Source organism: Botryllus schlosseri, chromosome 10 (genome assembly GCF_051294905.1).
Source record: "Botryllus schlosseri isolate E-star chromosome 10, Bs_hap1, whole genome shotgun sequence".
Lineage (NCBI taxonomy): Eukaryota > Metazoa > Chordata > Ascidiacea > Stolidobranchia > Styelidae > Botryllus > Botryllus schlosseri.
Window position 1 is genome coordinate 13,780,500 of NC_137245.1, and position 131,442 is coordinate 13,911,941.

Below are 131,442 nucleotides of genomic sequence, written 5' to 3' on the forward strand. Positions count from 1 at the left end.
TGCTTGTGGAACGTAGACTGTACCTGGTGACTGAAAGTATAGTCACCTACGGAGTGTAATTGCCACTACCGAGTGGCTGTACAAAGGAATCCTTCATAATTTTTCATCTCCCTGATGCTAGAAGTCATATCGCTTGACATTACATTATTTAATTGGTTTATCAATAGCAATTTTTCGCGGCGTGGCATTCTTTTGTGTAGCGATATTTAAACGATACCCGACAAAAGAGCGTCAGAGTTTAAGTTACCAGTACATAACAGACAACACAATACATTTAGGGTGCAGTACCAAATCATATACGGTTTACCAACAATAAGTTATGACACTCACCAGCTAAAAAGCGTCCCCAAAACAGATCCGTATATTGAGGTGATGACGGCCCAGTTATGAATATGATTCGAGGACAGATGTAGATGAATTGTCGTTTGTCGAAGAACATATCCCACTACTTTCAATAGGCGTTGCTATGGTAATTCATGTTCTCGAAATCACGTGACTATACGTACGTACGTCGTACGCACCCTCATCTTTCCGCATAAACATTATTAGGAGTGATATAACGTGGAAATATCACTGGCCGCATACGTATCTATAGATTTAGGTTTCCCCTGGATTTGAGATGTCAATCGGATGTTTTCAAGGTTCACGAAATATTCATCACTAATATAATCCGATATAGAGCAAACATTGTTCAGTTATTTTACAATACATTCGACGACAGCAGTGAACCTGTACCTACCACCAATAGTCTCAAATCCAATCATATTTCTAGCCGGTGCCTACTTTGCGAAGCATAGGTCGTGAAAGAATGACATAGTGGTTGAGTGATTCTGCTGTTGAAGTCAAAGTACTTAAGTTTCATGCCTTAAAGTAGGGCTATACCAGACGTCCTCATTTGGGAGGATTTGTCCTCCTTGTTCAAGTTTTTGAAAATGTCTTCCGAGGACGCCTAAATGTCCTTATTTTTGGCAATTCGTCCTCCTTTACAACTTTTACAGCTAGGATAATGGACAGATTCGTGTGAAAATGAGCATAAATGACGCTAAATAGCAAAGACGGACGTTCGAGCGGGAAATTCAGGGTTCGATCGGAAGTGACGACCATTTTTTAAGTCAACATCACTAATGTAAGTGAAAAGTGTGTGGATCGGGAGTCGAACGAAAGTGATGACCCTTTTTTAGTAAACTCACCAAATTTTACAGCAAAAAATATCGAAATCGGCAGATTTCAGTCTTGATCAACAAACTTTTCTGATTTGGTAAAAGTGTCCTCCTTTCCCTATTCCAAAATATGGTAACCATACTTTAACGTAATATTGGTAGCAGGTTCTTTAGAATTGTTTCGCATTTTGTCGAATAAATCGTCACAACCTTCCGGTAGTTGCAGAACTGGATGAACTATTGGGAACTTGAGGCACAGGTCTTAGGGCGAGTCAAAACGGGCCATAAGCATTAATCCGTGTCGTAAAACAATGAAGCTATCATTTTTCATATGGTCAATAAGCAACGTTATCATTGGTATGAAATTTTATTGGTCTGTGTTAAAATTCCATTAATTTCATATATCCACGATTGCGGCGCCCTAGGGAGTTGTACATTTGTACAATACACAATCTGAAGTATGCATCGGATTACTGATTACTGCTTACTGCATCAATGTAATTTATTGCGATTACAATTACTTCGGAAACGCTACTGCGACTGCGAGCAGATTCTGGTAGTTATCGATTACGATTACATGGGGAAGTAATCAGGATCATTCATGATAACATGGACATTGATTCCTTCAACTTGAACCTTGACCTACCGAATGTGACTATCGGTCACATTCAATACTTGAAATCGCTTTGGAGAACAGTATAACAATTGCGATGAGATTGCATCATAAGCGACTGCCATTTGCCCCATTACGCCACAATAATTTTATCCATTGCGCAACTTTAACCAAATGTATCAACTGCGGCAATCAAATGATATAATAATCCCACAAAATCAATATCTTTCGTCGCTTTGCCAACAATTTCGACGAGGACTTGTAAGGCAATATATGCTCATACCTTAACGGTCTAAGCCAGACCGGACAATGTATTCGGCGTCTGAGTTGCGACGTTGATATTGAGCAGAGTGTAAAACGGGTTTCTATACTTGCCACCGACATTACCCCATTAACAAGTTATACAGCAGTAGCCAACACCCCAATCGTAGGTATTTTTTATGATACAATAAACCAATGTTCCCTCTGAGCTCGCACGTGCGCAATTGCGCAGTGCTGACACGGTCTCTGCGCACGGAAAATGTAAGCTGCGCACGAAAAATCCGAAGGGGTGACCTTTATTTAGTCGTTACGCAATGTTGTCCAAGGGAACCCGGACGGAGTTGGTGTCTGCGCGCAGACTCATCGAAAATTAGAGGGAACATTGCAATAAACATAAAGTTAAAATTGACCCCGTACACCTGCTAGATTTTTCACATTAGACAACGATATTAATTCCATTGATTGATTGTTTTTTTTTGTGTGGTATTTATGGTGTTTGTCGCCTACTATATGGTCATTTACATCAGACTGATATTCTTCATTTTTTCCATAACTGCCTACTTATAGCACGGCCCACTTCTAGGATTTTTGTAAGACACCGCTTACGCGGATGAGGTGGCGAGGAGAAGCCTAGATAAACCACCAACACTTGGGTATAAGAATTCTGAAGTTGACGTCGGTTGGACTCCAACCCGCACCTATTGGCGTTGGAGCCGCGGATTATATCCAGGGATATCCCTTAATAAACCACTGCGCTATCTCGCGACCCTGATTGATTGGTTTGATTATTCGCTGACTACATGTAGTGTATTTCGCTCTTGATGTTGTATCATTGCCGGTCAAGCTCACAGCACAGAGGCTCTAAATCAGTGGTTCTCAACCTTTTTTAGACACTCCCCTTCGCCCCTTTTATGATAGTGAGAAATTTCACGCCCCCCCCCTTATCGTCATATCACAAAATTCAACCGGGATGCTAGCAACCACAACAGATTGTTTGATGGCATGGAAGGTTATGACTGATGACTGTTGATGAGAGAATTCAAAAATATGAAAGTCGGTTTATATTTAGAGAAACACGCGTGAATTGGATATAAATCGCGCAGAGCGAAAATAACTTCAGTTGACCGCTTCTTCGCGCCCCCCTTCAGTTGCTTTCACGCACCCCCCCCCCCCCGCAGGTTGAGAACCACTGCTCTAAATATTCACTAACGGAAAGCTGGATATTTAGAGCAAACTTTTGTAACAACGAAGCATGTAAAACTTTTGAGATTGTCAAGGTGCATGCTGTTTGAGAGTTGATTTTTTATGCTGCCAGCGCCATGCTTAGAGTGGCCCGCAGTTGAAATGCAATAAATTTCAACCAAAGATGATCTAGTGAAGTGAAAATTGTAATATATGAAAAAGGTTCACAGTACAGAACCTACTAAGGTTCGTTTGTGCACGTGAACCTCTAAATCACTGACGTTCACGCACAGAACTCGAATGTGAACCTCACGTTCACACCATCCCTACATAATAACTAACTTACGCAGGTTAGTTGTTTGGGATTGCGCATGTTATTTGTTATCATTTAGTTCAGTGGTTCTTAACCTTGCCTCCAGCGCCCCCCAAGGGGCGCTGACGATTTTGAAGGGGGCGGAAACGCTCCGGGGGCGATATGGGGGGCGCTGGGCTCAGGGGGCGATATGGGGGCACTGAAGAAAAATGGCTCCACAGTAGATGATGTGGTAGTGTGACATATCCTTAAAGAGTATTCAGAGCAAATTACCATTCCACAAAACATGTCAAATCCCGCAATTTTTTGTCGCGCTACGCGACGATGTTTGCTATGTTTTCATAAATGTAGTGGGTTATTATAATTCCTGTAAAACGAATTGCCCGTACTTTTAGATCGCCAATTTCCCGTTTAAACACTGCCGTCACGCTTGCTAGGGTTATTTTCAACAACATGCATCTAATTAGGTATTATATCTCGCAGCGCACAGAGTGTGAAAATCGAAGAAGGAGGCACTGTATATAACTTTTGAGAGTGAATAAGTTTTGAAGCTTTTTGTACGGAATGAATAACTAAATATACTTGTATTTGAGATCTACAAAATGAAATCGTCAGGACGATGCTATCTAGTGTTGTGGTTCACAACCTCACATGAACGTTATATAATATGAGTTGCTTTGTTTGGAATAAATTCATGGTAAAATTATTAACTGGGTACAGTACTAAATTCAATGTGAGCAGATATATGCATCCCATTCTCAGTCGACCTATACTTATAGTTACGCAAAGCATTAAGACAAAATCCAACACCATTAATTTCCCCGTATATTGCCAACCCCACAGGACAAATAGCATCCATTAGAGAAAATGATTTGCCAGTGAACAAATACCAATTTTGAATAGTGTGTTTACTTTATTTTAATACGTTTATGCGTTTCATTATCTTTTGACCATATAGCGGACAAGAGGTAACAAAATAACAACATGTAACGAATTAATTTTATCAACGGGCACCCCCGAATATGTTCAACTATTAATTACGTGGCCAATACAACAGCGCTACTGATAAATCTGATTACGTGGGATGAGAGAGAGAGAGAGAGAGAGAGAGAGATATGCGATACGGCCGTGAGGTCATCTAGTCCGCGCCCCCGTTTTTTTTCTCCTCCATACTATCCGTGAATGCTGAGCGCCTAGCAGGATAGCTGCGGATACCAATTTTCGAGTCTTTCGTATGATCCGGCCGGGGATCGATCCCGCGACCTACCGAACGAGAAGCCGGACGCATAACCATTACACTATATCTCGCTCGGAGGATAAAAAGTTTATAGTGACACATATATGCAATTACCACCTATTCATCCATGCATTAAAGAACATTTTGGCACCTAGGGCGACCAGGCCACACAAACTTTACTGACCATCGAAATCACGCGACGGGGTTATTGGGGGCGAAGCCCTCAAAAGTTTGATTTATCACGCTATTGGTGCGCAAGACAATCATTTTTAGGGGGGCTGACGAAGTGCTGTTACGGCCCTCCGTCTTACTCATTGTCTTTATAACAGTCCTTACAATATGAGGTGGGGGGGGGGGGGGGCGCTGGAGCACGATAATTTTTGAAAGGGGGTGCTGGAGGAAAAAAAGGTTAAGAACCACTGATTTAGTTGAAATTGTGACGACTTTTGTTTTTAAGGAATCAGTTCGCAATTCCACTGTCATTTATTTGTATTTCGTTTTTCTGATCATTCAAATTGTCCGCTTTTAGTCGATTTGATTGCTTGATTACTGCTTGTCCCTACGCTTGCCTATGTATTTCCTCGTTGCTGTTGTTTCATTCTCCATTCCATCGAGCATCGGACGGGCAAGCACTATTGCGAATTGTTTCGACGCGGCACTTCAGTCCCGATAGGGTTCTGGTTTAAATCAGGTTTTTCGTTGATATTTTTACTTTAATCTTACCATTTTGATTTTATTGATTATTTTGGTTTTTTCAAATTTACGGACGAGATGCGCAAATGTGGTTTATTATCGGACAATCATGTGCATTTCATATAAACCGGAGATAGCATCTCGTCACCGTCACCGGTATAGTTCAGCTATTTGACAGACAGACGGGAAAAGAGCGAAGAGCTATAGTCAATCAATATGTTAGCGTTTCGCTGTGGATACTTATTAGTTGTCTGTGATATGCTGCTGCTATTTCCGAGGCACTGGTGGGATACCGCAAACGAAGCGCAATCCGGAGTCTCTATCGAATTTGAAAGATTCCCTCGTCTCTGATCCAGTTTGCTGGCAGAAACCACTCCATCGATCAAGATGAAGATGCAACTATTATGGATGGTCCCGATTTGACTCATCATGTTTCCTCGCTACTAGAACAGATAAGTAATGATTCTGGCGACCCATCATTATCACATAGGAACGTGTTCACTGTTCAGCTATCATTACCAGCACATATAGGTTGAGCGTTTTCAGCTATCTGGATGATGATTCACATCCCCACATTATTAAAGCTTTGTAGTATCCCAAACGCATTTCAATGTCTTGATAGAAAAACGCGGATAGGAGTTTACAGAGAGTTCAAAATGTATCACATTCAACAATGTTTCGCAATATGACGGCTAATAATTTTTTTTTGGTAATTAGGCTAACAGTTACTTTCTCATTTCCTATTATCAACACATCCCCTTATCAGTATTTATTAACAGCGTAATTCACTGCTTTCAATTTAGAAATAAAATTGATACGCTCGAGAATACAGCTAAATGTTTTTTACTCTGCCCGATAACGCATTTTCTGGTTCTCATTTGGCACGCGGAGAATTTTATTGCCCAAGCCAATTTCGAAAAGGACTTGCAAGGGAATATAAACTTACGGCTTAACGGCCCAGGCCATACCGGACAATATATTCGGCGCCTGAGTATTGCTACGTTTGATTTGTAGAGTGTAAAACGGGTTTCTCTACTTGCTACCTATATTACCCCATTAACAAGATATACAGCAGTAGCCAACACCCCGCAATCGCACGGATTTGGTTTTTATGATACGATGAACATATGAAATCAAGATTTACCCCGTCCGCCTGCTAGATTTTTTGCATCAGACAACGATATCAACTTCATCGAATGGTTTAATAAGCATAATTCGCTGACTACAACATGTAGTGTATTTCGCTCTTGATATTGTGTGATTGCGGGTCAAGCTCACAGCAGAGAGTCACTAAACATTCGATGAAACTTTTGTAGCTAAGCAAGAAAAAAATTGGAATTGTCAAGGTGCATGCTCGATTGCTCGTTTAGTGCTGATTTTTTTTATGCTGCCAGCGCCATACATATCGTGGCCCGCAGTTGAAATGTAATAAATTTCAATCAAAGATGTTATAATGAAGTGAAAATTGTAAAATATAAAAAAGGTTCACAGCGCAGAACCTACCAAGGTTCGTTTGTGAACATGAACCTCTATAAATTCTAGAGGTTCACACACAGAACGCGAACGTGAACCTCACGTTCACACCATCCCTATTCGTTATTGGTCCGCGACAAATTAGTATACTTTGGGATAGTCATGATAACTGGTAAGAAATGAAAGACAATCACGTTAATCTCATATATAAACTTATATGTGTGATTGCCTTACCGGGCACCCTTTACCGATCTTATAGTATATGGCAGTGGTCGGGAACCTTTTTCGTCAAAAGAGCCATATTGACCTTTTATTTTTAATTGTAATTCTGAAAGAGCCGTACAATGATCACGATTGAGTGTTCATCACAATTAAAGAGTCGTGACGTCCTTGTTTCGTTCGCGAAATAGTAGTTTATTAAATGGGATTCGTGGTGTGCACCATATTTCCGGTGTACGCATTGGTGTAATGTTATAAACCCCGCACTGATCAAGCCAGTTGCCTTACGTTTGAGCATTCGACGCCATGAAAAACGACATTTCAGCATGCGACACTTAAGCTTATAGCTACATGGGACGGTAACCTTTTGCCTTTTGCTCGCGAGGCATAGGTTCCAAGCCCTGGTATATGGAGTGCAATCAATTTTTTAACGTTAAACATTTGTGTTTTTGAAGACCTATCCGCAGAGTAAAAAAGGCTGCCGATCCCTGCTGTAGCATAGCGGATAGCCCATGCAACACGATCTCGGAGCAAAGTTTCGAAATTACTTTTCTTTTAGCACGGCATCTATATAGGCAGGGCCGTAACAGCACTTCGTCAGGCCCCCCCCCAAAACTTTGGTCTTGGGCCCCCCATAGGGTTATAGACCGAACTTCTGGGGGGCTTCGCCCCCCAGACCCCCCTCCGTCGATACACTGTTTACCGCTATTTATCATATTCATTGGGAGTTAGTTTAGTGTATCAGCTTTTGTCGGCTAAGCGCGCGAAGCGCGGAAAATTTTTAGAATTCATGATTGAATCGGTCAGTATGATCGGGAATTGCATATATTGTTATCAGTTTTTATCTTCTTTCTGCTCACGTAATCTGATTTGCCGGTAGAGCTGAGTGAGGTGTGTTTGAAAAGGTAGGACCACTCAATAATATTTAAACATCTTCAGGCGTATACCCGTTGGTAGGAACGAAACAACACCTCGTCAGGCCCCCACAAACGTGGGTCTTGGGCTCCCATAGGGTGAATAAACGCCCCCCCCCCCATCACGTTGTTCGCGTTTGTCACGAAATCATCCGTACTGTATTGTGAGCCAGCGCGAAGCGATAATTTATGATAAAATCGGTCAATCAGATCGGCGATTGCATATATCAATTTATTGTCCTCTCTACTCACGTAATTAGATTTACCGGTAGAGCTGAGTGAAGTGTACTGAAAACGGGAGGGCCTGTAAATAATAATTAAACATCTTCGGGCGGGCGGACCCGTTGATATGACTTCGTTACATGATGTTATTTCGTGACTTCCAGTCTGCTATATCAACAAATGTAGAATCGCCCAAACGTGGTACGCTTCTAAACTAAGAGACGCACACGATTTCAAATTGGTATTTCTTCACTGACATAAATTTTTTCCCAGCTGGATGGTATTTGTCTTGTGAGGTTCAGATTGCAAAGACAGGAACATTCGGCGCCAGTCATTTAGGCGCCTATGGACAATTAAACCTATGTGTATTTTGTATATATAACGAATTCTTCGGTCAGCATAGACCTAGGGCATAGACCTTTTCGGCCAAGGTTTTCTCGCTGTCGATCGTTCTGGCACACTTCTTGGAGTCGCATGTTATATGGCCTAAAACTTGATTGTATGTCTTGGTGGGTCGTGGCGCGGTAATGGCCCAATACCCAATAATAAAGATAAATGGCTACTTGAATTCGCGCGCAGCGCGAGAAAAAATTGCATAAATTTTCAAAAAATACTCTATGATTTATGCTAATTCACGAAATAATTTTGGGCCCCCTTCGAGCTCGGGCCCCCCCCCAATTGGGGGGTTTGGGGTGCGGCAGTTACGGTGCTGTATATAGGTATACTTTGCGTCAGTCAAGGCGATCTCATACTGCATTTCTGAATGTTTGTCGGAGCGTCGGAGACTGTCAACAATTCCATGTATTATTATTATTATTATTATTATTATTATATTCTTTATTCACAGTAAGAAACTGGTCAATTACACACATAATCCGGGGAGCAACCTGCACCCAAAGGAAAATGGCGAGATTGGAGTAAATTTTTTAAAATTTCAGTAATGCAGTCTGTAGCGTCCCTGATACGGCATGCAAAACCTAACAGGGACTTCGTCGTATTCGTGGGCTCGGGACCTCGCCTTTCCGCGATCGCACGCATCGGTAACACAAATCCACATTGCTTTATACGCATATATTCACATACAACGACATAACACCGCAAACATACACATTGGCATAATACTCAACCAAACACGTTACACTCATAATTCACTACACAAACCCCAGTAGCCTTGTCAACCCTAGACACTTCCTACTGTACTACCCCACTTGAGCTACTACTTCAACTTCAAACCCAACATACTCGCTCACAACCAGCACCTCCAGCCACACTCCCAGCCAGACCAAGCCTCTTCCACTTCTCCCAGACTCCCACGTGCAACTCTCCTACCGAACATTCTAGAAACAGCTCAATGACAACACAATGTGATCACCAGGGCGTTACATTACCCTCCCCTTTCTTGATTAGATTTTCTACCAAGAATAATCTTAATCACATAATCAAAATGCATCAATCATCACGACTGCATAAAATATCACATTGAAGCCAATAAACGACCCGCGATTCCGTGAGTACACTTCTCGGACTGTTCCCCCACATCACAGCATGTCGCACCAGTTCACAGCAGCCTCTGCCGTCGGCTCCCATTCCACAGCTGTTCGCATCAAAGCAGCTCTCAACGAGACGCACCTTCACTGTCACCAATGACCTTTCCCGGAAGGCAACACCCGATTGCATGCCGCAGCAGACACCGACACACTAGCCAATGCTGTCTTCATCCCGAGACCCGCACTGACATTTCCCGGTCCCGGCAACCTCTGCGCAGCAACGCAGCGCTTTTCCAGCTCCACAGCCGCGACCCGACGAGTCACTGCATTCGACAGATACGCCCATAACGTGAGTGACACTGACAACCGCCACGTTGTCTTCCAGCCAAGACCAGCATACTCAAGCTCCGGCAATCAATGTTCAATTCATAAACACAGCCTTCCGCAGGCTCCGACAAACAATGTCCTGTTCATAAACACAGCCTTTCGCAGGCTCCGCGACAGCACGATATCACCAGTCTCTTGTCGTAATTCCCATGCATACGAAACAAATCTTCCGATTATCACCATGTACCGGTACGGCAACCACGAAAATGAACAAGGTCCTGGCGTGCTCGCCAATTGTAGCGTCCCTGATACGGCATGCAAAACCTAACAGGGACTTCGTCGTATTCGTGGGCTCGGGACCTCGCCTTTCCGCGATCGCACGCATCGGTAACACAAATCCACATTGCTTTATACGCATATATTCACATACAACGACATAACACCGCAAACATACACATTGGCATAATACTCAACCAAACACGTTACACTCATAATTCACTACACAAACCCCAGTAGCCTTGTCAACCCTAGACACTTCCTACTGTACTACCCCACTTGAGCTACTACTTCAACTTCAAACCCAACATACTCGCTCACAACCAGCACCTCCAGCCACACTCCCAGCCAGACCAAGCCTCTTCCACTTCTCCCAGACTCCCACGTGCAACTCTCCTACCGAACATTCTAGAAACAGCTCAATGACAACACAATGTGATCACCAGGGCGTTACACAGTCAAATTGTTATTCCTATGCAATACATGGAGTCTAAGTCAGATTACAGAATTGCAGTAGATGAAGAATTGGCAAGGGTTACAGAGCAGAGGGAGAGATGATTGAAAATGAAGAATCGAAATTACAGAAATGATGCTGTGATTCACTATAGTATAATTTTAGTCCAGTGGTGCATTCAACGCCTTCCGAAGAATATGCACAGTGCCCAATAACGTGATCTTTTGGATCATGTCGAATCGAACGTTACCCGGAATCTGTCGGATATGTCTCATGAGTTTTTTGCTTACGACCCCTGTAGCGCCAATGACTATCGGTATGCCTACAATGTTTATTTTGCATCGCAACATTTTCTCACATTCCATTTTGAGGTCTGCGTATTTGGACTGCTTTTCTGATTCTTTTTGTTGTATATTGTAATCAGCTGGGATAGCCAGTTCAATGAACAAGCATTCTCTTTTCTTTTTTAGTTTGATGATCATATCCGGGCGGTTGCTTCTGATTTCGCGGTCAGTTATAACTGGTACATCCCACAGAATTTTTACCTGGTCGTTTTCTGTTACTGGTGCTGGGCTGTAATTGTACCAATTATTATATTCTTTATTCACAGTAAAACTGGTAGATACACACATAATCCGGGGAGCAACCTGCCCCCAAAGGAAAATGGCGAGATTGGAGTAAATTTTTAAAATTTCAGTAATACATTCAAATTGTTATTCCTATGCAATACACGGAGAAGTCAGATTACAGAATTGCAGCAGATGAAGAATTGGCAAGGGTTACAGAGCAGAGGTAGAGATGATTGAAGATGAAGAATCGAAATTACAGAAATTATGCTGTGATTCACAAGTGTAATTTTAGTCCAGTGGTGCATTCAAGGCCTTCCGAAGAATGTGCACAGTGCCCAATAATGTGATTTTCTGGATCATGTCGAATCGAACGTTACCCGGAATTTGTTGGATATGCCTCATGAGTTTTTTGCTCACGACCCCTGTAGCACCAATGACTATCGGTACAATGTTTATTTTGCATCGCCACATTTTCTCACATTCCATTTTGAGGTCTGCGTATTTGGAGTATTTTTCTGATTCTTTTTGCAGTAGGTTGTGATCAGCTGGGACAGCCAGTTCAATGAATAAGCATTCTCTTTTCTTTTTTAGTTTGACGATTATATCCGGGCGGTTGCTCCTGATTTCGCGGTCAGTTATAACTGGTACATCCCACAGAATTTTTACTTGTTCGTTTTCTGTCACTGGTGCTGGGCTGTAATCATACCAATTTTTTGTCGAAGTGGTGATGTTAAAATGTTTGCATAATTCAAGATGAATGTAGTGACCAATTATTATTATTATTATTAATGAGGAGTTTTCAGTGACGCGTGTCGCCGTTTCCGGCCTTGTGCACCACGGACAAAATATGTTATCAAGGATCGAATTTTCGTGCTCTGGGACATAGGTTTATAATAACTTTCAAACTATACATACATGTTACATGAAATAATAAACTCGGCGACCGGGGTGAATAATTGCGGCATAGTAAGTAAATTGGTTAAAGTAAGCGGTACATTGAGCGTGGTACAAACTGGTACATTCGTCGGCATTTCTGAATGTTTGTCGGAGCGTCGGAGACTGTCAACAATTCCATGTATAGAACGCGTCGCTTTGGAGTAATTTCAATGGTAGGCTACTCGCTCACTTCTCAAACTTAAAATGCTTGCACATTGTGCGCCACCTCAAGAATTATCATTTATTATACTCGAACTTGCGTCTTTTTTTTTATACATCTGCCAAATTCACTCAACACACCGTTGGAACGCGCTGTTGCCAATATTGTATTATCGTTTCAGATACAATGCCTCAACTATTACGAAACTATGCTTGAAGCGCTTTGTAAGCGGATTGAAAATCAAAGCCCAGAAAATTTATTCATTGAAATATATTTTTTAGCAAGCACACCGCCACGTAAACCGGTCAATGAGCGCGTCGGAGATAGATTAGGTCTATTAGCGTGGCGTATTTGAGACCGCGACAAGCGGCCAGCCCGATACAAGCACCCCACTTTACATGGAAATCATTGGCAGATTCTTTGTGTCGCGTGAGCCCAAATTTACTTTGCACCATAAAAACGTAATATCTTCATCACAAACTCCATACCTTGCGCAGCCTAGAGGAACTGAGTACGAACAAGCTTCTGTCAGTAAATCAACAAATTGACAGAGTTAAACGATTGATTGATCCCATAAAACTAACCCAGTATGCTCGTCTCACACTCACTGTATCTTTCGAAGCACATCTACCCTATACGACGTAAATATAAGAGGACAAAATGCAAGTACCGGTACTGCGCGATTTTGGCAAATACGCGAACTGGGATTCAATATGACAGACAGTGTACACACAATTATCACAATTTTATAGACTTCCACGCCGTGATAACAATTTTATTCGCAGTGTCCTTGTCAATTTCCGCAGTATCTTTCCACGGCGCCCTCACCAGCTCTCAAGTGCAGACCGCTGAAACCCTGGAAATGACAACACAATGACACGATATTTCACTTCAATACATAATTAAGATGCATTACAAGATCGACAATATACAGATACAGTACTGAAATTCATAATCGTTACAGAGGTGGTCGGAATTACTGCAGTAAAGACGATAGCAAACATCCGCCCTAACCCCAAATTTTACCCCCATGCTTTAGTGTCGCATGCCCAATTGTCGCACGCTGAAGCGTCGCATTCTATTTTGTCGCATGCTCATACTCCATATGATGCCGTTGATTCAAACCAGGTGTTAGGACTTGTAATGTTGGGAAGGCTATCGCTTGGGCTCTAATTTATAGAACCGCCGTTCGCATTAGAAGACACCAGTTATAGTATGGACATGGACAGTTGACAGTATCGCTTACTTGTTATTTTACCATTTACACCAGGGGTGTCCAACTCAACTAGCGTCGCGGACCAGATTCATACGTCGAGATCGCTCGTGAGCCGGACCAGTCAAATGATTCCAAAATGTTACCTCACAAGTCACAAACCATGCTCTTTTTGTCACTTGAATACTTTATTACCAAGTCCGTATATTACATTATATCACGGATCATAGGAGTTCTAATCTAGAAACACCTTCATTCGCAAACAATGGAACAATTCGATGATTGGCTGGTTGAATACAGTTATAAATAGAACCCGACCGATATTGGATTTTTGGGCCGATGCCGATAAAACTGATATCGAACAACTTCACCAAAAACACCGATATATTAAGCCGATATTCTAATAAGGTGTGAATCTACCTTGAAGGTTCATTTTCAAAACTTCAGAGCATTTATTTCAACAGCTTTACAGCCATTTTCATATACTTGAACATAAACTAGAAAAGCTGGATCTTGACTCTTTGCTAGCTATATGAATTATAGCAATATTCCTAGTCTAGTGGTCAAGGATTACAGTTTCTGACTTCCTATCATCATCTTGTGACGTCACTAAAATTGCCGATATTCTTTCACCTTCAATGGCCGAAACCGATAATTCTTTCAAAGTGTAATATCGACTCGATATTATCGGCGAACCGATAATCGGTCGGGCTCTCGTTATATACCACTAAAACAGTGTGTCTAACGACGATAAGCTGGCATATTTGTTTTCTTGATTTGTTTTAGTCATACTCTGGCCTTAGTGCTGTGTACTGGTGTATACGCGTTATGGGGAATACAAGAGATTTAACTTTAAGCTCAGACTTAAGAATTTGCTTCGTTATTCGGGTTTTTCATTCGTGTTATTAATGTTGCAAGGGGATGCTTACAATTAGCCTTCACTATAGTGATGTAGTAATATAGACTGGTGATATCCTTTCAGATCCTTTAATTACGTATGATCATGATCATTCGCCATAATGTAGCAGTTTCGTAGGCTGGTACAGAACCGCCGGCTGAGTGCAGTCCTTACGGTCCACATACGCCAATTTGTAATGCATGTTACAGCATTTCTACCGCCGGCTGAGTGCAGTCCTTACGGTCCACATACGCCAATTTGTAATGCATGTTACAGCATTTCTACCGCCGACTGAGTGCAGTCCTTACGGTCCACATACGCCAATTTGTAATGCATGTTACAGCATTTCCTACCAGTACTATAGTTTGCCACGAAAGCATTACGCAGCGGTGAATGACTCAAATGTAGGTGCGTCGTCCTATTGAGGATTCCGACGCGCGCAATACTCTCGATACTTTCCAGAAACGGCGCGCGGAAAATCGCCGCCGGTGAATGGCACAAGCGTGTGTGAAAGGAAGTGGTTGAGCGCGAGAGGACGTTCCCAAAAGCAGATACAGAGTGGCACAAACTTCGCATTATTTCCTGAACCCTTTCCTTTTGATGCTATAGCCTCGATGACTGCGCAACATCTGGTCTGAGTTTAGGAACAGCTTAAGAACCAGATTTGGCAACTAAGAGTTACCGGTTTGAGCCTCTACTTGCCCTAATCATTACAATAACCAATGTTCATACAACTGATTTTTAAAAATCACGTGACTCGTTCGGCGCAAAGGTCCACCGTCAATATCGAGGGCTGAATTTGGAGAGACTTGCTGGCACGAAAATTCTATGTATACTTATATAGTAATGGTGTTTATCCACCACGGTGGGGTCTGACCTTTATTCGCATTACAGATCACATATATTGGATTCTCCGTCATCAAAATGGGCGCGGTAAAATCAGTGGTACGCATTTCTGAAGCAATATTTTCACTAAGTTTCGGGATTTAAAAATCCAAATATGACTCCCGGGTGTTGCCGTATGATATCGAGGACTGCGTTGATTCGACAAGAATTCGATATCGATATGCAGACAAATTTATCATTTTCGCGGTAAGTGAGTTTTATCACCGGCTGTGGATTCAGGAGCTAATAATACTGACCTGATACGATTCGCCACTTTCTCGCTCAGCTTTACCGTTCATTGGATGATTCTCCTCCACAGTGGTGATCTATACGGAACGAGACAGGCTTTAAAAACTGCCTTAACTATTGTTTACTAGGCCTACTACATTATGGGGGTGCCACTTTTACTGCATTTTTACCGTTCAACAGAGATGGATTTGGGTATCACCGCAGTCGTCCGAAATGGGCCATATAAACCACGATTTTGGAATAGCTTGCGGAAGGTAATCGAATTGAATCGACTGTTTCCTGTTGAGTCATTGCTGGAGACGTGTAGTGCAACTTTTGTAGAAGTTACTGCCGATATTGAGGGAATGACCACACCTTGATCAGGTAGTGGAAACGGGAATATCCGACAGTCACGGTTTGACTGCACAGGAAATCTTGCTTCCAAACGTCTAATATAATGCATGACACAACGTACACGAAGCTAACATGTACCAATGGCGAGTCCGAGTATGGCTTTATATTTTAAAATCATGAGTCTTGGGTCAGCACCGCGAAGTTTGCCTTGAATTTCAAAGTTAAGGCGTTTTCTTCGAGAACTGGAGTTGTTCCAGATTAAGGAGTTTCATTTCAACATGATATCAATCGATATCATAGGTTTGATTCGCAATTCATCAATGTAATTGGATTAGAAATAACAACATGCACGCACAGTTCGTCAACACTCAACAGTGAACGGTGCGCTACTACATCAGTTGTATCGCAATCTTAAACACACATTGAAGTTTATAATGAGTATAGCGCAAGGAAAACATGCACACAGCCTTGCTGAAAAATGCCCCCGAGAAAGCTTTATTACTCACGGTACGAGATCATAGCCGCATCGCACCTGGTACCGTAGGTAACAAGGCTACCTCAGGAACCATACCATGGCGAGCCTTCAAATATGCATTCGATTCGCAAGAATTTATATTCAAATGGAGCTTCCCTTTCGTCCTCCCTCCAGGACCGGCTCATGGATAAGAACACCACCCCCTCGATTGCACTAAAACATAACCGTAACAGTACTCACCGTTGGCAATCCTCTAACATTCCACTATCCACATGCATAGCCGGTGACATGCACTCTCGCACAGCAGACGGCCAATATTTTGAATTCCTTCGGCAGCATCCCATGTTGCTTGATATTAGTCAACTCTCGATGTTAACTTGTTGTGTCTCGACGCGTATTACTTGTCTAAAGAATGATGAATAGCCAAAATCACTATGAATGAAATCATAAGTGAATATAATGCAGTAATACACATACACCATCCTTTTCTGACAGAAAAAACTACTGATTTGGGAAATCTATTTACGAAGAGAATTGAATAGATTTCACTTATAGTAGGTGGTAAATGACATATCGAAAAACTCCACAATACTTTCAACAAAATTGGACATTAACTGCATGAACGTACGTCTCACATCCACGCTGAATAAGTTCAGCAATGTTAAATATAGTTAAACCAAAATGGGATGCCACCGGAATGCTCTGGGGGCTATTAAGTCTCTGCTCAATGAGCGTCGGCATCCGTTTTACCGGGAGCTGATATTTGTTACTCAATCGCACTGACTAAGTAATGCATTTTAACATGCTCTTGGGATAATTTTCGCGTATTGAATTGTCTTCATCAATTTCACCGAATTCACCCAAACCTACCGTTTTCACGCGCCGTCCATGTCCCCTTGACGACTCTCGCCCGGAATGAAATTCCATTTCAGCACATATCATACGAAGAGCTTGCAATCGCATTGCGGTATCCAATTTAGGCTGCTTTTAAAATACATTTCGGTGACCAAATAATTTCCTGCGCACCGATCTCTCTTTAGTTTCAATACGTGCGGCAATGGGGATATCCGATGGCTGGTACTCTCGCTTGTTTGTGTCATTGCTCCGTGGCTGGCATCGCAAGGTAGATTTGACAATTCAAACGTTTCGACAGCGTGCTTCATTTCATCTGCCCCAGTTACAACTCGAAGTCACGAGTCTCGGAAATTCATCAGCGCAGTGTGTAACGGTGGTACGCCAAGTACTGTAATCCGAAACTTGTCTCATCACTAGGCATAACTGCACAACGTCGCATGGTCGTTTCGACCGTATGCAGGCTACTACATGAAAACCTGAAGCCAGCGTACAAATTTGGTAATTTCCTTCAGCCTCTTGTCAGTCACGATGTGTGACGCATTAGATGCAGTACGATAGCGTACGCTTGTGCCGGATGGGATCCGCTTTGTGAAATAGCGCATGCCACCGTTCCTGCATATAGTCATTCTTGGTCTATTCGAGAAGTCAAAGCCACGGGGGATACGCAGGAACGATCGGAAGCGGTATTCGGTACTTCTCCACATACACTTTGTTAACCCTCGCCCTACTTCTGGAATTTTCTCTTGACGTGTGGACATTCGAATAATCATGTTATTATGAAATGGCTGATCGACTTACATTATGCTGCATTCAAAATATGCTAAAAATCTCCATTCGCTCGTAGCAGATCAGTTCGGTAGTCCGATTTTGAGTCCGTTATCCTTCCAACAACCTAACCTAGACACGAGGAAACCGAGCAACGCAGGATTCCGTTTGTTTGTGTCACAAACGCTTTATCAAATGTAACCGGTGCATGTTGTCGAGCATATAGTCTAAATACGTGCTGTCGTTTTGAGTTTTGAACACGAAGTCTGGAGTTAACCACGAGAATCCCACACGCGCATATTAAACAATGATCAATAAGTTGGCTCGATAGCAAGTTAACTGCCAAAGTGAAAACTTAGAATCGGCGTGGTACTAACGTTTTATACATTCTACATCCGCATCCTTCCCAATGCGCCACTTTCAATCTCCCGATGCATAATCGTATTGTGTTATATCATAGCATACCATCACGACCTTCTGGTGTTTTCAAATGATGAAATTATTAATTCTGTACTGAAATGCAGTGATGCATGAAATCATGCAGTAATGTATGCATACAAATAAATGCTTTTAACGTTAATTTTTACTTACGAATGCTCTACTTGACCATTTAGGAATCCACGTGCTGGGTAGGGGTGGGCAAAATCGAGTACCTGAATGATTCAAGTCTGAATCACGTTTGATGCTTCGAGTCGAATCGAGTATTCAAGTATTACTCATTATGACGTCACAACAGAATGTGATATGTCATCAAAGTTCAAATATGTACCTTTTACGCCACCACAAAGAATATAATGCCTCTTACCCATCACATCAAAGATACTTTAATATTTTTCGACCATACCGATATCATTGTACTTTGTGACAATGTTGTGGGATGATCATGACTTCAGAAAGGTGTTATTTCCAGTAACGTTCGTAGCATTGTACTATGTCTCGTATGCTGCGATACGGCTAATCAAGGTTTCATGGCAACCACAGTGGAAAAGGGTATAGAAACTATAATTATCGTTGATAAATTAACTTTCAGTGCTGAGGAGCGTATAATTTCAGTACTCGGAAAAATCACCTTTTACTACTCGACTCGAATCATTAAAATCAATACTCGATTCAGATTCGAGTATTCGAATCATTGTGACCAGCCCTAGTGCTGGGTAATGAAGGTGGAGTCGGTGGTAAAGAAATATACGATTGCCCTTGTTTATGTATCGACATTTTAAGTTGTCATCTGATAGGTATTAGGTACTGCACCTCTACATACTCTTTTCGTAATGGTACTGAGACTGCCATGTAACTGAGAGAGACTATACTCACCTACCCACTACAACGATGACACATGCTGGATGCGGATATTTGTTATTCTTGTTGGTTCGTTAAAAAAGCTGAGCTTGTGCTTTTGTGAGCATTCGCGATTGAGGCGAATCTTGGAATGACTCGGATAGAATCAAGAAACAGATGAACTCTGTATTCGGGTGTAACATAATCATGATCATCATTCATGATCTTCTGAAACGTCGATGTATAGGCGATAGGTACTAATACATACATACATACACGAGAGAAGCCACACAATAACCATTTGGCATATGCAGACTGTCAACTGGTACTGAACTTGTCTTGAATAGACAATCTGCATAAACAAACTACTATACTGCACTCGCTTGTGCACAATGAACATCGTTTGACATGACATGATACGACATCTACCCCGCGTACCGCGATGAAAGCATGGCACTGAAATATGATGGCCAATTTTGACGGGATATAATCTCTTTCAGCATCGGGAATATGACTTTGTTGCCGGCAATATGTCGTTGCAACTTAAATTTCAATTGCGATATCTAATTTATCCAAAGAGTGGTGCTATTCAAGATGAACCGAAATACTTGGAATCCTGTCGGCGCACAGAATGGCCTTGCTTCATTGAGGACCTAACGTGCTATTTTATTTGGTCATACTCAGACAGACAGTATTTATTCGTTCAAGGAAAGTTTGCAATAGTACAAAATAACAGAGCGGTGTCTTACAAAAAGCCTAGAAGTGGGCCGTGCTATACGTCGGCAGTTACGGAATAAAAATAAAGAATATCGGCCTGGTGTAAATGACCATGACCATAGTAGTCGACTACACCATGAATACCTCAAAACAAACAAACAGAGTATCACATGCAGGAATTCAACGACATGACCACTTTGAAGACGAGTCAGCTGTTGTCATGCTAATGTTGGAGTATTCTGGTGCTTAAATAAATATAACTGTCAATTAACAGAAAGACAAATAAAGATAAAAGCAGGACATAGTCATTGCATACAAGGTTAAATTACGGAAGCTGGGTGGCAGTAAGGCTTAATTTAGTTCATTAAGCAAATAATGTCCGAAAAACGCCGTACAATAGCAGTAATACGAACAGTGGAGAACTGTAAATAATGATACCTGACAAGACTGAACTCTCAGAGATCATGCGATGGCACAAATTCACACAAAAAAGTTCCCAATCCCTATAAAATGCATACGGCATGTTATTGCGAAACTTGTATTTGTAGGAGGGTAAGGTATAAATTCAACCTAAATCGAAGTGTGAAGCATTTACAATAGCTGATAACCACTATTTAGGCGAGATCTTTGCGATAGGAAGCCTATTCGTTGTGCTTACGACTCAAAAAGTTGAAATAGCATCCGGTTGTTGCAAAAAAGACATACACAATATTTATTATTAATTCAGAATTTGCGTTAAAGCTCATCGCTATTTCCTGTTGAACTGATTTAAAAATCTGTGTACATACTTACACTCTTGCGAATAGTCTGTTGCCTGGCAAATCACATTCCCAGTAATGGATTGCAACAGAATAGGAATTAATACACGTCTGCTGAAGGACTTTGCTTATGTATATGTGCGGATGTAAAACTATGGGCATATGGTACGGATAATGTATGAATGTAAGCCTACGTCTAGGACATCATTTCTAGAACAATATAAATACCGGACCCCTATGCAGCATATCATCATATTATAACAGCGTACATTTCGTTCCGTTTAGGAATTTCACTGGCTAATTTCATATCACAACATTAGAAGCCTCATCCCTTGAACCGAATATTATACAAATAATTATACATACCGATCTATACCTACGGCTCCAACTATACGCCGGACCCAATTGCAGACGTACTATACTTAACATTATCGACTGTTCTAAGCGAATGTATCAAACTTCTTTAAAATTATTGTCTACTCCCATTCTAGCCACTGGCCTACAATTGATATTTCTGCTATCATTTGCTTTATGTGAAAGTGTGTCGCGATAGTTAAGTACCATCTCGTTCACTTGGCATCTGTGTAAACATATGTGGATGGAGGCGTCGCTGTCATAGTATGAGTGAGGCAACGACAGACACCTATACCAGATCCCTGCGTGATCGAATGGTGTTGGTGACATTTAGAATTTACCAAAAAAATACAATTCATGCATGGCACACTTACAGACAGCCGGGTGCCACTAACTAGCATCATGGTAAATGTATCTTGGTCTTGGTAGTGCTGTGTCAATATGACGCATATAGCGACTGACCGGACCGAATGATACTAGCAGGATGGACAGTGGACACTGTGGACACATGGAATTCGTAAGCATCTTATAAAGCATAATCTGGCCGAGTGTAATTGTTATCCTTATCAAATTGTCAATTTAGACATGACCAAGAATCACCAAGTCACCAAGTATATCATATTTGTCGGTATTAAATCGTATCCATAGCATATCAATTTTCAAACTAAATGACATACCCAAGTCCAAGCATCGCAAAGCTTTCAAAAAAGAAGGTTATACTGACACTTCTTTCCTGAATACTTTACCCTAATTCTGATACGAGTCGTTTGAATAAAACGATCATCCGAATTTTTGGCACGAAGGATGCGGTGATGCAGTGAGCGGATTATGTCGAGGCCAGCAACATGCGATCTGCAATACGACTTGAAGCTTGGACTCCTGTCAGTGTTGGGATCAAGTCACTACCTTCGAGTCACGAGTCATTTCGAGTCATTGCACATTTTGGCTGGAGTCAAGTCAAATCAATCGGTTTTCGAAAGTGACTCGAGTCAAGTCAAGTCACTCGATTTTTGGAGGTGACTCGAGTCAAGTCAAGTCAAGTCAAGTCAAGTCAAGTCAAGTCAAGTCAAGTCAAGTCAAGTCAAGTCAAGTCAAGTCAAGTCAAGTCAAGTCAAGTCAAGTCAAGTCAAGTCAAGTCAAGTCAAGTCAAGTCAAGTCAAGTCAAGTCAAGTCAAGTCAAGTCAAGTCAAGTCAAGTCAAGTCAAGTCAAGTCAAGTCAAGTCAAGTCAAGTCAAGTCAAGTCAAGTCAAGTCAAGTCAAGTCAAGTCAAGTCAAGTCAAGTCAAGTCAAGTCAAGTCAAGTCAAGTCAAGTCAAGTCAAGTCAAGTCAAGTCAAGTCAAGTCAAGTCAAGTCAAGTCACGAGTCAAGTCAAAATTCAAGTCAAGTTGCCTTTTCGTAGTAGGAGGCATGAATAGGTCATTACATTTTGCTAGCTGTCTGAAATACAGATTGAGTGGTCATTGATTTTGAACCGATGAACGAATATAGAGTTGAATATACACCCAAGAAGGCGCTGTATCGCTCACATATACGTAGCCTCAGTTTATAGTTACCAAACAAAATAGAGAATAGAGAAACGAATTGATAAGATGCAATACATTACTCTTTAGCCATTTACATATTTATATGATACAATTCGAGTCTGCGCCAATGGTTGAGAAGTATATTAACTATATCCGAATTCAAAATCAATGAAACAAGAGTTTGGATAAGGTAGATAATTTTCTATTATATTACTTTACTACTAGTTTACGGCAACGTAAGCTGTAAGCTTCGATAATTTCGTTTGTGGTCAATTTATTTGTGAGAAAACAATGGAGGCTCAGTAAAACGCACGGTCATTGAATCATTGGTCGCTCTCACGGGTTACACCAGCGTTCGCGAACAATCCGAACATATGCAAGATACAGTGATTTTGTCGACACCGATTAATTGATGACTTGAAATTGACTGTGAATTTTGCTCCGAGTCACGAGTCAATCCACATTTCTGATACGCCGAGTCAAGTCAAGTCAAGTCATTTTAACAAAGTGACTCGAGTCAAGTCAAGTCATGTCATGCGAAAAAGGTGACTCGAGTCTGACTCGAGTCAAGTCATGGCTCGAGTAATCCCAAAACTGACTCTTGTAAAGCGTATTCCTAGTTCCGGCACCATCATAAATATCCGACGTGATGTTCAAATATAAATTGACTAAAGGAAATAAATTCCGATAACAATGTACGGACAGCACCATCTTTGATATAGTTATTGTAGCATCGTTTAACGCCACACTGCGGCAGACAAACACCAATTCTAATGGTGGCGGGGTAGCGCAGCGGTATTATCCACGGCAGCAATACCAATGGGTTGCGGGTTCGAGTCCGACTCCAGAATTCCTACCTAAGTGTTGGAGGTTTGTCTAGGCCAGTGGTTCTTAACCTTTTTTCCTCCAGCGCCCCTTTCAAAAATTATCGTGCTCTAGCGCCCCCCACCCCATATTGTAAGGACTGTATTAAAGACAATGGGTAAGAGGGAGGGCCGTAACAGCACTTCGTCAGTCCCCCTAAAACAACGATTGTATTGGGTACCCATAGTGCGATAAACCAAACTTCTTGGGGCTTCGCCCCCACGAACCCCTGCGCGTGATTTCGATAGTCAGCAAAGTTTGTGTGGTCTGGTCGCCCTAGGCACCAAAAATGTCTGTAATGCACGAATGAATAAGTAGTAATTGCATATATATGTCGCTATAAACTTTTTATCCTCGCAGCCCTCGTAATCCGATTCACCAGTGGCGATGAGTGAGCTGTTGTCTTGGAAAAAGAAGACCAGATAATTAATAATTAAACATATTCGAGCGTGCCCGTTGGTACGAGTTATTTCATTACATGTTATTATTTTGTTCCCTCTTGTCCGCTACATAGTCAAAAGATATTAAAACGCATAAACGTATTAAACTAAAGTAAGCACACGGTTCAAAATTGGTATTTCTTCACTGGCAAATAATTTATCTCTAATGGATGTTATTTGTCCTGTGGGGTGCAGATTATTACGACGTGATAATTCGGCACGAGCGATTTAAGCACCTATGGACAATTAGACTTATATGCATTGAAGTTTACGGTTAACATAAGGGCAATCTTCTTCGGCCAAGGTTTTCTCGCTGACGATCTTTTTGGCACACTTCTCGGAGTCCCATATTGGCCCGAATTTCATATGTCTTCGTGCATCGTGGCGTGATAATGGCCGACGTCGAAATACCTATTTCTATATTCTATAATTATGCGTATTTTTTCGTGGGGGAGTCGTTAAAACATGATGTATAATTTCTGTTCCTTCACCGAAATAATTTAGGGCAGACTTCGAGCTCACCCCCTCGATTGGGGGTTTGGGTTGCAGCAGTTTCGGTTCTGGTAAGAGGTGAAAGTCCAGTCAGTCTTTTCGGGACTTTAGTATTGGAAATATTTCGTGATTTTATCGCGCTCGAGGACCACTCAATTATAATAAACCATATAATAATTGTATGTGGTATATTCAGGGTCAAATCAAGGTTGTTATAGCAACAATCGGGTACTTTCTCATACCCTGTGGTTCGAACCAGATGTACGCATCCCGAATCCACACTGCGATTGGCAATTTATACGGGGAAATTAATGGTATAGGCGCTATTGGATTTTGTTTTAGTGCTTTGTGTGACCAAGTAAGTCAACTGCGAATGGGATGCATATATCTGCCCACATTGAATTTAGTACTGAACCAAGTTATTAACTTTAATATGAATGTATTCCAAACAAAGCAACTCATTTTATATAACGTTCATGTGAGGTTGTGGACGCCAACAATAGATAGTATCATCCTTTATGATACGATGAAGAAATATTCTGACGATTTAATTTTGTAGCTCTCCAATACAAGTATATTTAGTAATTCCTTTCGTGCACAAAACATATTTTATGTACAAGGGGCTCTCACTCTCGAAAATGATATACAGTGCCTCCTTCTTCGATTTCCACACGCTGTGCGCTGCAGGATATAATACATAGTTCGAAACATTTTGTTGAAAATAGCCATAGCAAGCGTGACGGTAGTATTTTAACGGGAACTTGGCGATCTAAAAGTACGTGCAATTCATTTTACATGAATTAAAATAACCCACTGCATTTATGAAAACATATGTAGCAAACGTCGCCGCGTAGCGCGACCAAAAATTTCGAGATTTGACATGTTTTGTGGAATGTTCATTTGCTCTGAATACTCATTAAGGATATGTCCTACTACTGCATCATCTACTGCGAAGCCATTTTTCTTCAGCGCCCCCCAATATCGCCCCCTGAGCGCAACGCCCCCCATTTCGAATAACACAAACAAACATTGTTGCAAGCCAGCCTGCGGCAGACAAACAATAATTCTCTAGGCATTATTAACGGACTAATCTGGACATATTATGGTATGTGCAAGTTTCCGACCATAGGTAATCTATTAAAGTCATACTTGATTCAATGGAAAATTGTGATTTCGAAGCTTTAAAATATCGGTCGTGTGTCTATCAATAACGATGTTATGGAGGCAATATATATTATGGCGAAGTGGGAGCTCTTTTTGCTTATATGCTCCCCGTAATATATCGTAGTCGACATCCAATTCAGCAAAACGAAGGGGTTCAAAAGTACTAAACGCAGGTGACTTTAAAAAGACAGCGCAGGAAATATGAATACGAATGGAAGTATTGCAGTATTTGTGAATAGCATGCGACAAATTTCAGCTTATAACAATGCATATCCGTGACTAACTACTATCAAGATGGGCATAGAAATGGATGCAAATTCAATACTATATTCCATGATCATGACTGACGAGACATATTTCTGATCTGATAACGACCAGCGCTTGCCATGATCACTAGGCTTTTAAAGCGGCCGTTGAAGAAATTCTTAGTGCCATGATAGCGATTGAGCCATTCAAAATACGTGAAATACCCCTATAACTTTACACCCAACCAGAATACAAGCTAACATGAGCCTGATCCTGAAGGTGGTCAGTAATCAAGTACTTCTACTTTTTCGAAGGACTCATGTAGGTTATGCTTGATTGCAAGCGAGATAGTGTAATGGTTATGCGTCCGGCTTCTCGAGCGGTAGGTCGTGGGTTCGATCCCCGGCCGGGTCATACCAAAGACTCGAAAAATGGTATCCGCAGCTATCCTGTTAGGCGCTCAGCAATCACGGATAGCATGGAGGAGAAAAAAAAAACGGGGGCGCAGACTAAATGACCTCATGGGGCCGTATCGCAACTCCGTCGCCAAAGCATCTCGATGGTGCAGGCGAGAAAGAATATCATATCTCTCTCTCTCTCTCTGCAATGTAAACTTAAGGAATTATGTTTTTAGACTACATCCGCTTCTACCTGAACAGTGTTATGTCATCATCATCATCATCATTGGTTTATTAGCAATTTTATCAGTTCAATACACCACAAAAATGCGATACAATGAAAAGACAGGAAGATGTCGAAGCGACAAGGAGTAGTCTATGGAATCTGACACCCACCTTGGCCTAGGCGATGTAAAGAGGAGGCATAATGCACACTGAATGAAAGTAAAGAAGATAGTACAGAAAAAGAATGCGACAAGAAATAGGGCGGCATGTCATGGGAAGCGAGATCGATAGGTCCATGTACGAAACTACTTACCACCTTTTACACTTTGTACTTAAAAAAACTAGAAAATAGTTTTCCCGTCACTTCTATTTGCGAAATCTTGATAAGAACGGCGTGAAATGGCTATGTCAGGAACTGCTGTGCACATCTTCCGCAAGATGTCAGTACCTCGTCAGTATGTGTCACTACTCACTATCAGACATGGGGTAATCGCGATTAGTAATCGTAATCGATTACGACGATTACAGCATTTTGAAGTAATCGTAATCGCAATCGATTACATTCGAAAAAAATCCGAAGTAATCGTAATCGTAATCGACTACTTCCCATATTTAATCGATTTTTTTTGTGAAAGAACGATTACTTTTTGTTTGTACAAGGACTATGACATAAACTGAATATTCGTGAAAAAGAATGAGATAATATACCAGGTTAGCGGTAGCACAAACGTCTGTTTTCAAACGCCACTGACTCATTATTACGTCAGAAGTATTAGCTCCGCTCGTCATCGCGTAAGAAGCAGGGCTTTGGAGCAGCCGTAAATTTAAACTGCTCCAGCTCCGGCTCCGGAGCTCTCTTCTATCATACATTAGCTCCGGCTCCAGCTCCGGAGCCGCATTATAACCACTGCTCCGGCTCCAGCTCCGGCTCCGGCTCTGAAATTATCGAATGGTCCTGTCTATATCAGGGGTGGCCCGCAAATGTGGCCCACGAGAGGGTTTTGCGTGGCCCGCGAGGTAATGTCCTATTATATTATCGAAAATGAATTGCTCAGATTGTGAACTTGCAATGCCGACCAAAAATTACAATTCTGGCTGCGACACTTGGGATGTTGATGACTAAAATATCAGTTCCGACGCATTCGCAGATCCAGGGTCCAGTCACATTTTCTGTAAATCGTCGGACATTACAATAAACTAAAATAGTAGCGATATTTTTCTTCACGCTTCGCGTGTTTAATTGTCACACGATTTCTTGCTTGGTAGCCTACCCCCTACTGAAAATGAAAAAAATGCCTAATTTACCCGATTGCGTCTAACTGTATTCGCAATTACGGAAGAAAGTCTTTTCGCGTTTGCGCTCGCATAAAATCATCGACGGTGAAATGTAGGCACAAAATGATTGTCGCATATTATCGGAGACCTTCGATATCGATGTGTCCAGACGCCGAATAGTCGTGTCCTTGCAAACTGAGCCTAGCGGGTGGTATACAATAGACCCGCAATACTCACCTAGTTTATTTATAAACTTAGAAAATTTTACCTGCTTGGCGTGGCTAGTGGACCGCGCACTCTTTCGTCAATTGCATGTACCCCTTTAGCCGAAAAGGTTGGCCATTCCTGGTCTATATAGATTGCTAATCTAATAATAGGTTAGTTATCAATAGTTATCTAGAGTCCGTCAGCCGTCAGTAACATCCGATGTAGCAACAAAGACATATAGGTGCCGCCGTGCCGGCTTGTGACTTCATACTGAATACTTGTCAATTGTCGACAACATATCATAGTTGCACTAGAACGCAATTTACTCCATGCCATTGCTGTGCACAGCATTAAAATTCAGGCCTGGTGTTCAATTATGATAAATCAGCAGATGTGGTTGTTGCATATATAATAGCATCTTATGAAATAGGTCGGAGCCGGAGCTACTCCTCAAATAACGGGCTCCAGCTCCGGATCCGGCTCCGGCTAAATTTTATGTAGAGCTCCAGCTCCGGCTCCAGCTCCGGTGAAAATGCACGGCTCCGGGGCTCCGGCTCCGGGCTCCGGCTCCGGCTCCAAAGCCCTGGTAAGAAGTATCCACACATAGTAAACAGACATGCGATGGACATTCATTAGTAGTGTGATTGTAAGAGCAACCCCCGTGGTGTATATCAGGTTATCAATACACTAGAGAAGCCCCTACCTCGCAGCAGGATATTGATCACCACTCTGCGTATATAGTTTCAAATAGTAACTTATGTATTGATGTTTGGTTGTGCTTAGTTAATCGCAGTTTACCGTTGCTGCTTGGCGAGCAGGAGGCCTACGTACGCACGTGCACCTGACGAAGATTCGGAATTTTGTACTCGTCGAATAAAACATTGTAGTTTCCACAACGAAGCATTACAAATAAACAGCTGCTGATATATATCATAACCGAGCCGTGCTTAGCCGTTTCTCGTAATGGCAGCTCGCTGTATATGTATTAAGTTGGAGGCAGAATTTTTATGTTCACTATCTCTTATTCTCATATAACTACTTGAAACGGGCGTAAATCGTTATTTCACAGTTCATTACTCAGCATTTGGACCTGCCGCCATAACCATCCGCTTATATAGCTTGACATGTTAGCGTGAGTTTTAGCTAGAATCAGCAATTCAGCCAATTCAGCCACAACAGCAATTCGTCCCCCTGTCCAACCGTTGGTCAATTTTCAAAACATAATTTCGTCAATAATATTGGTAATTGCATTATAATAATATTCATTTATAACCTCTCTCAGCCCCGAGTGTCAGATTTACCTGTAGAGCTGGGGCACGTTATTCATAATCATAGCATCTGGTATGTTGTTATAATTACTTTATTGTATGTTGCTAATTCGTGACCTCCAGTCTGTTGTATAATCAAAAGATATTGTACTCGCCCAAACGTAGCAGACTAAAAGTTATCTCTCGTGAGACGCACACAAAAATTGTCATGACTTTATTCCTTTGTGGGTGCGCCGGGTGGCATTTGCATTTTGGGCCCAGATTGGAAGGACAGGAGTTATTAGTCACGCCCACCCAGCGCGACTATTGCCAATGGACGAATACCCTAAGTTTCGGCCATGGTATTTCTTTGGTATCACATCCCGTGGAATTGCGTGTTGGTCGAAACTGCATATGTCTTTTGGTGTGTTGTGGGATCGTGGCGCGGTAATAACCGGATCCGAAATGCCTGTTCACATAAAATAGCCCATGCATGTTTTTCTTGAGGGGAAGAGGTATGCATTTCAAACCCAGCTATCTACTGGAGCAGGGGTCACCAACCGTTTTGAAACGAAAAGCTACTTATTGTGTAGTGTGTAGGCCTACTGATTATTGCGACGACCGATGGGTTACCACTTAGTCCCGCCGTTTATCCGGGTTCAGTTGGATTTCTTCACTTAGAGTAAGACAATCAGAGCACTGGGCCGGGTTTCCGCCCCTTACCAAGAACATACAAGCTCACTCGCCGGGACTCACACCAGCTCCTCCGGGTTCAGTTGCGTTGCTGCAGTGCGCGCCGAAGCGCCAATCTCCGCGTCGAGACTCGGGAATATTAACTATAGATTCCCGTTGAGCCGCCGCGTGGGCGAAGACAAGCAATGCCCCGAGTGACTGCGATCGTATGTTCCTTGGGGTCGACCGACCCATGTTCAACTGCTGCTCATATGAAACCAGCTTCAACTTGCAAATCTCTTATTTGGATATTTGCTACAGCGACCGCGGGCGACTCATTTGGTCCGCGTTGGTGACCCCTGTACTAGAGACATTTGAATCGCAAAGCTCGAAGAACATTTTCAAAAATTAATTAAATTCTCGAAAATACTCTATAATTTATGTTGGTTTACGAAAAACTTTTGAGTCCCCTTCGAGCACGCTCCCCACCCTATTAAGGAATTTGGGATGCGGCAGGTAAAGACCTGGCAATAATGCAAATCGTTGGGTGCAATAAATCATCCACTATAAAGTTGGGCAATTGGTATATTATGACGTAATAAGCAAATGACGCATGATGTATGAAGAGAGTTGATATTAGAGGTCGACCGATTATCGGCTTGGCCGATTATCGGCGCCGATATTTGGAACTTTCTCGAATATCGGTATCGGCCAATCTAGGCCGATATCGCGACCGATATTTTATATCTAACTACGATCTACCTTTTCTGAACTGATCTGCAATTCTGTATCATGTTTTGATTTTCGGGTTATCCCAAATTTCAACGAATGTTCACAATTAAGCAATAAGTCTTTTCGATTTCAGTTTTCTCGTTTGTTGTTCACCTTTCTGTGGCATGAACAAGTGCCACCTTGCCTAATATATAATATTTTTGGCGAAATAGTTCTCTGCTCCATCCATATTAATATCGGCCTATGATATCGGTTATCGGCCTTGTGAGCGTCGAAATATCGGTATCGGTATCGGCCTGTAAAAATCAATATCGGTCGACCTCTAGTTGATATCTCATTAGGCCTTTTCATCGCAATCCTTGTATTGTCTACCAATACATCATTTAAGAAGCAAAACAAATGTAATCGTGAGTAATCGTGATTACTTTTCCAATGTAATCGTAATCGTAATCGACTACTTCCTGATTTTGCTGTAATCGTAATCGTAATCGTAATCGCGTGATTCCGAAGTAATCGTAATCGCAATCGATTACATTCATGAAGTAATCACCCCATGTCTGCTCACTATACGGCATAGGGCCTGGCGCGTCAAACTCAATTTGGGCAGCGCGCCCAATTCAGAGTTTTTGATCGTTTGCGGGCAGACCAGTCACACGATGCTAAACCTCATCAATGCATTCATTTATCAGTGAGATTCTTTTCATTAGTAATATCATACATAAACATGCATCATGTTGAATATTACGAATTATAGGGGTTCAATTCTATTTTAAATTCCACCAACACTTTTATTCGCAAACAATGGAAATTGTAAAATACATGATTGGCCGATTAAATGCAGTCATAAACCAATAAAACAGAAATCCATGGGACAGCATCTTTCGTTGCAGGCATTGTTTTTACTATTAAAACGGCCATCAACATCTTCAACTAAACCTATCCTTGTGCTAAAAGAAGGAAATTGCGATGCATATTATTATGACTGACAACGCGAATATAAAGTAACCGAATTCAACGTTCAATAGTTTGATAATGTGAATACGCGCGTCAAATTGATATCCGCTCCGATGCTCAGATCTAAATAGTAACCTGAACGGGATATATTGATCACGAATATGATCCGTATTTTATTCTCACAGATCCATGTACCATTTGGTCGTCTTTACGGTGAAGTTGTTAAATTCTGGTCATATTTTCCCATGGTTCGTTGAGTACAAGGGTATATTACAGCCAAACTGTATTTGGGCGTGGACGTAAATATACTTTACGGCCAAATTGTTTGGCAATACAGAACACAGATTATACACCGAATCAGTCAAGCATTTAGTGAAATTGAAATTGAAAAGCACCACAAGTTTGCGATATAATGAAAAGAAAGGAGGTGGGACAAAACAACTTTACAACCGTCAATTCGAGCGGATATATCACTAATTTTAGGGTACACTGTAGTGTACTACTGTACATGCACTCATGCTCATTCAGTTATTTTTATGATATTCATAATTAAATGCTGCTACTTATAGAAATAAGCAATAAGTATACGAAATGATAATTCCATTCATGACATAGCTGGAAGGATAGAATTTAACCGTATTCCAAGACCATTCAGCAGTGGGCTTGGGCCGAAGGCTTTGTGTGACATGGCAGCCCTGCTCTGTAATCGCGACTATAGGAGCACTGGAGCAGTCATTGTTACAAAGGTTTCTAGCGACCTCATAATCTCGAACTTTATGGGTCGTTGAACAACATAGTTCTAAAATTTGGATTGCAATCACCTAAAGAGGAACTCAATATGACAGATTTAGAGTAAGTTTATTCAAGTTCAGAGAAGGACTAAACATTTGATTTAACATAATTTAAGCACCACAGAGGAAGTATATCGAGAACCTGTCAACTATAAAAGGCTGCCTACTCGTATTGTCATTGAACCTGCAATCATAAGGTCATGAATGCGGATTGCAGTATACACCAACTGCGCAAGGTGTCTAGGGTTAGGCCTACAAGGCGTTGACATCGGAAAATCTTTCGGTGATTCATCAAAAAAAAACTTTCAGTGAGTCGTGAATAGTCTTTTTTTAATTTCCATCGACGACAATTTCATTTTCATAAGGTATTGTTTAAGCAGTGGTTCCCAAACTTTTTCGGTGTGAGGGCCAAATTTAGAATTTCAGAGTACGAATACTACGGCTATGAAACGGATCCAAAATGTCATCATGGCTATTTCGGAGTAGTTTTATTGCCCTGGCGAGATTTCAAAACTGTACACTGTTTACCGCAACTTATCTGCTGCATTGGGTGTCCGTTGAGTGAATCAGCTTTTCTCGCATAAACGCGCGAAGCGCGAGAAGTTTCTTTAGTTTCATGACTGAATCGGTCAATATGATCGGGAATTGCATGTATTGCTATCAATGTTCATCCTGTCTCTGTTCACGTAATCTGATTTACCAGTAAAGCGGAGTGAGGTGTGTTTGAAAAGGTATAGGCTCCCTCAATAGTAATTAAACATCTCCGGGGGTATAGCCGTTGGCAGGAACGTAAGAGGACTTCGTCAGGACCCCGGGCTCCCATAGGGTGATAGACTGACCCCGCATCACGTTGTTCGCTTTTGCCACGAAATTAAAGTTGTACTGTTTAGTGAGACAGCGTGACGCACGAATATTTCGATAATTCATGATAAAATCGGTGAATAAGATCGGGAATTGCATGGTTGTCCTCTTTGCCCACGCAATCAGATTTACCGGTAGAGCTGAGTGTCTTTGAAACTGCAGACCGCGTAAAATTAAACATCTTCGGGCGGGCGGACCCCTAGGTATGACTTCTTTACATTATGTTATTCGTGACCTCCTGTCTGCTATATCAAAAAATGTGAAATTGTCAAAACCTACTAAACTGAAAGATCACACGATTTCAGATAGGTATTTCTTCCCTGGCATATAATTTTCTTTCCTGCGGGATGGTATTTGTCTTGTGAGGTTTAGCTTGCCAAGACAAGAACATTCGACGCCAGTCATTTAGGCACCTATATGGACAATCAAACCTATATGTATTTTGTATATATAGCGAAGTTTTTGGTATTTCGAAGTTTTTGGTCAGCATAAAAGCAGTCCTTTACGGACCAATGCTTTCTCGCTGCCGATCGTTCTGACACACTTCTTGGAGTCACATGTTACTTGGCCTAAAACTTTATATGTCTTGGTGCGTTGTGGTGCGGTCATGGCCAAGCTGACATGCCCATTTCTATAAATCTTGCGTATTTTTTCTTGGGGAAGAGTACCGAATAAGCAAGATATGTGGCGAATTGAAATCGCGCACAGCGTGAAAATTTTTTGAATAAGTTGCACAAATTTTCAAAAAATGCTCTATAATTTATGCTAATTCACGAAATAATTTTGGGCCCCCTTCGAGCTCGGCACCCCTTAATTGGGGGGTTTGGGGTGCGGCAGTTACGGCCCTGACTATAGGACTACCAATTATGCTGCTTTTAGCCGGCTAAGCAGTATGCATCTCGGCGTATTCAACCATGAGTCACGTGTTGCACATCTAGTTATCACGGGGCTACCATACGTCCTCTTTTAAGATGATTTGTCCTCTTTTTTGATTTTATTTTAAAGTGTCCTCGGAGGACGCCTAAATGTCTTCTTTTTTGAGATTTTGTCTACTTTTTTGAGGATTTTGGTAACATATAGGGCCAAGTTCGACTGATATACATTAAGTCAGCACTGTAGGAGCGCTACGGCGGCTATTTCGGGAGCTAGACCGGAAAGTTGACATTGTTTTTCAGTCAACCACCTGTTAATGTGAAAGAAAAACTGTATTTTCCGGGAGTTGAGCCTTTTTTCTATTTTAGTCAAGCGACCACGAAGTGGGAGAAATTTATCATTTTTTCAGGATTTTCCTTCGGTTTTCAAAGTTATCAATACCTATTTATATCTTTAGCTCTATAGCTACTGCTCGTTCAACTGGAAAGTTAGGGCACATTGCATTGAAACAGCAGTGACGTAACGTTAGCAGTCCATACTCACAACTTTCCTGCAATTTTATAATTAAAAACTACAGAGGCCAAGCCAAGCAAGAGTATTTTATAAATATATTTTTTTGTCATAAATCGATTTCCTAATATATTTTTGGGGCCGCAAGAAGGCTATTTGGGGGCCGCGCTTGGGAATCACTGGTTTAAGGGGTGTGGGCATGTGTGCAAACAGTTCATTGTGCACGCTTTGTGATATCCCTCAAAAACTATGTCCTCTATCGTAAATGACACTCCGTAGGACCTGTAGGTGTGCTGGTACCTGACATGAGGAATATCTTTTCCATTCAGGCAATAGCACAAAAGAGGTTAACGAAAATTGAAATTGGAATGCTCTCATCATCTCACAGGGATATATTTTTATCGCTGCCAAGAATGTTGTTGTGGTAAATCGCAAACAAAATAACATTTTTGAACTCACGATGACGGACGAATATGTTTATTTTGAGTATAGGGTGAGATATATTTAACAGCTCATTTCATCAACACCAAAGGCGTCCATGTCATAATTGTTGCGACGCTTTGCTAAATTTGAAGGGCATCAGACAGTAAGCACCAGAAATATTAGACTATAGTCTACACTACAGCTTGCCACGGCGATTAGTTATTGAGGCTGAATGAAGCTCCTGGTTCTTGCGCATTTAGTACATAGCGGGGATGTGCCGTAAAGTTATAAGATACAGTTATCAGGAAAATCGATTGTTCTGTATATAACAAGTCACGTTAGTCGTCTCAGTAACGCCAGGAACAGAATGACTTCTCTGGCACTGCGACGCCAGTTCCAGACCAAGTCCGCACGCCGTATTCTCAGTTTGGAAATGCAGCTCATTTCACGTCCCGCTACTGCAAACAGCCACAAAGAATAATATCTAGTTTGCGGTGGTGATGCTGCAACCAATGTGTTAGCAAACGACGAGAGATCATGTATTTTGGGGGGCGTGAGATGACTAAGAAATGAATGATTGACTATTCCTTCGGCAGAGAGGTGAATATTGAGTCGTTGAAATTACTTGACAGACAGACAGATTCCTCGCTTCGACCATAAAGCCATACGGACAATAACGGAGTGAAATGTAAAATAGTACCTAATACGATCAAGCCTGCACCTAACGGACTGATTGGAGCAACCACGAGAACACAGCAATCCGCATTTTTGTGAATCACTGCGCTGCTGTAAATGAAGGCAAAGTCAATTTATCCATGGGCCTCCTAGTTTTTCATTGATAGCTATAATTATAATTCTTGGATTATGCTTGATTGGTAGATAACTTGAGAATTATCAACGAAAAACTCAAATAACTCCGCTTCTACAAGTCGGAATTGATATAAATTTGATTTGCATCGTCTGTGAAGACAACTCAACAATTTTGTGAGGTTTACAAAAAAAAAATTGAAATCTCATTTTTATTTTTCCTAATAAATTAAAAATTTAAATTGGCTCTGTGGCGACTTATACTTGTTAGAATTGAATCAAATTTGGTGTACAGCATTTTTTAGGGTAACCCTACAATTTAATTAGTGAATGGCTGGAATATGAAAAAAAAAGTCATTTTTGAACAACCCTAGTCTTCATGTGACTGTGAAGTGACGTGAATTTATGAGGATAGCAATTACATTATCCATCTGATTTATTACGGACATTCATAAGTTTTTTGGAATCGATTTTTTCACCATAGTTATATATTACAGTAGAGTTGGATCTAATGATGAATTCGTGTTGTTTGTGGTATTCATGGTTTTTGTTGACTACAATGACCATTGGTCATTTATACCAGGCCGATTTTCTTTATTCTGATTCCGGAGCTGCCGACTTGTTGTAGCACGACCCACTTCTAGGCTTTTTTAAAGCACAGTACAAGCGGATAAGATGGCGAGGATGAGCCTAGATAAACCTCCAACACTTGGGTAGGAATTCTGGAGTCGACCTCGGCCGGACTCGAACCTGCAACCCATTGGTGTTGCAGCTGCGGATTATACCACTACGCTATCTCGCCATACCACTACGCTATCTCGCCATCCCACAAACCATCGAGGCGTACTGAAAACGGACTGTGCCCTGATTATCATGTCTAGTACACCTATGGGCCCAATTGATCATAGACACAGATTGAAGACAAGTTAAAGTTTAATGTAATTTAGACCAGTGATTCTCAACCGCCGGTCCGTGGCCAGTTTCCTGCCGGTGCGCCAAATCACCAGAATATTATTTGTCAATTCCAAAATACAATCATTTGGAAGCTTGTCTATTATTTGCATAAATAAAATATGATGTTTTAAAGTGATTGAGAAGTTTGGAACGTATTTTCCTGCATTGTGTCGCAATCGACAGTTCATGCTCTACTTTGGGCGGACGTCGCAATGGTGCGAGTGTTGTACGAAACTGTTTGAAGTAGCCTACAACTCGTTTCAGGCAATTTACATGTGAAAAGTACATAGGTCTGAAACATACTTTGTATAATTCGGATAGTGCAATTAAGCGACACTCGGCAGTATAACAGAGGTTGTATCGAACAGCAAAGTCAAATTTATTTCAAAGGATGTCGAACAATCACAATTGAATTAATAGTATTAACCAGAACTTAGCGAGCTTCGCCTTGCAGAAACTTCAATAGAACCACTTATAAATATGTAATGTACAAAAGGCAGTAGTAAATGAAGCTTCCAATATATTACATTTGATTTTCACATATTTGTCGTAATTAAATTATGGGTAAATTTTGATTTTTGAAGTTCTACCGGCCCGCGAAGTTAAAAGGATGAGAACCACTGATTCAAACCATATACTACGACATCGATTCGATGCCACGAAAAATCGAAGTCAGCAGCTTCAACTTTGTTGTTATGTCAGATTAAATTTCGACATTGATAACTTCCTACTGACAGGAAGAAATAGTCAAGACGTTGATCTATTGATGTCTATAACCGAATTGATTTACGATATTTGTTTCCGATAAGATTCATAAGGTATTATTATATTGATAATTAACACCAAACGTGACATGAAACCTATCTAGGAGCTGGTCAACTAGAATTCTGGATCGTGAAGCGTTGATGAATTCGTAATTAGGACCTTCTACAAGTGTGCAGCGCAATCATCGGAGGCTGTGAAATAGAAGGCATGAACTAAGACTTAACTGCCGCGTCATTGATATAAGTTGACAGCCCGCAATCAATTAGCTTAACGGTGTTTGTAGTACCCATCATTTTATTGCTTTCGATGATTTAGTACAGGTGACGCAAGCCTCGGCTGACCGGTGATGTTTTTGCCAGGCAATCAAGCGTTCTGCCGGCGAGAGATTTCATTGTTGAGTTTGAATGCTTGCTCGAGATAGCTTAGCTGAGGTATTCGCGGGTTCTTCTGACTTATCGCCTCTTTGTGCGGCTCGTAACAAATATGAATCGCTGCCAAGGACTTTGACTCTGTAGTTCAGCCAGTGACTAGCCTGTGCTTAACCAGACGCAAAATTAATAGCCTATGATAAATTATTTCGTGCTAAATTCATATGCCAGCATGGTTGGCGGCTCCATCGAGAGCGTCTCGGTACGACTGTTCGTTGTTCGGGTTTATACCGCGTATACCGCTCGGCGTTGTTTTAATGTTTAGATATAAATGCATCGTAGAAGCACTGGAATCTAACAGGCTTTCTTACCAGCATAGCTAAAAATGTTGTCGAGGCTGAGCTATCCCGTGCTGCTGAGTCTATGGATGCTAACGTGCGGCGGAATATGTAAGACTATGGTAGGTAGCGAAGCTTTTGATGAATGTCTGAATATTTGGTTGTACCTGCGTGTGCACCGGTATGCAATATGCAATAATGGTTTCAAAAACTTGTTGATCTTGAGTTTACAGTTGTTAATACTTTATCATCTCACAAGCACCACAATTATTCTAGGATTCTATCATTTATTCTATGAATTATTCTGTTATTCAGTGAACATGTACGTATGAACAGACATTATGACCCCGACCGATAGCTGCGATATGTGCAGTTGAATCCTAACGGCTATTTAACAACGATTTATCAGGCATGCAATTGCGGCTTTTTCAAATCATTCCGTTGTCTATTAGCGAACGTAATTTATTGTTCGAAGATCTACGTGCGATTAATGATAGCAATCCGCGAGGAATCGGGATTTCGAAACGTTTTGCCGGTGAAATGCTGTTTTATATTACAACGAAAGATCTATCATTGTTGCTTGTTATGTGCAAATGATGATATTACGGTAAATTATTTTTGGTGATCTTATGTTTCGCCTTCGCTGTCACCTTTCGGAAATTCCTCCACACTTGAGTATTGACACTGTAAAGAAAAGCTGAAACAGTTTAGCAAATAGGAGATTAATGGGATAGGTTTTGCGACCCACGGGTAACTTGACGCTAGTGGTTGTGCACAGCGGTTCATTGAAACTAAATGCTCCAGTCGTAATCGTGACATTAGCAAGATTTTGATGCAAACCATGCCAAAATCGAGGTAAACTCGGCTTACTGTAATTGTTGTTTGAAATGCGAAGAAATGCATCATTTTCCCAGTTTAGCACAAATAACAGAACGGTTTTACACAGTTGCCGTCGCACTGATCCATGCTTAATATATATATGTATCAGAAAAAATGGTAAATGTACGAAATATCATATCTTATAATTTTCGTTCACGATATTATCATTACTGCAGCACCTTCGTATTGTCTATGTCATTTATGTATGCTTTTAGGTTAAGGAGAATTAACACTTGAGACCAGATAATCACCTCCTTGAAAACACTTCAGCCGACAGGTCTATCATGACTTCGAGGTCGGCATGGAATTTGAGGAAATTATAGGCTTGCGCCTGTTACGAAATCTTGTAACATTAGGTTTATGTTATCAGTAAGCTCGCGATCTTATCCTTAGAAAGCTATATTTTATTATGCTATTTACACCGTTGTTTGACGCTTGTGGTATTAAGTACACCAAACAAAAGTTTCAGGGATATTTGAGAATATTGTCGGATATCGACACACCAGATGGCTAGAATGTCTTTTTCCGAACCCGAACCTTGCGTCTAAGTCTATCAGGAGAACTCAATTAACCTGGCCATGCGACGCCTCTTTCTTGCACATAATAAATCGGCAATTTTGTTTGTCTAGACTTGCGATATGACATCGCATGACTTGAGATGGTCGCACTTATTTGCCTTCGACACCAATTAACTATATCGTTATCTTTTCACATTGCATATCGCGCTGGATTCGAAGTACATTTACAACTAATCCTAATAGCTATTGCATGGCTGAGTAGCAGACCGTTACGTACGGGACTTTCGTGGAGAAATTTAGGATTAATTGAAATACAGGGCTTGGTAGGTTGCTCATCCCAGCGGTATTCAATCTCCGATTCGTTTGTTCAATACATTTTCTCACAAGTCGACATTTGACACCTCATAAACATTCTGCAATTTAATCATGTCCAGCTCGCCGCAGCGAATACCAATGCCCTCTTGGGACTGCATGCGTAGACATTACGCAGTGGTTATGATTTGTAGTTGTCATCGGCTGGAATGCGCTCGCAATAACAGCATCAAATGGTAGAGAGAAAGTACGGATCGGTAGAATTTCTAATCGTTAGCCACTAATGTCGTTCACGCAGAAGTAGCCCAGCGAATCGTTCGATTTCAAAAGAGCAGCATATACACACGTTCTCATTGCCAATGATCCAAGACGTAGTGCGTCGGTGTTAGAACACTTCATCCCGAAACAATAGTTCACGTTCGTGACTGCGTATGTCGCGGGAAAGCACCCCATAAAATATGGCGTGGGGACACGCCTATGTCTCATCAGCCCGTTCACTGATGGACTACAATTCGTACCATTCGAACGATTGCAAGTCGTAAATGTAACGGAAACAAATATTCAAAATATTCTTGAATGTAACGGACACGCTATGAAAGCAGGGTTGCGGCATGCGGGTATGTCTCGAAACAGGGGTTTTCCTTTTTGATTCGAATATGAAAATGTCGACTATAGTGTTACATTCCTGTTGTGGCGCTAATGTCATATTCCCCTGAACTTTGTTACTGTGTGGAGAATTGCCATGCTACATGCAACCATCGTTGAATATCTACAATTTTACATTATACAAGCGTTATGGCATCACATTGGCGGGGGGGGGGGGGTGGGTGGAATAGACCGCTTCGCAGACATCAAATAATAGCACCGTCTTTGACGTAGACATTGGGGCGAAATTCACTCCAAATTATCAACGCCCCTAGCAAATTTTCATCCACCCCGCCCTAATTTGCACCCTAGCTGTATATAGTACATTGCTGACTTCTGGCGTGGTATAAAAGTGGTTGAGTCATTGAGTGAAATGGGTGATTTGTGGGCGTTTTGATCTCAATATCTGAAACGCCGAATGCCGCATACTCCTTTGAAGTGACTTGTAGAATTATGTTCTCATTTTGCCGATTGCGAGTGGTATAGGCTGTGAGGGAGGAATTCATTCTAAATTTGACAATCCATCGCATATGGTAGTCATTTAGGCATTGGACTTGGGCGATGTGCGACGTGCGTCCGTGTCCACTGTTCGTCACAAAATAAAACTAATTGCATCTATTGAATATTCGTTTCCGCGATAATTTGTACCCGCGCAATAGAATCTTAGGCTACAATTCGCCACGCCCTTCCGACCTAAAAGGGTAATATAAACTAATTTTGATGAATAACTGTCGCTTCCTCGACGAGGTGTTATCATCGTATTCAGTCACGATACGTCTCAGCTTACTCGGTTCTCGCACGAAGCATGGGGTACCGCAAGTTTCTCTTCGGCGTCCTATGCCGTTATCTGTAACACCGTGGTAAGTGGTCGGAGTCAACCCAAATATGTATTGCCTTGAACGATAAGGGCACTGAAATTGCGGCACGATAATTATATCGTGTACGTTATACCAGGGGCGGGCAACATCTCCAGTCGGCGGGCCGGATATAGGAAAATGAAGTACTTGGCAAGTCGGTTTATGAACGTAATATAGGCTACTTCAATAGCTCTGAAGTCAGTAAGATCTGCTGTCGATCAAAGTTGTCGACAAGTTCTCTGAAATCTGGTTGCATGTCGGACGTAGAAACCCTTGGTAAAGACTTCACGTGAGCATCAGTTATAGATTGGAACGCAGCTTTGTCTGTTCATTCTCATGGTCGAAAATGTTTGCTCGCAAATATATGTAGACTCGAACGGAACAAGTAGTTTAATTACCATCTTTCTCCAGCCGAGAGCCACATGATCCGGTAAGACCGGAAATTCTCTGGGGGCCGCTCAAACCGCCTTCGCGCACCGTATGTTGCCCGTCCCTGCGTTATACCGTGCCCGGGGCCTTGCGATATTTTATAATGCTTAGTACGGCATGAAAGAAATTGCGTGTCACGCATGCTGATCAGTCTTATCGAACCATACACCATACCGTCTTCTACCAATTCCCCGACAACAGTGCATTTTGCAGGCAATCGTAGCTCTTATTACGGCGAATTTGCAGCACGTTTGCTGCGTTTCGCTTCGAAATATCTCGAATCTACCTATTAGGAAGAATTGTTTTGTTTGTAATACAATCACAACAAACACGGACGCCGTCGGGTCCTACACGGCGCACTATAGGTACCTGGCTATGGCTCGTAGTCAGTTACAAAAAGAAGCCTCCTAATGCTTATGATATTCCTAAAAAGTACTTCTCGATATCTTTGTGTCAACATCGGTACTACGTGTTTACTCAGAAAGTGTACAGATCCCGAAGAGCTGTTATCCCACAGTTCAAGGGACAGATAGATTTTCCGACACTGTTACGTATACGGTAACCTTAAAATATCTACTCATATTTAACAAATTCTACAACTATATGTTAAATGCAAGCGGTAATTTCTACGAATTCAAGCTCAGGGCTCTCGTCCGAATCAGATTCGCACAATATCGCGCGAAGTGAAGACCTCTGAGCAGTACGCATGTCTCTCGACGCGTTTACTTGAACCAGCCTCCGCAATACCGGCAAACAATCCACGCCTTCTGAAAGACCATTATGTCACGTCCCATTACCGATTACTTCTGACGGAATTTCTCCCGTAAACTAAGTAACCACGCCGTTGACTCGGCTCCACTGCTACATTGACGTGAGGAAATGTACTACAAACACCGAATGTCAAAGCACAGTAGCTCTGCAAACTTTTCGGATGGTGTACACAATACAATAAACTGAAATTTTACGTGGAGCGAGAATGCACACGATCAATCACGTCACAATTAAATATTATGACGCTTCGGCTGTTCTGTATTCAATGAAGGTCTGCAAGAGGATTTTCGCTCCTCAAAACTTGAAACGATTGTTTAAAATTTTAGATTGTACTTGGAAACGTCATTCCAAAACCCAGATGACTCCAACTTGGTTATTCGAAAATGTCTATTGTATTTTGGGAACTCCCAACTCTAGATGAGGCCGCTGAACTATTACTTTCAGCAAATTAAATGACTTAACCAGACGACCAGCTGCAAAAAAGTGATTGTAGTCATTCTATTCTAGACATGTTCACGTCTAAACGGCTCTCTTGTTTAAATCGCGACTGTCTTCAATATCAGTCCACCATTCCCCCTCGAACAACCCATTTTAGATTCGGAGGTGAGAGTCAGCGTACAAGTCATGAATATAAGTTGACAATATGTTGAACTATTGCAGTTTCTACTCCATATGGTCTGCTTGGTATGATTCTGATCAATTTTAACTTTTGTCACGGAACTGCATATTTGTCGATCCAAAATGAAGACGACCGATGGAATCGTTCCATTCGACACCGTACATCATCTTGCGTTGACTTCCTTGTCTAATCATTAAATGTTGCACTTGCGAGTCCAATCTATCATCGAGGACTCGTGCTTATTGGAAGATTACTTAATATGTATTTGCCGAATATGCTTAGACCGATATCAGCGCATCGTATGATGATAACGATGACTGATGTCTTGTATGAATATCGATCGCCGTTTGCTTTCCACCGCGGAATTAGGACCTGAAGGAAAGCGATGTCGAGGATATGTTTTAGCTGTACTTCGCGCGGTACCACGGTGTCATGATGTTATGCAAACAGTGTTCGATTTCTAGATTTCAAAGCACGTTATCATCGGTGGTTCACCCTGATACTACATGTTTAATACTTTATTATTATTTTTATTAATATTAATACGATTGTTAAAAACAAAAGAATGAAATATAGTGACGCGTTTTTCAATGAAGTCTTTTTCCGTTACAACAGCGTATACTATACATATTCTAAACCCGCGGAAGGCAATTATTATTATACCGTTTGCACCACAATCTGGAAAATTCATATTTAAAATATGTTGCACTATTCATATGTACATTGAACATATGTTATGTATGCTATGTAATGATGAATGCCGAATGTCTGCGTGACAGTCGAAAGGCGAAATTTATTCACTGGAAATTCGTACTTTAGGCGTCTCAGTTGACAGATATCGCATGCGCTTGATCGTACTGTGAAACAGAGACGTGGACTGCAATGCGTGGGGTCGAGATTGTCGCGGATTCAGCGGATTTGATAGGCTAGACGCGTAGCTTTGCTGATCCCTTGTGTATTTTGTGACAGAGGGCCTGATAAAACTCCAATGCGGATCGGAATAAGCCCACGAGCTGTTCTTTTGGTATGGCTTTGCAAAAGGAGTTCGAATAAAACACAAACAGACTAGTGACTAATGATTATATGCATTTTGCTATTATCGTAAACAACGTGTCTCTTGGCAGTTGATTAGCAATCAATGATTACACAATGTTTCTGATTAATTGGGACTTAGCCGGTAATTGTCTCACAATAAATGGGAGTGCGGCATTGTCTTTGATCAATACAAATCAGGAACAGGATGTTTGCAGATAAGTTCAAAGTCAACTCCACGAGCGCAGTTCAAAGACATTGCGTTTTATTGGGAAGCCGCCAAAAGCTTCTTTGTTTGCTATTTCCAGCAGTCTTCCGCGCAAGTGTACTTGTACTGTACATGACACCGACCTATATCTTTACACAATCTGTACTGAACCTGGGCTTGGTCAATAAAACCATAGTCTGTATCAACTAAACGGGAAACGTTCCTACTATTTGACGCCTATTTATTTATGTACAGTTGTACATTGTATAGTGTGTACACTGTACCATTGTACATAGCCTACGTATCCCGTATGCGTAGTCCAGATGCAAAATGAAAGTAATATTCGAAATCAGTCACGCTAAAGCTGAATATGACGCATAAATACACAAAACATACAAAACTAATGTGAGTTGTGCAAGTTAGGGAGAAACTGCCATATTCTGCTGAACTTGGATTGGACTGCTTGAATGAATGATTATTACAACTTTAGCTTTACTGTTTTCATATAGTATCATTCAGACGTTGTTGCCATTGCCATTGCTACATTACGATAAACGCGGTCTCTGATTTTAATTGTGATTAAAATTGATATTGTTGTAGATAAATCCTCGATTTGCATTACTAGACACATCCAATTAGCACCTGTGTTAATAAGTCATTACGGATCGTAACTGGCGCTTCAGAAGGCCACTAATTCGGCGGGAAACAAGCTCGTAGTGGCCCGAAATAAATTAAGCAACACAAAGCAAATAGACTATGCAGTATTTTCTCGACGATTTATTCAACTTGAAAATATTCTTTGCGCTTCACGCATTTCAGTGTCGCTACTTTTTCGATTTTCATATATGTACCTAGGGTTGTCTTCAAAACAAAAATCAATTCAAAACAAACAAGTTTAAAACAAGGCTGCCAACCTCTGTCATACGGACCAAAAATACCTTTAACCAGGACTGCATCGTCATGCAGCATTTTAACGGTCGGCGCTCATCATCAGCAGAGCATTAATTCCGTACCAATGATCTGTATCTTCGTATACTATAGCTGTTGAACCCAGTATTTCGAGGGTTCCAACCAACCCATTTCGTATACGTCTGCTATACCGGGTGGTAATAGTAGTCCGTAGGCTCATACATCATGCTTTTGGAAAGTATTTACATAATTGTGGCATAGTTAGCCTATACAACTTGGCGAATTTTTTTAAAGGCCTGTGTTTAAAACACCGCTTATATTAAAACATGTTTTAAACAACCATTTGTTTTAAGTGCAACCCTAAGTGTACTCCTCCACACAATACAGAAAATACTCATAATTTAGACACACCAGCAGTAGGGCTCTTCAAAAATGACTTTTTTTCTCAAATCGTACTGGCTATACTTGATAAAATTGTTAGGTTACCTAATTTAAGCCTACACACAAAATTTGGTTCAATTCCAGCTAGTAACCGCTTTGCTACAGGAGAAGAAAGTTTCTATTTATTAAAAATTTGACCAGTGGAAGCGGAGTTATTGCCGTCGAAAAATTTGGATTCGAATAAAATAGTATTTACGGTTTTATAGTATTCTTTGTTTATTCATTATAGTTGTGCTCACCGTAAATACTATTTTATTCAAATCCAAATTTTTCGACGGCAATAACGGTGCAATGTTCAGATGTTCACGCTGGTGACGCGCACTCGTGTGTCGCATTGGTACATTGTGTACGAATGAAAAAATGGAACCTCTGATTCTATCAAACACCACATTTTATTGCAGGTAGAAACCCTTTCTTCCGGATCGGACTGCAGGTGCAAGTGTATTATAAACGCGAAAGAGGGACATGTCTGCCGCGACGGTTCGCGGGCTACAGTTTACGTCGTAGAGACCATACCCGTCGGATCCGACTGCAGATGCTCGTGTAACACGCCGCCGCCCGCTCCCTGCGAAGTGAGTCTTAACGCGGGTGTTTGTTGTGGTCTTACCGGCGCGGGACTCGCCGAAACGGAATAAACGCGATTATTCGGCTTAAGTGAGTCACGTCAGGATCGGTGGAGGTGGCTATTTGGAGAATGATAGGGTCTCTATAGAAATCCAACGACAATCTGTTATTAAACATAAACAAATGTAACTTCTGAAGCTCCGTTTCGTACAATCGATATTCGTTTTACCAAAAACAATCGTCATCGTATCACTAACCACTAATATCGAAATTACCGCACTCGAGGGGCACAATATCGAAATTAAAAATTGTTCACTCCGCTATCATTCGACTCGAGGTTCTAACTAAGCACCCCGATCGAAATCGGTGTCGGTTGAAATATCGGCATTGGCCAGGCGAGGTTATAGGCTTCTTTATTTCGTTAAATTCAAGTTTTGCACAAACATTCCAGACAGACAATGCTAGCGATAGGACTGCATTCGATAAGTGCGGTCTTAAAGTCAGCTGAAGTCATGTATAACAAATAACTGTCGGGCTGCAACAGTTTAACAAAACCGCAGAGAAAGATATAATAAAATGCAGAACAGTAGCAATAACAACGAAAAACAGCACCGATAGAGAGCAGTAAATAAATAAACACATTATACATATTAGCAAATTCAAGATACCATGAACTTATACTTATATTTTCGACCAAATGACGCGAATGAAACTTCATAATTATTGGGAATTATTCAATTCTGTTCGGTTTATTTATATAGACCCGTAGGGGTCTGCAGCTCTTGAGGTAAATGCGGAGAAGTTGTATTTCTTTAACTAAAGTATATATGCCTGTTGGACTTGAAATACTAATTTCTTCCCCATGTGAAGTTTAATTGTAAATAGATGAAGTTTATAGGGATATAATTTACCAATCATTGTCGGTAATTTGAAGTTCTATGTAGTCACAATATGTCACAATTCTATATCGACGAAGATATCGATTTATCGGCCAAAATATGCTACATCTGTATCGGATAAATATTATGATATGAGCCTGGATCCATGTTGAAACCACTTCCGTTCTTCCGTGTCTCTAGGCTCTTGACATGATAGAAATTTTGGCGCTTCTACACGGGACGATATGTCATCAAACAAGCTCAGCTGATACCCGACTAAAACCGATCTCTATCGGTCCCTGGTGCAAGCCTGTTTTAACTAATTATTTGTTTTACCGTTCAAGTGATCCTTTTATTGTGTAGTAACATGTCTTCTTCCTGTCGTTAGTTTGGTGACTCGTGTTAGAGTGGAATAAATGGTATTTGAATCAAGAATGATGTTTGAAGGATACATCTGTTCGATGATTGCGCGCTATTGTAACTTATTCCAATCAGATGAATTAGATGGGTGCGTAATTTGCGTATATAATTATAATACGTGCCGCTTGGTGACGTTGTCTAAACTCTCTCGCCAGAGTCCATTCTCTCAAAGTGATTAGAGCGGTGTATGTGTAATTGTGTATGCGGTGTAGACTTGGTATCAAAGTTACAATGGAAATGATTTTATGCTGCGTACTTGATCACGGGAAAACATCACAATTGGCGATGATGCGAGGGTGCGCGTGCTTATGAAATGACGTAAATTACATCATCGATCACGGAACGGCTGGAAATAACGCTTTATAGTTCCAGCTTTCCGTATACGGCCCATGTAGCTGTTGAGCTTCGGGTCGTTTTTGGAAATAACATAATGGAGGGGCATATGTCGAGATTATGCTCCCAAAATGCAAAGGCATGTGATGCCATCAGATATCTTTTTATACTGGCAGTTTGACTAATAAGGTCCTAGGGAGAGGTGGTCATAGAGCTCGACCGATTATCGGCTCGCCGATAATATCGAGTCGATATCACGCCTGGAGAGAAATATCGGTATCGGCCATTGAAGGTAAAAAATATCGATATTTTGGTGACGTCACAACATGGTGGCATGGAGTCAAAGAAGTCGATAGAAGACGTGAGGACGGTGAATTATAAAAAATAAATGGCCAAGAAGCATATAATGCATACTGCATACAGGCAGTAGGCGTGCCTATCTAAAAAATATTCTAGATAACTAACCACCGTTATGCCCCACTGACTTCGTGGGAATCCCCCTGCAGTAATCGATCACCATGAAGACATAGTATAGATAACTAACCTACGGATAGATGGGCAACACGTGATTCACGGTCGAGAGACCGGATGCTCGTCAGATTTGTTGTCGCTTCATAGCATGAAGCGGGCAAAGCGGCAGGTTGTCGGCCAGATTGACTGTTAAAAATGCAGGTATGTTTGGTGCGGATAGGATATAGGGCAATCAGAACAGGTTATTTAGTGATACAGTACATAGCCACTGGTGCGGCTATCAAAGCATTAATATCAGGAGTATCTTTAAGGAGCCAAAGAAGTCATGATATTCACTCTTATTATTCAGGTTATCAATTGGTTTCAATATTGAATCCAGCTGCATGAGGTTTCCTTGAAATAATTTGGTTTGTATAATCATAGATATGTTTTGGTATGTATTGATAAATAAAGAGAAAAAGTTACTCGATGTGTCTGCTTTGCCTGAACATTATCATGTGACAGACTTGTTGGATATCAACAGGAATATTTTTTCAGTTACAGTATGTCAAAATTAAGGTTTAGTTTGGCTGACTAGAGCCGTCTTATGACTCTTGTAAGTGCAAAGCTGGATATACTTAGATAAAAGAAATGATGAAGTTCTATCCAAAGGAAAAATGGTGCATGGGAAGATCTTGCCATTCAATACAATTCCTTCCGGCATGCTCGAAAGGTATCATCCAAGCAGCTTGAAAAATGTTGGACTAACGTGAAGACGAGGTAAGCTTTTTGATGGAATTCTAGGAATGTGCCAGGCCAGTTCTAATGCGTATGCATTTCATCAGATCGAAAGAAGATATTACAGAGGAACGGGCCCACATGGCGGCAACTGGAGGCCCTCCAACCAAGGCAGTACCATGTCACAGATGATCCATAGCATGATACCAGAACAATTCGAGCCACATCTTCATCAGCATCTTCGGGTACGGTATGCCATAATAATGGACACTTCATGGATAAAAGCACCATATCAAGCAGTGATCCCCACAAATTAGTTTAGTCAGCGGTATTCGCTGTTGATATGTGAGCATCGCTGACTCTGGTTATGTAGGTTTTGCTGCGTGTTGGGCTACCGCTTAGCTGTAAAACCTCCAAAATCGCTCCATCTAAATAACTGTAAAACCATATGTTCGCAAACCTGAAAGCTAACACTGAGCGGAATTAGCAAAGCACAGTGATTGATAGTCGTGAGGACCATAGCCAGTCAATGGTGATCAGGGTCTAGGACATATCCTCGATGTGGTGTGGTCATCGATATTGTTTATTATTAATGAGCGTTAACTAAAATCTGTGTAAATATATACAGATGCATAGCTTCATAAGCATACCGTATAGAAGTTATTAGAATTTATACACATTTGCTATGCAATGAGGGCTTTCTAAATCATATGTCCCTATTTCAGATGTGACTTTCACGACTGCATTAGAATTTATACACATTTGCTATGCAAGGAGGGTTTCTATATCATATGTCCCTATTTCAGATGTGACTTTCACGACTGCAACTCCGGTGGTAAAAGAAACGGAAAAGACAGGGTTGCCAAGAAAGAAACCAAAAAGAGCTGAAGTTAATAACTTCATATCGGATACCATGTTCTTGGAGCATGAGCTGAAAGTGAAAAAGATTGAATTAGAAATTGACTGCTTGCAACAGCAAAGGCTCTTAGTGGAGGAGCAGCAGTCCCTTGCTGATCTGCAGTTGGTACTTGTGACCAAGCACCTGTTGATAGCAGATGCAAGGCAAAAGCTTGAAGGCTCGCCTTCACCAGATCTAGTAGTTTAAACTAGTCTACCTACTTTATAAAAGCTTTTATTTTAAGATTCATAGCTTCTGCTTGCAGCACCGTGATGTAAACTCTTTTTGTGGCATTCCCATTATTGATAGTTACTATGCCTCTAATTGCAGCACCAAGACATGAATACGTTTCTTTTGCTATGCTCATTCAACTTCATAAGCTTCGACTTGCAACACCGCACCGCGATATTAATGCTTTTTTTGCTATGGCCATAGCCATGTAACTGTGCATTATTGATAGGTACTGTTCCACTTCATTTCGTTCGGTTTTATACAAGTTTCACCGCAGTTTCTTTATTTATGATAACAAATTAAATTGTATTCCTAAAGTGGGTTTCAACGATCCGGCGTCTCTGAGCTAGGTAGGCCTCTCAGGGATCCTCGTACATCTCTTGGTGCCTCTACAACTTGCGGGATGACATCAGTTTCATTGTTGATAATGCACCTAAATTTGAAGGAAGTTAAGCGCTTGATATTAAAAAAATCAAGAAATATATTACCTGTGTTTTCTGGCATAGTTGTATAACACTGCTGTTGCAACAATCAAAGCCATTGCTGTGTCGACATTTATCCGTAGACCCAGTGATAAGCAGGAAAACACGCTCTTCCACACTCCAAAAAATCCGTTCTATAGTTATTCTGGAGGATAGTTGAACCTTGTTATATCGACGTTCAGCAGCTATTTGTCATAAAATCGTGAGGCCCCATTGGCTGCAACTTCACCTTGTGGGAATTTGATGTATGTTGAGCTTTTATGAGCTATGACAATACTGTCCAGGTTCATGTTCCAGCTCCCCAGCAACAACTTGAAAGCTTCCTGTGGCGTAAGAGTGCAAAACAACAAGGAACTTCAACAACGGGGGCAGGGGTAGACCTTTGTTGGATGGGTTGGTAAGGTCACACTGCAGGACCTCCATAAATCCACTAACACAGGCTTTCGTTAAGCCTATAGCGATCAGAACACCGTTCCTCAGTGAGGTATTCCAATCAATTATTAAAATCTGTAAGGTACTTCTGTACTTGCTGCAGCCTGTTTCCATCCACTTGCATGTAATATTCTAACATATCTATGTCCATATCCATTTTATCTGAAAGGAATGAAACACGTACCGTATGCCTGTCTGCCGATATGGAATCGGTGCCTCGTGCACACCAAAGATCCTACTAATTGTACACGCGGTGTGATACTGCACACCAAATATATTACGCTAAACATACCGGGATTCCAACCCTGGAGGGTATCTTAACATTTCATATCGAGCGAACGCACAGTAGCGAATAGTGCCAGACATGTCGAAAATGTCTTTGAATATGAAGCCTCTACTCCAATGGAGTTCAAGGATGCCTTTACTCCGTTGCGCAAGACTTGAGTTTGAGGCATCTCTGATTACTGGCGTTAGTCCTTAAATATACTCCTGATATTAATGCTTTGATAGCCGCGCCAGTGGCTATGTACTGTATCACTCAAGAACCTGTTCTGATTGCCCTATATACTATTCGCACCACACATACCTGCATTTTTAACAGTCAATCTGGCCGACAACCCGCCGCTTTGCCCGCTTCATGCTATGAAGCGACAACAAATCTGACGAGCATCCGGTCTCTCGACCGTGAATCACGTGTTGCCCATCTATCCGTAGGTTAGTTATCTATAGACATAGAGCAGCTGGATGGATAGTTGTCTGCAGAAGATTTCAATCAGTAAGAGAAATGAGAACTTCAATCATGCTGGACTGACCCTCGTTATGATAGAGAAAAGCGTCGCGTCGAAACATTTCTCTGAAGATAGTGCTATTGGTTCGGTACCAAGACCAACAGAGCTAATTATACCAGTAATGTATGAAGTCCAGAAGTCGTCTGACTGAGGCCTGCGGCGCCACCATGACAGGAAATATGCGAGCATAGAGGGCAAGAAAATCAAGCAAACGTGGAGTAAGGCCAATAATTGATACGAAAATTTTTGATTCCATGATGACATTGGCCAATCATTATTGATCAATTGATTGTTGAAATGCTGGTCATGGTCAAGGCCTAAGGGGATGGGTGGAGCAGTTGCAGACGTGGACAATTTGAGTTGATTTGCTCATTCTCTTCAGCTATTTGTTAATGATGTGCTGAAGGCTCCAGGTGTACTGCCAGAAGAATATCAATATTTAGTGAAACCATGAAGAAAAGATCCCCTGCAAGGGAGCGGTGGAACCGAAATGAAGAAAGATTTCCAATTCTTGCTGTGCCACTAACTATGGTACCAAGTGAAAGACTGCTCACTGTGTTTAGTACTATATACATCATTTATGGAAGACCACAGAAGTTCCCTCCTTGGAGAAATGGCCGAGAAATTGTGCTTCGTGAACTGTAATCTGCAACTGCTGGACTGGTGCTTTTTTGATACATTTTTATAGCCCCTATATCATTTATTTCATGTTCAAGCATATCAATGGCTGTAAAGTTGTTGAAATAAATGCTCTGAGCTGTTAAATATGGGCCTTGCGCTAGATTCCACATCTTTTGAATATCGGCTGAATATATCGATGTTATCGGTGGAGGTACTGGATATCGGTCTTATCGGTATCGGCTCAGAAATCCAATATCGGTCGGGCTCTAGTCATAACGAAGTGATTTTAATTTTTTGGAGTAATAAAGTAGATTCTGAACTATTTGCACTACTTATCCCAAGTATATGTTTTCAGCTGCTTCTACTTTACTCAACAGTGCCTTGGACAAACGCACTTACTTTTCACGCTTTGAATTTTGTAAAGGTGGTTTGGGTTGAGTTGGCATCAATTCATCGGATGGAAATGACATGAAAAACGAGTGAAATAGATTGCACTTATCAGTAGGACCATGTCACTTTGCGTTAGTCGCCAAGATGAATCTTGTAAAATTAAATGTAGTCACTTGCGAATAAACGATAAAAGTATGCGATTCCTGGACTCTAGGGTATCGGTTCTCAATCAGTGCGCCATGGCAAGACATACATTGTACAACTTGCATGTTCGCGCGATTTCATGTCCCTAGAGGTGTGGATTTAAATATGATTAGTAAAATAAAAATGCGCATATTTTAGAGGAATATGCATATCAGCGCCGGCGATTACCGCGCATTGAACAGGAGTATGACTCTAAGATAAAAGGTGGGCCACACAACATTTTCAAACCTGAAGATGGGCCACGGACAAAAATTGGTTGAGAACCCCTGCTCTAGGGCCAAGACCAGATATACTTTTCGAGACTACTTTACATTTCAGCCCTTTCTTTTTGTACTTAAACTAGAAGCCGATTCGTAATGTTCTGGAGATTGCCAATTCTACCTGTAATTGAGCGCAAAATATAGTGCATTACGTATACTCCTACTCAGATAGTAGCGCAAACTATATCGACCACATCTCTCGTAACCGCCGACAAATAATACACTCAAAGACGGCTGTAGAAGTCAATTGTTTCAAGCCTTACGGCGCTACCGCACATCTATTATACCCGCCGTGCACACGATAGTATTGTCAGTCAATCATTTCCAATTAATAACACGGTTTGAAAAGTGAGCGCCAGAATTCTGCCCAAAGGAATACGTGACGGGGAATTCGCGTGCGAATAGACAGTGGCATGTGCAGTAGATGATGTAGATCCCGTGAGGGATTGGGACTTTCAAGACTTGCTAACAAAGCCATACATCAGTAAAATACACCAGTAAAATATAAGCGATTTCGTATTATGCCTGCTGGGTATAGTGTAGATTGGAGGTGGTCACTGGTCAGTGGTCAGTAACGGTGTACGTACCGTCGTACATATATTTTTACGAAGGGCTCAAGTATAGGCAAAACTAACCATTACCCAAGTGGTTATGTTTTAGGCTACTTCCATCTTGACTTGGACAGTTGTTGGGTATACTATGCTTACACTTTACGTTTTGGAGAAAGATGTTTTGGGATAAGTTTCCATCTCGCTTATGTGTGAAATCGTGATAAGATCGGCGAGAAATATATCCGTCACAGAAACCGCAGCATATATTTCCGAAAAGTGAACCGGGGCCTACCGTAACCTAAGTTATCGCAGGCCCCGATTCATCCTATTCGTAGCGTCATTAGTGATTTTACGTTAATCGCAAAGACGCATCTTGCAATTTAGAAAGTATCCACCGCCGATCAACTGCCAAAATGTATGCGAACCCGTGACCATAACTACTTTTCAAAACCGGAAGTCATTTGGGCACCGTTCGGAAAACTCTCCTACTCGTAATCGAGGATATATTTAAGGCGTTACTTGTCCATCTACTTCACTAGAATCACTTACGACTTTGACTACCTCTGGTGTAGAACTATAGTTTTCATATTTCACCAGAATTTTGCAGTTGGGTCAAACACGCCATGACAAACGACCATATCAACACCGGTCTATCTTGGCACATCTTGAACATATCTGAAATGATTTTAATGCACGATCCAGGGATTTCTAAAACTTTAGATATCCCTGGCACGATCACATTCCGTCTTCGAATATTGGATAGGACACGATACGCCGTAGGCAAAACGTTTATTTGTTTCGCTGCTAGTACTAATTAGACAAAGCATACCTTACCGGTATGTCTACACCTGTTCTATCGCCGCACTCGCGCAATGTTTGTGGCGACTACCTCGGACACACACGGCGTCTTTGATTGCAGCAATGATTCGCCGTTAAAATGAATAGATGAAATTTAGCTGTTGTTATTGGAGGTACGGTTTGACCTTGCGGCCGAGATACCATTTATCCCAGCACTTGAACGTCGATAATGCTTTGCCATAAATCATCGTGCTCAGTTCTTCTGAAACTGTAAGTGTTGTTGTGTCGAAAAAGCACAGAAATGCGCGACTCCACACGTACATCGAACTCCCCCTCGTAATTGTTTGATTGGTATTCCTAGAACGCTAACCTGTGACGTTTACATTGTAGTCAGAAGTGCCTTTAAATCTAACGTAACGCGTAAGGCGATATGCTTTAGTTCCAGAAAAATCGCTCGCTTCAATCGAAAAAACACGTTGCGGTGCATCGTGCGGCGCGCGTCTGTACACAACTTGAAAGCTGGTGACATTTTCGCGTTATTTTAGTCTCTCTTGCAAAGCGCGCGTATTGTGGTTTGGTGAAGACGATTGTACAAAGTGTACAACTGTACGTACACTGTACAGTGTACTACTGTACATATACGTACCGCACCTTGTTCCGTGGTCAGGTTGTAACAGCTGCTAAAATCTGGTAAACTAGTATAATTAGAGCCATGATATTGAAATTTAACCGCTCCTGCCCCGAATTACAGTAGTACACCCCGTTGCGACAGGCCAAAGCGGTGTTCGAATTGTCAATTCAGTGCGTACCTGACTTGACGTAGTTACGAAGGCCTCGTGACTCTAAATCCTCTTCTCGCGTCAAATATACAGGAGTTTGCATAGTTAACACCACAAACACCCTTCAAGACTAATAATAAATATGAACTCGGATGTTTACCGGATAAACCAACGCGATGGGGTCACTGCCAAGTCTACAGTTTGTTTGTGACATCGATTCCTTGCTACAAAATATTCGAAAATGTTGCTTCATACGCGACGCTTGCATAACGTGAACTAGCCGTTTACGTCATATGCGTCAGACTGCTGATGAGGATTACGCTGTTTATATAAGTATCAAGTATAGGGCATGACTCGCTGTTTGGCGATTCCCCGAAGCCCCAAAGGATTATTGATTGCTGCAACTGCTGCACGAACAAGTCAATCATAGATCTTAACCGTACATGGTTTGATTCCTAATGGAATCTTATAAATATCATGGTATGACTTCCTACATAAAATTATGAGCGACCTGCGTTCACACCGGTTTCCTTATCGGTCACTTTACGGTTCCACTATGAGATGCATTTCAACATTCGAACACGTGTGTTATCTTGTTATTTTGCTACTACAAATGAATAGGTGTCGTTTTCTAGTATTTCCATAGTGTACATCCCGCACTCGCAAAGTTTGCATACAATATACACCATCAATAGCAAGGGATTGAAACCGGGCCATAGGGCGGACAATCAATGAATGCCTCGCGTACCAGTTTCGCACAGCTGGTAGATGGTTGATGCAATGCATAATCTTCCATGATGTATCTGGTAATTTTCACTTCGTATTGGTATGTGATGATACCGACTGACCCCGAAAGGTACAGGTAGCAGAATATGAACTTCTGATAGATGAATCATCGAACCCCGATTCGCTCACTGCATCGATGTATTGGCATTCGCTTATGGAGGTGGGAATTCCTGACCCGACCCTGCCGCTTTGATAGGAAAAATCAAACACGGATATGGTCTGTGGAATCGCAAGCTTTCGAGAAGTCACGCGCGTGACCGATTGGGGCAATATTCGACTCAGATCGTAGAGCTGCACCGAGGTTATCAGCGACGATATACTTAATCAACGACTACCGCAATTGGCTAATTCGATCAGTCGACAAGGTTCGAAATTACTGATCAATTTGGCAATAAGAGATTTCATGCTCTCCTGTCGGATTTCGACACCACTTGTACACAACTCACAGCTACATTACCCGTGATATAGTCGTTGTACCAAGTTGAAAATGTGTGGATATGCGGACTCTTGTTCTGTCGACATCGACTGTAGTATACTTAGCTTAGTGTTGGAGGTTAATGTAGGCTCCTCATCACAACTAAAACTACGGAGCAGTGTCATACATCATTCCAGAACCAAAGTGGGCCGTGCAATCATCCCTTAGTAGTGGGATCACCGATACCAGCGTGTGGTATTGGGGTAAATCGGTGTTTCCCAAACTTCCTTTTCACCTTTAATGTGCTAGAATGAGTCCAGCATTGAGTCGCTTTTCTAGTATCAATAAAATAGACTGAACATTCTTATATTTTCGTGCCCCCCATCCCCTATCTTTAAAAATCTCCCCCAATGGGTCGATATCGCTGAGATACAAGTATTGTGATTTAAATTTGAGAATAGCCGGATTGACGAGATCTTGGCCAGATTCGGATATGAAATATTGTATTATCCGGAGTTCTTGCATAATGCATATACGACTACATTTCACGAATTTGTTCTCTACCGAGAATGATGAATTTCGCTGCGGATCTCACTCAAAATATCCCGTACTTGATTTTAATTTGAAAATAAGAACCCCACGGAACTTAATCCTCGGGATCTTTCGTCTGTACGGCGGCAGCTGTGAATTAATTCGTCGGATCTCTTTCCGATTGCAACATGTACGACGTACGTCTTCGTTGCCATCCTTTCGTTTTAACGCAATCCTGTAAGTTCATGAAATGTGCTTGGGTGAGTCACGCTGCCTGAGAAATTTACTCCGTTACACAATACCCATGGTACCGACTACGCGTTTGCTGTATTGACCCCTTGTCACCTCTCTGGTAATGGGATGGACTTGGTACAAAGTATCACTACGTCAGTTGATATATGATTTAGTCGAGCACAACCTCGCGCAGTTGAATTCTGGATTGCATTCACTACGTTTTATCTGCAGTGTAAACAGGGGGACGAATATGCGTATTTGAAGAATATATTCATGTTGCAATAAACCGCGATGTTTTCGGCTAACAGTCAATGTGATTTTACAATACTCTACTAGTTGCTGACGATTACTCCTGACGAGTGTCACCCGAAATATTCGGATTCATTTTAATATGAACATACTACTCAATTGCACATTGAAGTTCTGCACTACCGAGGAGCTTTTCAAATAGCCGTTTTTACCATGGCGTGCTAATTCCGGTGTCACTTACTGGCATGTAATTCGTGTACGCGTACCACTTTCTTGTGCCTGTTTTGGGTGGTACACGGAAGCGAAACCCACTACACCCGTGGGATGAGAAATGGCGCATTTGACCTATTTAGAGTAACTGGTTCGTTTGATTAGTATTTTTTTATCAATTCAAAACATCACAAGATTGCGAATAAATGTAAAGATGGGAAGGTGTCAAAACGATCTATGGCAGTCTTTCAATAAAAAAATGTAAATAAAAGGCACGCATAGTACTACACACTGAAAGAAAAGTGATAGAATATTGCCTAAGAAGGAAAGGCAAGGAAAATGAAGTGCCATGTGTCTGTGGGCGAAGCGGATGCTATATCGTGGCCCCGCAATATGCACACTTGCACAAACTAGTTTTCACTCAGCAAGATCTGTTCAATGTCTGCTAATATAAATCTATACAAGACCAGTCATTCCTATGACAGGCTGGCAGTACCTAATTTTCAAATGAACCATGTGCGATTATACGGTTTATAAATACGTATATTGTTCATAGCTTATCTCTAAATATCATAACGAAGATTCGCAAATCCATGTCTCATCAGTGACATGGTCGGTTTCGGCTTCGACTTTAGGCGTACCGCACGAGAATACTACATTAATGCTCGATGATGTTACATATATTCATATAGTAATCCGACCTCGCCTCGAATTATTCTGTTCGAAGATGTGGTTTGGCGTCTCACAAGCATTATTCCGCGGTATAAAAATGTTATCCACGTAATCGCGCCTAGCTTCACTATACACGCACGCGCAATCACACATACACACACATTGAATGACGGATTTCGATGATGCGTCATCAAATATTTAACTATTTAGACAAGATATCATAATAAACAAGTTATCTGCGAGACTATACGCTAATGTTAAGCGGCTAAATATTTGCGGGTACTCTATCGCAGAGATAGGCGGATGTAGCATCGTCAAATTACATTCGGGATGTGAGCTTTAAATCGAAATTCTGATTTCAGTTGTCCCCTCAACTCGTATAAAATTCGCAATTTACGGATTCACAATTAACGAAATCTACAAGTTGCTCAAAACCGAAAGAACTTCAATACACAAGTGAATTAAATATTCATATTGAAATAAACCCGAATATTTTCGACTGGCGTTCGTCAGGGGTAATCGTAAGAATCGTAATCGAAAGAACTTTATATATCACAGAATATGATAATAGTAATAATCCATAGCCACTGCATAAGTCCTAAATCAATATCTTGTCCAAATTGAGCCGACGAGACTCTCATCCTCATACCGCAGAAAAATTATCACGCGGTACTGGGGTAACTGTACTAGTTTACGGTGTATACAGTCCCAATGACTCGCGTTCGCGATTTTAAGTCTGTGGGCTAACTAACCGTGTAAAGTGGCAGTCAATACTTGATTTGATTGATTACTTGACACGGCCAACTCTTGCGTATTGGAATTCTCTACACTTGACCGACGACGCGAACCGGCATCCCTTTAAATTTGCACTGTCTCCTTCAGAATATACAACCCGAGCCGGAGTCGCGTAACGCTCTGCTAGACGACGAAACCTTAACAGGCGACGAGTTCCAACACAACGTGGCGAAGCTTGCCAGGGTGGTCGCGAGACTTCAGAAGCTGCTGACGAAATCCAAAGCCAAAGTGAAGCCGAAACAGGTGCGAGAGCACGGGCACTGAGGGTGTCGACGGATGGCGAGCGTGTGATAACGTCTGTTTTGTGCTGCAGGTGCCGCGAATCTCGAATGCTACTGAGCTTATCGCCTTCTCGGAAAGAGTGCCCATGTATGTAGACAGCCCGTGTATGTAGACCGAGTAGGATTATAGCTATAACAATGTTCGGTGTAAAGATATCATAGCGACCAGGTCCGAATCTGAGTATAGAGGCGGATGTTGTCAGCAACGAAAAACCTTTAGATTTTCGAAGTATACTCAAGTCGGTTTCGCCTGAAGTGGTTCTGATTTAAGATTAGTTCCGCTTCTACTTGCACCGTTATTTAGGCAAAAAAAACGACTGGCTTTTTACACTTTGAATTTCTAATAGTTGAAAGTAGTTTTTGAAGTAGTTTGTGTCACTTCTACGAGTGAAATCGTCACAAGAATTGCGTGAAACAGTAACTGCTGAATATGTTTTTTAAGATTGTACCTATTTGTAGCGTCGTGAAACTACATCCTTGTCTTTATGGTAGGGTTTTAAGACCAACGCTAAGCTATTTGAACGCGTGCCTTTTGAAGTAATCGTAAAATATCCCACATCACGCATAATGCTGGTCTGTCGACGTAATTTTGCGAGCAGCAGTTTACGATTTGTCGAATCTTCATCGTTCGATCTCTCGGTTCAGTGCAATATAAAACCACGCAGAAGCGGTTCCTTATTATTGCACTACCTTTACCTCTAATTATATTGACAGAGCGGCCACGCCTGCATAAGAAACACGAATTCGTGCAGTGACTCGATTATCGGCACGTAACGGTAGCCACCACGTTACGATGAGTGATTGACCTAGCATACAGCTCATCGTGATCAAATAGTAAAATAACTGTCGCGTTTTGAATGCATGGGTGTGATGTAAAACCACAGAGTTTGGAAAATGAATGAAAGCGGGTCGGAGTCGTTGTTATTTGATATTTATGGTCGGACTCGAACGCGCAACCCATTGGTGATGCAGCCGTGGAACTTATCACTAAGCTATCTCACCACGCATGTCGGAGTCGTGGGTTGGTGAGGCTTATACCGGGGTTGTAACCAAGTCGTAAGGTTCCGAGTCACAATTCAATCTCACTTTTATAGTTTTGACTCAGGTCAAGTCGAGTCAATTTCAATTCACCCCGACTCAAGTCCGAATCCAAGTCAGTGAGTTGAGTGTTGAATCCGAGTCATTATGCTCATCGTTCAGTTTTCTGTTCAATCCGGTTCGACCCACTTTTGTCAAATCTGCTCGAGTGATATAGAATGGCTCGCATTCATAATATCGTAATTTTAGTCAATCCTAACAGTTTCTGGCCCTATTTATTAAGTATCAGGACTGATAGACGAATAGCAATAATAAGGTGACTTCACTATTCTTCGCAGTTACAATGTAATGTCTGTCTTGGCCGTACTAGTCTCGAGTCATATGACTTGGTTCGAGTCATGCACAATGACTCGAACTCAAGCCGAGTCAATACAAACATTGATTCGAGTCATTTTACGCGTTTAAAAAAATGACCGGATTCACCGAAAAATCGTGACTCGAGTCATTACAACCCTGGCTTATACATTCAATTTCCCAAGCGAAATTTAGCGATCGTAAACTCCACCTGTTACCTGGCAGAATCGTACTTGAATCCACCCCAAATAAATCCGTATCAGGCGGTCGCAAATGAATTTCGATAAGACTTGTGCTTTAGATTTTTAGAGATGGTCAAAGTAGCCATTGTTGGTACTCAAATAGAGATAAATGTAACGTTATTATGATTTTACTTATAAGCACGAGGGAAACATAATCCAAAACAACTGCTTTCTAAGTTACAAAATCCAAAGAGGTAAAAGTATGTAGTTTAGCCTAAAAAAACTGTTGCAGTGGAAATATATTCTGAATACATACCCATTCACCTGAGTAAGTAGAGCAAGTATAGCGAAACCTACTTGAGGAATCCGAAAACGTAGACCTACTTCGTTACTGATCGATGCTACGTATCATAGTGCACTTCGCAGTGTTGCGGTAAAATTGCGTCACTGGTTTCTGCTGTTTTCTTTCCAGCAGAACTGATGTCGCCATCTCGGAAAGTAACAAAGTGGTGGTACCGGCGCTGGAGTCGAATCAACCCCGAAACGCCAACGAACCCAATGTTGACGGAAGTGGCGGTAGGCGTATTCCCTTTCCATAATTTGACCTATAGATAACACGGCTTATATTCCGATAACGAAGGAGCGCATGTCGGCCGAACGCTAGCACACACACACAACACACCCAACACATCCAAGACACCGACGCTCGCGGGGCGTGAAGATGTTTCGACCGTGTCTCGGAATGGCGCCGAGCCTGCCAGTGACGACGAGAGTGTCCGGCACGGATTCGATTTCCATCGAACGAATCCGAATAAAGAGGAGAGCCGCAGTAGAGGTAGGCGAAATCGCGTGTCTACTAATTTGCATTGGAAAGGTTTTGCGCGTTTGAAATACACCGCAAAGGGATACTGGTATTGGTCTACGTTCTTAACCTTTACGAACCTGGCGAACTCTTAACGCTAATTTGCAAGCCTTAGCCGAACCTCAAATTTTCGTCCATAGTCACAAAAGCACATCTATCACATTACACTTCTGGCACATTACAAGGATACAGGTGCGTGAAATGAGATTACGTTCATCAACAACAGTGTCTTAAAGAATATACCCATTAAGCATGATTTTCAATCAAAACAAAAAGGTTAATGGTGGAAATTTACTGCAAATCATTGCCACTTTTGCTGCACGAGTCGGATATGTGCCTTGAGCTCCAGTGAAACCGTGAGACTGGTTCACTGCACTGTTGTGCTTCGAAATCTTTTGTAAATGATATTCAGAGGCCTGGCGCTAAGTTATACGCGGCGTGAAAGCAATGCTGTGTGTCGGTACACGGATAATTTCAAAAATATGTTACAAAGTCTCTCTGTGATAGCTACGAACTGTAACTTGATATTAGGGTCCCAAGAACAAGGCGTAGTTTGCCCAAACCAGATGTGTTTTGCAGAGTTGGATTTCGACTCTGAAGAAGACTACGCATATGAGTACGACGACAACGGAGATCTTGTGACTGAGAAAGTTGAACGTCCATTTAGTACTACAAGTACAACGACAACAGCAGCAACTACTACCACTACAACAACAACAACTAGCGCTATCTCGGTATGTTTCCATTTATGTAGTCGTTTTATATTTGTCCGCCGATATAGCCTGACTTTGTCTTCTCATAATGACACGGTATGCATCCCAAAACGCATTGAAACGGCATTTGATAGGGTGCTGGGTCTTGGTAAAGATGATCATTTGATAGTAAATTTGGATTTCAAAGACCGAATTTGGGTCATGCTCATCGAGATGAATCATCTGCCCCACCAGTAGTTTAAATGTGGTATGGTGCATGGTCGATTTTCACGTCGCACGTAAATTAAGCAGAGTACCGCAAAATCTCGACTGATTAGTCGCTTGAAACGTATAGAGCGCAGGAACTACGTATTATCCAAATTTACATGCCCATTGCTCATCTCTGGTCGCTGGTGTGGGGATAAATTCAGCTTCGTTTTGTGCATTGTAGGAATCGACGGCTTCGAACTCAACAGACGCCAACGATGACTACGAAGACGAGTACTATGATGACTTCGATATTCTCACCACCACGGCAACTACCGAAGCAGCGGAAATAACGCAAGGAATTGGTGGAATCGGTCAGTTTTCTCTGTTTGAAATGCCACCTGTTTTGTTCCGCGCGTAAAATTTGATTAAAAATCGTTTCATATCTGCCGTACTAGTGTAGGACGGATTACCCAGATATCATGTAACAAACGTTATAAGTATGTCAAAGGTTTCAACTCCGTGGAACCTCTGAGACTGACTCACCGATGCCAGGCTAAGAACCACTGGTTTATACTCTTCGCAATCTTAGACACCTGCGGCACGCTGTATCGGATTTCGCGGCCCCGAGCGGTTGGCGCGTTCGGCAGGAGAGAAGGCGCGTGGATGCGTGACGTAATTCGCGACCCGGACAACCCTGCCCGCGCGCAAAGAATCTACGTCACCAATTACTATTTCGGGAACATCCTTCTCGAATTCGACGACCTCGATAGCATGAAGTGAGATAGGATTGGGACTTTTTTTTATATATATAATTGGTACTAAAAATCGACATATTGTTCTGCTCAGAAAGTCTCGGATCGGAAATTCGTACGTTCTCTCTCACAAATGGATCGGTACGGGGCATATCGTCTACAACGGCTCGTTCTATTATAACCGGGCGTTTTCCACGTCGCTGATCAAATACGACCTGAAACGAAGGTTAGTGCGTTTGGCATCTGAATGTAATGTATGCTATATTCTTATTTGGCAGTGTGCTGTAACCAGAGGCTGGCGAATTATTCAGCGTTGGTACTCAAGTAGAGGTAGAAGGAACGGCTTTTAGTACCGGGTATTTTTAAGAGGCCTTTAGCAGTTAATAGGGGCTGACTACGTTTCAATATATATATTGACGACTATAACGCTGAATGACACTACAAATAGGTATGACATTCAAAAATACATTCAGTTCCCTTATAGGATTTATTTCTGGCGGTTCTTATCACAATTTCACTCATGGAAGTGATGCAACATTGTCCCAAAACTACTTTCTACTTTTAAAAATCCAAATGGAAGACAGCAAGTAGTTTTTCGTAAAATTGTTCAAGAAGAAGCGAACGTTGTCTTGCACTTGACCATGTAGTGCAAGCAGTAAAAACTCACTTTAGTGCTCGGAAAATGTAGAAGCACTTTGTTACTGACCGCCTCTGCTTTATTATTACTGCTTAGTGCTAATGTTCATTAACTAGTAGTCCATGGTCAATGACTTCAATTTTTATTTCCTTTACAGAACGGTGACTGCGTGGAGCAGATTACCCAACGCCGTGTACCGGACCTGGATGCCACGCAATTGGAAGGGGCACTTTTTAGTGCACCTAGTAGCCGAAGAACACGGCCTCTGGGTAATTTACCCATCGAGAGACCCGTACCGGTCGCAATCCAAACTTACCTACATCGTGAATAGAATCAACCCCGTCGATTTGAGCGTGATGGAGTCTTACAAGACTAAAGTGAGGTAGGTCACTAGTTTCGTGCTGTCGAAAACAATCGATGGAACACTTTGCGAAAGTCCTGCAATGTTATGTTTTGGGTACTCTCAAGTCGTGTTCGTGTCGTCACGATCATTATGCAAATGTTCGTTCCTGCCATGTGGGTGGAGAGAGAGATACAGAGAATTTAATCATCGTCGCAAAAATGTAATTTGAATTTTACATGACACAAACATATTGATTTATGCAGTACCCTAAATGTGGTCCATGAAGGAGCTCTGAGAAAAATAAAGATTTTTAGGTATACATGATGAAATTTGCGGAATATGTGAAGTGATCTGGTGATCTAATTATAGGAGAAATTGGACTTGGATTGTGTGGGTGGTCAAAGCAGTAAATAGTGATTCTCATGTACAGATAGAAGTGATACTGTAATCTTTTCACTTACAAGTCGAAGTAGCGATTTTCAAGACACGCAGAAATTACTTCAAGTTGAAGTAAGAAACAAAACGTTTGAATATTCTTCGGTTGAGTCGACCAGGGTTGTAATGACTCGCAATTTTTGGGGACTCTACTTCACTCGAAAACAGTGACTCGACTCGAGTCAATTTTTGTGCTTACTCGACTTGCACTCGAGTCATTGTGCATGACTCGAACCAAGTCATATGACTCGGGACTAGGACGGCCAAGACTGGCATTTCATCGTACCTTCGAGGAATAGTAAAGTTACCTCATTATTGCTATTTCGTCTAGCAGTCCTGATACTTGGAAAATAGGGCCAGAAACTGTTAAAACTGAGGAAAATTACAATATTCTGAATGCGAGTCATTCTATATCACTCGAGCAGAGTTGAAAATTGTGGGTTTGAACGGATTGAGCTGAAAACTGAACAGTGAATATAATGACTTGGACTCGGACTCTAGTCAAAACACGATGCCTCGGATTCGACCCTCTACTAACCGACTTGGACTTGACTCTATGGTGAATTGACGCTGACTCGACTTGACTCGAGTCAGAACTATTAAAGTGAGATTGACTTGTGACTTGGATACAACCCTGGACTAACCAAAATTGCCAATGACCCTACCCTAAACAGTACACATAGGTAGAATTTTCCGAAATATATTCAGGTTTCGGCGTACGGGAGATATTCCACGCGGTTCTTACGACAATTTCAGCCATAAAATGGATGCAAACATATCCCAAAGCTATACTTTCTACTTACAAAATCCAAATTGCAAAAAGTAAGTAGGCTACTATTGCGTAGAATCTGTTGAAGTAGAAGTGGAAATATTATAGAGACATGACCACCCGAGTAGGCCTATGTAGTGCTAGTAGGCAAAACCGTGATTACCAGGGATATCAAGACTAATCTAGAATATAAATGTCTCTTTTGAGTGCTCCGTTAAACTACTAGGTTAAACTACTTCGTTACTGACGATCTCGTTCTGGTTAGTGTTGGATCAACTGTCGATTTTCATTGTACCACATGCTCAAATGTCAGGTGACCCTCTCGACCGACTCTGGTTTCCGCCGTATTAGACACGTCCTGTAACTCTGTGACGTCATTTTGTTTCTCGCAAAGTCTCCCAAATCTTACTACACCGCCCAGGGATTACAGTATGAGCACCGAAATTATCAACCCCTCTGTCTTCTATTGCAGGCAATCTCCCTCACATTTCTTTATGATCTGCGGCATCCTGTACACGACCACCGGATACGACTCACGGCGCGCCACAGTCACGGACGCTTTCGACACGAAGACGATGGCGAAACGGTCGATATATTTGGGGATAGAGAACCTGTATTCCTACGCGGTGCAGTTTTCTTACAATCCCGCCGACAAGACGGTGTACGCTTGGGACAACGGCAGACAAGTCGAATATAATGTCATTCTCGCGCAGTAGCTCGGTTTTATGAAGAGGCCCTGCGTTTCGGCAAGCCTGGAACGCGCGTGTTCAAACGGTCGGGAAGGAGTTTCCTGACGCGACACCGGCGTACAAAACTTGCGTCGATACCCCGACTTATGTGTTCCCGTTGCTGTCCGGGACTCGCTGGCGAAATGGGATCTTCGGTTGAAATCGGGGGATAATGTATATTTTGTACGTTTACGTTAATGATTAGAGCCCTACTGATATCGGATTTTTGAGCGCATACCGATAAAACCAATAAGTTGCACCGTCACCGATAACCCCGATATATTCATCGACATGGACAGTCAAAAGATATGCCATGTCGCTTAAGGCTCATTTATAAAACTTCGCGAGTGCATATTTGAACGGCCATTGCTATGCTTGGACATGGATCTCACTGGAACGGCAGCGTCTTGACACTTGTAAGCTATACAATATTAATTATTGCCCACTGCCCAGTCTGGCAGTCCCAAATAATAAGGCCTTGCTACCATTCTGTGACATCACGAAATAGCCGGTGACATTTTATCACTAACGGCCGATACCGATATTTCTATGAAATAGTGATGTCGACTCGATATTAAGGGCCAACCGGTCCGGCTATAGCAATGATGCTACTCTACATAAAGGCCTATATATATTGTGGAAGGCTTATTTTCTATCGCCGAACGATATTTCGGTATCTTTAAATGTACGTATATCGGATCATATCTGGTCGTTCGAAAGATCATTTTAAACCAGTAAGTATTATCATTTCAACTGTAATTCGTTTGCTTCGCCCTACCTCGTGTTCCGCCAGTGACTTTATGCGATCTCAAGTCACTGGGATGTACCATCATTTGGCATTCAGACTTTCTTATGATTCGGTGATCAGTAATTAACGCATGCTGCGCAGTATTGCGAATTATAAAAAAAATGTCTTTTCCGCTTCGCGAACAGCGCAGGTTACCTAGGTTTACCATACGTCCTCCTTTAGGAGGATTTGTCCTCCTTTCTCGGGTTTTTAAAAGTGTCCTCCGAGGACGCCTAAATGTCCTCCTTTTTGGCAATTCGTCCTCCATTACATCAAGATAATGGACAAATTTGGTCAAAGTGTCCCTACCCGTTTTGAAAAAAATGGTAATCCTAAGGTTACGGGTTTATTTTACCCGTAAAAATCCCGCAAATACTGCCGACTTGTAAGATTTTGGATAATCCGATGCATTTGCATAAGCGTAGAAAATATGCTGTTACATATACGCCACGGCGACATCCGCGCCATGCTGCTATTTCGATATCCGTTTATATTTTACGTAAGTCGTATGGACAATACGGAATATTTGACACGTCCTAGTGTGCCATCGCCCGCACGATAATATTGCATCCTTGCTGCTTCTCTATCGTTTTGAGTTCGCTTTGAAAATATTTCATATTCTTCGTGTCTTTTGCATTTATATTTTTATCTCTGTTAGTTCCGAAGTTTTTGTTATGAGCCAGCGGCATATTAAAATGCTCAAGAGCTTTGTACTGTGGGTTTAATATGAATATTAACAGTGGGATGAAATGTAACGGTTGCATGCCCTCGAAACAGACTGGTGCATAGTATCACCAGAAGTGGCCAAAGTAGTAAGCGTTGTTACTCTAGTACAGGGGTAACCAACCTTTTTAAAACCAGGAGCAACTTCTTGGTTACTGAATAACGCGACGGGCTACAAGTTACTCCCACCATTTACCCGTGATTGGTTGAATTTCTTCACCTTGACATTTAGAGCTCTGGATAGGGTTTCCGCTCCTTACCAAGTAAAGACAAATTTTCCCAGGACGCACGCCCGCGTATTCCAGTTCAACTGCGTTGCCACACTGGGCGCCGAGATGCCAATCTGCGAATCGAATCTCGGAAATATTAACCAGATTACCTTTCGGACGAGCAACGTCCTTAGGGCGTGTTCCACTTCTATCCTCAGGGCTTTCATTTGAATATTTGCTAATGCCACCAGGGGCGACTCATCTGGACCTTACGAGCGGCCTGGTAACCGTGGGCACCGCGTTGGGGACTCCTATGCTCCAGTACAAATAACGCTGTAATTTCTTGTTGTATTCCAGTGTCAAATGCGTGCTGCGTGTATCTAACACAGGGTGGCTAACCTGCGGTTGTAGAAGGAAATTCGTGCGGCCATGAACAAGTAATTCGTGCGGCCGTCGACATACAAATTGAATTTACGAATTGACTACCGAACATTTAAGAGATTTCAATTAATCTTGAAATTTTCATTTTTCGATTTTAATATAGTAGCGCCCTTTGTAACCTGAACCCCACAGTACAGAAGAAAAGAGGAAAATGATGCACTCCACCTAGAGATACCAAATTGAAATCGTGTGTTCCTGACGAAAGAAATTTGTTTCTGGTACGTTTGGGCGATTCCAAATTTTCCACTATACCGACAATCCTGATGGGAGGTCAAGAAAAAACAAGATGTAACAAAGTGACTAATAACAATTGGCCAGAGGTGGTCAGAGTAGTCAAGAAATCTACTCAAGTAGAAGTAGAAGTAGCGACGAAAAAATCTACCCAAGTACGAGTAGAAGTACTTCTTCCATAAGCAACCTAAAACTACTTGAAGTAGAAGTAGAATTGACTGACTTTAAAAGTACTCAAGTAAGTAAGTAGTTATGAAAACGATCCTAATTCGTTCACATGGATCGTAAAATGGTGCAAATTGAGCTATATGCGACAGGTGACGAGCATGATTCATATTGATGCATACCAGCAGGTATCCAATTTTAGATATCATAAGTATTCGTCCACATCATGGGATGAAAATGATAGTATTGATATGGAAATGCGATGCTAATCATCTGTTTTCTCGAACAGCACGTTTTAGAAAATAGCATGGTATAGCGCCATTCCCCATATTGTAAGGCCCGTAGTTCAGTCGAAGAGCAATACGGAGAAGTTGTATAGGATACGGTGTAAGCACTTAGCGCGATTAGTAAACGTTAATAAAAAATATGGCGGACCGTAAAAATGCCATATTGTGTAGCTTTATTTCCAGAAATTGCAGGCATTACTACACTTGCTTTTATACTTCAATGTGTATGTTATCCAAATAAAAAAACTGATAATAATTATAACTCAAAGTATTTGATACTGGGAATTGAAAGTGAACTATAAATACTACTTCTAAAAGCAGAACATGCATTTCATGTTTTTAGTCCAGAAAGTTTCAAAGGTGGTATGCTAAAACAGCTCTAAAACTAAAAAAAAAAAATTCAGAGTCCACTTTCCAGATTTGGACACGCCATGGACATGCTAGATTACGATATGACAGGTAAATGCCAGATTGCGAAACATCAGTTTCAAGCGTTATGATCAGCCATATTTATTGTGATGAATTATTTGATATGGACGAAGGGCGACAATGTGGCGTGAACGGAACCACGCCAACTCTCTACCTAAATTATATTCACCGATACTTTCGTGAAATCATACTGGTCACTTCGTATCCAGCACTGCGCGCGAAGGGCGACGAAAATTCTAGGATTTACTAAACTTTTATGAAAATTAAATGTTGATATACTCCGTGAAAAGAAAACAACCCCGAAATTCCTCAGGCTATCTTCCTGATTGGAAGATTGAACTACTTCTACTTGACAAACTGAAAATAGCGAAAAGTAAGTAAGTAGATCACAAAATATAACGAAGTAGAAGTAGAAGTAGCGAAAATCAGATCTACTTGAGTAAGTACCAGAAGTAGAGGATAACTACTTGAGTACTTCGAAAAAGTATAAGTACTTCGTTACTGACCACCTCTGCAATTGGCCCACTCGAAGAGCCGTCATCATTTATAACTTTGCTTAAATTTTCAAAAACACCACCTCCATCAACTCTACCGGGGAATCTGATCACAGGGGCTGAGAAAGAATAAATCTTTGATGGGATTATGAGAAACTACTAATATTAATATTGATCTGATATCAGTATATAGCAGTATAGCCTAATCGGGGTTTCTGATATAGTCCTGTAAGTAGGCTACATTTTTCAGTTGACTAAATTAGCCCAGAACATATTCCACTTTTGGTTGGTTTGAAAAATAATTTCAAGCTCTAGATAGCATATAGGCCTACAATTCCACAATGCATCTCGCACCCCCTGATGTGGTGGTTCTTGCCTCCAAAGGGTCCACACACCCCTGGTTACGAATCCCAAGAATAGAAATGTCCAACAATCATCGAAGAATCCGTCGGTGTTACAGCTGTGGAGTATAGCTGATCTTCTACCGCATACCGCAAACGGTAGTTTCAAACGTTATGGGAGGCCATACTTACTGTGATGAAATATTTGATATAGGCGACAATGCGGTGTGAACGGAGCCACGCAACCCGGTGTCTAAATTATATTCAGCGATACTTTCGTTAAAACACATTTGTCACTCCATATCCACTGTGCGCGAAGCGTTACGAAAATTCTGGGTAATACATGACTATTATGAAAATTAAATGTTGGTACTACGTGAAAACAGCCCCGAAATTCCTTAGGTCATATTTCGTATTGGGGGATTAAACTACTTCTACATGACAAACTGAAAATAGCGAAAAGTAAGTAAGTAGTTCACAAAACATTACGAAGTAGAAGTAGAAGTAGCGAAAAAAATATCTACTTGAGTAAGTACCAGAAGTAGAGGAAAACTACTCAAGTACTTCGAAAAAGTAGAAGTACTTCGTTAGTGACCACCTCTGAATATATACACCAGAATAGCCCGGGGCCGTTGGGTGGCAGGAGTTTTCAACAAAGTAATTAATAAGAATGAACCCGCCCGAAGTTAATAATCTGCGATAAGCTCATGAATGTGTATTCTTACGTCATGATCAATGTTCAAAATTATAATTATTCGTGCTGAAAATTTTCGAAGGAACCACTTGCTCCTACACTCACAAATATCATTGATCAAATTCATTCAGTTATGCAAAAAATTATCGCGTTTAGCGCGACTCCCAGCCAAATATACTCTGATTTTTTATCACATTCATATCGCCAATTTGGGCTCGCCCGTGAATCGATTGCCCAATCCCGGAAAATCACGTGACTGTCACGCCCAGATACCTTTGACGACTTTGTTATTGTCGATCCGTCTGCAACGGTAATTAAAGGCAAAGTCGCTATTGCTCTTCGTTGATTTTAACTATGTTCCATATCGAGTTGGGTGACAGAATTTCGTATGGTATATTTTGATGCTGTCATCTTACGCTGTACCAAGTTTCAAGACTATAGCTTTATGACTAGCGTAGTAATTTCGCTGTCGAAGTCGAGTATCTGGTAAATCAGCGCGGGCTGATATATTGTCGACTTTGATAACGGAATTACTATGCTAATCCTTGACTGACGATACTGAAACTTACTGCAAAGCTGCATAACACAATCAAGATATACCATGCCAAATTTCGTCATCCATCTCGGTATGAAACACTTTCAAAACTCACATATACCAATATCAAATTTTGCGAAAATTCCATTAAGCGGTAGGCTCATTACGACATCAGCGCACGCGGACCCTTGATACTCGACTTTGATAACGTACTTACTACTGTAGTTATTAGTTCACAGCCCTAAAACTTCATACAGTGTTAGATGCCATCATGAAGACAATCATGTAGTACGAAATTTCGCTATCCATTGCCGTATAGGAAACAATCAAAATCTACACATACCAATACTGTTTTTCGTGAAAATCAGTTATGCGGTAGGCTGAAGGTCAGATGATTGCATCTTCTGAACCAATTTTTGAGGGTGTGACTCGGTGATCAGGATAGTAATTTCGTTATCATAGTCGAGTATATCAAGTACATCGCTGACCTGCCATCTAGCCTACTGCATGACAGATTTTTCACAAAAGCCGAAATTGCTATAATGCTATATGTAGGTTTTGAATGTGTTTTATTCCGCGGTGGATAACAAAATATCGTATTGTATATTCTGATGGAGACATCTAGCACTGTATCGAGTTTTAAGACTGTGACTCAATTATTACCGTAGCAATTTCGTTATCAAAGTCGCGTATGTCAGGGTGCGCGCTGATTTGGCATTCAGCCTGCCGCCTAGCAGATTTTATTGCAAAAGCCAGTATTGTTATGTGTACAATTTAAATGTATTTTATACGGCAATGGATAATAGAATTTGGTATTGTATATCTTGATGAAGGAATCTAACACTGTACCAATTTTCAAGGGTGTGACTCTATAATTACAGTAGTAAGTACGTTATCAAATTCGCGCATCCAGGGTCTGCGTGCGCTTGTTTGGCATTGCGCCTACCGCATAAATCAATTTTCGCAAAATTTGATATTGGTATATGTGAATTTTGAAAGTGTTCCATACCGAGATGGATGATGAAATTTGGTATGGTATATCTTGGTTGTGTTATGCAGCTTCGCAGTAGGTTTTAGTGTCGTCACTCAATGCTTGGCATAGTAATTCCGTTATCAAAGTCGACAATATATCGGTGCGCGCTGATTTACTCGATACTCTACTTCGACAGCGAAATTACTACGCTAGTCATAAAGCCATAGTCTTAAGACTTGGTACAGCGCAAGACGACATCATCACAATATACCATACGAAATTCTGTCACCCAACTCGATATGAAACATAGTTAAAATCAACGAAGAGCAATAGCGACTTTGCCTTTAATTACTGTTGCAGACGGATCGACAATAACAAAGTCGTCAAAGGTATATGGGCGTGACAGTCACGTAATTTTCCGAGTGTCCACACCACCTTTGAGTACACGCTGGTGTAACATAACATTCCACGCCATCAAACAATCTGTTGGGGTTGCTAGCATCCCGGTTGGATTTTGTGATATGACGATAAGGGGGGCGCGAAATTTTTCACTATCAAAAAGGGGGCGTGTCTAAAAAAAGGTTGAGAACCACTGGGCTAGAAGGATCGTAACAAATTCGAACGTGTATTCAGACAATGAAATGATATCCCACAGGTAACAAGTTCTGTTGAGCATGATTCAACTGGCGAAAGATCATCGAATACCAATTCAAATTTCACGTTCGAATTAGTGACTGTCTTTCTAGCGTTTTGAATCATACTGAATTGGTATTCGATGATCTTTCGCCAGTTGAATCATGCTCAACAGAACTTGTTACCTGTGGGATATCATTTCATTGTCTGAATACACCGATAACCCTGGCGGAATGTGACAGAATATTAGTGAATGGCGGCATATTAGCTTGCTTGGTGTACGTACGGTCCAAATATACTCACTTCATTGAATGGTAGACCGATAGCCAACTTCTCAACAGAATCGTCAAGGTGGAGACAACTACAATGGGAATTCTTCACGAATTGTAGTGTGAATGAAGCTGTAAAGGAGATCCATCTAAGTCGCCGATCATATTGGCCGATTCAATCATGAATTATAGAATTTTTTCATGCTTCGTGCGTTTAGTCGATACAGGGTGACTTACTAAACGGACGCCCAATGTAGACGATAAGTAGCGGCAAATAGCGTACAGTGCAAGCGCGGTCTGCAAGGCGAATCCCCACCCCCGTAAGTTCGGGGTATCACCCTACGAGGGGTCAAGACCAACTTTTTTTGTAGGGGGGGGGGGGGTGACGAAGTGCTGTTACGGTCCTGCGCCTAGACCCAGGTGGGTGTCTAATCTCAAAGGCTACTCCAAGTCGTTTCGACAGCTAGCTATCTTTTAATTGTATCGCACTCAAGTGGTGTTTTGAAATGATGAAATTTCAATAATAAACTGAACTGAACTGGAGTATTGCCTGCTAGTGGTCCACTCCGTAAAAATAAATCTCTACGCATGGATAGACACAGAACGAAACAAAACAGTCTTTTGCCTTTTGCGTGATATATATCACTGTCACTATCACTGAATAGTGAATTTGGACCTGTTTCTAGAAAGAAGCTAGTCGGCGTAGTGTGGTAATACAGTTACTTTCGTTTCGTTTATATATCACCAACCTGACTATTGGTAATGATCAATGTCCAATGCTGTTAGCCTGTTATTGCTGTTGAACAACGTAAGCCGATGTGGATGTGATTAACTTTGTATATTCTGATTATTCACTGAACTGCGCCACTGCGGTATTTCGATGTTTGATATGATGAAAATACATTGATTTGCATGATTCATTGCGATAATAAACTCGATCCTTTTTGTTACGAACCATTGGAACTTGTCTGGTGTTAGTTTATGACGTTATTTTCTTTGAATAACTACGGTATTTACTCTGGTAACGGTTGACTTGGAGATCGGCATGATCATATCACCGGTACCAGTCAATACCGATACCGAAGCACTGTTTATTTGTTGCATATTTATACTTTTATTTTCCCGTCATCGGTTGACGAAATAAATCACTCTCTCTCTCTCTCTCTGTCTGGTCAAACGTCTCTTCATTTGGAATGAAGAGATCGGTAATTTCTCGGATCTGTATATTGTAACTTTTCACTCTTAGACAGTAATGCTATACATGTAACAATTCACATATATAGAGTTTTAAATTGATGTATGTGTGTTTTATGAGTTCAGTTAGTATAGTTGATTTATATATATTCACACCTTAACACTTCACCAGCAAACAGTTACTGATAATGAGTGTGGTATAGCTGATCCTATGCTCGGATACTCAATGCAACCAGCTGCAAGTGCCATTTGAAGAGAAATGCAGCTAGTTTCAATCAGCTTATTGGAATGGTTGTGACATAGTTGGCAACACATTGACATAAAATGCTTTATTTCCTTGGTAAGTTTTGGTTCTCATTATTTTTGATGGTGATGAGGGTAAGAGGGCCTCATGGTAATTCTCTTTAGAAACATTTTTTCTCGTAGAAGCATCAATTTGAAATTAACCGATGCTTTACTGAAACTATATCATCAACAGACATTCTCCCTAATATGGCGTATCAAATATGATGTTTCGTTTCGAAAGACATATATCTTATATTTTGGTATTGTGTTGGTAGCCTATTCTGTGGAAATACACTGTTAACATAGCTTCTGGCCAGAGTGGAATCGGTGGCAACGGCACGCGAGCATTTAGATATGAGCGCGTCGATTAATGAATTATGCTGACGTCACAAAGCGATACCAGAGTTCAGATCCAGAATAAGGCGCTTGCGCTTTACAATGAACGCAAGCAAGCGTGGCATTTGCGCAACAGCGAATATACGGCGTAACCCTAGTCCGGCGTATACCAGGTCTATTTCAGCACATTGTGTCGTTTAATAAGTAATTTAGTATCGAATCAGAGCGAAGAATAATTCCGTCACGCGGATGAAATTTTCCAATCACGCGAGAAATCCGCCTGTCACGCACAACAACGTGTTGTCGAAAACAACCACCGATTCCAGTCTGGGCTTCTGGTAGACTGTGTGTTTTGTTGTTGGTCTTACAAACACAGTTTGCAAGGAGCCTAAACATCGTCGGATAAATACCACCAGAACAATTTTATTTGATCATAAAGATGTGCAGACTATTCCCACACTATAGACATTGTATGACAGTCACTTTTCTGTAACGCCTTGAATTATACTTTATACAAATACAGAAATACCTATATATGTTATTGGCCGGGTTGGAATCCCGATACGTTAAGCGTAATATATTTAGTGTGCCAAGACGCTTCTCAGCGTCACACCTGTGTGTAATCAGTGGAATCTCTGGTGTGCACTCGAGACACCGATTCCATATTGGGTTATTGGTTCTTATGTTTTGCATTTTCAACATTCTAGGAGCCGTTGTCTCGTCTTTTATTGCTGGAGCACTCGTAGTGATATTGGCAGCATTTTACATTCTTTACAAATACAAGGAAGATCTCTTTCAGCTGGACAGAAAACCTCAAATTAGTTACGAAAAAGTAAGTCGACTGTATCGGTGTTGCCCCAAGAACATGGGCTCTACATGAGTGGTTTTTAACACTATGGGTTCCATGTGCCAGTCCCGGGGGTGCCGTGGAGGTCAACACACACACTCAGCTCATACATATGTTTTGTGATGATAATCTTGTCTTGACCATCATTGGTTGCAGGTAATAAGGCCCGATCAGTATTCGAATTGTCACTGTTGTGGTGGTACATCGTGTGCAATCAATGGCGTTAGGGTTCAAAATCGAAACCCGTCCTTCTGATATGCCAATTCTGTCTCAAATATTTATGACCTCATTTGTAATTAATTAATTGGTACTGTTTCTTTTCTACCAAACAATGCAATGACACTTTCCGAGGTGACTCCTCGCATTTCTGAACTGGTATCTGAATGGAAACAGCAGAAGCCCACTGATTTTTCAATAAATGGGCTATCTATTATAACGTAACCCATGGCTGGCCAACCTGCGGCCGCTGAAAAAAATTTGTGCGGCCGTCGACACGTAATGCACATAGTAGGGAGAGGAGGCCAAGATGAGACACTTTTCTGATATTTCAACGCCACTCAAAGAGTACGGTAATGCCTTCTGAGGAATAATTTTGGTACCAATGAAAAGCCTGTGATCTGTGCTATTTATGACTATGTCTCGAGTATATTGAACTACATACTCCTAGATTTCTTGGCTCTCAAAAATCCTTGCTCAAATGTCTCAACTTACTCCCAGGTGAGGGTAAGATGAGACACGCTGTGTTCAAGATGAGACACCAAGCAATTCTTGCTCATTACACCACCAGTTCATCCCAAACGATGAATCAACTAGCAACATCATGAATAAGATATACGGTAATAATCATGAACTAATTCACTTTTAAAAAGAATTTGTACATCATATACGAATTTAAATGACATGGAAAACCAATTATTATCCATGGGATCCAGCAACAAGAGTTTCGTTTTTATTTTGTCTTGAAATGTCACATCTGGTCCACTACTAGATAAATAATCTATTGAGTGCGCCTTGAACAGTAAATTTTGAATATTATGAGGCTTTCAATGGAAAAGCCCTCCGATACCCATGTCTCAACTTACCCCCATGACTTTGTCTCATCCTACCCCCACACCTCAATTATTGTGTAAACGTCAATAAAAAAATTTCTGTCTACTACTTTTCAGAGGTAAGTGCATGATTACACTGCTAATATCTCACTCTACCAGATGCAGTAATGTTGTTTTATGATATGAAATACTATGATAGGTATGCCCTTACAAACACGAATTCACATAACTGACACAGACTATGAAAATATAGTTTCTGGCATATTTCTGCCCAACCTCAAATCTGTTTGCCTTGTTAATATGGTAGGAATATAGAATGACAATATGGGAACAACATAGTTTAAGGAATCTGTCAATCAGAAAATTGTTCCATGAAAAAATTGCATGTCTCATCTTGGCCTCCTCTCCCCTATATATTACTGAACTCCTGATTGAAAATGTTTTCATAATTCGTTCAATATAATTGGCTACCTAATGTGAACTTATGTGTGAATGTCTATTGAATTGTAGACACACGGCAGTGCAACAAATTTTTGAATGCAGTCCTAGTTGCATTGACGATGTATTCTGTAGACTTCTGTAGCATAAATTAGATATTGGTCTTTTAATTCTGGTCGGAAACACACCGCTCCATCTCAAAATGTCAAGATAGTGTTCAAGTTCACCAATTCAAGGAATCTGTCAATTTAGAATCAACTTGGAAATCTGCTACATTACAACCTCTGCAACACAAACCAGCCTCCAACTCTTGGCCAGGATGAATCGTGCCGTTTTGTCAATGTCCTTTTTGCGTACATATTCAAGGAGTGGAGGGATACCAATCAGTTGCAGAAGTAAGGCCATTTGTTAATTTTCAGTCGAAATGAATTGGTGAGCAATCGGTAGTGTTACCCATGCATGTCATCAAGTCCTGTGTCTGTCAATATGATGCATCTGTTAAAGTAAGTACCATGGATATAGTTGTCACATTAGAGTCTACATAGCGAGAAAGAATTTATGAAGTGCTATGTTCCTGATCAGTAATCACTGTTCGGTGTCCAGCTCTGGTAGTTATGGTATAAGCTTGGTGATTTTTGATTTATCGAGATTCTATATTAAATTTTCTAATTGGGTAATTGATGAGGTGTAAATTTCTGTATACCGGTACGCAGCGATAATTGAGGTACTGATGGAATTTATTTTGCTTGCTGGGCAAGAGATCTTCGATCCGCGACTCAAAAACTGCTGAAATTTTTCAAGTGCAATGTTTTTGTCGAGCATGCTTACTGATTACGTGGTGATCTACATAAAATGTGATTCACAATCAAATTAACGCATTTAACCAACAATAACTCCACCAAAACGCAAGATGTAGGGCTACGCTTTGAAATATAATATATTCTAACAGCATAGCCTACTGGCAGTTATCTTGCTTGATCTGGGCGGTAATGATTAATTTGAATTCGTGCGAGGAAATCAGTTATAACCTGGCTCCTCCGTTTTCAGGCTCAGTACACCAGCCATCGATGCTTTATTGTGCTTCCCTACTTCAGCTGTAGATCCTCTATTCTAGTCTTGCTGTGCTCATTAACTTTTGAATATTAAACATAAACTTTGGGGCTTCTTGCGTTAGGTGCTGCATAGCATAAGTCAAGTAAAAGAATGATTCAAGTATTGTTACTGCCTGGCACTGTTGCTTAATTGTAATTGCGATATCATCTTTATTTGTGATATGACGGTTAGGCCTGTTTCATGACTTGGTAAATATTTCACTTGGGATGCTCAACCTGCCGTTGACTAAATAAAACGCTACCCTTGGGTCATATTCAACTTCTACCCTTTGCTACATAGATTTTGAATGTCATCTCGATGACTGATGACGATTAAGGCAAGTTTCTGCAACTTTTTTTTACAACTTCCGGAAGCGTCCTAAAAACTCAGAAGTTGTGTAGTATTGTGTTTTGAGCTATTTCGAGGAATCTTTTATTGTAACTTTTCGCAACTTTTCTCCAGTTTTTCATGCAACTTATTCGATTTTTCATGCAAATTTTTTCAACTCTTCTCAATTATTCATGTAACTTTTTCTTCGATTTTTTATGCAACTAACTTTTTACTGGAAATTTTTGGCACTATATGTAAATAGATCGTTTGATTATTTCACTGGATCGTTTTAATTTGACGTCCTTTCCAATTTGACATACATTCAGGCTAGACCGCCGAAAATTATATTTTCGCTAGGTCGATCTTTTCAGGCTATTGATTTCGTTGAAGTCGCCAACATTGAGTTTTGCTACAGTGCCTTGGATACGGAACGATTCGAGTACCGGTATCTCATACCTTAATAATTTCAAGCAACTTGTTCATAAATGCAAGTTTTTAGTGCAACTTTTGTGAAAATGCTCTGCAACTTTCCACGGATTTGACTGCGACAAAAACTTCCCCTACTGACGATATGTTCCGTTTCAGATGGGTTTTGAAGAAAATTAACATTGAATTTGTGGAGTTCATGGAGACGAAAACGGCGAGCAGATTGTTACAGGGTCTCAAAATTCACGATGTTAGCCTGGGCACTAATTTTCCAGGTGATGATTGTTTATAGATGCAGTAAAGCAGATTTGATAGTATTATAATGTTCCTGTACACTGTACAGTGTACAGTAGGGCACTTCAAAAATGACTTTTTTTCTCAAATCGTACTAGCTACTTGTTAAATTGTTAGGTTACCTAATTTAAGCCTACACACCAAATTTGGTTCAATTCCAACCAGTAGCCGCATTGCTACAGGAGAAGAAAGTTTATATTTATTATATAAAAATAAATAACAAAAAAATTGAAAATTTTCTGTTCAACCCACAAAAGTGTTAGGTTGTCTATAGAAACAATGTTCACCAAATTAATTCAATTCCAACCAGTGGAAGCGGAGTTATTGCCGTCGAAAAATTTGGATTTGAAGAAAATAGTATTTACGGTAATCAATAATTAAAGACTTGGTCACCGTAAATACTATTTTATTCATAATCCAAATTTTTCGACGGCAATAACTCCGCTTCCACTGGTTGGAATTAACCAAATTTGGTGAACATCGATTCTATAGACAACCTAACACTTTCATGGGGTGAACAGAAAATTTTCAAATTTTTAGTCCTTTATTTTTATATAATAAATAGAAACTTTCTTCTCCTGTAGCAATGTGGCTACTGGTTGGAATTGAACCAAATTTGGTGTGTAGGCTTAAATTAGGTACGGTAACCTAACAATTTTATCAAGTAGCCAGTACGATTTGAGAGAAAAAGTCATATTTGAAGAGCCTCACTGTTCAGTGTATGTACACGGACAGTGCATGGCATGCAATGGGCAACACTTGTGATTTTATGACTGTTATCCCCATTCCTAGGATGCTCTTTCCAGATATTCCGCTTGAAAGATTCAATGCTTTTGTTGCAATAGGTTAACCAGGATAGTATTGGATACCAATACCGTTGTTGTAAACAAACTATATCATTCACGGATGATGTAATGCACAAATTGATCCCGACTGTCGAACAGAGAATTTGTCTTTGTTGCCATCATTCTTTGTCCAATGTCCGATGATTTATTATTGTTTGTCTTGAGTAAATCAAATCGGAAGGATAAATCACTATTTTCCATCATCTTATCGATCTCTGGTCAAATTTATGGTATTTGATACATGCAGTAAAATCCGTCTAAAATATACAGTGATTTTCTCTACTATGCCTAAACTGTGTGTACATTTGAGTGTTTGTCGACAATTTCAATTCGCATCAGTGACAAAATTAAAACAGCATTAAATCAAGGGTGGGGAACATATAAAATGCTCCTGTATGGAATTTTCTTTAAATTGCCTTAGCTCTACTGATCATTCTTTTTTGTCTCTCGCCATACTGTACCTTATGAAATCAAACTTCCATAAAAATTGTCATCTATGCAGCTACGTACTATAGGGCTGTTTTTGTGTCACACAAAGACTGTCCAATTCCTCTCCTTAGGCTACTGTTTCACATTAGCATCACACCACAGCTAAGTGTTTCCGCTGGTTGTACTAATTAGCTGATTCCTACAAATTGTCCATTTATTTTGAAAGGGTAATTGTTTAAAGGTTAAGTGTTATGGCAAGGACGCCGTACCACTCTACTGCTGTTTGATTCCGAATGACCAATGTTAAAGTGATCGAGTGTATCTGGTACCGCCTCTTGGGCGGCAAAGTTTTAATCATGTGGCGAATATAATCGGTGTCATTTGTAAATCAATATTAGACAAAGTAATAACGTATCTGACTACTGGGGGTAAGGGTTATTATTGATGGCATCCTGTTCATTTTTCTGAAATTTGTCGTTTTGTGGCTGGCCTCTATGAATTGCTTCATAACCCTACCCTCTTTTTGACTGATGTCATGGTCATTGACCTTTAATAATAACTTTTCGCCGATTTTTCGGATGACTTTCAATCATCCCCATAAGCCGATGCCAACCTTTTCAGTTAGTTTCGGTTGATCAGCAATTAATCATGTTACCATGACAGAAATGATATCCACAACAAATCGCTTTCACAAGCATAATAATACATGTGGGTAACCATCCTTGATCAGAACAATTGTTCACTGGCTGTGATCCATCAACAAGGGCCTTTTGTGCATTATTTCCTGTACGCAGAGTGTGCTGTTTTACCGCCTGTTTCTAGCTGTTTCTGGTTACTTTTATTGTTTTCTGCAGGCATTTCCTGCATGCCCAGCTGTTCTCGTGCCCTGTTCATATTGCTGATCTACCATTAGTCAAAATTTATTGCAAATTGTCTTCAACAATAGGGCTGGGTTTCGAGGACAGCCAGCTGGAATCCAAGCTGTGACCTCTGGTATTGTGTGCCTGGTAATAGATAAGGATTTATGGTGATTTCGCAACGGAATGAATGTAATATCTAGCTACATTTTCTCAGGGTTTGTAAGTAATCCCATATTAGCATCACCATCTAATCTTATCCAAAGACCTTTTAGTTGGAGTTGTAATATTATATAAATAGTTTTGTTTTCTATTCCAGTATTTCACAGCGTTAAGATAAAAGAGCCGTACGCGTTTAACGGTGACGATCTGCCGGAATCTATCGTGTTGGAAGTGGACATGGAATACCTGGGCGGGTTTTTCCTTGCGATCGATGTCGACTTGGTGTTCGGTAAATCTTTTGTCCTTCATTTATTTACAGTAAATTTCACATTACTTGATTTAACTGAACTGAGGCCGACTTGATTGAAATGGAACTGGGACAATTTATCTCTCTAAATATATTTCATAAACACTTTTGTCTAGTGTTATGTTCGATTAATTTTATCCTGCCACGCAATATATCGGATGTAAAAGCCAGTTAAACGCAAATCCTACTCATAAAATAATCTAACACCAAGATTCGATCATGATAATTTTTAAAGCTCAATAAACAATATTGCTCCTACATCGTAATAAATCACAAGCATGTCACCATAGAGGTGACGAGTAACAAGACCTTTACAGGTCAAATTGTCACCTCCAGACAAATTTTGTTTGAGCAATAAATGTATATATGTCTGTTCTTAGCACTGTTAAGGAAAATTTGGCTAATATCATAATAATGAATGAATATTTAGCTTGAGAATATACTGCTGCAATATCCTAACCAATAGCCATAAATCGATAATTAGGAGACATTGCTGTTTTGTTTATAATGATTAATACCTTATGACGCGCATGTGTTAGATTCATCTAGAAAGTTATACGACCTTGTGAAATAAATGGTATATCGATATAGCCAAATCAATAAGTGTATTAATGTTGTGAGGATATCTGCCGCATATTTTCCTGCACTGGTCCGAAAAATCCGTGTGATGTCCATTCCAAACTTGAATATCTTTTTCTCATCCTCAGGAAAGAACGCATTTTTGTCAGTTGCAATATCATATCTTCGCGGAAAAGCGAGACTGCAGTTCGGAAGACAGCCGTGTACATATTGGTCACTGTGCTTTGTGGAAGAGCCTGTCATAAAGTTTGAGGTGAAGACAAGCTTTGAGACCAGGCAATTACCGCAGGTGATGATACAACAAAGCGTCTGCGATCCACTTCAATGGTGGAGTAGTCTGTGGAGCAGTTATTACTTCATTTTTGTGTTCTGTGTGCTATATGTATTAGGCTATGTAATTTAGTATCCGTTTACTTCGTAATTGTACAGAATGTTTGCCAAATATTCGAACAAAGCACCAAACTCACTAACAAGCACCAATTACCTTCAAGTGATTTGCTACACACATGTTACATCAATACCACAGTAATTCGGTGATGAAACTAGGTCTGATCAAGCGATTTCGGCTTAGTAATATTGCTTAAATATACACGTCAATGCATTGAAGGATTTGGCCGCTACTGTATGTAATGGAGACTAGCTGTTTCAAAATTTATATGTAGGCTTACACATGACTTGAACTATAACCCATGATCTCTGATCACGCGTTAGGCCTACTGTACCGTACGTCTGATCTCATTAATGACACATTCCAAGACTTGAACTGAGCGTGGATTCTGTAGACCCGGCGGTAGTCAACTCCGTCGTTGATTTATGCTACTCAGCTAAAAGTGAAAGTGCTGGGAATTTCCAGGAAATGCCAAAGCTACGACGAGTAAAGGTCTAAAAAAGCGGGAGATTACTCAACTTTGCATTTGGAAAAATTGAAAAGGACATGTTATCATTCAGAATTGAGATGTACCTATCTCTGCGAGTGCGACTACAACAGTACTAGTAACGGTGCCTCAAATTAACCCCTGACCTGCTCCTTTTCAGCTTACTTCCTTGATCGTTAATCAAATTCGACGAACAATCAAGAGGAAGCATACATTTCCCCATTACAAGATGCGATACAACCCGTTCTTCTCGTTTCAGGTATTTACAATGCAAGCTACCTACCTACCTTATTTTTCATTGTTCATCCATAACCATTAACTATTCATTTAGTTCCATATGTGGTCAGTAAGAAATTACTGCCTTTTTGTACAGCAGTAGTTTTTTAAAGAGTTTCTTGGAGGTACAGAACTTCAATATACAATTGAATAGTATATTCATATTGAAATGAACCCGAATAGTACATTGAACGCTCTCTCATCCGAAATTTCATGCTGGTGACGTCATATTTTGTGATACGATTGTTGATATACAATGTTCTTTCCAATTCTCTACTAGTTGCTGACGATTACCCATGACGATTGTCAGCCGAAAATATTCGGGTTCATTTCAATATGAATATACTATTCAACAGTAGTTTTTTTGTATACTTACTCAAAGAATATAGTCTTCAGACCACTTCTGCTTCAACTTATAGCTTTATGAAGCTATCACATATTCACAGGTGACTGAGTAACAAAAGTGACTCTGACCCATTCAACTTGAAATAACTTGAATACTTTTCGGAACTCGCGTTCTCTACTACTCTAAGTAGTCTTCAAAACTAATATTTCTACTTGTAATTGAGAAGGAATTCACGCCATTACTTCTACTTGCACTTGAGTGCCAGCAATGACTACTTTGAGCATGCCTTTGTCGTTCTGTTAATGTACTCGCATAAGAGCAAAATACTCGGATTATTCGGTCGTAGCCCACTTGCAGGATACGCTGCGAATGTAGATTTTCTCTACAGAAATCTGGGATTCATCATTACATCCGCATCCATAAGATAGAACTATATGAGTTCAAATCATTTTCAAAATATATTAGCAGAGCCAATATACCCAAGCTAGCATAGGCAATATACCCAAGCTGTATCGATGAGGTGTCGTAAAAAATGGTCAGTTACCGAGTAAATTGGCTTTACTTGGCCTTGATCATTCAGTCGTATAATCGATCTGAATTCAAAAGACTGCTAAGCACTTTGAAAATATTCATCAGTCACAAAGTAATTTGGCATTGTTCGGCCGTAAAATTGATAAGAATGAAATAACTGCCATTTATGCAAAACATGTCAATTAGATAGCTTTGGGCATCAAATATTGGGAAATACAAGTGTACCTGAATAAAAAGAGAATTATTTTATGCCGTTGCTATTAGAGCTAGCAGACTTGAGTACTCAGTTGAAGTGAGTGCTTCTAGCAATGACTGGACCATTCTTTTCAGCATCCCGATTCGAGTCCGTTTGACGGTTTCATCTCGGACATTCCGGTACATCCCGCCGTATTGGAGGTGTCCATTTCTGCTGCCACCAGGCTGCTGTTCTCCAACAAAAGCGAAAAGGTGCTGGTAATTTTGATGTCGCCTGTCGCAATCGTATAAAATGCAGCAGGGTCTATTTTTTAGACATGTCCCATACATTGTTAGGTTTGTACGTATCGGAGTCCATAGTTATTCAATTCAATTTGTTGCTAAAAATAGGCTATGGAAGGACAGGTGACAAAAAAGGTGTCATGTGTCGGAAGGCGAGATTGATATGTCAGGACGTGGTCCGGTGAACTAGAGGGTTAACTAATAACTCGTATTAAGTTAAATAAACCAAATTTTCGCCGACAGAAGGAGATCCTTTACAATCCAACATTATTTCAATAATATAGGCCTATGATGTTATATGTATGTCGAAGCGTTTTCCCCGTGTTTTGTTTAATTTGATTCTCAACCAGTGTTTGCTATGACGACAACATTGTAGGCCAGTACGGCAGACTTTGTCTATCATTTCTTTTTTAATTCCTCCGTTACGTCATACTAAACCAAATTGGTTTTCATTTGAATCTTTGCTTATATGCTGCTTATTGTGCTTTTAACTCTTGATTAAAAGCCACCCGAAAATTATTTGCGTTAAATAAATGATACCACGATGAACGTAATCCTGAAAGGAATATTCAAGTTACCTCCGGTCAATTTTTGAAATTGTTTGAATCATACAGTACTCATTGAATGCAAGGTCTACTTTTGATGACCCTCGATTACGGCACATACTGAACTCTGTCGCAAGGTCGGGCAGAGCTCGAGTAATTTACATCCATTTAGCGTGCATCAAAGTGTGGAATTATGCGGACTTTTCACGGTGCTAGGTCATATGAATTCCCTTTTACAAAACTAACGGTAACGATTCAACAGAGGTAGTTACCAATCACATAGTATCATAAATCTCCAAAACACCCTAATTGTGTGATGTCTACTCAACATTTAGCCGTAGTGACTTTGCCTCAATTCAACTGACGTAGGCGTCCCAAAATAGAAAAAGCAATCAATTGGAGCAGACCAAACTGTCGTTAAGTAGGCTAGTGGAATATTGCAAATAACGAAGCTCGGCGACCATGCCTTAAGCTGGTATTGTAAATATCAGGTGGGAATCTGTACTATTTTTAGACGCAGTGCTCGGAAAATATTAGATTACAGACTTATTACCCAGCTGCAGCTGTGACCTACCAATTAATGATTCCTATTTCAGACAAATTTTCTTTCTGCTGTCAATCGCGATGTCAAGTTGATTTGACGCGCTATTCAAGTTTTAACTTCTGTCGTTTTAAAGGACCGTAGCTCGGAACACCCATCATGCGTGATCTTCGCCACGTTATCTGTGAATGTCGAGTCGTGTTTGGGGAAACCAGTATTACATCATATCTCGACGCCGCTGGTATCGAAGTCTGGTGAGGTTCTTTTAGACTTTTAGAAACATTACTCTATTCTTGAAGTTTGTGATTGTTGTCCATACAGTGGAAGTTAATATTGGTTAACTGTAAGAGTTGTTCTTTTCCCATTAGTCAGTCATTCTGATATCAAAGTATGTTACGGTAAGAGCGGTTAAAAGTAGCTGGGATGCTATTCAACTTGAAGTCGAAGTAATGCAGTAAATTTGACAAGCAATTTTCGAACTGGAACGACGCCTCCTGCACCTTTATTATTCAATCGCAAGCCGCGGCATCCAAATTTGCAGGAATCAATCTTCTTAAAATGTGCGGAATGACTAATGACATCACGACAAATTGGTGTAAATTCGAAATTACATCTTATTACGGTCATACATGTGCTGTGTTGTCCGGCTGGTATGATGATTTCACTCATAAAATGATATGGATATGTATGAAAAGTATTTTCTGCTACACATTATCTAAAAGTAACATGCAAGCAAGTTATTTGACCTCTGAAACAGTTGTGTATCAATGGTTTCAGTCTAAAACCAACGCCACACGAGCAAGTGGATAAAAACACACTTCAGCATTCTGAAAGAGTAGTGGCAATTCGTTACAGGTGTATCTATTTTGTCAATGTCGTGAATTGGCAGCAAATAACACTCGTAATACGAATTACTAATTAGCAACTGAATATTGGAGACAGAATGGGCTTTCAAAACCACAGGTTTTATAGTTTGTAATAGGAGGGGTTTCGACCCGCAAAACCCCCCTGGCTACGCGCCTGGTACTCGAGTAGAATAATGAAATAATCCCATTTGTCTCATTAGATTAAACTAATTATACCGAAATGCTGGTAATCTAATTCTAATAGAATTTGTGAAATGTTTCTGCGTTCTAATTCTAATCTAATTTCTTTTGCGAATCTAATTTGGAAAACAGTGTGTAGCTATAATTTTAATTCTAATGCTACTCAAGGAGAATAGCTGTCTTGTTGTCAGCATTGTCAGTGACCATCTCTGGTGAAGGCGCTACTTTTCCGAAACTAGGAACTGGTACACAAATTGAACGGTGCATTGTATGCGAATATTGTGTCTAACAAATATTGAATATTATCGCCAGAAAATATCGATCCATTTCCGCCGGACGATAAAAAAGACCAGCCGTCCACTTCGAAGGGACTGGACTCTTTGTCGAGGTCTTGGCTTCGACGGAGAAAAGAATCGAAGGGTCCCAAGAAAAATCAGCCGGACGCCGGGTAAGGTTTTGCAGTCCGCTGCGGTGCACTCCGAATTAGGTTCGATTTCAACTGGTAGATGTGAACGCACAGGGCTTAGAAAATTTTGATTTTGTTGTAAAAAAAAAATTTCAAATTTTGCTGCCATAAAATTGTCAAGTTGTCTGAAAAAACGAAGCTTAACGATTGTTGCTCATTTCCAAGCGGTTGAAGTGAAGTTATTGCAGTTGTAAGTTTTGGATTCGCAAAAATCGCCTGGACGGTGGGCCATCCAAGAATTATTAATGACACACTCAGATAACTTCGCTTCTATGGGTTGGAATTGCGTCAAATTCATGCATTGAGATATGGACCCAGTTGTGAAAGATCATAACACAAGTCCACGAATAATTTCATTCCTCGGAATCCCCTTATTTTATTTAAATACCTGATGGTATGTCAAAATATTGGCCGACACAAACGCAAGGTGTCAAAATTACTACTATTTTTTCAGTGATCATCAAGAAAAATCGGAAGTGTTGCAAGCCAAAAAATCATTAGACCTGAATATACCTGAAACCGACGTGCCAGGTATGTTGGATCTGGGTATGTTGACAACGCATTGATACCAAGATTGCAGTTGTTTGTTTGTTGCAACTGTTTGTGACCAATAATGCGAGCTAATTTAGGATTACGCCGTTATTCATCTGACGTGGCACACCGCATTATCAATTACAAAACAATCAATCAATGAAATCGATTGTTGTTTTTGAATTGCGTCCGATCTCCTGCCATAGAATTGGCGTACACGATTCACAATGACTTTTGAAACAAATCCTTATTATGTAAACCAGTGATTCCCAACCGCGGCCCCCAGCTAGCCTTCTTGCGGCCCTCACAAAAATATTAGGAAACAGATTTATGACATGAAATAAATATTTATAAAATACTCTTGCTTGGCGTGGAGTCCGGAGTTTTTAATTAAAATTGCAGGAAAGTTGTGAGTAGACTGCTAACGTTACGTCGTTGCTGTTTCAATGCAATGTGCCCTAACTTTCCAGTTGAACGAGCAGTAGTTATAGATATACGTATTGATAACTAATCTATGGATAGATGTACAACACGTGACTCACGGTTGAATTCGCCGGGATGCGTACTGCTGAGCCGACTAAAAGCAGCATAATTGGTAGTCCTATACCTCGCGACCGAATAATTTGATATGTCCGGTCTTTATCTAAAACTAGTGCAGCACTGATTCCAAAATTACGAATTGAAATCTCGCCAGGGCAATAAAGCTACTCCAAAATAGCCGCCGAAGGTCGATCGTTCTGAAGAATTGGAGCGCGGAAATGCAATGACCATAACATTGGCCAAGGATGACATGCACAATTGTGAAGCGTCCAAAAAATAAAAAATAAAAAGGCAAAACCAGGCAGCAGCTGTCCAGTTCTCCTCAATTTTAGGCCTACTCTACTTAGTGAACTTTTTATTGATCTAAAGCAGACAAAGATTCTATAGAGCTGCAATCATTTGGTCAAGTTGGTACGTGCTTTGATGCTTTATAATAGGGTTACCATATTTTGGAAATCTGAAGAGAGGACACTCTTCAAAATTTTCAAACTTGAAAAACTGGTGGAAAATTCTGAAAAAATGATGAATTTTCCCCACTTCGTGAGAGGTTGACTAAAAAAAGGTCAACTTTACGGCTCACCTCCCGAAATACCCGCGGAAGCATTACTTCAGTGATGATTTACTGTATCTCAGTCGATTTTGCCCTATATTTAACCAAAATTCTCAAAAAAGAGGACAAAATCTAAAAAAAATACATTTGGGCGTCCTCCGAGGACACTTTCAAAAAAATCAAAAAAGTGGACAAATCCTTTTAAAAGAGAACGTCTGGTAACCCTACTTTATAATTATTGCTATACCTAATGAGCGTATTAGCGCGGCCCCCACCGTACTCTGAAATTCTAAATTTGGCCCTGACACCGAAGAAGGTTGGGAACCACTGATGTAAACTATTCATTTATATTTTCTACTTACAAATTTATGATAATATAAAGTGCTGATGCAGCCATGTCAAACTAGTGCCTCATCATTTTAGAGCATAATTTATTATCAAGTTTTGATTGTATTTCCCATTTGTTTTGCGGCACACACAAATTAGGTGAATTTACTAATACGATATATTAACATTAGAATATTATTATATATCCTTATATTTATAAAGAGTATGGAATATATTCCGTATTTTCGTACAGAAAAACCTATATTGAATGTCATGAACATGCCAATACCTACATGAATATGCTATTGTATACATGTATCGAATTTGTACACAGGTAAAAGCGCGCCTGGCAGTTTGCTCAGTCCCGAGTCTCCAACGTACGTCATGGTTGCCTTAAACTTCGGTGCTACTTTGAAAGAAGAAATCAGAAAGGACGGACAGAAATCGGTGATCGTCCAAAACGTCACAGAACACCAAAACAGCGGCCAGTCAGGCATGAGGTTTGAACATCTGTTATGCTGGTTTTACGGTGTTCCCTTCAGGTTTTCTTGCATGATGCGGATGATGATTTAAGCCTCTTTTAAGTATTTTTTCGTAAACAATCGATGGCCGTTGAAGAACCGCTTGTGTTATTTAATAATTTGTTAACAGATTGAAAATTAAATTTTGATTATTTACTTTGTGGTCACATAAACGGTATATTGTAAACTCTTCGAGCCTGCCTTTCTGTCATGACGTCATAGTGAGCGGTGCTCGTATGCTCACAGATTGATACTCGACTCACAATCGAGTCAGGCAATCAATTTTTCTCAGCCCTAGTAATCAGTTCCCACAAAATACGCTATTGGTACTGAAATATCATCACACTATTGAAATTTTGAGGTCTGGTTAAGTGGTCGGTGCTTGAAATGTGCGATGAATGCGATTTTACTTGATGAAATTTATCTAAGGTTAATCTTTACCAAAATTTGTGCGCTTCTACCACACTGGACTGGACAGTGGCGAGATCCACAGCTGCAACACCGATGGGTTGCCGAGTTCGAGTCCGACTGAGTGTTAGGTTGTCTATAGAAACGATGTTCACCAAATTTGGCTCAATTCCATCCAGTGGAAGCGGAGTTATTGCCGTCGAAAAAATTTGGATTTGAATAAAATAGTATTTATGGCGGGCACACCTATAATAAATAATTGAAGAATTGGTCACTGTAAATACTGTTTCATTGATAATCCAAATTTTTTGACGGCAATAACTCCGCTTCCAATGGATGGAATTGAACCAAATTTGGCGAACAACCTAACACTTTCAGGGGGGCGGACAGAAAATTTTGAAATTTTTTATTATATATTTTTATATAATAGATATAAACTTTCTTCTTTAGCAATGCGGCTACTGGCTGGAATTAAACCAGATTTGGTGTGTAGGCTTAAATTAGGTAACCTAACAATTTTATCAAGTAGCCAGTACAATTTGAGAAAAAAAGTCATTTTTGAACACCCCTAATGACCATTGTAGCCGACAAATACCATGAATATCACAAAGAAACAAACCACACTGGACGGTTATTTTTCTTCTATTCAGAAACGGAGACACTGTCGTCGAACTCAACGGCGTACCGATCGCGTCGTTGAGTCAAGCCATCGCCACGATCGAGCGCGTGCGTTCTTCGAAGGAAGCTTTCAAGTTCAAAGTGAAACGTACGAAGCGCGAACCGGCCGCCCCAAAAAATAGCGACAGCAACAACGACCCCGACTCGGACAGGTCGAGTGGCAGGTGATTGATTTAAAAACTCTTTTATTTGCATCCTTGCAAAATTTCGTCTTTTGCCTTGACTGCTATACTATATTTCAGCAGAGGTAGTCAATGTAGTACTCTAGCAGTGGAAGTGATTTCATAAATTTTGACTTAAGTACAAGTAAAAGTAGCAATTTCTGTCGGTATTCTAGGCTTAGTTTTGCCTAAAAAGTTGAAACTGTTCAGTAGAGTGGAAGTAATCTAAAATCACAACGCATGGTACGAGTAAGCAAATCCTGCTTGAGTACATTGTTACTGACCACCTCCGTATTTGAGTATGAATTACAAAGCAGTAACGTTTCATTGCAACCTGTGTATGGCAAGCGTGGTTTGATGTGTGATACATCGAAGGATACATCCATGCCCATATTAGGGAAACCAATATGGAATATATTGTTGTTACAGCATAGAAACGGAATCAGACCACTCGGACGTGGAATCGGACGGTTATCGTGACTTTGTCAACATAAGTTTGGACGTCGCTGAGATTGAGGCAAAGGTCAGTGTGAATACCCCGTGTGACAGACGCGGTTCTTGAAATTATGTTCTTTTAACGTCATACGGGATAATTGCCATGGCAATATCACTCCTGAAAGTGTCGTTAACGATTTGACAAAGGTAGAAACAAAGTAGTTTGATTTGAAAAACTATTAAAGTAGATCTAGTAGTGTGAAGCATAACAACTTCACCAGGTAGTGATAGCGGACTGAACCCACGAGTTTCATACTGACCACCTCTGTGGGTGTATTGTTGTTATACTCGGAAAATCAGACTCTTACTTACCCATGTCGAATTCTAGTACTCAAATCGTTGTGCCCAGCACCCATCACTAATACTAGAACGACTAAGCGGTAACTTGGCATAAAACAAAATTACAAAATTACATTTTGTCTTTGTGATGTCAAATTTCAATATATCTACACTTGACGATCATGTTCACATTTGTTGTCATTGCCATTCTGAATGCGATTTATATATTTTTGTAACAAAGGAAGTGAAAAGACGGGCAGTGTCAGCGATCGGCGTTGGTGAATCCCGCAGCAGCTCTCTGTCGAACGATACCGACTGCAGTGTCGAAGTGCCTTACATGACGTTGGCGTCTTCTTCAAAGCCCGACACGTCGCAAAATATTCGAGGTAAGGCTCGACTTGTCAGTGTAACAAGTCAGTGATTTCATAACGGACTATTTTCAGAGGAAGAACGGAAGTACACGCGGAGGGAACACATACACAAGGTGCAGTCTTTTCACGCACTCGCAAAGTAGTATTTAATGTTTTGTACGTCAGCATGGTCTTTGGTTCCAAGTGATCTTCGATCTGTTCCAAATCTGCTTATTTGTTGTCATTGTTCACATAAGATCTACAATATCTCGTCTTTAACTTACATTGACTCGGTATTCAGTCGTGGTTGATCTGGACTAGACCTCCCTCACACTCAAAAGTTTCCCCGTTCGTTTGATTATTAGGTGATTGCGCCACGTTCTAAGAGCGAATCGCCACCTGTTTTACGCAAAAACGCGCACCCTAGCAAATCTTCACCCGCTAAAGATAAAGAAGAAAGCAAGAAAGGTAAAATTTACTTTCCCCGTGATTAGCTAGGAATCTTTCACTTCACCTGGTTCACATTTTCCTAACTATTCGGATGCACCAACTGTCCATATTTTTTGTTAGCTCCAGGCATAATATTTTGCAATACCGGCCTTAAATATTGTACAAGTCTGAAAACTACTGAAATTCCGTACGATAACAGCAAAATGAACCTTGAATATATAATTAAATGTTATTCTGCAAGAATAGTCCAATCATGCTCACTTATCAAGCCCTAACATTTTATGAAAGCATAATGAATGTGTGCTAACCAATCTTCAAGTCAATGTCGAATGCGCGATAAACTCGGCACTTCTCTTGTCCAGAGTTTCCATCAAAGAACAAGGATACTTCAGGATTGCCTGGGACTTCAAAGTCAGATACAGGCGAGCCAACCAAGCCGGCCCCGTCTATAACAGAATCTCCAAAGAAGCAATTGGATCATGTCATCGCCGCAAAGCCAGATAATCTGAGCTTTGCTCGTGTTGATAACGATGAAAGCGCTCAGATATATAAGGTAAGCCGTCACTGTTTTACTGTTGGGATTCCTTTTCTTTGGATGCCGTCCATTTTCGTGGTGTAATATTATAAAGACTAGAACAGCATTGTGGTGCCATCTGTGACATAAAACCCACTTAACCTGTGGGAGTATTCATGTAAAATAGAATATGTATCCTCTACTAATATGCTGTGTTGTTGAAAAGCTCAAGTACACTATTAAAAGTAATGCAGTAACATTCTACTCGATTGCCAGCACAAGTATTTTGATACTGAACAACGTCTGTGTGTGACTCGAAATTGTTCTACTATACAATAAGGAGTTGGAAATTTGTCAGGGAAACATGGTAGCATCACACTTTGTGATTGCTATGTGTATTTTGTTGATGGTTTTATCAGTTAGTCTATACCATAATTTGTTTTGTACACTTCTTTATTTATTGATGTTACGAATAAAAGCCTATCTATCCATCCGTCTATCATATCGATTTATCTATCTAGTTATATTGTCTTAAACCTGGTTTTGTCTCTCTATTTGGTCCTCTTTTGATTTGTGTTGTTGCTTGCACTATCTTTCTGGTTCTAGTTGGAGTATTTCTTCTCCTATCCCCCAATCACCCTTCAAACCAGCACATTAGCGCTCACATATAGATATCAGTCTGGAATTTACATATTAGTCGATTGCTGATGTATATATTTAAGAATTCCAACAGTTCTTTTTACTATTTCAACCCCCTCTTTACAGACCACTTTGGCGAATTGCAATCAGAGGGAGTATTCTTGGGACAACGAAAAGTTTTCTTTCAATCTGAAAACGGAACACAGATATTTGAACATACGATTTTGGACGCAACAGGTAATTCCACCATCACAATTAACCTTCAACGTGGAGAAAGCATCACTTATCAATTCTACCAAAACTACCCAATACTACCACTGGATAAAGTGTAATATATTGCCTGTTCTTCAAAAAAACTTTTTTTCCTAATATCACTGGTATAGTAATTAAATTTCTAGGTTACCAAGATGCGATGTGCTGAAAACAACCACTAGCTGAATTTTATATTGGTACTACAAAAGATACTTCGAGATAATGACCACTTGACCAGCACTTGGAAATATATTTTCTGCATTTTACATGCATGTCAGTTTATTTCCTATTCATGGCTGCCATCGTTGCATCGAGGCTATCTCAATGAAGTTGGAAAAATTCCAGCTAATCAGCGTCATATTTTTAACAAGTAACTATCTATTTATCCAAATTCTATCATATAGGCACTTCTCAATATGAAAACAGGTGAAAAAGCTTCACTCTCCTATCAGGTAAACCAAACACAATGTTTGGTCATTCAAATGTTTTATAAAATGGCTGAAATTTTAAAATTCTACTTGTGTAACTAGCGCAGGTAGACTAAAACTAAAACTCGAGTGTTTCAAAAAAGTAGACGTTAATGACCACTAAACATCGTTCTTTGTGCTCCGGCAGGTTAACAGACTTGGCGTTGTCAAAGGAAAGCCGTATCAGATCATCGCTTGCCTGTCCGTTCCGTTGTGTGAGCTGGAAATGTATTGCAGCGGTGTGACTTCGCGACGAGTTACGAGGCGATTCCCGCTATCGGCTCCGAACGAATTGCCGCACGACTTCAAGTATGTTGTTATCAGGATGTTTATCGGACATTAGTAAACATATAAGACACACGTGGAGCATGTTGTCATCAGGCTCTTAATTGGATATTGTCACTGCAAGTATAATTAATAGACAAGTGATCATTAAGACAAATGAGTTTGAGAGAATGGTTATCAGATATTTTCAGGCTGTTTATCAAATATTTCGGTGTAATAATAATAAAAATATAATAATTTATAGCAGTGATTCCCGACCAGTGGGTCACGAAGGTATTTCAGCTGGGTCGTGAATCATTTTTAAATGTAGCAGTTTTCTATTCAATATGTCATAGAGGGCTGCATCAAATTTCTCTTGCCATGCCCCAGTTGCATATGAACCCATCTCGAATCAGGCCTAGACTTGATCTATCTTTATCCAACATGCAAGCGTAACTTTCGTATTTATAGTACATTGCATGTAAATTGTATATACAATGCTTTGTTCCATTTCTCATTAATTTGTTTTTTCATTCGTCTGGTCATATGTAATTGTGGGTCACACAATGATACTTACTATCAGGGGGTCGCGAACTGACAAAGGTTTGGAAGTATTGACATAGAGTGCCGAATATAGCAATATATCATCCCTACGCTTGGGCGTCGCACACAAGAGTCGTAAGATTATAAGGATATGTAGATAAAACGGAGTTGGAATGCACCTATAAGTAAAACTTCAAGCGAGTCAGATAATCTGATAAAATTTAAATGTAATCTTGTCCGCAGGTGGTTTTTCAACGATCCCGTTTCCAGTAGGAACAGCTTTCGCGAGGAGTACTGCTACGGTGACACCACACTGACAGCTAAGGTAAGTGCGATTGGCTGAAATAATAGCATGGTAAAAGGTAAACGGTGGTTCTCAACCTTACTCAATTCGCTTAAACAGCCCAGGCTGTGTCACGGAAATTAAGTAACTGGCCTTCCGGCGCGCAGTGTTCAATCGGTCTCCACTCCGAGTTTAAAGCTTAGCCTGTATGATGCCAAAGCAGAATGAGAAAATCATTACTTCGGGTTAACAGATTGATAGAAGAGCAAGTGCATGAATGACGAACTCTAAGTATATGGACGTTTGTAAGAGGGAACTAGTCGTGAATTACCATTGAGCCGGAGGGAGTGTTCCTAATCATCTGTTTACACTGTAAAGATACGTGGCTATAGTTCTGTATTTGTCACCATCGCATTGCAGGTTTTCTTTAGGTCGCTAAATTGTGCTAAACATGAGGCGCTTCGGATAATAAACCAGTGCACTGCCAGTTATTCTGATTATCGTGATGAGTATTAGCAGGCGCGTAGTCATCCGAAAAGTAAGGGGGTTCGATTTTTTCTAATTACCAATATAGCGTTTATTCATTACGGCTAAGTGCATTAGTGAAATGAAGATCATACACTCTCCGGGTGTTGACGGAGCTTGCCCACAGTCCCATAGCGCTGTCAATTGGCGAGTCCCTGCATGCTGATTAACAATTAAATTGGCGAGCGTGGTACCGCACATTACACAGCCTCGGCGACAGTTTTCGCAATTCAACATATGTCCGTGCCCGTTTTGGAATCTGTTCTATAATAATTTCTGGTGGTTCAGACATTTATCGTCTTTTATAACTCGAGTTTTGACGCACGTCTTCTGATCATTTTGTTTTAGCATTAGCGGAAATCAGATACACACTTTGAATTCTGTTTGCAGACATTGGATGTCATTCAGTATCGCGATGTCACTATTTACTCAATATGGCTTAACAATCGCTAACCAGCATACAGTTAACGGCATTGTCTCCAAACCTTCGAGGGATTGCAGCCAATGTTCCCTCTAATTTTGGAAGAGTCTGCGCACACTCAATAAGTTACTGCGCAGACCCTTGGACAACTGTGCGTAACGACTAAAAAATAAGGTCATCAGTCCGGATTTATTGTGCGCAACTTCGATTTTCTGTGCGCAGAAACCGTGTCAGCACTGCGCATTTGCGCACGTGCGAAGCTTAGAGGGAACATTGATTGCAGCCAAAGCATCCTAGGCCCGAGACGTGATAGTCAGGCAAGCTTGGATATGTTTCGCTTCAGGCCTATTGCAGATGCGATTGAGTAGGCCAGCGATGATATTATGCACATCAAGCCAATGCGGATGCAATTGTAAAGGCCAACAATGGTATAGCGCGCACCGGGTCTATTGTAGGTATATGCGTTTGCTCAAGCCAACGGAATCAGGCTACGTGGAAACGCGATTACCAGGCCAGCGACGATCGCCGCGTGCTCCGCAATCAATGACCCAATTTCGCACCGATCTCAGCAGGACTAGGCGTTACGTTGTGCTCAGAGCCAGAGGATTCTCGTTAATTGGCAACCGCTTCTCGCTAATTGGCTGCACGCAACACTGATGATACGAATTGTTGAATTGCAACTGAATATTTGAGTTAGAATGGACATTTCAAAAAATGTGGTTTCTGTTATGTTCTTTATCTTGTTTGAACAATAACTCATACGACGAGGTTGCAATGTGAAATCAGTATATTATACAGCAGAATAACTTTAAGGCAGCGACACTATCCAGAGTGCAGTTAAACGAAAGACCAGTAGACAACAGAACACAGGGTTTCAAAAGGGGGAGGGGTCACCTCCGGTTACGCGTCTGAGTATTAGATCACCGCTACACTCACACTCAATCATTCAAAAGAATCACGCGCCATTAGAAGTTACTCCGTAAACACTCGTGAACGCTGATGTGTATACTGTATAACGCCAATATGAAACCTTATGTCGCCCGTTTACCTGCTCACCGTAAACACTATTAAATGCGATCGGATACATATTCGAATTTTAACTGCTGTACTGCCTACCTTAAACGTTGTTTACACGTTTATCAATGCAGGATGGGCTGTGGTGCGCAGGTATAATTGTGCAACGCAATCGTCCTAGCAAAGATCGAAGCCCCAGCTCGGTAGTTAATCCAGGGACGGCAGCTAAACTTGCTGATCCCTTTTCATGTGCCGAGCACACTTGAAACCGGTATTTCTTAATCTCAGAAACTGGTGAATCAGTCGCCGTGACAGGTTCCATACTATCATAATATTGCTCAGCTATTTCACGCAGGGTGACATGTACGCTGAACTCCTACGTTGCAGAATCTTTCGACAGAAGAGTCACTTAATAACGACTTATTGACCCTAATAAATGAATATACTCAAGCATAGTCGAATTGTATTCAAAGAAGAGAACATTACATGGCAGAACCACACAAACCAGAGCTTCAAACATATATTTTATAGTATGGAAACAACCTCTCCACTGGTCAGCACCACTGCATGCTGATACGTAGGAGATACAAAAATGAATTTTGTCTCAATTTACACTCATTTCTTGTTAGTTGCTCCCGCATTCGCGTAACCACAACAACAGCAGCAATCATGCGAATCCTCCCGAATCCGAGGAATCAGCGAACACTCGGGACGCGAATGACCTCGCCGATGAAATGTTGAAGAATTTATCGCAGGCAACAGGTAAATTTCGTATGTCAATTGGTAATCCTGTATGTTAATTATCGAAATTCATCGGGCGTGAATTCAAAGCGATTCGGAGATTCAAAAATTAGATTTGAAAAGAAGGATTCAGTTCGATTCAGCTGGATAAGGAGAGTTTGAAATGGAGGGGGGGTTGGAGTTTTTTCAAATTTACCAAAATAGCATCAATTCATTAGGTTTAAGTACATAGTACATACTTAAATAGTGATTATACCAGCTTCCTATGTTGGCAAACTTCCGTGCATGATAAATTACCACCGAATCCGGCAGTGCTGTCGGTTATTGAGCGCCCACAGCAATCAATGACCTAATTTCGCGTTCAAATGAAAAACAATCTCAACGGGAGATCGCTTGACGTCATGCCCAGACGACGCAATTCAGTGCATATCAAACCGTTCATTGTCATAAGCATCATAATGTCATACACACAAATCTTGTTTCGTTTCGCTCTATACGCTATGCTGCTGCTATACAACACAGGTAGCATTTTCAGGAAATACGGAAATTAGCCTATATTAGAATTAGAGCATAGAGACATTTCACAAATTAGATTAGAATAAGATTGTCGACATATCGCTCTAATTAGTCTAATTCTACAGCAACAGTTATCTGGATGTCCGAGGCTGGTGCCCAGTAGGCCTTCACTTACTGATGGCATAGAACAGTGTAGCACACTTTTTTAAGTATATTTTACCGACAGGCAAGGACTTCCACTTTTCCCAATCCACTCGGTGCCCAAAACTACTGATTTCGAGGCCGACTCAGACTAATCCCGACGTACCCGAACGTTCCTCCAACTCGTGCGATGACAGCAAAGATATTGTCGAGGAATCCAGCGGAAATGTTCCAGAGACAGAAACCAATAATAAAGACGACGTGCCTAAAGGTATGACATTGAGTTCGGTGACTTTGCAAATAGACTCTTTTAGCCTCCTTGTTGGTTGACAGTGTGCCACTTGTGTTTGCTTACATTGTTTAGAGAAAGTAAGCCTCACAAGAAAACTCATTGGGTTTTTGAGCAGTAGCACCAATAAAAGCCAACAGGAACCAAAGAAATCAAAGGTCCTGGAAGAACGCGGTAGCGTTTCTGAGGATTTCGGTGAAGAATTACTCATTGAGAATATACAGTATACGCGAAATATCCATACTTGATGTTATTTTTGCAGATTCAGACACGAATCAAGACGGTGAGGTCACAATCGGCGTTTTGACGAATCGCAGAACCGGTTTGCACCAGTTCGAACCGGTGAGGTTCTCGAAGAGCACAAAGTGCACGGATTGTAAGAAGAAGATTTGGACGAAATCGGGTAAAATGACGGGATTTCTTTCCAGTTCACTAAATTTTCAGTCAACCAGATTACTGATCGAGCAAAAACCAACGTTTAGAATGAAATCATGAGAGTATCTCTCATAAGTAACCCACGGAGTGGTTGAATATACAAACCCTATGTTCCTCTTGAAGCTTTTCATCTATCATTATTACCTTTAATGTACAATTATCGGATCGGGCTCACATTTTACGTGACGTTTCCGTTTGACTAAAAGATTGATTGTTTGTCTTATTATGCAGGAGTGGTAGATTGTAAATTTCGCCACTACGTGCATGCTTTGATTTCATCCGCCATCATATCAAATCCTTATGATTGATTGTGTTGAGGCGAAGTCACAGTACACGGAGCAAATCGTCAGTGCTCATCTTGAAAATTTTGTTCAAGACTCAACCAGATTTTGAGTACTCAAAATGCTGTGCTTGCAACGTGCATGGCTCACTGTCAGTCTGTTCGCTATGATTGTGTCTGTACATGTACGCATTTGTTTTTCTTTTATTTCGTCGCACTTTCAACAGGGCTGCAATGCGTCGCTTGTCATGCTGTCTGCCACAAACGATGTACTGACACTTTCAAGGACAAGCACGAATGCGCCGGTACGGGAGTGGTTTCGTTTTGTTTTCAAGCGGTGAATTCGCTCAGTTACTTACATGATAGACGCAGATTTTTCAATTTTCAGATTTTGAATATTGTGCAGTACATGGAAATTCAAATGCATGCAAAAGTTTGCGACGCAAATTTTGATTTTTGGACTGTTAACATTTGCTTTGGAATGTTTTCGTGTTATCATCATCGCTTACCTTATCCTTGTTGCCAGCATGCAGCATTTTTTAGCTACCAACGTAGCGAACATCATCGTTTCCAAGTTATTTTTTCAACTACGACTCGACTATTTTGATTCACAGTATGAGGCTCACAGTAATGACCAGGGCATGTTTTTTTTGAACTCCCGGCAGCTTAATGAATACTCGGAAGTTATGTAGTTTGGTGTTTTAAGCTGTTTGAAGGGATCTTATTTTGCAACTTCTAGCAACTTTTCTTCATTTTTCATGCAACTTTTTGCAACTTCTTCGATTTTTCCTGCAACTTTTTGCCAGTTTTTTCGATGTTTTATGCAACCAACCGCTGAATCAAATGAGGCAACCAACTTTTTGCTGAAATTATTTGGCGCTATATGTAAATAGATTGCTCGATTATTTCACTGTCGTTTAATTTGAGGTCCTTTCCTATATGAAGTACATTCAGGCTTGACCGCCGAAAGTGCAGCTTTTTAGTGCAAGTTTTGTGAAAAATAAGTGCAACAAAAACTTGCCCTCTTGATGACATGTTTCAACATAATTAGAGTTTTTCGCTAGGTTCTATTTGCTCGCGTTACTTATTTCGGGATTTGTGCTTTAACGAGCCTATTTCACACTGTACTGATAGATCACGAACTTTTACGTTAAGGTTTGTAGGCCTACAGTCTTTCGGTTGAGCCTGGCCGGGCCTTCTCAAACTGTGTGTGTAGCTAGATAATTTTAAAATCAGCAAGAGTGGATCGCTGTGGTGGGTGCATGTACTGTACATTGGGGATGTTCAAAAATGATACTTGATAAAATTGTTAGGTTATCTAATTTTTTTTTATTCATTTTTATGCAATAAATGAACTTTCTTCTCCTGTAGAAATGCGGCTACTGGTTGGAATTGAACCAAATTTGGTGTGTAGGCTTCAATTAGGTAACCTAACAATTTTATCAAGTGTAGCCAGTACAATTTGAGAAAAAAAAATCATTTTTGAACACCCCTACTGTATATGCACAATTGCACATGTACACTCTGTTTCCGTCTCACCTCCAATTGAGGATGTCAAATTCTCAAGCCTGTTCTTTCACAAAGGAGCTTGCATACAAGACGACTGCCACCATCGCAATAACTCTCCGATCGACAATGAAACAGATACCGACGGCAGCACCTCAGGTATATTGGTGTCGATTCGCAGCCAGTTGTCGGCGTCACGGGTCTCGTAAATTACCCTTCCGTTTCAAGACTCGGACGGAATACCAAACGCGGCCGCCAGCCTGCGAAACAAAATCATGGACATGACGTTGCCGAAGAGGCACCGCGACAATCCGGCCGAGATGCTGCATTTCAAGCAGGGGTCGCAGCTGCTCTCGAAGACTTCAGAAGACATGCTTGCCGTCAACGCCAAGGAAATGGGAAAGTGAGATCGCTTTCGGAAATTTGCAATTTTTGCAATGTTGTTTTGCAAACTGGATTAATAATTGATGAAGCGTGACCTCGATACCATAGAGATTTATGACGTGCAGTAGGAACAGTCGTCAGAATCGCTTATCTGCGGTTCAAATATGGTGACTTTCAACTTTTATTCGAGACCACATATTTGGAGCGCAGTGCCCCTTCAAGAGTCATGTCCCATCAATCCTTTTACTGACATGACATCTGATGCATGCAAGGCTCTGTGAGTATGTGGTTATGGTGCAGAATCTGTTAACTGACAGATATCACTCATTTTGATGTCATATAGACATAATCAAGACCCGATTGTGATTCGGCCACTCGAATTGTTGCGCCCAGCCCTTCACATCCAGTTGCATTACTCTTGCATTCATTCGGAAATATAATTCGATTCAGAGACCTACACAGAGACCTTCCGATGTCGGAGAGAAGGCGGATGCTTGAGAGTCAAATTCAAAAGGTGGAAACGGAACTGAACAGCGAGATCGCCGAGAAGGAACAATTTCTCGAAGTGAGATTTCTTTAATGGCGCCCCCGACGCTTCTCGCGTCTGCCATGTTCATGCATTTGACAATCGTTTAATATGCAACGACATAGACTTGAGATGAGATGGTTCAATGGTAGAGCATCCGACTTATTGATCGTCAGATTGTGGCTTCAATCCAGGGCTGGTCAGACCAAATACTTGATAATGATAGTATAACTGTAATATGTGGCTTCCCCAGTAGCCACTCAGCATGGAGAGCACGCGATGATCTTATCTAAAGGTTCGATTACAGCTCCATCTTCAAATCACCTCGATGGCGCAAACGAAAACAAGACTGATCTCTCTCTCTCTCTCTCTCTCTCTCTTACTGGCAGGTGGCTTGTTTTCTCTTGACAAGTCACGTTTTTAGATCCCAATTCAAATTTTGAGACATAATCAGACTGAATCTCGAGTCATGTCTGGATCCAGATTTTGTTTGGATCAGACTGACAGACAGAAGTTTTTTTCCAAAACGCATGAAAGTATTGCGGTGAAATGGTGTCCAGCGATACGACCATTGGCGGCTGAGGCCTACGTCAAACCTAGTCATTTTTGGAGTCCCGATATACAGGGCTCGAAATTTTTGTTGCAGAAGCATTTGTCCCTTCCTTCCATCGAATAACTCGACACTGTTCAGATGACATCGTAATCGCGTTTGGATATTCATGTCAAATGACGTGATACACATTTTTTAGCACAATATTACAAAATCAAAATTTCAGTATTGATACAGAAAAAATTCGAAACTAGAAGTGGAAGGAGGCCAAAAACACAACCAACTGAGTAAGTAGTAAACATTACCGAAACGTACTCAGGCATCCTGAACAAGTGCAAGCACTTTATTACATAACGGCATTGATTGATTCTGGCGCATTTCCAGGAGCTGAAGCGCTACGAGAACGGATCACGCCAGTGGAAACGAATCTGGAAAAAAATCTCGAAATCCGACGACAGACTGCAGCCGCTTGCCTTGCTTCTCTTGCATTACCGAGCCGGTTTGGAGGATTGCGAGTTTGACTCGACGGAAGAAGGTGAATTTCGTGGAGGTACTTTGCTTGTGTCGGGCTGAAATCACGACTAGTCAGCAGCAGGGTTGTAATGACTCGAGTTGCGATTTTCTGATGACTCGACTTGACTCGAGTCATTTTCTCAAAATACGGAAATGACTCGACTCGAGTCAATCTGTGTATTGACTCGACTTGGACTCGAGTCATTGCGCATGACTCGAACCAAGTCATATGACTCGAGATTCAGACGGACAAGACCGATATTTCATTGTAATTTCGAAGAACAGTAAAATAACCACCCTATTAACCACCCTAGTACTGGAAAATGCGACCAGGAGCTATTAAAAGTGAGGAAATTATTATGTTATAAATGCGAATCATTCGATATCACTAAATTGAGTTATAAATGTGGGTTTACCAAGACTTCAACTGGAAACTGAGCAGTCAACACAATGACTTGGACTCGGACTCGAGTCATAATACCATGACTCGGACTCGAACCTCTGCTCGATGACTTGGACTCGGACTTGACTCGAGTCAAAACTATAAAAGTGAGATTGACTTGTGACTCGGAGCTTTATGACTTGGTTACAACCCTGGTCAGCAGTCAGCTTCACAACTCAAGTAGAAATCGAAGTAACGCCTCAAGTACCTATTTCCAAGACTTGTAAAACTACTTCACGTGGTAGTAAGAAATGAAAGGTATTGAAAGTACTAGATTAAGTAGTTGTTCCTTAATTTACGCCCAGCTGTAGCTGTTGTCCCTGTTCAGGTCACTAGCGCCCCCGTAGGAGTGCTAGGCCTGCTTTGGAAACCACTGTTATCAGCTGAAAATTTTTTGAAATGCTTCGGCAATCTCAAAACATCCAGCCTGGCAGCGCTATAAATTGATGAAATCGAACCAAGCTCTGCTGCATAACCTCAATCGTAGTCATCTACGGCTCAACTATTTTCATTAGGTCTGATATTGTCTGACGACGAAGATGGAAATTTGTGCCGGCCAACCAGCGTTGATCGAATTTGAGACGATACAAGATCACCAGTGCTTCACACGCTCACCGATAGCAAGAAAGGGAAACGGAGCTATTTCAGTGCTGGAGTACTTGTCGTGTGTACACTAGTGGCTTAACTCAGCGCACACACAGTTGCTAACTATGAATGACCTTTTGTGGCAGAGCCGGGCTGAGAAAATAATTTCAATTTGACCACCTTCTGTAGGGTATCTTTTTCGAAATCGCAGTGCTTTAAGACACTGTATCTCCATAAGCTCAAAATCGTGTAAAATGCTTTCGTTTTCTCGTGGGCACTGTTAGGGTCCCTCGCTGTCGATTTTTATTCTTGTATTTTTGTCGTCACTTCCAAACTGTCTCGTTCACAATACGTTTCCGATTTGTGGACTCGGAGATAATATCAGCGTATGGCCAGTAGTTGTCTTAATTTTGGCTTTTGTCTCACAACGTATTCTTGTTGTTTCAGTGTCAGGAATGTGTTCGGTACATTAAATGACCCATCAAAATATGCAGTAATTACCACGTAACAAACTCTAAATTGATGTTGATTACTCATCTTTGAGCATGTTTAAGCTTTTCGTACATTTGTGACACTTTTCTGCAGTAACACAGCCCGTTTGGATTCTCTGACATCATACTCATGGTACTTGCGAAAATGTATTTATCACTAGCTCCTCTAGTAATTTTCTTTATCTTGTCGAATATGCAGTATATAACACTTATGCCGTTTTTCTCCTTACTATGTTATCACGTCGTGCGTCCACCACTGTATCAGCTAATCATCAGGTAACAGCCACCGAATATTGGCATTGGGTGCAAGAATCGTATGTGACTTGTCCGCTAATCTCACACTTCCAACTCCACTTCGTCCGGCCGGCAAGAAAGGATCTTTCTTGTATGAGTTTTAGAATGACAATCGCGCGTCGCAGCGTGAGACTCAGCCTATCAGTTGGCCAGTTTCAATAAGAATATAAGTGGATTGTTTTAGCTGTGGAGTAAAATCTAAATCTCCAAATTTCGCAAATCTCGTCCGCAAAATCCAGTTTCGATAATGTCGTTACTTTAAGACCAAGACACCTTCTAAGACACTTCAAATATCTAAGCTCGTCTCAAAGTGACAGTGTTTTTCTGTGCCGCATTGTACCTCGCTCCGATTGATTGTACATTATAATGAGTATATATACAATTTCAATTGAACGACCACTGCTATCTATGCTAATGACGAAAGTTCACAAACTATCATCAATCATGAAATTATTTTTTTCTTGTGACATTCCATACCTTCAATTGCACACTCATCAGTGGGTCAGTCACATCTCATGTTCCCAGATGATGAATTTCTGATATAACCTCATAGGCGCAGAGTCTGTCAAAGTGATCAGCGTTTCTACTCAAGTCGAAGTAGATGTAGTAGTAAATTGCCACTCCATTACGAGTGGAAGTCGCCATTACCAAGTCACATGAAGACTATTTCAGTGACAGAGGTACACAAAGCCTACTTCTGTGCTCGCAAAAAGTAGACGTATTTCGTTACGGACAGCCTCTGCACAGGAGATACATGTCTCACGTCGATCACACGGCACCCTTCAAGCCACACTGTCATAATCATACTATAGTTCGTATGCGCATGCTAATCCTGTTAATCGCGACCTGTAAGCCGAATTTTGCTTTGTCCGTCTGTACTGCACCTCTATGCTTCCAGCCAACTGTGATGTCATAAAATGCAATCTTTAGTCTGTTCACGCCGGTTTCATTACACTCGTCGAATCTATATGCAGTTCAATGTTTCACCATATGCTGTGTCTGTGTTGTGCTTCGTTTCTGTGCGTACTTCGTGCCTTTTTAGTCCAGTAGAAATGAAATGCTATCGTCTGAAGAGTCCTTTCAATGTGGTTTCGCGAGACGGCGTACGCGAGGGTCGATAGGTTCTGGAATTGGGATTTGTCGAGGATGAGCTGCCGTTAGAATAGCAGCTTTATCGCTGTGTACGTATCTGTTAGTAAAAGCTAGGATAGACAAAATCGTGATTCGCCTATCCTTTTAGATTGGGCAGGAAGATCGATGTTTGTTAGCAATATGGGAATATTTTTGGTGAAATATATAGTCACATAGTCCGCGATGATTACCAAAAGCAAAGAAACCGAACATTACGAAATGCATTGTCGCTCGAGGCCTAGCAGACGACACTCGCATCTGCTGTTGTGTATTGATAACACAGGCCAACAAAATGAATTTTCTTTTAAGGCGGAACATCTGAGATCCGTATCTGGGGTTTTTGAGGTTGCTGATTACGAATATCACATTAGTTTTGTCCGATTGGCCCTTTGTCAGAAGATATTTATACCCCTAACAAAGCCCAAAATTACTGTATTTACCCTTAAATATTTCACTTGGTAGGAAGAAGATCGTAGTTTTTTCTAGTTTTATACTGCGCATAAATAACTAATTGACTATGAAGAACCCTCGTTTCATTCTATCAATATTAACATGACATGATGCGAAATATTTGTTCGTCAAAAAAGCAGTTTGTCAAGCCTGAAAATTGTACTTTTGCACAACGGAAATACATATTCTCCTGTATCAATTGGTCATTCTACCAAGATTAAAGAGGAGTATAAAACTATTAAATTTGTCCTTGAAAGGCTTAACTACAATTCTCAAGTGCGTCTCCTTTCTTTTGACCGGTAAATGGATAATTTTCCGCTGAGTCAACAAAGTGGGTATACCTAGTAACCCTATCAAACTAGAAGCTTAAATCTGGTACATTCGAATATTGATGAAAGATTCCAATTTCACATTAGCAAGTGAGAGTTCACTGCATGTAATTTCTCCTAAGATGTAGTAAATAAAACTTTTTAGGTGATTATAAGCTATAAAGCACCCAACCACAGACAGTTTGTTCGAAAATTCGTATCTGCATATGGAACACTTGAGCACTAACATGAGCATAAAAGTTCACTTCCTGTTCAGTCATCTTGATATATTTCCTGATCATCTTGTTGATTAGAAAGGGGAGAGGCTCTACCTAGACATCAAAACAACAAAAGAATGATGTCAGGGCAGATGAGATGAACAATTGAACATATGACAGACCATTGCCGGAACCTTTCAAGAAACTGCACTCAATAGCTTACAGGCGAAAATATTACAAAAAACAATTGTGATTTAAAATATATCAATATTATATCCCAACTGAATATTTCAAATTTGACGAAAAACTTATTGAATTAATGCCACGTTATTTTAGTATCTAGGTAAATACTTATGTACATGACTGGAGTTTATTTATGTAGGCCTACTTGATATCCATGAAAATCTGTAACTATGATAAATCTATAACCCCTAAATATAGTGCTGTTGCTGTATTTTGATTTAGAAGAGTCTTCTGCGTGTAGAATTAACAAGTAGGTTGATTTTTTAAACTTTGTAGTACGACTCAACCGATTTTATGGTCATTACCGCGAAAATGGGAGATTTTGGTGAAAATAGCCCCATGGGTTATCTCCACAACAAGAGCCAATTTGAAGAAAAAAGAAAGGTCAAATTAGGAATCAGTGCCCTTCAGAACCCCCAAAACCACTCTTACTTTGTTTCCAAAAAATATGTGCTCACCAGTGTAATAAAGCCTCTACCCGGCCATGCAAGTTAGCCTATCGTCTCCAACAAATGATAGATTGCGACAGAGCTACCTTACTGTTGCTTCATCATGTATTGCCCTTCTGCACTATAGGCTAATTTTCTCGATTATTCTTGAGCTGCCGACTTACATAGCACGGGCCTTCCTCGCAGGGTTGTAATGACTCGAGTCGATTTTTGTTCACTCGAGTCATTATGTGAAATGCGTAACATGACTCGACTTGAGTCAATTTCTGTAGTGACTCGACTTGTACTCGAGTCATTGTGCATGACTCGAACGAAGTCGTATGGCTCGAAACTAGGACGGCCAAGAGAGACATTTCATTGTAACTTCTAAGAATAGTAATAAGTCCCAATCCCTACATTATTGATATTTCGTCTATTAGTCCTGCTACGTGGAAAATAGGGTCACAAACTGATTTTCAAAAAATGTTTGGCGGACCGGTGAGAGAGAGAGAGAGAGATATGATATTCTTTTTCGCCTGCACCATCGAGATGCTTTGACGACGGAGTTGCGATACGGCCCCATGAGGTCATCTAGTCTGCGCCCCCGTTTTTTTTCTCCTCCATGCTATCCATGATTGCTGATCGAGCGCCTAGCAGGATAGCTGCGGATACCAATTTTCGAGTCTTTGGTATGACGCGGCCGGGGATCGAACCCACGACCTACCGCTCGAGAAGCCGGACGCATAACCAGTACACTATCTCGAAATTTCAAAAATTGAAATTAACCCAAAATGTAAAGTATCACACAGTTTTCTTCCAAGTATATGGTGGCACAGAGTGACATTTTGAGGGTATTGATCGTAAATAATCATGATTAAGATGGCATCCATTTTACGGTAGTGAGTTTGCTGAGTCGAGGTAAGATAGCCTTGCTACTTTGCTCATTTCCCACTACCACCAGGCGTAGGCTACTATGAATAAAAGGCTGCGTACGAAAACACCTGACAACAGCTTTTCTTGACCATCCACAAAATCAGGGTCGAAAAAGTATTTCGCAAGACCCCCCTCCCACCCAAACCCACAGTTGGATGGATGGTTTCACCAGTACTTGTGAGTACATTCATCCTACTTAGTGTAGACAAAGAGTTTATGTAGCCTAATCACGCGAAGCAAGAAACTTTTCCATAATTCATGACCAAATCGGTCAATAATATTGATAATTGCATATATCTTGCTATAAATGTTTTAGATTTTCCAGTAGAGCTGAGTGAGATGTTGAATTGAAAAATTTGGAGCACGAAATTATTAATTAAACATATTCGGGCCGGCCTGTTGGGCTAATTACTTCGTTGCATGTCATTACTTCGTGGCCTACTGTATGTTATATATAGTGAATAGATATTGAAATCGCCCAAGCTTACTAAACTAAAAGATTGGTATTTCTTCACTTACAAATATTTTTCTCTGTGGTATGGCATCTGTCCGGTGGGGTACAGATTGCCTGGACAGCGAGATTAGTCGCAAGTCATTCGGGCGCCTATGGACAATTAGACATATGCATATCGAAGTTTTCGGTTAACAAAGGGAAGTCATTTTCGGCACTTTTCGGCACAATTTTCGGAATACCATGTTAGCCTGAACTTAAATATGTGTTGATGCGTGTGTCGCAGTAATGGCTGACGCCGAAATGCCTATTTTTTGTTAAACATGTGTATTTCTTGGGGTAAGGGCACCCAATATCCAAGACATTCAGAGACACTAAATCGCGCAAATCGCGAAAAAATTGAAATAAGTTTGATAAAGTTTCTAAAAAAACTCTATAATTTATTCAATTTCACGAAACAATTTTTGGCCCCATCAAGCTCAGCCCTGCTCCTATTGGGGGTTCTGGGTGCGCCAGTTACGGTCCTGCACAAAATGAATGAATCGAAAACGAATGATCGCGCAAACTGCGTGGTTTAGTGCGTCAGATTTTATTTGTCGCTCGCATGACGTCAAATGATACGGCCTGAACTTCAAGTCAGATCGAACATGTTACCTCGCGAAGTTATGAATCAGGTTTTATTTATTTTATCGTTTCAACATATTGCATCTTGAAATTACTGTTTAAAATTGAAATATGCCTGGCGGACCGGCGGAAAGTCGTCGCGGACCGGCGGTTGAGAACCACTGATCTATATCACCCGAGCTGAGTTGAAAAAAGTGGGTTGAACCGGATTGGAACCAGAACTGAACAGTGAAGTAACGACATGAACTCGGACTCGAGTCACAACACCGTGACTCGGACTCAACGCTCTATGCTCACTGACTTGGAGTCGGACTTGACACGGTAGAGAATTGAAAATGACTCGACTTGAATCGAGGCTAAACTGTGAAAGTGAGTTTGACTTGTGACTTGTGCGGAGCGCGAAAAACTTTTGAGATTCACGAATGAATTTTGTCGGTAATATGATGGTGGTTTCACATATTATAGTATCAAGCTTTCATCCTTTCGCAGCCCATAAGATCAGATTCACAGGTAGTTAATGGAAGGGGTGCTTTCGAAAATTTAGGGAAAAGTTATAAATGATGATGGACCTTCGGATGGGCCAATTGTTATTAGTCACACTGTTGCATGCTGTTATTTGTTGGCATCTCATCAGGATTGTCGGAATGTCGTATAGTGGAAAGACATTTGATTCGCCCAATTTCTTTCATGAGGAGCACACAATTCCAAGTTGATATTTCTATATGGGGCGCATCCTTTTCCTCTGCTGTTCACATAGTACTGCGGGGCTCAGATTGCAAAGGGCGTTACATTAAAATCGAAAATGAAGTCGTATTGTATCGCACGCAGCACGAAGAAAATTTCAAGATTAATTAAAATCTGTCAAAAATTGGGGAGTCAATTCGTAAATTCAATTTGCATGTCGACGGCCGCCAACACATGCATACTAATTGAATTACGTGACCACAGCCGTACAAATTCCATTCTACGGACGCATGTTGTCCAGTCCTGGCCTGCACTCTAAATTCCAAGCGTTACATCAGTGGTTCTTACCCTTTTTTTCTCCTGCGCCCCCTTTCAAAAATTACCTGGGTCTGGCGCCCCTCTATTTTAAGGACTGTAGCAAAATAACAATGGATATGTGATCGAAGTCCTGTTCCGGGTTGGGACTTCACTATTAAACCATTCGACTAATAAGCTGTGTAATTGTAATTGCAATTTTCGGGATCAAAGCCAGGTTGTTATAGCAACAATCGAGTAAAGCCTACGTCTTCATAGCATTTGGTTCGAGAAGGATGTATACAGATTCCGAATTCTCCTCTGCGATTGGCAATACGGGGAAGTTAATTGTATTGGGTTTTGTTTTATAGCATTATGTCACTACTAAATCGACTGAGCATCCGGTAGAGATTTGCTCACATTAAATTTACTACTGCACCAAGCTCCTAACTTTAACATGAATGGGGGTGACAACACTAAGCAGCATCATCCTTTATGATACGATGAAGAATGTTTCTGAGGATTTAATTTTGTAGCTCCGAAATACAGAGTATATTTAGTCATTCTTTTGACCGAACAGCTTCGAGACATCTTCAATGTACAAAGGGCATAACTTTCAAAAGTTATAGTATACATTGCCTCTGCGATATCAACACGCAGTGCGCTGCAGGATAAAACATCTAGTTCACAGTTCACAGCATTTTGTGGAAATAACCCGAGCTATCAGTATAAGTAATTCAGTTTATTAATATTTCCATCATATCAATTAAGACAGCACAAAACTGTAATACAGAGAAAAGATAGGAAGGTGTCGAAACGACTTGGAGTAGCTATACAGCGTGATGGGAGTGTTTTAATGGGAATTGGCAATCCAAAAGTACACCAAATTCATTTTACATGAATTAAAATAAACCACTGCATTCATGGAAATATCGTCGGTGGATATTTCGCGATGAGCGCAACGAAACACGTATTGATTTGACAGATTTTGTCGAATCATCGCAATTTACAGTGTAAATTGATATATGGTAGAATGTTAGTTTGCAATGAGAACTCAGGGATATGTAGAACTACTGCTCTACTATTTAATAATATGTCCTTGCTACACTATCTACTGCTAGGCCATTTTCTTCACCGCCTCCCATACCGCCCCCTGAGCCCAGCGCCCCCTATTTCTCGCCATGCGCATTTCCGACTAGAGGTCGACCGATTACCGACCTGGCCGATTATCGAGGCCAATATTTGGAACCTTCCCGATTATCGGTATGGGCATATGAATGCCCATATCGCGGCTGAAATTTTATATATAAAAAAATTAAAAAATATTGGAAATTCAATGTTCCGTGTTCTCAATCTCAAGAAATCGACGACGCAAAGGGCGATATGTGACAGATTTACCATTGCAGGACGAGTTTAACTGGGTGATTATGCAGGCAAACTATGTTTCCTGGACTACAATCTACCTCAAATGGACTGATCTGCAATTCTGTATCACGTTGTGCTTTTGGGGTTATCTCAAATTCCAATGAATGTGCACAATTAAGCAATAATTATTTGCAATTTGAGTTTTATCGTTTGCTGTACAGCTTTCTGTAGCATGTACATGTGATGGCATCTTGCCTTATATATAATACTTTCTCGAAATGGTTCTCTTCTCCTTCCATCTTAATATCGGCCTATGAAATCGGTTATCGGCCATGTGAGTGTGTCGATAATCGGCATCGGTATCGACCTCTAGCTCAAGTCCGACCATAGGTCGGTCCAGAATTAATATATATGTGTGCGTGTGTGTGTTGGGAGTTTATCTAGGCTCCTACTCGCCAATCCTAGAAGTGGGTGGTGCTTAGGGCTGGGCAAAATCGAACAATTCTGAATTCGATTCGAGTCGAGTCATTGAGTATCACTCATTATGATGTCATAACAAAACGTAATGGTCAAAGTTAAAATATGTACCGTTTATGGCCCCACAAAGAATATAATTCCTGTTATCCATCTCATAAATGATACTTTGGTATTCGACCATACCGATTTCATTCCACTTGGTGACAATGTTGTGGCATATTCCCAACTTCGGAAATGTGCTACGTCCAGTAACCTTCGTAGCTTTGTACTATATGTTTCGCATGTTACGATACCGCCAATCAAGGTTTCAAGGCTTCAACAGTGAAAATTAGTATCGAAACTATAATTCTCGTTGATAAATTAACTTTCAGTGGCGAGAAGCGTATGATTTCAGTACTCGAAAAAATCGTCTTTTACTACTTGACTCGAATCATTAAAATTAATTCTCGATTCAGATTTGAGTACTCGTATCATTGTGCCCAGCCCTGGACTCGAGCTACAAGTTGGCATATAAGGAATAAAAATAAAGAATATCGACCTGGAGTAAATGACCATAGTAGTGGCCAAACGCCATGAATTCCACAGACAAACAAATATCCTCGATTATCATCAACGCCAATAGCAATGCATTTAGCTACCTCGTCATTCATTACCTGAAGTGTACGTTTCTTTGCGATCGTAATAGCAATATATACGAATAATCAAAGGGCTTTTTAATGATTCGTCAAACTTACAATAAATCGCATTAGCGTATGAAAATAATATCAAACGAAAATGGCTCTCGGTAGGGTCGACTGCATAGTACCATGGTATGACTTGGCGTGATTTTCGTGACCATCTGTTAGATTCTCATATTACCGCAATACCGATCGTCGCGGTGTCGTGAACTGTTGTGTGGCGAGATACTGAAATAAAATTGCATTGGCCGGGAATCGAACCCGGGCCTCCCGCGTGGCAGGCGAGAATTCTACCACTGAACCACCAATGCGATACGGTACCATTGAGGGGTAGCATATTTAGCCTATCTAAACCACTTGAACTAGGTTGGTTCGACTTTTTTATTTTCAAGTTGCCATTTTCAAACTTATCGAGAAATGATGAAAGTACATACTATTCTAATTCAGCGATGCCTCCATACCTTTCAAAGTTGTTTCACTCTTTACTGCCAATGTAACAGAGTCGTCTTGGACAAATTTTATTTTTGTAATACTGACAAGTTGACAAAAAATCTTATTCCCACCACTATAGATGAATCTCTATATCTTTCGTTACTTTCAACCTCTTGAATACAGCGAACACAGTCATTTTGTGGGGACAGTATGCCTATACATCGTCATACAGACTGACTAGCTCCGTCAGTAACGAAGTAGGCCTACTTTTCGACGTATGCAAGTAGGTTTTGCCTACTCTCACTACTTGCTCAATCGGTCTTGTTTCCGACTACTTCCACTTCTATTTGAACAGTTTTGTGGATCAAACTACTTGCTTTTAAGGTGTTAGATTATGTAGATCAGAAATTAGTTTTAGTATATGCTTGGGTCACTTTTATGTGTGAAATCGTCATAACAACTGCGAGAAGTAGCCATCGACATAACTCTACTACCACACTCTTCGAAACTGCATACTTGAATAAGCCATTACAGGCATATTTAGCATGTTTGCGATTGCGCATGTTTTTTTTCATCCTTTATTTGATAAGGTTTTTAGAGGAATCAGTTCGTCTTCCAACTGTCCTTATTTGCATTTCATGTTTCTACTAAATGTATTTGTACGATTTTAGTGATTCGATTGTTTGAATACTGTTTTAAATTGTCTTTTTCGTTTGTATAAATTGCGCTCGTTACCGTTGTCTCGCTCTCCATTCTATCGAGCAACGGACGAGCGAGCACTATTGCGAATCTTGATCATACATCTTCGTATTTTAACCAACCAAAGCCTTGTTCCATTAAGAGTGCTTGGTTATGTTATATTGAATATAAGACTGATACGCAAGGTTTGCGGAGTTCGAGAGCAGATTCAGCAGAGCAGACAGTGTTCGACGCCTGGTAAATCGGCACTCATTGACATCGGATAGTGTCACGTCGAAACATAGTGCAGCAAATCATCAATGGTATGCGAAAGATATTGCCTCTCTTTTTGTGGTTTAGAATGCTTCGATTATATTCACCCCAGAATTGTCCAACTGGATATGTATAATTTAGAGTTGCCATACGTCCGTAATTTCCCGGACATGTCCGGAATTTCACTGTAAAAACTGCGTCCCGGAGAAAATGGTAAAATATGTCCAAATGTCCGGAATTTTGAAGGCTTGAAGGAGGCTTAAAGGAATTTCGTAAATCAACATAAATGTTATTATTATTAAGCAGATTTATGCTATTTGAAATTTTTCATCGTGCTGCGCGCGATTTAATACAATGTATATTGATACTGATGACAGGTTGATTGCATTTTTGCGCGGGCGGTGCGTGGTCCCCATATCAGTATCAATATACATCTCGAAAATCACGCCAAGTCATACTATGGTACTATGCAGTCGACCCTACCGAGAGCCATATCGTGGCCATATTGTGGTGCCATAAACGGTATATATTTGAACTTTGACTATTACATTCTGTTATGACATCATAATGTTATGATCTGCATTCGAAAATTACGGATGTTATTTAGATATTAAGTTGCATACGGTTGGGGTAAAAATCGTAATTCAACCCAGCATAATACAAACAATGTAAATTTGGAATATGATAAAGGCGGTAAGCGTAAGGCTCAGCAAAAGGTGACGGGCGGTTCCGTGTGGATGTTAGTACAGAGTTCCACACTATAAGACCGACCAAGTCCGATTTATCAGTTCATATGAGACCAGTTTTTATATTCTCATGGTACCCGAGTTGTTATCGATAATATCCTCCTATCTCCACGGTATTATGCATTGTTATGTGACTCGGTACTGAAATTAAAATGCATTGGCCGGGAATCGAACCCGGGCCTCCCGCGTGGCAGGCGAGAATTCTACCACTGAACCACCAATGCCCTGATATTTCCGTACACATCAGATATCGAAAACTTCAAAATATATTCTAATTGCTCGACGCAAACATATAAAAAATATTGAACCCTAACACTGGAAGGATCCGTCTCTCTCGATACATACGATCTCTTGTACACAGCCATATTGCTAGGGATGATTTAAGTAGCCCTTACTAAAACTGCTCATCATATAGACATGCCATCTTGTGGCTCCCGCAGCAATGAAGTACTTCTACTTTTTCGAAGTACTCAAGTAGATTTTCCCCAGTTGCACCATGATATGTTTTCGACTACGCCGACATCTATTTGAAAAGTTTCGTATGCCAAAGACTTAATTTTAAGACTTGGGATTTAGGAGGCAATTTTGGTATAGGTTTGCGTCACTAAGTGAAATCGTCGTGTATAATTATCATTTTTATCGTTCCAGTTAAGGCAATAGTAAGCAATATTGGATGCGTCCTCTAATTCAGGGATTCTTTGATCGCGGACCCCTTCAAGTTTTGTGGGCATTTGCGCGTAACCCCGAAATTTCAAAAGCCGATGACTGGAGAGGGTTATCACGATCAAGATGCACTCTATTTCATCAAATCCCAGGCCTAAAATAAGATAACAAATGACCAGAGAAGGTAGTCACAGCCCCACTCACAGCGTCATTCTCAAAGGATAGTGTATTTTTGCGTAGTTTCCATTTCCAGGCGACCTTCCACGGACCCCTTTCACTGCTCAATTGCCCGAGTGATACCTTTTGCTTAGTGATTTGTAAATGAGAATGCTATTTTCATGTGCTTCGAATAATTTATACCGGTACTTGAAAAGATAGTAGGCTAATTATATCCGTCTAAAATTGTCCATTTAGCACAATAGCGACCAGTCCTACATGTAGTGTAGAATTTGGAATTGCAACGGCTATCAGTGTGAATAAAAGGTGCTCTTTAAAACCGCTGCTGTTGTTATTGACATTTTAGGTCTATGCATCAGATACTTTAACTGCGTGCGCGCGTTTATTTGTGTGTGGGGGTGGTCCGTGCCTCACCAGTCGTGACCCTCAGCGCACGTCACTATATTCTGATCAGACATGGGGTGATTACTTCATGAATGTAATCGATTACGATTACGATTACTTCTGAATGACGCGATTACGATTACGATTACGACTACAGCAAAATCGGGAAGTAGTCGATTACGATTACGATTACATTGGAAAAGTAATCACGATTACTCACGATTACATCTATTTTGCATCTTAGAAGCTATGTTGGCAGACAATATATGGATTGCGCTGAAAAGGCCTAATGAGTAAGGCGATTTTTTTTACCTAAAAAACGGAAGATTTTGACCTAAAAAATCTAAATTTTGACTTTTTTTTACCTAAAAAAACTGAAATTCGACCAAATTTTGACCTCACGTATGCAAATTAGGTGTTTTCGCACATAATGGTAAAATTGTACTACTTATCTTCAGTTCTGGTTGGAACTGTCTGTCCTTACAAAGTAGATTGGCTTGAAAGAACGTTTTTGGCTCAAAAACTGACAAATTTTTACATGAAAAAACTAGTATTTTAACGAAATCTGGCCCTATGAAGAATTGCAGTAGTTACATTACGTATTATGGTGGAATAATTAAAATTTGTTGTAGTACAACGAAAGATACTTTCCTACATTCTCGGGTAGAAAGTGTTTGTTTTATTTGTTTGTTTTGTGGTATTCATGGTGTTTGTCAACTACTATGGTCATTTACACCAGGCCAATATTTTTCATTATTTTCCGTAACTGCCAACATATAGCACGGCCCACCTCTAGGCTTTTTTGTAAGACACCGCTTACGCGGATGAGGTGGCGAGGAGGAGCCTAGGTAAACCTCCAACACTTAGCTATCGGAATTATGAAGTCGACCTCGGTCGGAATCGAACCCACACCCATTGGTGTTGCAGCCCCGGATTATACCACTGCGCTATCTCGGGTAGAAAGTGTCTGTTCTTTTTAAGTAGCTTGTCAAGAATGGAGAAAGAACGTTCAACAGCAGCAGTTGTTAGCTGACAACACTGAAGTTGTGTGCACACTGCTTGCTGGTGATGCACCGTGTTGCTTCATTCTGACAATGTTGTCTATATAACAATTTTTCAGCTTGCGCTTCTTGATGTAAGAACCATGCAATGCCAAAGCAGTCTTGCTTCAGTTAGGATATTGCGGTACGTTGACCATAAAACCGTGTCACTATTTGTTTCATTTGACCGTTTATGATTCACAATGAGCAGACGATGGGCCGTTTACAACGGTAGGCGTATAAAGTAGGCTACAGGCTGTAAATTATCAAATGATAAGTTCACAGACAGCGCAAAATCTACGATACAAACTAAATGTAGAGGTCAAAAAAAGTTTGATTTTGTAAACAATTTTGACAAATTTTGACCTAACGCTACAATTTGACCTAATTTTGACTTTTTTTGACATGTCAAAAAAAAATCGCCCTACTAATGAGATAACAAACTCCCTTTAAAAAATATGCGTCATTTGTTTGTTACGTCATAATGTACCCATTGCCCATTTTCATAGAGTAGCGATTCTCTGCTCAGCAACGATTTCGTTACTCAACTCACGTCAAAAAGTATGCTCATTGCTCACACTCAAATACGTTTGGATCGGCACTCAAATTTAAGTGTGCTCATCATCAGACCTAATTAAGTGCAGGTGGTGTTACAACACGTTTTACAACGCTATCTGACCATCAAACCAATGGATTATTTGACTTGATAGTTAAGTTCAACGGCCGCATTGACGGAATGAATGCTTTTTTTACCCATCATGAAAATGTTTTCAAGTCCTATTGTAGTTAATGTGGCCACTGACCCTATAGTAATTTACAACTTGAGTTGCTAAACATGCAATTAGATATAAAGACATGGTAATTTTTTGTGCGTCTCACGAAAGCTTTTCTTTTAGTCTGCTACATTTGAGCCACTACAATATCTTTTGATTATATAAAAAACCGGAGGTCACGAATTAACAACATACACTAAAGTAATTATAACAAGAAACCAGAGGTCATAATTATGAGTTACCTTCCCCCAGCTCTACAGGTAGGTGATTGTGTGGCGAGATAGCGCAGTGGTATAATCCACGGCTGCAACACCAATTGTATGCGGGTTCGAGTCTGATCGAGGTCGACTTCAGAATTCCTACCTAAGTGTTAAAGGCTTTTCTAGGCTCCTCCTCGCCGCCTCATTCGCGTAAGCGGTGTCTTACAAAAGGCTTAAAAGTGGGCCGTGCTACAAGTCGGCAGATACGGAATCAAAAATGCAGAAAATCGGCCTGGTGTAAATGACCTATGTAGTCGACAAACACCATGGTTACCTCAAACAAATAACCTCTACAGGTAAATATGACCATCGGGGATTAAAAGTCAATAGTAAATATATTGCAATTACTAAATATGTTGACGAAATTTAGTATTCAATTTGAGATTACCACCCTGGGGGCCAAAAACCAACGTTTGGACTGGGGACGAATAGCTGTTTTGGTCCTCATTCCAGCTACAACCTACGCTAACATGATACATAAGCGGCGACTGGTCCGAATGTTGAATAAAGAATTATGAAATAACGATAGGCGCCCGTTTCAAGTAAAGTCATATGAGAATAAGACGAAGAGAACATAAAATTCGCCCTTCAACTTAATACAGATATTGTACTGCAAGCTGCCGTTCCGAGGAACGGCTCGGTTATGATGTATATATATATCACCAGCTGTTGATTTTTAAAGCTTCGTTGTGGAAACCGCAATGTTTTATTTGACGAGTGCAAAATTTCAAATCTTGTTCCGGTGCACGACGTACGTACGTAATGGCTAGGCCTACTGCTCGCCAACAGCAACGGTTGAACTGCGTTTAACTAAGCATAAGCATTACCAAACATCAACACATAAGTTACTATTTAAAACTAGGCAGAGCGGAGATAAATTATACTGTTGCGAGGTAATGGCGAGTGGAACGTGTTGATAACCTGATATACAGCACGGCGGGTGTTCCTACAATCACACTAATGTATACGACGTACGTACATCGAATATCTATTTACTGTGGATACTTCTTGCACAATGACGCGCAAAGCTAATAGGCTGCTTCTGACGTAATAATGAGCAGTGCCGTTTGAAAATCAGTCGTTTGTGCTATCACGAACCTGGTATAATATATTTTCCTTGTTCACGAATGTTCAGTTTATGTCATAGTCCTTGTACAAATAAAAATTAATCGTTCTTTCACAGAGAAATCGATTAGATATGGGAAGTAGTCGATTACGATTACGATTACTTCGGAATTTTTTCGAATGTAATCGATTGCGATTACGATTACTTGAAAATGCTGTAATCGTCGTAATCGATTACGATTACTAATCGCGATTACCCCATGTCTGATTCTGATCATCCTATGGTCTCAAACATAACAAAGCGAAATATTCTAAAGTGGACATTTTTGATTTTTGTCAAGTACCCTCGGAACGGGTCCAGTGACTCTTGTCACAGGCGTTTGAGTGATGAAATTTTCACCTGCTACGCGAGAGGCCCCGATTCCATTCCCCGCCAATATGCAGAGCATAGATGGTATTTATCAGTCATGATCGTACGCATACCACGACCACCACACGAACAAGGCGATAACGAAAGAGTCAATCTCGTATACTTGATTGCTCTTCAACTTGTACCAAACGCCATTTGGTTTAATGAACTATGCTGCTCACACAAAGATGGCATTCACAACTGTGTCTTATTATTGAATTCAATCCGTTTATTCTTACATGATATATTGGTGGGTGGGATATTATATAATTCGTGTATAATTATGGATGGACTTGGCGTATGGTGTGCACTGTTATGTCAGCATATCTGTATATTGCCATTTTGACACACTCTGATATTCTTGTTGATTAACCCTCATCACCCTAGTCCGATCACGTCGTACTACGAATACCTCGGTCAATATCGGTGGTGATGAGATGCCATATAAATATTCTATGTAACTGTAGCAATGCTCCGATTGGAGCGAAACCGGCCTATAACCGTAGGTTAGTGATCTATACTAGATGTAACATATAAGACGTGCTGTCGCTGGTAGATGTGCGTTAATTTGTTTGTATCTATTTGACGCATGCAAAATACGTAAAAGAGGGCGGACTGACAGAATACAATTCCACAACCAAGTGACGAAACGTTACCAAATATTTTTGAAGATTGATCAGTAAAATTACTGGAACGTTGTAAGTGATAAAACTCCTCCCCGTCGGGGAATCGAACCCCGGTCTCCCGCGTGACAGGCGGGGATACTCACCACTATACTAACGAGGAAGGCGTTGGAGGCTTGACTACAAATTAAAAATATCATATGACTGTAAAGACAATGATACGACTTCAGTATAGTCCCTCATCTAGAGTTGGTCAATAAAGAAATACTTGTAATTTTTTCGCTATAGTCGATATCGCGGCTGATATTTTATATATATGAAGAAATTCAAAAATATTGGAAATTCATTGGTCCGTATTCTCAATCTCAAGAAATCGACGACGCAAAGGGCGATGCGTGACAGATTTACCCTTGCAGGACGAGTTTAAACCTTCAAAGACAAGACATTTCACGAGCGTTTTATGCAAAACTGCAGAAGTGTCAGCCTACATCAGCGTCTGTGGAGCGCTCATTTTCCTTACTAAAGTCATTTTTATGTCCAAATCGTAACTTCAAAGACTCTAACATTCCAGAAGACATGGAACTGTACAGTACTATAAAAGTTGTTAAAAATTAAAATGGATGTGTATTACTGTTATGTTTTACTACTATTTAGGTGCGTGATTGACGTTGTTCGCATGTAAAAATACACAATTTTCACACAAAGTCCTATTTTCCAAAACATAACGTCATATTATTGATTTTTAAGGTCATATAAAAGTGGCTATAGTCATTGCACACTGTCACAGAGACCAGGGCTTTGGAGCAGCCGTAAATTTAAACTGCTCCAGCTCCGGCTCCGGAGCTTTCTTCTATCATACATTAGCTCCGGCTCCAGCTCCGGAGCCGTATTATTACCACTGCTCCGGCTCCAGCTCCGGCTCCGGCTCTGAAATTATCGAATGGGCCTATCTATATCAGGGGTGGCCAACCCGCGGGCCAAATGTGGCCCGCGAGAGGGTTTTGCGTGGCCCGCGAGGTAATTTCCTATTATATTATCGAAAATGAAATGCCCAGATTGTGAACTTGCAACGCCAACCAAAAATTACAAGTCTGGCTGCGACACTTGGGATGTTGATGACTAAAAAATCAGTTCCGACGCATTGGCAGATCCAGGGTCCAGTCACATTTTCAGTAAATCGTCGTACATTACAATAAGCTAAAATAGTCGTGAAATTTTTCTTCACACTTCGCGTGTTTAATTGTCACACGATTTCTTGCTTGGTAGCCTACCCAGTACTGAAAATGAAAAAATTACCCGATTGAGTCCAACTGTATTCGCAATTACGGGAGAAAGTCTTTTCGCGTTTGCGCTCGCATAAAGATCGTCGACGGTGAAATGTAGGCACAAAATGATTGTCGCATATTATCGGAGACCTTCGATATCGATGTGGTCAGACGCCAAATAGTCGTGTCCTTGCAAACTGAGGCTAGCGGGCGGTATACAGTAGACCCGCAATATACTCAAGTAATAATACTATTGACCTAGTTTATTTATAAACTTTGAAAATTTTACCCGCTTGGCGCGGCTAGTGGACCGCGCACTCGTTCGTCAATTGCATGTGCCCTTTTAACCGAAATGGATGGCCATTCCTGGTCTATATAGATTACTGATCTACCCATAGGTTAGTTATCTATAGTAAAGTAATCTAGACTCTGTCAGCCGTCAGTAACATCCGATGTAGTAACAAAGGCATAGGTGACGCCGTGCCGGCTTGTGACGTCATAATAAATACTTGTTAATTGTCGATAACATCATAGTTGCACTAGAACGCACTTTACTCCGTGCCATTGCTGTGCACAGCAATAAAATTCAGGTCTGCTGTTCAATTATGATAAATCAGCAGATGTTGCTGTTGCATATATAATAGCATCTTATGAAATACGTCGGAGCCGGAGCTACTCCTCAAATAACGGGCTCCAGCTCCGGCTCCGGCTCCGGCTGAATTTTATGTAGAGCTCCGGCTCCGGCTCCAGCTCCGGTGAAAATGCATGGCTCCGGGGCTCCGGCTCCGGGCTCCGGCTCCGGCTCCAAAGCCCTGACAGAGACAGACATGAAGTTCTTTTTCGCCTGCATCATCGAGACGCTTTGACGACGGAAATACGATACGACCGTATCCGCCATTATACTATTTCGCTCGGTAAAGTTAATCATCAGTAAAAGTCATCATGACGAAAACAGCTCAACTAGTAGCCTAGAAATGCGACAGGGAGATTATTTTTTCTGCCCTATCAACTACTTTGATAGGGGAAATTGCTTTGGAGCAGGCCTGTGCAAAGTACGGCCCGCGGGTCAAATGCGGCCCGCGAAGCTATTCTGTGCGGCCCGCGAAAGGTTGCTTAGAATTCAAAACATAAACTGGCTTCTTGAATGACTCAGTGATTCCCAACCGCGGCCCCCAGCTAGCCTTCTTGCGGCCCCCACAAAAATATTGAGAAATCGATTTATGAAAAAAAATTATAGTTATAAAATACTCTTGCTTGGCTTGAAATCTGGAGTTTTCAATTAGGATTGCAGGAAATTGAGGGGAGCGAGCTCGAAGGGGGCCCAAAATTATTTAGTGAATTAGCATAAATTATAGAGTATTTTATGAAATTTTATGCAAAATATTCAAAAATCTTTCTCGCTGCGCGCGATTTCAAGTTTCCAAGTACCTTAATTATTGGGTACTTTTCCATCAAGATAAAATACGCAAGATTTATAGAAGTGGGCATATCGGCGTTGGCCATTACCGCGCCACGACGCACGAAGACATATAAAGTTTTAGGCCATGTAACATGCGACTCCAAGAAGTGTGCCAGAACGATCGAAAACCTTGGCCGAAATGAACTGCCCTTACGCTGACCGAAAACTCCGTTATGTTTATAAAAAATACAGATAGGTATACTTGACCATTGGCGCCTAAATGACTGGCGCCGAATGTTCCTGTCTTGGCAATCCGAACCTCACGAGACAAATAGGCTACCATCCCGCAGGGTAGAATTATATGCCAGTGAGAAACTACCAATTCGAAATCGTGTGCATCTTTTAGTTTAGCACGTTTGGGCGATTCTATATTTTTTGATATAGCAGACTGGAGGTCACGAAATAATCAAATAACATCATGTAACGAAGTCGTACCAACGGGTCCGCCTGTCCGAATATGTTTAATTATTATTCACGGGCCCTACAGTTTCCAAGACACCCCACTCAGCTCTACCGGTAAATCTGATTACATGAGCAGAGAGGACAAGTAATTGATAGCAATGCATATGCAATTCCCGATCTTATTGAGCCATTTTATTTTGAATTATCGAAAATTTTCGCGCTCCACGCTTGCTCACTAAACGGGGATCCTGATTTCATGGCAGAAGCGAACAACGAGACGGGGGGTCGGTTTATCACCCTATGGGAGCTCAAGACCTAAGTCTTTTGGGGGGCCTGACGAAGTGCTGTTTCGTTCCTGCCGACACAACTCACTCGGCTCATTCGGTCAATCTGATTACGTGAGCAGAGAGAGGATAAAAATTGATACCAATATATATGCAATTCCCGATTACATTGACCGATTCAATCATGAATTATAGAAATTTTTCGCGCTTCGCGCGACTAGTCGAGAGAAGCTGCCTCAAACGGACACCCGATTTAGATGATAAATAGCGGTAAACAGCCATCTAGCCTGAGGGGGTCTGGGGGGCTTCGAAGTTAGGTTTATCACCCTATGGGGGCCCAAGAGCAACGTTTTTTTGGGGGCCTGACGAAGTGCTGTTACGGCCCTGGGTATTGATAACTAATTTACGGATAGATGTGCAACAAGTGACTCATGATTGAATACGCCGAGATGCGTACTGCTTAGCCGGCAAAAAGCAGCATTATTGGTAGTCCTATAGCTCGCGACCCAGGCGTCCGAATAATTTGATATGTCGGTGTTTATCGAAAGCAAGTGCCGCACTGATTCCAAAAATACGAATTGAAATCTCACCAGGGCAATAAAACTGCTCCGAAATAGCCAGCAAAGGTTGATTGTTCTGAACAACGGGAGCGCGGCAACACAATCGCCAATGGCGTCAAGCGAATGATCGGAACAATGCCAATTTTCATATTTTGGTGACTATTTTAGGTCCTTTCATTGCCCTGGCATTCGTGCGGCCCCCACCGTACTCTGAAATTCTAAATTTGGCCCTGCCACCGAAAAAGGTTGGGAACCACTGGACTAAACAGTAAACGTATTATACGGTATGTGTTTCAATTTGTGACGTTATATTTTTCCAAATCCCTAATTCGTAAAACGAGTCAATAAGTGCTCGCAATTACTATATGGCTCATCATATCTATCATTCAGCCATAAATGATTAACGGGCATGCCAAAAAAGGCCAAAAACTAAAATTCAAACAAGGTTTAGGTTTAGAATATTGAGCACTAAATATTCGCATACTGGAGTCATGGGTAAACCCATCATTTCAGTGTTGGCCGATCATGTCGCTGAGATTAAGGATTTTAATTAATGTCGGTCTTATGAAAAAAAACACTCGGTCAAGGGAGGGCGAAGTTCTGAAAAACTGCAAGCTTCGCTCCTCATAAAGGCTATTTGACCTGCACGCTGCTGGGAAGGCAGCGATTAAGAATATAAGCCTTGTCCCATTGCATGTACATTTCAGTGCAGTGGTTCTCGTTTCAGTGCAGTGGTTCTCGAGCAGGGAGACGTGAAAGCATCATAAGGGTGGCGCGAAGCCGAAGTTTATTGAAGTCTTTTTTCGCACTCCGCGCGATATACCCCTAGCTTATAGTTACTGCTCTATGTATTGTCCGACTTTGATATTTCACAATTCTCTCATCAGCAGCCATAATCTTCTATGCCATCAAACTATCCGTTGGGATTGCTAGCATTCTGGTTGCACATTTTAATATTTTGTGATATCATGATAAGCGGGCGCGAAATTGTTCCCTGTCATAAACGGAGGCATGCCTAAAAAAGTTTGAGAACCACTGTGTTAGAGAGACTTAACAGAGGCACGTGGATAGGGTTTAAAGAGAGCTAAAATGTATCATGTTTCACATTGTTTCGAATCATGGCAGCTAATAGATATTTTTTAATTAATCGTCACTTTCTCATTACCAATATCAACGCATTCACTGAGCAAAATTTATTAACAATATAATTTAGAAATAAAATTAAAATACGCAGGAGAATGTAGCAAAATTTTCTCACTTCATCCGCCAACGTATTTATTTTTCTCATTTGGCCAGCGGAGGAAAATAATTGCCCACCCCTGCTTTGGAACCTCAAAGTTGTAGAACCAGCATTATACCATCTTCCTCTCCACTTTATATTGGAGTGTCTAGATAACTAGGTTAACTAACGTGGATTAGTTATCTATAGAGCAGGGGTGGATAGACCTGCTTTATGCGCCGCATATCAAAAATCTTAGTTTTGAAAGAGTCACAACACAAAAAATTCAAGAATACGTATTTATGACGTCACAATGAAGTCCAGGCTCTCGAATGAAGTTTGTTAATGTGCGGTGATACGATGCGTCTCCACCTGGGCTGAAAGGTGTTTGAAACCAGCAGTGATGAGCGGATATTGATTTCCGAGAATACGAATCCGTCCGACAGCTTGTGTCTCTGAGGAAGTTTCCGTCCGAATCCGAACAATCTCAACCAATGATTCAGGCGAATATTCACGCGAATCCGAATAATACCGTCTACAACATGAAAAATTCGAATCGAATAAGTTTTCCGAAGAATCCTGATGATGTATCTGAGATAAGTAATCTTTACAAATGCTAAGGTCAGGGTTAGCTGATTTATATTTGCTTGGAACTTTGAATAAAAAAAAAACTTTAGAGTTCTACCATAGTCCTACCAGAACGCGTTTACTGGTCGTGTTCGGTTTTCGAGCGAGAGAGATCGGTAATCTCGACGACATTTTCTTAGCCAAACTCTGCAGTTATTGCTAGCCTTTACAAAAAACGTAAGAGCAGTATTCACCATTGCTAGTCCGGAAATGATTAGTGACCTGCGCTAGCGTAATTAATTATCAAGTTGATTGTGAACACAATGATTTATCATTGATTGATGACCAGCATCCATTGTTGCGGGTGAAACGTTTATGTGAAGTGAAGTGACCTCGATTCGCGAGTTCAAATACAGATTTCAAACCCTGTAGTGACACTTTCCCCAAAATTTTACAAGTCTTGCGTAAACCACCAGGAAAGAAACAACACGAAAACAAGACACCTCCTGTTAAAACGCTATAAAATACATCAATATATAGTCAGGTTAAACCTCTTGTTCCCCTTGTTATTTATGTTATCTGTGGTCTGGTCATGAACTGTGCACATGATCTCCTGTAATAATCAGATTCGCTCTTTCCGGCTTGGACGTCGTGTTGGCCGGTCTCGTAGCTGTCGTAAGGCCGATTTATGTTGTGATGTCGATACGTTGCAGTTTACTTGTACGTGTACGTACCAGTGTTGGGATCAAGTCACTACCTTCGAGTCACGAGTCATCTCGAGTCATTCCAGATTTTGACTCGAGTCAAGTCAAGTCAGTCGATTTTCAAAGGTGACTCGAGTCAAGTCAAGTCACTCGTTTTTTGTAGGTGACTCGAGTCAAGTCGAGTCGAGTCAAGTCAAGTCACGAGTCAAGTCACAATTCAAGTCAAATTGAATTTTCGAAGTATGAGTGATGATTCAAAGTCATTAAATTTTGCTAGCTGTGAGAAAGACAGATTAATTCGTCATTTATCTTGTATCAAATAACGAATATCAAGTTAAAATGCATGCAGAAAGACGTTGTGTCCCTCACGCACACGTAGAACCGCTAATAGAATACGTGAGTAACTGTACAGCTACATGCCAATGTCCGTTGTTATCAGCTAAAATAGAGGACCTAATACGAAGCTTCGAGAAGTTGAAAAAATTGATATGGTACAATAGCCGACACATCCGCAAGAATATAAATGCGCAACCTAGATTTGTTCGATTTAAATCATACACGAGGCTTGGTAAATGTGAGCACTGCGCAACGTAAGCATTGAGCCGTCTAAGAAACAGAGACACATTGCTATTTAGATTAATCTTCTACTACTACTTCGACAACGTAAGCTGTGATCAATTAGTTTGCGGTCAATTTATTTGTGATATAACAATGTAGGATAGTGTAACGTATAATCAGTGAATGACTGGTTGCTATCACAAGTAACACAGTAACGGCGTATCTCGAACAATCCGAACGTACTCAAGATACAGTGATTTATTCGACACCGTTTACTTGAGTAGAGAGAGAGATATGATATTCTTTTTCGCCTGCACCATCGATGCTTTGACGACGGAGTTGCGATACGGCCGTGAGGTCATCTAGTCTGCGCCCCCGTTTTTTTTATCTCCTCCATGCTATCCGTGATTGCTGAGCGCCTAGCAGGATAGCTGCGGACACCAATTTTCAAGTCTTTGGTATGACCCGGCCGGGGATCGAACCAACCACCAACCGATCGAGAAGCCGGACGCATAACCATTACACTATCTCGCTCGGTGAGTTGACTTGACATGACTTGAAATTGACTCGTAAATTTTGCTCCGAGTCAATGCACATTTTTGAACCTCCGAGTCAAGTCAAGTCAAATCATTTTTCCGAAGTGACTCGAGTCAAGTCAAGTCATACGAAAAAGTTGACTCGAGTCTGACTCGAGTCAAGTCATGACTCGAGTCATCCCAACACTGGTACGTACGTCATATCGTAGTAAAGCAATACCAATCCGAAGACCACGCCGTTACACAGTCATTTAACGCGCCGCAATCAACGGCTGAAAGAGCCGCAGTTTGCCCACCCCTGCTGATACCTTGATGATAATTCTTCTACAAGTGTGAAACTTTCCCTTACTATAACCTACTTTTCATTTAGTGGGCGGAGGACAACTTTCCGAACAGAAGCTTTGAACACCGATGATGGACATTATGGAAACACGTTCATAGAAAGTATGTATGGCAAAATTAACAACAGGGACAGATGTTGCGGGTCTGCCCAGTTTAAAGCTCATAGATTAGAAATTAGTAGCATCATACGTCGACTAAGCTAGTTCGGATTCGTTTGGGTGCCAATTCAACGTTTTAAACTGGCAACTGGCACCTCGTCATATTGAATGCACATATCATCCCCCATACGATACATCGGCGGTATAGTCCGATATTATTTCATCTGTGTATAATTCCGTTATCGGCAGCTTGATCTGAATTTCTTTGGAAGATATCATGACTTGAATATTGTCAAAGTCACTCAACTAGTTGAGTGACGTTGAATATTGTTATCCATGCTCCATCAGTTGCGTCGAGCAAATTTCATTGTGGAATTATGACTTATCAAAGAGGTCAGCGTTGGTACTCAATTGGAAGTAGAAATAACTAGTTGAGTGACTTTGAATATTGTTATCCGTGCTCCATCAGTTGCGTCGAGCAAATTTCATTGTGGAATTATGACTTATCAAAGAGGTCAGCGTTGGTACTCAAGTGGAAGTAAAAATAACGCCGTAAGAGTACACTTAGTTACAAGTAGAAGTAACAATGTGCTTGTAGCCTACTTTATATGCAGGGTTGCCATACCGTCCTTATTTCTAAGATTTGTCCTTATTTTGAAAGGCCAGGTCTTAGAAAACTCAACTGTCCTTATTTCTAAGAAATGTCCTTATTTTTGACTTGCGTCCTTATTTTGTCTTATTTTGAACAATTACAGAACTTTTTTTTTCCTCTGGTATCTGTGTTGCACAATATTCTAAAATAATGATTTTACGGGGATATATTTAATGGCATCAGAAATGAAAAATAACGCCCGACGTGTATACACACCTCAGGATTTGAATTCTAAGTGGTGAGATCATAGTGTCTTCAACGGTGTGGACACAGCGAGATTGAAC

At 40.9% G+C, this 131,442-nt stretch overlaps 2 protein-coding genes, 3 long non-coding RNA genes and 3 other non-coding genes across 13 annotated transcripts; 3 read left to right on the forward strand and 5 right to left on the reverse strand.

Annotated features, from left to right (window-relative positions):
* Positions 1 to 13,168: 13,168 nt before the first annotated feature.
* LOC145448587 (uncharacterized) lies at positions 13,169 to 13,894 on the reverse strand. Its single transcript, XR_013917966.1, has 2 exons — positions 13,856 to 13,894; positions 13,169 to 13,352 (listed from the first exon to the last, which is right to left on the reverse strand). It is a non-coding gene; the product is annotated as an uncharacterized LOC145448587 (long non-coding RNA).
* A 24,474-nt stretch (positions 13,895 to 38,368) lies between these two features.
* On the forward strand, positions 38,369 to 68,517 carry LOC145448071 (uncharacterized). Of its 2 annotated transcripts, none has more exons than XM_080326397.1 (12): positions 38,369 to 38,527; positions 46,427 to 46,597; positions 59,822 to 59,977; positions 60,048 to 60,103; positions 62,062 to 62,165; positions 62,230 to 62,424; positions 63,031 to 63,185; positions 63,595 to 63,724; positions 63,943 to 64,129; positions 64,200 to 64,331; positions 64,900 to 65,124; positions 66,762 to 68,517. In XM_080326397.1, exons 1-12 carry the CDS (start codon positions 38,453 to 38,455, stop codon positions 67,003 to 67,005), a joined length of 1,830 nt encoding a protein of 609 aa, XP_080182523.1. In that variant the 5' UTR covers positions 38,369 to 38,452; the 3' UTR covers positions 67,006 to 68,517. The 2 variants fall into 2 exon arrangements, with proteins under 2 accessions (XP_080182523.1, XP_080182524.1); XM_080326398.1 differs by having other exon boundaries at positions 62,065 to 62,165.
* LOC145448090 (uncharacterized) lies at positions 48,777 to 50,553 on the forward strand. Of its 2 annotated transcripts, XR_013917802.1 has the most exons (3): positions 48,777 to 49,450; positions 49,516 to 49,653; positions 50,215 to 50,553. It is a non-coding gene; the product is annotated as an uncharacterized LOC145448090 (long non-coding RNA). The 2 variants fall into 2 exon arrangements; XR_013917801.1 differs by having other exon boundaries at positions 48,777 to 49,653.
* On the reverse strand, positions 50,804 to 52,177 carry LOC145448089 (uncharacterized). The gene is made up of 2 exons (XR_013917800.1): positions 51,026 to 52,177; positions 50,804 to 50,970 (listed from the first exon to the last, which is right to left on the reverse strand). It is a non-coding gene; the product is annotated as an uncharacterized LOC145448089 (long non-coding RNA).
* Positions 68,518 to 74,899: 6,382 nt separating the features above from the next.
* On the forward strand, positions 74,900 to 107,778 carry LOC145447617 (PDZ domain-containing protein 8-like). 4 transcript variants are annotated; one of them, XM_080325856.1, is made up of 31 exons: positions 74,900 to 75,762; positions 76,751 to 76,875; positions 78,630 to 78,772; positions 80,385 to 80,500; positions 82,970 to 83,101; positions 83,827 to 83,987; positions 84,734 to 84,832; positions 86,057 to 86,173; positions 87,426 to 87,543; positions 88,648 to 88,783; positions 89,256 to 89,347; positions 91,084 to 91,249; positions 92,329 to 92,520; positions 92,947 to 93,040; positions 93,533 to 93,677; positions 93,735 to 93,775; positions 94,007 to 94,109; positions 94,454 to 94,644; positions 95,371 to 95,481; positions 96,112 to 96,272; positions 97,014 to 97,095; positions 99,643 to 99,775; positions 100,497 to 100,682; positions 100,776 to 100,895; positions 100,963 to 101,103; positions 101,643 to 101,720; positions 103,000 to 103,080; positions 103,150 to 103,324; positions 103,756 to 103,870; positions 104,766 to 104,931; positions 105,852 to 107,778. In XM_080325856.1, the coding sequence occupies exons 1-31, from the start codon at positions 75,747 to 75,749 to the stop codon at positions 105,914 to 105,916; spliced, it is 3,801 nt and encodes a 1,266-aa protein (XP_080181982.1). In that variant the 5' UTR covers positions 74,900 to 75,746; the 3' UTR covers positions 105,917 to 107,778. The 4 variants fall into 4 exon arrangements, with proteins under 4 accessions (XP_080181982.1, XP_080181984.1, XP_080181985.1 ...); XM_080325858.1 differs by having other exon boundaries at positions 89,256 to 89,332; XM_080325857.1 differs by having other exon boundaries at positions 74,902 to 75,762; positions 104,766 to 104,916.
* A 7,451-nt stretch (positions 107,779 to 115,229) lies between these two features.
* On the reverse strand, positions 115,230 to 115,300 carry Trnag-gcc (transfer RNA glycine (anticodon GCC)). The gene has a single exon. It is a non-coding gene; the product is annotated as a tRNA-Gly (tRNA).
* Positions 115,301 to 117,271: 1,971 nt separating this feature from the next.
* On the reverse strand, positions 117,272 to 117,342 carry Trnag-gcc (transfer RNA glycine (anticodon GCC)). Its single transcript has one exon. It is a non-coding gene; the product is annotated as a tRNA-Gly (tRNA).
* Positions 117,343 to 122,603: 5,261 nt separating this feature from the next.
* Positions 122,604 to 122,675, reverse strand: Trnad-guc (transfer RNA aspartic acid (anticodon GUC)). The gene has a single exon. It is a non-coding gene; the product is annotated as a tRNA-Asp (tRNA).
* Positions 122,676 to 131,442: the final 8,767 nt, after the last annotated feature.

Coding starts and splice junctions, on each gene's coding strand:
- LOC145447617 (XM_080325856.1), top strand. Junction 87,544..88,647: donor GCCGCTGGTATCGAAGTCTG/GTGAGGTTCTTT, acceptor TATTATCGCCAG/AAAATATCGATCCATTTCCG. Junction 100,683..100,775: donor TAAAGACGACGTGCCTAAAG/GTATGACATTGA, acceptor TACATTGTTTAG/AGAAAGTAAGCCTCACAAGA.
- LOC145448071 (XM_080326397.1), top strand. CDS start 38,453: ATGTTGTCGAGGCTGAGCTATCCCGTGCTGCTGAGTCTATGGATGCTA. Junction 38,528..46,426: donor GCGGAATATGTAAGACTATG/GTAGGTAGCGAA, acceptor ATTTTATTGCAG/GTAGAAACCCTTTCTTCCGG. Junction 59,978..60,047: donor CCAAAGTGAAGCCGAAACAG/GTGCGAGAGCAC, acceptor TTTGTGCTGCAG/GTGCCGCGAATCTCGAATGC.